Source organism: Schistocerca americana, chromosome X (genome assembly GCF_021461395.2).
Source record: "Schistocerca americana isolate TAMUIC-IGC-003095 chromosome X, iqSchAmer2.1, whole genome shotgun sequence".
In the NCBI taxonomy this organism is placed as follows: domain Eukaryota; kingdom Metazoa; phylum Arthropoda; class Insecta; order Orthoptera; family Acrididae; genus Schistocerca; species Schistocerca americana.
The window spans coordinates 701,311,068-701,455,246 of record NC_060130.1 but is presented as its reverse complement, the minus strand read 5'-3'; the positions used below and the strand labels follow the sequence as shown (position 1 = coordinate 701,455,246).

Below are 144,179 nucleotides of genomic sequence, written 5' to 3'. Positions count from 1 at the left end.
ATTTTTTATTGTCTTTTTTATAAAAAGCCATAACTCAAATTCCAATCATATAATTAATCTGAAAATTTTATTGTTGTGTCCTGAGAAGGTGATAAGACCACTAAACTACAGTTATTAATTTATGCTACAAATTGGATCATTAACAGAGTTTTTAATTTAGCACATCAAAAATTAACTTTTTTTCTGCATACAATCATTTAAAAATCAGAATATAATTGCAGGATCTCGTATTTTTTTTAGTTCCAGGGAGACAGCAACACAATGCGAACAGTTCCTGAAAATTTCATAGCATTAGCGCATATACGTTTTGAGAAAAAATGTAAACCGTAAAAAATGTAAAACAGAGAAAATGAAGTTCAATGATTTTCGTCTCATACTTCTACATGTAATACGCTTACTTCAGTTTTGAAATTCTCCACACTGATACTCCTCATCGTCCAGGTTTCTCTTCTCTCCTCTTCGAATCTGCCTGGCCTGTATTTGCAGGTAAGACACTGATATGTTAGCTTTCTTGAGCCTGCTTTCAGTTCTGCCATTATTTCCGTTGTTGTTACATAAAACTGCATCGTAGACACCTATTTTTAGTACATCAAGTCCGCAGAATGTCCTTTTTGAGCATCTAATCCAAATTAAATTGTCCACAGCTCGTGGTCGTGCGGTAGCGTTCTCGCTTCCCACGCCCGGGTTTCCGGGTTCGATTCCCGGCGGGGTCAGCGATTTTCTCTGCCTCGTGATGACTGGGTGTTGTGTGCTGTCCTTAGGTTAGTTAGTGTGGTGTCACCGCCAGACACCACACTTGCTAGGTGGTAGCTTTAAATCGGCCACGGTCCATTAGTACATGTCGGACCCGCGTGTCGCCACTGTCAAGGATCGCAGACCGAGCGCCACCACAAGGCAGGTCTCGAGAGACTGACTAGCCCTCGCCCCAGTTGTACGGACGACGTAGCTAGCGATGCACACTGACGAAGCCTCGCTCATTTGCAGAGCAGATAGTTAGAATAGCCTTCAGCTAAGTCAATGGCTACGACCTAGCAAGGCGCCATTAGTAACATTGCATGTATCTAAAGAGTCTCACTTGTATCGCCACAATCTCCAGATGTACCAAAAGGATGGATTAAAATTAAGTATTCCAGAAGCTACGTACTTTTCTTTATAGCACTCATTACGTATCCTGTTTCAGACCTGCTTTAGCTTAGCGCGTGCCTTTCGGCTTCCTCACATTGTGTCTAGGCTGTCCTGTCTAGACACAAAAATTTGGTTTAAGTAGTTCTAAGTTCTAGGGGACTGATGACCATAGCTGTTAAGTCCCATAGTGCTCAGAGCCATTTGAGCCATTTGAAATTAAATTATTGAGCCTTTCGTTTGCATTTTGTGTCTTTCCGTGAAGACACTTCCTCAATAAATGAGAGTTTGCAGGAAACCTGAATGTGGGCTTAATCGCATTCTTAACAGGTTCTGGTAATGAGTGTTTATGTGAATACGTCTCATTTCTGTTGTCGAACTTACACCAATCGTCTTTCGGACACAGATTGTGCATTGGTGTTTGGTCATTGGATAGTTTGTGAAAAAAAATTGCCCATTCAGCACGCTTCATTGCCTCTAAATTATGTGTGTTTTTCCTGATAGGTCTCCCATAACTGAAGAGAATCAATTTCTCTCAGAGTAAGCCTGCATTTTCCTCCTAGTGGTTTTCCATCCTCAAGTACTTCACCTTTCTTCTCTTTCAGTAAGCGACAAAGCATACCACCTAGCCTCCATTGGATGTGGCCAACACGTTCCAACTTTTCTATTGTTGTATTGTATAGATTTTTATCTGTTACGGCTTTGAATGAAGAGGGGTCCCCATCGCCAAGGTATTTAGTATTCTAGCACCATACTGGTCCTCAGATCTGGAGGATACTCACAACTGCAGCAGCCAAAGAAAGCAACTTCCCAAATGTCGGAAAAGGTGGGAGTGGCCGCCAGTGCAGACTTAAACAGTTTAACAATTTAAAGGCATTTCTGAAGCTGCTATCACCATAAAATTCACACACAACATAGATTAAATTGCGTAGATCAAAAAAATGATAATTTTTGAAAAATCGATTTTTTGGACCAAAATCCATCACATGCCCCCTTAAGCTTCCACACACCATAACACGTTGACCACCAGAAGGATCGCGTTCAGCTGTGTTCCTGGCTGACTTACGCGTTCCCACCTCTCGCCAAATGAGGGTACATCCAGCATTGTCGAACGTGGTCATTTTGGTAGTCCAGGTACTATGGTGTTGTGCGGCACAACGTTGCATGGGCGTATTGACCTCCAGATCTTTGAAAACGTTACACTCATCAGTCAGCATTATAATGACACTGTACTCTTTCCCCATGTGCGTCTTTTCAGGGCTGCATTCGGCTGTTACTTAATTTTTATGAATGAAAATCTGCGGCCACATCGAACGGGGCAGGTGGAAGAACTCTTGGAACAAGAGGATATTTGGTCTATAGATTATCATGCTTACTTCCCATACTTAAATCTTATATTCACATGGACCAACGACCATCCAGTAGTAGTCAACTACACTGGTGGAGGAATGGAAAGCCCTACTACATGAACTCCATACCAGTATTCTGGCCAGCATGGAAGCACGTAGCAGAGCATGCATTGCCATCAGTGGTGATCTCACACCATATTAAAAAGTATGTCCTGCCTTTTTTAATATCCAGGAGATCATCACAAATTGCGGTGGCTTCAGTGTAATTATTGTCTCTGAATAATAGTGTTGTTTCTGTTTTATCATTTGGTATTTCTTTGAGTTGCCTTCTGTACTATATTGTAGCAGTTCTTTCTACGTATGGTCCAAGTTTCATCGAGTTATGTTACTTGTCAGTGGCACATCATGCAAAAGTTGCTTTCATCCTCAAGTTTTGCACGCCGATGTAGTAGTAGTGGTAGTTTCACTCATCGGTGGATCATCTTTACAAGGGTACTAGACGTATTGTGATACCACAGTCAAAGAAAAACCAAATCAAGGAATATATATATATATATATATATATATATATATATATATATATATATATATATATATTATATAGCCATTAAAATTGCTACACCAAGAAGAAATGCAGATGATAAACGGGTATTCATTGCACAAATATATTATACTAGAACTGACATGTGATTACATTTTCACGCAATTTGGGTGCTTAGATCCTGAGAAATCAGTACCCAGTACAACCACCTCTGGCCGTAATAACGGCCCTGATAGGCCTGGGCATTGAGTCGAACAGTGCTTGGATGCCGTGTACAGGTACAGCTGCCCATGCAGCTTCAACACGATACCACAGTTCATCAAGAGTAGTGACTGGCGTATTGTGATGATCCAGTTGCTCGACCTCCATTGACCAGACGTTTTCAATTGGTTAAAGATCTGGAGAAGGTGCTGGCCAGGGCAGCAGTCGAACATTTTCTGTATCCAGATAGGCCCGTACAGGACCTGCAACATGCAGTCGTTCATTATCCTGCTGAAATGTAGGGTTTCGCAGGGATCAAATGAAGGGTAGAGCCACGGGTCGTAACACATCTGAAATGTAACGTCCACTGTTCAGAGTGCCGTCAATGCAAACAAGAGATGACCGAGACGTGTAACCAATGGACCCCCATACCATCACGCTAGGTGATACGCCAGTATGACGATGACGAATACACGTTTCCAATGTGCGTTTACCGTGATGTCATCAAAAACGGATGCGACCATCATGATGCTGTAAACAGAACCTGGATTCATCCGAAAAAATTACGTTTTGCCATTCGTGCACCCAGGTTCGTCGTTGAGTACACAATCGCAGGCGCTCCTGTCTGTGATGCAGCGTCAAGGGTAACCGCAGTCATGGTCTCCGAGCTGATAGTCCATGCTGCTGCAAACGTCGTCGAACTGTTCGTGCAGATGGTTGTTGTCTTGCAAACGTCCCCATCTGTTGACACAGGGATCGAGACGTGGTTGCAGGATCGTTACAGCCATGCGGATAAGATGCCTTTCACCTCGACTGCTTGTGATACGAGGCCGTTGGGATCAAGCACGGCGTTTCGTATTACCCTCCTGAACCCACCGATTCCATATTCTGCTAACAGTCATTGTATCTCGACCAACGCGAGCAGCAATGTCGCGATACGATAAACCGCAATCGCGATAGGCGACAATCCGGTGATGGTCCGCATTCACCTCCTTACACGAGGCATCACAACAATGTTTCACCAGAGCAACGCCAGTCAACTGCTGTTTGTGTATGAGAAATCGGTTGGAAACTTTCCTCATGTCAGCACGTTGTAGGTGTCGCCACCGGCGCCAACCTTGTGTGAATGCTCTGAAAAGCTAATCATTTGCATATCACAGCATCTTCTTACTGTCGGTTAAATTCGCGTCTGTAGCACATCTTCGTGGTGTAGCAATTTTAATGGCCAGTGGTGTATATATATATATACTTGCAGATCTAGTTTCCACGGATGGAAGAGGTAGCTGTCCATGGCCTTCATCTCCCAGAATATATGACCAGTCTGTTTAAAACAGCGAAACTTTGTTTGGTTTATTCCTAGTGTACAATAATGTTTTGATTACTCATTCTTACAAAAAAAGACATTTTATAATTTAAAAGGCTTGCCTTTGTTTATTTACTGGTCGCCACACACAGTACACACATTATATCATAATGTAACATTGTATACACTATCAGCTGACAGCAAGACCATAATGAAAATGTTTGATTTTCATTTTCATACATCTTCCCACGTGCTTGCCTGGAAAGAATGAGTCATCACCCTTCCATAATGAGTCAGATGTTGAGCTCAAAAAGTGGATAAAAAGAACTAACTCCGCCCAAACAGGCCGTAAAGGCCCAACGGTACCGACAGGCTGCCGTGTCACCATCAGCCCACATGCATCACTGGATGCGGATATGGTGGGGCATGTGGTCAGCACACCACTGTCCTGGCCGTATATCAGTTTACGAGACTGGAACACTACTTCTGACCCAAGTAGCTCCTCAGTTTGCTTCACGAGGGCTGAGTACACCCCCTTTGCCAACAGCGGATGGTCACCTGTCCTAGTGCTAGCTCAGCTCAACAGTGCTTAGCTTCGGTGTTCTGATGAGAACTGTTGTTAACGCTGCGGCAAGATCATTGGCCAAAAACTGGATGAGTTGTTAGTAATCTATTGTGGAGTTTTGGAGGAAGGTCTTCTACGCAAGAAAAAATTATATAGCTCGAAAGTGTATTGTGAAATGAAAGCGATATGTTTTATCATTATTTGGTTGTATTACTTTTTTACCAAACCCATACATCATATTATGAAGTAATTCTACACTGTGTAGAATGCATTGCCTAACTGGTACTTTTTTAAACAGCGCGTTTTGAATAAGTTTGTTTTAGTAATCTCTTCAACCTCCTTGAGATATTTGTTTGACAGATTTATTCCTTAACAGAAAATGCTGTTTGGAGTTTTACATTTATACTTTCTTGGTAAGGTCAGTCTAGATCTTGTTCCATGTCCAAAGGCAGAGCTCTTTGTGCAGTAATTACAAAAGCTATTTTTGATGTGTGATTAAAATCTCCAATCCTCGGAACAGGTCTTTACAGTGAGCCTGATTACTAATTTTGGTTATTATTCTTACTGCATTTTTGTAGTTTTAAAACAGTGTTCAAATTTTCTGCATTTGTTCGCCAGAAAAAATGCCACAGGTACGAATAGAATGTACATTTCAGTAGCATGTAACTAAAAGACCCTTTCCAGAATGAGATTTTCACTCTGCAGCGGAGTGTGCGCTGATATGAAACTTCATGGCAGATTAAAACTGTGTGCCCGACCGAGACTCGAACCCTTTGCCTTACGCGGGCAAGTGCTCTACCATCTGAGCTACTGAAGCACGACTCACGCCCGGTACTCACAGTTTTACTTCTGCCAGTACCTCGTCTCCTACCTTCCAAACTTTAAAAGACCCTTGTTGTTACAGTCTGATGACAGGACTCTAACGGCGCAGCACACTGATGACATTTCGTTTGCAATTATCTTCATCTGGTCACCGCACTTCTACTGAGAATCAATATTTGTTTCCAAAAAATTTGTGTTTGTTACTCGATCTATAGAAGCACCATGTACATTTACGAGAGTGGTTTGAAAAGTTCTCGGAACGAAATAGAAAAAAAGTACTTACATCACTGAAAGGCTTTTTTTGTTTTATTTTTCAATGTACTCTCCTTGTAGATTAATGCACTTGGTCCAACGATGTTCCAGTACGTTGATCCCATCTCGAAAATGAGTTTCCTCCAGGCCTGCAAAATAGTTGTCAACTCCGGCTATCATTTCTTCGTCTGAAGTGAATCTTCGTCCACCAAGAAAAGCTTTCAGTTTTGGGAAGAGATGGAAGTCTGACGGATCCATATCACGGGAATAAGGCGGGTGTGGCAACAATTCATACCTCAGTTCGAGTAAATTTGCTATGGCGACGGCACATGTTTTTGATCCGGCGTCAAGAGTCGCGGCACCCATCTTGTAGATAATTTTTTCATTTCTAATTCTTCAGTTAAAGTGTAATATACCCTTTCAGACGATTTGTGGCAAGAGTGAGCAATTACACGCACTTTCAATCGGCGATCATCCATGACCATTTTGTGCACTTTTGCAATGATTTCTCGAGTAGTGACACATCTTGGCTGTCCACTGCAAGGGTCATCATCTAAGGTCTCCCAACCAAATTTAAATTCATTTGCCCACTTGGCAACAGTTGAATATGAAGGAGCAGAGTCCCCCAGTGTATTCTGGAAATCGGCATGAATGTCCTTTGCTTTCATACCTTTCTTTACGAAGTACTTAATCACTACTCGAATCTCGATTTTTTCCATCTTCGCAAATCACTACGCGGGAATAACAAAAGAGCCACGTCACCGACACAGCTCTCTTCCAAGAGCATTGACGTGACATGTGTTTACAGGAAAGAGTCCAGTGAATATCACGTGAACAACTCGTTGCGTTAGCGCGGACCTCTCGTGGTGGTTCCGAGAACTTTTCAAACCACCCTCGTACTTCAGAGGTTCCTAAACTTTTCCTCTGACAGAAGACTCTGAGAATCCTGGTACTTTCATGTTAATGAAATTTCCTGAAGAGATAAAAACTTGTTTTATTCAAAGTTTACTTCAATTTTAAATCGCAACTAATAGCACAGAAACCATAACAAGATTTTGAAAAATAATGAGTATCGTCAAAATGCGGAAAAAATGTCATATTATTAATAGTTTTTCGAGGAGCACTTATTCACTTCCCGTGCCATTCTCCCTCTTCAGACTAAAATTAATAGCATTTGTTTTCTTTGCGTTCTATGTAACTTTATTACATATTGCCAAATTGTAAATTGCTTTGAGAGATTCGTTTGCTTGTTCTGAAAAGAGTCCTGTTGCTTTCTCAGTGACTACAATATTGCTGTCACCAGCTAAGAGGATTTCTTCGCCATGACTAACACTATTGGAGCATCATTGATGTACATGGGAATCAGTATTAACCTCCAAAATTCCGTGCTGAGGAACTCCTATGTAAACATATTTTGGTTCTAATAAGGGTTTCATCGTTTAGGTTTCTTTCAAGATTTTGTTACTTCTACACTTTGTACTCTATGTGCTAGGTATGATCGGGACCAGTCATTAGCTACATCTCTTGTTCATAATTATTCTAGCTTCTTCTAATGATTCTAGAGTCTTAAAGCCTATTTTTTTATGGAACTACAGGAGATACAGAAATCACAACAGCACAGTTAGATAGAGCAATATTTCATCAATAGACTGTCATTTTTGCACGTAGTCACCACCATTCGTTATGCATTTTTACCAACGATGAACCAGAGCCCGTATGCCGCGCTTGTGAACTCGGAGCCAACTGAGGCTTACCGCTTCCTTACAGCTTTGAGAACAGCATCCAATGAAAGTGTGAAAGCGCTAAATCGGGACTGTACATTGGATGTGGTAAGACAGTCGAGCTGAATCTTGCGATGAGTTGCGTGGTCGCAAAACTGGTGTGGGGCTTTATCATGCTGCAGGTGAAAGTTGGTCTTCCTCTCTGGCCTTACCCTGTAAATTCGGGCTTTCAGCTTAGTCAGTGTCGTCTTGTAGCGCGCTGAATTGGCAGTTTCTCCAGGCTCCAGGACATCCAAAAGAACTACATCTTGGCTATCCCAGAAGATTGTACGCATCACTTTGTATACAGACGGCTTGAATCTTTTCTTTGACGGAGAATTCGCTTGTTGCCATTCCATGGACTGTCTTCTGGATTCCGGCTCGTAGTGGTGCCACCACGTCTCATCTCCGGTGACGATGCCATTCAGAAAATTGTCACCTTCGGCTTCATATTGGTCCGGCAGATCCCGACAAATTTCCAATCGATGAGTTTTTTGTTCTTCCGTAAGTATCCGCGGGACCCATCTCGCACAGACTTTGCGATATCCAAGATGTTTCCAAGGCATTACAGCCGGCATTCAGCTTTGTACGCAATTCTCTGGTTGTTATCTGCCGATCAGCACGAATGAGTTGATGAAGCCGCTCTTCATTGCGAGAGATGTCAGCTGTGCAGGATCGACCGGGCCGTGGCTTGTCATGCACACCCTTTTCACCACCTTGAAAATTCCGTACTCATCGCCTCACATTACTCACGTCTACTGTATCGTCTCCATACACCTTTAGCAAGCGTCGATGGATTTCAATCAGCGCAATTTCTTCAGCAGAGAGGAATTCAGTCACACATCGCTGTTTTATGCGCACGTCCATATCAGACTCCATTTTGGAACACTCTGCTGACGCTAACTGCCGCAGAACAACGGAACCACGTGCAAATGAAATAGGAAGGTTCAAGCATTAGCACTACACCAACGGCATTTGGCGTGGACATCCAGAATCACCACAAATAAATAGGAGGAATTACTTTCAGAATGACCCTCGTAGTGTTATTTTTCACAAACAACAGGGAAATAGGACTACAATTTTGACCGTCTTCTACATTTTTGTTTCTTTCACAAAGGGACAAAATTTACCTGTTTTAAATAATCTGGAAATTTGCCCGAAGTGAATGACTCATTTGTCATTTCTTGTAAGAGAGTTTCTGTACTCTCTATGTATCGCTTCAGCACAGAGACTGGCACATCTTCCTGACTCACAGGTTAGCATGCTGCGCGTTAAGCTATACGAGCAGGTAGTTATTACACAGTATAGATGACTTGAAATTGTACAGTGAGCAGTCCAAGATTAGAGTGCACCCCGCTATTTCTGACATACAGGGGTATCTTCTTCGTGCAATCTGTGATGTTCTTTTTACTCTTCTGCACAGTTAGAAAATGATGTTTTCAGTGTGTGTGTGTGTGTGTGTGTGTGTGTGTGTGTGTGTGTGTAAACGAAGGTTCTGAAGAGACAGAGACCAGATTGAAGTCTGCGACTGAGAATATGAATGTGCTATAAACACTACAAGCAGCAACTGTGTGAAGAAAAACGAGAGAACACTGCTGACAGACGTACTGAGTGTAGGATACGTACTGAGTCATCAAAGAATCATCAACTTGATACTGAGGGGAAGTGTGGAAGATAAAAACTGAAAAGGAAGATAATGACTACAGTAAACAGGTTCAAATCGACTTACGTTCCAGTTCTTTTGTTTCCCCGTCACATTCAGGATATACACTTTTATTTTTTCCAAGTTGAGCCGGAGGGACGTCTCACTTATACGTGTTTCTAAGGAAAAGTTGTGTTAAATCTGGTACGATTCGTGTGCTTCCTGAATAATGTTTCAGAATACCTACGTTAAATTTATAACGAGACTTTGAATTTCATTTTGAACAATCCCGATTTATGGCAGGTTCCTCCAGCACTGCCCTCTTAATATATTACTTTTTTTTAGGATTATTATTGCTTCCAAATGAATTTTTGTATAATCCTTTTCAAATAATATTAACGTCCGTGCTACATGGTTGAAAATCATAAGCGACACAATCCTCACTAATGTCAGCTTTTGGTGTTTGTGTGGATTGCTGCTGATGATATTGTTTGCTTTGACATCTCAGCAACTTACTCGGGAGTATGTCCGTTGTTACAGGCAACGTCTTTTGTAGTACTAAGTTCGTGTGTGTGTGTGTGTGTGTGTGTGTGTTCGTCTATAAGGTGGCTAAAATGTAAATGTTCGTTATCGAAATAAATTTCTCATGGATACCAACATTCACTGAAAATTGGTCTAACGCAGACATTAGCTTTGTGGATTTTTGTTAACATGTAAGGTTATGAGTTAGGTAATTTTCTAACTATTGAGAGATATTTTGCTTGTACTCTTATTTTTCCCTGATAACTACAAAATTGCCTTTAAATTTATAGTGTTTGGAGGGAACGGCTTGTATATGAACTGTTCAAGTTAAGATCATGCAAAGAACTTTCATACTTGATAAACAATTTTCTCAGCAACAGATGCTTCACAGTGCACTTGAGTAACAAAACCATCAAGCAATACAAACTAAGTAAGGCTCAAGCACGACGAACTTGTTTTGATCCAACTATCTTTAATCAGCATATTTCTGACCTCCCGGAAATAGACAAAAACAGTCAATTCGAAATTTGGGTAGAACATGACTGGAGCCTAGCTACGCAACATCATTCCATCGCCGCCAATGGCAAACGATCTGGCTGATCTTGGAGAGTATTTAAAGAAATGACCGTACTTACATGACGAAAACTTTCAGTCTAGTTCAACGGCCTATAGCTCCGCCCTCCGCCATTACAGCAATCCTAAATGTCTGCATGTTGTAGGGTGTCACCTATGGATTAGAAAAAGGGGGGGGGGGGCGCATGGTGATATAAAACTGCTATGAGCTCAGTCCCCCTCCCTAAGGCCAAAATCCCGTACTCGATTCTGCTACATATAACTCTACTATATTTCGTCAAAATGAACTCGCAACGTCACAACACCATAAAAGAAATTAATAAAATGACAAATATCTGTCGTCTCGAAGCTGTCGAAGTAACTTATGTTGCCTGACCCGAAAATGATTTACTACTCCTAAAAATTGTTCTCTGTGAGCAAATATAGCTTCTGGTGGAAAAAACCGACTTCGTTTCGGAACTCGTCTATTTAGTTTAAGTACTTCCGCATATGCATTGGGTTACGCTTCACGCTTGTTCTCTTCTATCTGATAAAATTGATGCTTCAGTTAATAAAATTTACGAAAGATGAGCATCTGAAATAAAGATATGAAATCTGGCCTAATTTTAAAATTTTTATTCTATTTCCAAATTTACAAAAGCCTTACACACTTCAACTGATTAATGTACAAACACCTGCTGCACTTAGCCATACAAGGATCGATTCCTAAATACACGTCTGAAAATGATATGAGAAGTGCATCCATTTGGTAAACGAAGAACCATCTTAGTACATCCGATCACGAGTTAAATTCAGTTTATATACAGAGAGAGATCTGCCCCATATTAATTGTAGCCGTTAGTGCCAGTCTGCTACACATTGAACAAGAAGACCTTAGCAACCACAATGCTACATGTAACACATCAAGCCATTAATAAAAAATATACATTATCTTATGTTACCGAGCAGACAAATAGAGAGGAGCAGTATATGCTTATTGTTCTCACAACCTCGAAATGAACTTATTTCTGAAATCACGAACAACTCTTGCTCTTTCCCTTTCAGTACTTCTTGTTGTTATGACGTTCATTATCACATCGTACCAATGTCACGACTTCGATCCACAGCAATGCAAAACAGAACACATCAGACAACTCTCTGACCTACATGAAATGGCCGAGCGGTTCTAGGCGCTACAGTCTGGAACCGCGCGACCGCTACGGTCGCAGGTTCGAATCCTGCCTCGGGCATGGATGTGTGTGATGTCCTTAGGTTAGTTACGTTTAAGTAGTTCTAAGTTCTAGGGGACTGATGACCTCAGAAGTTAAGTCCCATAGTGCTCAGAGCCATTTGAACCCACATGCAATGTATACGCAGTTGCGAATACAAACACTCATCAGCTGTATATGGGAATGACGCGACAGTGAAAATTTGTGCGGGAGCAGTACCCTGATTCCCAGCTTTACGTGAGAGGTCGCCTTAACAACTTTGACTATCAGTAAATGACTCAGGGCTAGACCCAAACTTCCATATGTCGTCTTTCCTGTGTTACAATCTATATCCGCGAACACATTATGTAATTCCCGTACATGGGACAACATTTTAATTGAAAGTCTCTGCCTAGTATAGGCAGATAAATACGATATTCTACACTGATGAGCCAAAACATCATGACAACTGCGCACCGCGAGGTTGTCTGCTGCCTGGTGGCAATGAGTGTACGTGACGCGGTAAGAGAAGTATGTGAGGGGAGCAGAGACGAATGGGGTATCATTCTAGCGACGATAAGTGGCACAAATGCGGAAATTCGTCGACTTAAGTGACTTTGACAAAAGCCAGACTGTTGTGATCCAGTTCCTGGGTGCAAGCAACTCGGAAACGACGAAGTTGGTCGGCAAGTCTCGTACTACTGCCGTGATCATCTATGGAAAATGTTTGAAGAATGCTGAAACTACGAGTAGGCGATAAGGAGTTTGACGTCCGTGTAATGCGACATTTCTTAAATCGGACAGACGACGCGCATATTGCAGGAATGCATGAGCGGCATGCCTTCTTCAAGCGAATATGCCCACTAACGCCGAACATTGTATTTCTCCTGGTCATTTGATGAAACACAACACATGAAGGTTGTGGCTCATACGTCAAACTTTTGAACCTCCATCAGAAATGAATTAGTGGAACTACGACTGTCTGAGTCCCTCAGTAATCGAGACGGTGGTTTCCAGTTTTATTATTCATATAATTAATTACAAGTAATGCGTTTGCCATCTAAGAAATGTGTTAAAACCGGTTATGATTGTCTAGACTGCATTTGTTGGATTCAAATTTTAATAACCTGATAAGTACTAGCAAAATACCTAATTGTGATGGGTTTAAGGATCTCACACGATGTTTCGCCTATCTCTCCCAGTTTTCACCAACAGAGTGCGGGAACTGAATCAGCCAATGGAGACAAATGTCTCAGCACTCAGTAAGTACCTATTTCCAAAGTCAGGGTCGGTTAGGAAAACGTATATGAATACCAAGCATGCACCTCTATTGGTGATCCGGCTGGCGGACGGATCCCAGTGAAACGGGTCTGGTCGGACAATACCGGACGTAGAATGAGATTTTCACTCTGCACCGGAGTGTGCGCTGATATGTAACTTTGTGGCAAGTGAAATCTGTGTGCCGGACCGAGACTCGAACTCGGGACCTTTGCATTCTGCGGGCAAGTGCTCTACCAACTGAGCTACCCAAGCACGACTCACGCCCCGTCCTCACAGCTTTAATTCTGCCAGTATCTCGTCTCCCACCTTCCAAACTTCATATATGACATAGTGATCGGAGGCTTCCCCGCCCTCTAAAGCAGGATCGGTGGCGATATGTGGCAGATCTGACAGAGTACAGTGCTGGCATAGGCGCAAGTGTTTTGGAGCACACAATGTTGAACATGGTGTTCCGCAGCAGAGGACCCCTACATGCTCCCATGTTGGCCGAACAAAATCGTCAATTATTATTACAGTGGGCACGGGAACATCGAGATTCGCCCGCGAATCGGTGGAATCGTGTGACCTGGTCGGGTGAATCCTGTTTCTTGTTAACTCATGTCGATGGTCGTGTCCAGATACGCCGACATCCACGCGAACGGCTGACCGAAACATGCAGCGCGTCATGGATGCAAGCTAGTGGGAGCAGTATTGTGCTGAGGGAAATTCACCTAGGCTTCCATGGAAGCTGCAGCAGTAATCGAAGGTATCATGACAGCCGCGAACTAGATGAATGTTAGTAGGGACCACTTGTAACACCTTATGCTTGATATCTTCCCCAGTAGTGGTGACACCTTCCCGCAGGATAACTGTCCGTCTCACAAGGCCAGACTCGTGCTGCAATGGTTTGAGGAGCATGATAGTGAACTCACGTCGATGTCTTGGCCATCAAATTTGGCTCAGTTGAATCCGATGAAAACCAACTGGGACACTATCGGGTGCTAACTCCGCGCCCACAAACCACCCGCCCGAGAGGTGGGGCCCCTCCACGCCCGCACCAACGTGGTGACCAGACCAAAAGTTCTACTGTCACTTCCGTCAACATGTTAGTTATCTAGTAAGTGGATCACAGGATGCTGGGTTGTGATGTTATCCGTGCGTCTGGGTAAGACTACGCATTAACACGGTCCATCAGGTGATAGATAGTGGACGAAACGCGAATGAGGGTAGCAATTTGAAGAGCAGAGGGAAAAAAGTGCCAAGGCTCGTGCCGTGGGAGAAAAGCCTCTGCGACAATGGGTTGGGTAGTAATAGCAGTAGCGGCTTACTAGCTGCGATAGTTCATGCAAGGCTGGATTTGTTAGTATGTGCATCATGCATCATTACCGTGGCAAGCGATGGCGATGTATTCCAGTTGCTGCAGCCGCTGCATTCCTGGGACAATCAAGATCGTTATATAGTGGTGGGAGATCGGCCATAGATCATCTCACTGTGTGGAGGGGGGGGGGGGGGGCTTGTCTGCATGCAGTGTACGGTACGGCTTCCCTGCGTGGTGCGAGTTATTCGGCAGTGTGTTCCAGCTGGATATCCAGTAATGGCGTCTGATTAACAGGGTCTCACCTGTACCGTTGTGTTTTTGTGTGCTTGGCCATAGATGTTAGGTCCTTAGAAGTATGTCTTTTGCTCTTTTATGTTTCCATCTATGGTTGTGGTCGTAGTTCCCCAGATTCAAAATAAACGGGTTCTGCGTGTGTCTGGAGTTTCTGTATAGTCTTGTGGTGAGTTTGTGGATTACCTCCGTGAGAGTCTCAAGTCGGTATTCCCGGTGAAGGTCCGCGATGCGTGTGTATCGTGGAGCATTGCTTATGTTTTTGAGTCCTTTGTTTCGTATGAGCTGCAGACGGCGCAGGCGTGTGGGCGCAGCGTATCCCCAGACAGGAGCTGCGTACGTCATCAAGGGTCGAATAAGTGTCGTGTACATGGACCTCGACACCCTTCTGTTCAGTGTGCTACGCCTGTTGAGCGTAGGGTAGAGCTGTTTGAGTCTCGCGCTTGCTCGGTTGGTCATGTGTTGTATGTGGTCCCCCCAGAGTAATTTCCGGTCCAGCCAGACACCGAGGTATTTGACACTCTCACGGAAACGTATTGGGCGTGCATGTACAGTTATTGGTCTGCAGTATCGGTGTTTGCGCAGTTGCTTCGGTCTTCTAGTGAACAGAACAGCTTCGCACTTGTCGACGTTTACTCTAACACGCCATTTCTCCAACCAAGGCTCAGCCACTCTGAGTGCAGTCTGTAAGCGTGACGTAATGTTTGATGGTTTCCAATCTTGCGCGAGGATGGCTGTGTCATCCAAGTAGATTGCCATCGTTGTGTTGTGTGTGGTTGGGAGATCGTTTATGTAGAGGTTAAACAGCAGGGACCCTAGGATGCTTCCTTGGGGTACTCCCGCGTGTATACCGTGTCGTGTTGATCGTTTTCCCTGCACGTCAGTGTTGAGACGCCTGTCTGTGAGGTATGAGTGTATTAGACGCACCAGCCCGTCTGGGAATCCCGCGTCGCTGAGTTTGCGAATGTGGCCTTTGTGCTATAGACGGTCGAAAGCCTTTTCGATGTCCAGGAACACAGCCCCTGTTGCTTTGTTTGTTTTGAAGCCATGTGTTATATGTTCAACGACCCGTAAGAGTTGTTGTGTTGTGGAGTGGTGATTCCTGAAGCCGAGTTGCTCCGGTCTCAGGATGTCATTTGTTATGCAGTGCCTAGTGATGCGTTTGAGAATCACCTTCTCAACAATCTTACTGAGCGAGCTCAGAAGGCTGATGAGTCGGTAATTTTGTGGGAGGCTGTGGTCTTTCTCCGGCTTCCTGAACATCAGGACCTTGGCCGTCTTCCAAAAGGCGGGAAAGTGTTGGTGTTTTAGTATGGCATTCGTTATGTGTGTGAGGTATTCAGTGGCTTTATCCGTGAACTCCTGCAGGACAGGGTTTTGAATGCCATCATGACCAGGGGCTTTCCTAGCAGCGGGATGCATTATATCCCAGGAGACTTCAGCTGTGCTAGCATGTCGAATGTCGTCGCGCGATGGTTGGGCTAAAATGCGTCCTGGTCAGTAGCAAGTGTGAACACTGGATCTGATGGCACCAGGTTCGGTGTGAATGACGCTGCGAGTGTGCGGGCCATTAGTTCTGCTTTCTCTTCCGCTGAGTATGCAGGTCCGTCAGGCCCTTGAAGCGTTGGGGTGTACATTTTCTCCCTGGTGAAGTGTCGGGCTAGTTGCCACACGCCAGGTCGCGCGGTGTCCAGCCCTTCGAGTTTTTGGTTCCACTGTTGTGTTCTATGTGTTTGTATTTTGTCGTGTATGATGCCCTGTAGCCTGTTAATGTGCCGTTTGAAGTACTGACCCCTGGTGCGCTGCCATTGTCTCCTGAGGCGGTTCCTCATTGAGATTAGGCCCAGAATTTCCTGGGGCAGAGTTCAAAAATGGCTCTGAGCACTATGGGACTTAACTTCTGAGGTCATCAGTCCCCTAGAACTTAGAACTACTTAAACCTAACTAACCTAAAGACATCACACACATCCATTCCCGAGGCAGGATTCGAACCTGCCACCGTAGCGGTCGCGCGGTTCCGGACTGTAGCGCCTAGAACCGCTCGGCCACTCCGGCCGGCTCTGGGGCAGGGCCGCACTGTGTTGTTGTGAGGTGCGATCAGGTATGGTGCCCGCCATTGCGTCCTGGACGGTGTTAGTGAGGGTTTCTACTGCCTCGTCAATTTGTGCTGTTTCGTTAATTTCGGGTATGGGTGGGATGCGGCTATCGAACATTTCCTTGAACAATGTCCAATTCGTACGCCCGTAGTCTAACATCCTGCGTTGTTCCATGTGCTGTAGTGTAAGTGTGTGACCTTTGCAGAGGTGTGTGGTGCCACAAACCTCTGAAAACCTATCAAATGCTTGTCGAATCCTTGGCAAGCAGAATCACTGCTGAATTGTGTTCCAGAGGTGGGCGAATACGCTTTTAAGTAGGTGGTCATAATGTTTTGACTCATCAGTGTTGTTAAGAAGAACAATGAGGTGTTCTACGGATATGCATGCATGTCTCTTCCTAGCAGCCTAGGTATTGCAATATCGTATTTATCAGGTGGTACCAGGCAGTGACTTTCAATTAAAATGTTCTCCAATATACAGGAAGTACATAATGTGTGTACGAGTACAGGTTGTGTCACGGGAATCACGTCCTATGGAGGTCTGGGTCTTGCCGTGAGTCGTGCATGGATAACCAAAGTGATAAGGCAACCGCTAATGTACAGCGGTTCATCGGGGATCGAGTTCCAGCCCGGCACAAATTTTCACTGTTGTCATTCCCTTATACAGCTAATGGTTCCCAACTGCGAATACATGTATATATTTCATAACGGCTGTAGTCACCGCAATGCCTGTTCCTTCAAACGTGCATCCATGTCCGAAGGAACATTCCATAGTTCTTCTTAACAACACAAGCACTGCAGTATCATAAATAACTGTCTGACCATCACATACAACTTCTGGTGACCACTTTCTGGCCAGCACTGTCTGACTGTTCACAATCACAAAAGCAAACCCACTCTAACTGCCTGCTGCACTTCAGTTGCCTCTTCGTGTCGAAAACTAGCCTGTGGTAGTAAGGCGATCACGCCCTCGCTATTCATTGATTGAATCAAACTCGCTCGAAAGACCACGGTCAAAGACCTAAGTGTGGTTGATGTAGCAGAGAAAATGTGGAAATCGATCAGTGTGTTGTCGATACAGAAGCAAAAGTGCATGCCAGTAATCCACGTGTATATAAATGGAACATATGTAAGATGGCTGATTGTAGCGGATACCTTTCGGTGTCACACCTGATTAGCCGTGTGCGTTAACACACTGCTTTTCAGATTCGGGCAGGTACATCAGCCCTAGATTAAATCCACCCAGAGGGTTAGTGACGAACGGTGTTGTGCCAACCAGCCTGGACTGGTTCTTAGGCGGTTTGCCACATCCGAGTAGGTGAAGAATGAGCTCGTACCCACACCCCAGCTCAGTTACGCGATTCGCAAACTTGTCCAAAACATTCTCACACTTTCAGTTGGATAACACTACACACAGACGCCAATTAAATCCCAGACGGGAAGGGGTGGCGACAGGAATGGCATCCAACCACTCTATTCCACTAGTAATGCCAAATCCATATTTAGCAAGCCAACTCTGTGACAATATGAGATAAGGCAAAATGAAAATAAGAAGAAGAACCGGGCAGAGACCTAACATACCGTAAATGTCTTTCACATGCTGAAGCTAAAACCGGAGGGGAAAAAAAATTGCTAACACGCCACGTCGTAGGGAGCACACTTCTTACAGCTGCACTGGGGTTGGTTTAGTCTGCTGCAGAATACTTGCAGCCACTTTCCTTAACAGAGGCCATGTAGTGAAGATTGCCGTGTAACTAACCCATATGATGAAGCTGAGAACCTATCAAGACCACTCAACTCCATTAACCGCCAACACCAAATCTCAGAAGGTAAACGATACCATACGATAATATTGAAAAATACAGTCTAACGCACATACTGATACTGTTGGTCATGAAGCCGCATGTTCGCAAACAATAAATATCTCCTCAACTATCTAAAGAGCTCATTGAGTCTGCAAACATCTTCAATATGGAAAGTAGATGGAATGAGATGAGGGCCTCCAAAGCACCTCTGCAGTGGCAGACGCTCCGAACACTAGAATGATTTGATGCACCCTGATCACCATGGGATGGATTCAACAGAGTGTGAAAAAACCACAGATGATATGCTACCTTAGTAATGAAACGGAATAGCCGAAAATCATTTTAATATGAATGTGGAACTTACAAACGAGCTGTGTAGTATATCGCCTTTGCGTGTGTCATCAGGAACTCAGGGCAGGCAATTCACGAATCCCACATCTGATGTTGTTGACTGAAGAATCTGAACTGCAAACTATTTTCATTTTCTTTTTCTTTTAATTTCAGCTGAATATTGACCAAATTATTCTGCAGCCTCTGTGTTTCAAGCACAAAAGACTGATTCTGATTTAACTTGTTGATGATTTCTTTATTGTGATGGTATGCAGGTGTGAGAAAACATTCATCGCTATAGTTTTCTTGCTCTCTAAAAATCTTATATGCTTGGTGAAAAAATGCAAGCTATTTGTTTGGTTCACGTTTAACGCAGTCTATATCTATTTTGGGAACGTATATGAATTTTTTTGGTTTATTATAATTATTTCAGGCTTCAAATTACATTTCGGAATTTATTCAGAAAAAACAGTACGGAATTAGTGAAATAGATGTTATTAATGTTGATGATGGCTGTTTTTATTCTCTGTGTGGAGATTACAGGTTTGTGTACATCCTAAAGCTATTCGTAGTTTATCATTTCTAATTATAGGCGCCCTACGATTGATTTTCCTACTTGACTGTTCAGCAATTAGCAATAGTGAGAGAAATTGAGGGTCCAATTTAAATAGGCTTATGCTGCGAAAATCACGTCTATTTGTACAGTGTTTTATGTGCTGCAGTTGTCTTGGAGTAAATAAGAAAATCAGTTATTATTCTGATTATTTGGTGTATCAGAAGACATCTTACATATTAGGACGATAGAGATAATAGACATATCAGGGAGGACTGTCCAGAGCGTCTATAAGGGAGATTTAATTTCAGAAGGAACTTCGAATTCACCTTGAAACAGCAGTCTAAAAGTCATCCCACCAACGGTTTTTCCAACTAATAACTTGAGATTAGTTTCAGACAACAACAAAAATCTCTATATGAGAATGAAGGTTTTTACTAGTTATTTCTAGAGACAACACTGAGATGGAAGCTGCAGTAGAGTGCACAGCATAGTTGAAGCTGCCACTAATAGAGGCACATTTAAAATAAACCCAGTGTGACTGACGTTTCTATTTGGAGTAACTGACGTATGTGAAGTGATACAATGTCTCTTGGTTTTCTTTACAACATAATCATTCATAAACATTTGAGATAGTAATTTTTTTCTGACTGTACCTACTGCTGGAATGAGAGGAAGTCATGTGGCAGTCACGCAACACTTCTCTAATGTGGGGCCTGATACTTAAGACAAGCAAATATAAGCCATAAGTTTTGGGTTCAAATGGTTCAAATGGCTCTGAGCACTATGGGACTCAACTGCTGTGGTCATAAGTCCCCTAGAACTTAGAACTACTTAAACCTAACTAACCTAAGGACATCACACACATCCATGCCCGAGGCAGGATTCGAACCTGCAACCGTAGCGGTCGTGCGGTTCCAGACTGTAGCGCCTTTAACCGCTCGGCCACTCCGGCCGGCTAAGTTTTGGGGATATGGACACAATGACCCAGTGATTTTTAACCTCACACCACCTCCACTACTCCTTTTTCAGAGTGACTTATGAAACCCTCCCCCCTCCCCTTAAACTCCCTATCCCCTAACCCTTCACCTTCCCTTGATTTATGCCATCTTCCTCCTCTCCTCCCTCATGCCTCCACCCTAGTCAAGGGCAATTATCCTGTTGGTTCCCTCAAGGTCAAAATGGTTGCTTCCATGAAGTCAGAATGTCTACCTCCATGAATTGTCATATAAGTCCGCCACTATGAGGTCAGTCCAGTGTGAAAATGGCTGGAAATATAAGTAAGATATTCAAGCGGGCGCTCCGTACCACAGGGAGTAGGAAGGATCCAAATAAGATAGACTGTATTAAACAATTACATATTGCATCGTCCGTTATTTAAGCACTTAGGAACGTTTGTAACACATTGCAGGATATGAGAGTAGTAGTATTTAACAGTAGGGACACCACAAACACAGTACAGGTTGCAGGAGTTTTTACGATTACGTTATTACAACTTTCTTATGCAGTAATACTGTACCTCGACATTTATGTCTCTGCCATGAGAATATACTTGATGAGAGTGCGGTGGTACCCATGGAGCGAGCACTGTCCGCTGTCAGTTGCATGTGTCGTGTCCCTTCACTCACGCAAACAGCCGAGAGAATCGTCTCATGTGTGGCAGAGTCGGTGGCAGCATGCGCCCCACACTATGAGAGATGATGCATGTGGCAGCACCACAAATGGACCCATGTGGACCAAAATGGTTTGGCGTGTTTCATCATGTCTCACCTCCACATGGCCAGTGATAGTGCCAGCCTTACTCCTTCTTACATGTAACACTAATATTCTGTTGGCAGGGGAATAGAGATATTTGACAAGCCTCGGCAGTTAAATCTGTGGGACCACTTGGGAAATTTTGGAATTAATTGCATTGCCTCCAGACATCTCAGACTAATATAACCTGATAATTTTTGGGCAGGCATTCCTTACATATCCGAACGCCCCTGTCAAGAGACCCCTCAGCTCACTGCAGACCTGCCTCAGTAAACTGATGACCAAACTCTTACCAGAACCACTGGATTTGAAACAAGCCCTTGAAGCAGGGAGCTGCAACATTTCATACACCATAGCAGTTAACCCTGTCAGATTAAATATATGTTGGATCACTAAGGCTGGTTGAAACTATGAATTTTAGGCCCCCAGTTCCACTCACTCAAGGTCAAAAGGTCACTAAGATGTCATACCAAAGATAGCTCATCTACGACATCACAACACAAGTTGGCGATCAAGAAGGCCTCAAGGCCACCACCGTCACAACACCCCTACAATTGATGGCCTGGATACTATCAGGAATACTGTGTGCAGATGTTCACTCACTCTCACCCTCCACTCCACCCTCTCCCCTCCACACTTCAGAAGCAGAACCGTCATCAGTATTTGTCTGGCTTCTACAGTGAAACATTCGTGCAGTACCACTAGTCTGGAGAGAGTGATAAAGGCCATCCTGATGCTGACACCTAAGTATGTAACGAAAACATTTCATATGTGTGTTTGCGTGTGTGTTTGTATACTGGGTGTTACAAAAAGGTACGGCCAAACTTTTAGGAAACATTCCTCACACACAAATAAAGAAAAGATGTTATGTGGGCACGTATCCGGAAACGCTTAATTTCCACGTTACAGCTCATTTTAGTTTCGTCAGTATGTACTGTACTTCCTCGATTCACCGCCAGTTGGCCCAATTGAAGGAAGGTAATGTTGACTTCGGTGCTTGTGTTGACATGCGACTCATTTCTCTACAGTACTAGCATCAAGCACATCAGTACGTAGCATCAACAGGTTAGTGTTCATCACGAACATGGTTTTGCAGTCAGTGCAATGTTTACAAATGCGGAGTTGGCAGATGCCCATTTGATGTATGGATTAGCACGGGGTAATAGCCGTGGCGCGGTACGTTTGTATCGAGACAGATTTCCAGAACGAAGGTGTCCCGACAGGAAGACGTTCGAAGCAATTGATCGGCGTCTTATGGAGCACCGAACATTCCAGCCTATGACTCGCGACTGGGGAAGACCTAGAACGACGAGGACACCTGCAATGGACGAGGCAATTCTTCGTGCAGTTGACGATAACCCTAATGTCAGCGTCAGAGAAGTTGCTGCTGTACAAGGTAACGTTGACCATGTCACTGTATGGAGAGTGCTACGGGAGAACCAGTTGTTTCCGTACCATGTACAGCGTGTGCAGGCACTATCAGCAGCTGATTGGCCTCCACGGGTACACTTTTGCGAATGGTTCATCCAACAATGTGTCAATCCTCATTTCAGTGCAAATGTTCTCTTTACGGATGAGGCTTCATTCCAACGTGATCAAATTGTAAATTTTCACAATCAACCTGTGTGGGCTGACGAGAATCCGCACGCAATTGTGCAATCACGTCATCAACACAGATTTTCTGCGAACGTTTAGGCAGGCACTGCTGGTGATGTCTTGATTGGGCCCCATGTTCTTCCACCTACGCTCAATGGAGCGCGTTATCATGCTTTCATACGGGATACTCTACCTGTGCTGCTAGAACATGTGCCTTTACAAGTACGACGCAACATGTGGTTCATGCACGATGGAGCTCCTGCACATTTCAGTCGAAGTGTTCGTACGCTTCTCAACAACAGATTCGGTGACCGATGGATTGGTAGAGGCGGACCAATTCCATGGCCTACACGCTCTCCTGACCTCAACCCTCTTGACTTTCATTTATGGGGGCTTTTGAAAGCTCTTGTCTACGCAACCCCGGTACCAAATGTAGAGACTCTTCGTGCTCGTATTGTGGACGGCTGTGATACAATACGCCGTTCTCCAGCGCTGCATCAGCGCATCAGGGCTTCCATGCGACGGAGGGTCGATGCATGTATCCTCGCTAACGGAGGATATTTTGAACATTTCCTGTAACAAAGTCTTTGAAGTCACGCTGGTACGTTCTGTTGCTGTGTGTTTCCATTTCATGATTAACGTGATATGAAGAGAAGTAATAAAATGAGCTCTAACATGGAAAGTAAGCGTTTCCGGACACATGTCCACATAACATATTTTCTTTCTTAGTGTGTGAGGCATGTTTCCTGAAAGTTTGGCCGTATCTCTTTGTAACACCCTGTATAGGCATGATTTAATGATTTTTTTGTGTTACAGATGCTGACGACAACATGTATGCCCTGATGCCTCCACTTCTGGGTGACAATCCCCTTGTCTTTTTTGGAGCAAATACTGTCTGGATTGCACCTATAAGTACCAATCTATATATATTGATATGTAATATATAAGGATAAAAGTGACTTCTGTGTGATGTGTCACTGCTAAGTAACATTATTTAGTGAAACTCGGACCATGCATAGAAAGAACTGCTACAGCACAGTACAGAATGTAACTGACAGGAGTACGCAATGAGACGAACAGAAATGACACTTTTATTCAAAAACGATAATTAGTCTGAACTCAACACGATTTATGGTGGTCCCCTGGGCATTACAAAGGGCAGGAGATGTTTCTTCATAAGGTGTATGATCACACTTGCGTGAAATACACTAGTGGCCATTAAAATTGCTACACCAAGAAGAAATGCAGATGATAAACGGGTATTCATTGCACAAATATATTATACTAGAACTGACATGTGATTACATTTTCACGCAATTTGGGTGCTTAGATCCTGAGAAATCAGTACCCAGTACAACCACCTCTGGCCGTAATAACAGCCTTGATACGCCTGGCCATTGAGTCAAACAGAGCTTGGATGCTGTGTACAGGTACAGCCGCCCATGCAGCTTCAACACGATACCACACAGTTCATCAAGAGTAGTGACTGGCGTATTGTGACGAGCCAGTTGCTCGGCCACCATTGATCAGACTTTTCAATTGGTGAGAGATCTGAAGAATGTGCTGGCCAGGGCAGCAGTCGAACATTTTCTGTATCCAGAAAGGCCCGTATAGGACCTGCAACAGGCGATCGTGCATTATCCTGCTGAAATGTAGGGTTTCGCAGGGATCGAATGAAGGGTAGAGCCACGGGTCGTAACACATCTGAAATGTAACGTTCACTCTTCAAAGTGCCGTCAATGCGAACAAGAGTTGACCGAGACGTGTAACCAATGGCACCCCGTACCATCACGCCGGGTGATACGCCAGTATGGCGATGACGAATACACGCTTCCAATGTGCGTTCACCGTGATGTCGCCAAACACGAATGCGACCTTCATGATGCTGTAAACAGAACCTGGATTCATCCGAATAAATTACGTTTTGCCATTCGTGCACCCAGGTTCGTCGTTGAGTACACCATCGCAGGCACTCCTGTCTGTGATGCAGCGTCAAGGGTAACCGCAGCCATGGTCTCCAAGCTCATAGTCCATGCTGCTGCAAACATCGTCGAACTGTTCGTGCAGATGGTTGTTGTCTTGCAAACGTCTCCATCTGTTGACTCAGGGATCGAGACGTGGCTGCACGATCCGTTACAGTCATGCGGATAAGATGCCTGTCATCTCGATTGCTAGTGATACGAAGCCGTTGGGATCCAACACGGCGTTCCGTATTACCCTCCTGAACCCACCGATTCCATATTCTGCTAACAGTCATTGGATCTCGACTAACGCGAGCAGCAATGTCGCGATACGATAAACCGCAATCGCGATAGGCTACAATCCGACCTTTATCAAAGTCGGCAACGTGATGGTACGCATTCATCCTCCTTACACGAGGCCTCACAACAACGTGTCACCAGGCAACGCAGGTCAGCTGCTGTTTGTGTATGAGAAATTGGTTGCAAACTTTCCTCAAGTCAGTACATTGTAGGTGTCGCCACCGGCGCCAACCTTGTGTGAATGCTCTGAATAGCTAATCATTTGCATATCACAGCATCTTCTTCCTGTTGGTTAAATTTCGCTTCTGTAGCACGTCATCTTCGTGGTGTAGCAATTTTAATGGCCAGTAGTGTAGTTATCTGAAGCTGGTTTTTTCCCGAGAACTTCTGAATGATGTCAGTCCACTGGTTGCTCCTACTGTCAGATGCTAGGATGAAAGCTCTATACCTAACACAAATCATGTGAGTCGATTGGGAGCTACTACTGTTAGCTCCCAGGTTGAAAGTGCTATGCATAACACACAGGCTCCAGTTGGTGATATAGGTAAATAACATACATATTAGCATGTGTATGCATGTGTGTTTACATTTGCTACATGTCATCATATTTTTTCAGAAATATCAAGTCAATCTGCTGCAACATCACAAGGCTAGACGTATATATTGAAGTGCTACATCAGCGATAGCTAAGTCTCTGATGAAGATGAAGATGAGGCAAGCAAATTACAGCAGCCGCACGACACATATAGACTGACATGGGTTGCGATGGTATTTGATGACCTCACACCGTTAGTGGTGCAAATACCTGTTGAGATGATACCTATATGATTTGATACAGATACGGATGGAGATTCAGTAGGTAACAGTTAATGTAAAAAAAAATTACAATTGCATAGTACACTTATCAGCCAATACTTGTCTATTGTGTGGGTGTTTTTTCCAGGACTGCTGGACCCTTCAGGAGGAGGCCTTGCATCAACACCCCATCTGAGGCGAACTAACCTAAGGACATCTCACACATCCATGCCGGAGGCAGCAATCGAACATGAGACCGTTGCGATCGCGCGGTTCCAGACTGAAGCACCTAGAAACGCTCGGCCACACCGGCCGGCGTTAGACATCACGATCATTCCAGCTGAGACCATAGACGTCAGAATCACCCCCACTGGGACCATCAGTGTCATGATCACCTACATCTACATCTACATTTATACTCCGCAAGCCACCCAACGATGTGTGGCGAAGGGCACTTTACGTGCCACTGTCATTACCTCCCTTTTCTGTTCCAGTCGCGTATGGTTCGCGGGAAGAACGACTGTCTGAAAGCCTCCGTGCGCGCTCGAATCTCTCTGATTTTACATTCGTGATCTCCTCGGGAGGTATAAGTAGGGGGAAGCAATATATTCGATACCTCATCCAGAAACGCACCCTCTCGAAACCTGGCGAGCAAGCTACACCGCGATGCAGAGCGCCTCTCTTGCAGAGAGTGCCACTTGAGTTTGCTAAACATCTCCGTAACGCTATCACGGTTACCAAATAACCTTGTGACGAAACGCGCCGCTCTTCTTTGGATCTTCTCTATCTCCTCCGTCAACCCGATATGGTACGGATCCCACACTGATGAGCAATACTCAAGTATAGGTCGAACGAGTGTTTTGTAAGCCACCTCCTTTGTTGATGGACTACATTTTCTAAGGACTCTCCCAATGAATCTCAACCTGGTACCCGTCTTACCAACAATTGGCACCCTGTGGCACGCCAGAGGTTACTTTAACGTCTGTAGACGTCTCTCCATTGATAACAACATGCTGTGTTCTGTTTGCTAAAAACTCTTCAATCCAGCCACACAGCTGGTCTGATATTCCGTAGGCTCTTACTTTGTTTATCAGGCGACAGTGCGGAACTGTATCGAACGCCTTCCGGAAGTCAAGGAAAATAGCATCTACCTGGGAGCCTGTATCTAATATTTTCTGGATCTCATGAACAAATAAAGCGAGTTGGGTCTCACACGATCGCTGTTTCCTACATAGTAGATTCTGGGTTTCCAAAAACGACATGATACTCGACGAAAAAACATGTTCTAAAATTCTACAACAGATCGACGTCAGAGATTTAGGTCTATAGTTTTGCGCATCTGCTCGACGACCCTTCTTGAAGACTGGGACTACCTATGCTCTTTTCCAATCATTTGGAACCTTCCTTTCCTCTAGAGACTTGCGGTACACGGCTCTTAGAAGGGGGGCAAGTTCTTTCGCGTACTCTGTGTAGAATCGAATTGGTATCCCGTCAGGTCCAGTGGACTTTCCTCTGTTGAGTGATTCCAGTTGCTTTTCTATTCCTTGGACACTTATTTCGATGTCAGCCATTTTTTCGTTTGTGCGAGGATTTAGAGAAGGAACTGCAGTGCGGTCTTCCTCTGTGAAACAGCTTTGGAAAAAGGTGTTTAGTATTTCAGCTTTACGCGTGTCATCCTCTGTTTCAATGCCTTCATCATCCCGGAGTGTCTGGATATGCTGATTTAACGTAATACCAGAACTTCCTAGGATTTTCTGTCAAGTCGGTACATAGAATTTTACTTTCGAATTCACTGAATGTTTCACGCATAGCCCTCCTTACGCTAACTTTGACATCGTTTAGCTTCTGTTTGTCTGAGAGATTTTGGCTGCGTTTAAACTTGGAGTGAAGCTCTCTTTGCTTTCGCAGTAGTTTCCTAACTTTGTTGTTGAACCACGGTGGGTTTTTCCCGTCCCTCACAGTTTTACTCGGCACGTACCTGTCTAAAACGCATTTTACAATTGCCTTGAACTTTTTCCATAAACACTCAACATTGTCAGTGTCGGAACAGAAATTTTCCTTTTGATCTGTTAGGTAGTCTGAAATCTGCCTTCTATTACTCTTGCTAAACAGATAAACCTTCCTCCCTTTTTTTATATTCCTATTAACTTCCATATTCAGGGATGCTGCAACGGCCTTATGATCACTGAGTCCCTGTTCTTCACTTACAGAGTCGAAAAGTTCGGGTCTGTTTGTTATCAGTAGGTCCAAGATGTTATCTCCACGAGTCGCTTCTCTGTTTAATTGCTCGAGGTAATTTTTGGATAGTGCACTCAGTATAATGTCACTCGATGCTCTGTCCCTACCACCCATCCTAAACATCTGAGTGTCCCAGTCTATATCTGGTAAATTGAAATCTCCACCTGAGACTATAACATGCTGAGAAAATTTATGTGCTATGTATGCCAAATTTTCTCTCAGTTGTTCTGCCACTAATGCTGCTGAGTCGGGAGGTCGGTAAAAGGAGTTAATTATTAACCTAGCTCGGTTGTTGAGCGTAACCTCCACCCATAATAATTCACAGGAACTATCCACTTCTATTTCACTACAGGATAAACTACTACTAACAGCGACAAACACGCCACCACCGGTTGCATGCAATCTATCCTTTCTATACACCGTCTGTGCCTTTGTAAAAATTTCGGCAGAATTTATCTCTGGCTTCAGCCAGCTTTCTGTACCTATAACGATTTCAGCTTCGGTGCTTTCTGTCACCGCTTGAAGTTCCGGTACTTTACCAATGCAGCTTCGGCAGTTTACAATTACAATACCGATTGCTGCTTGGTCCCCGCATGTCCTGACTTTGCCCCGCACCCTTTGAGGCTGTTGCCCTTTCTGTACTTGCCCGAGGCCATCTAACCTAAAAAACCGCCCACTCCACGCCACACAACCCCTGCTACCCGTGTAGCCGCTTGCTGCGTGTAGTGGACTCCTGACCTATCCAGCGGAATCCGAAACTCCACCACCCTATGGCGCAAGTCGAGGAATCTGCAGCCCACACGGTCGCAGAACCGTCTCAGCCTCTGATTTTGACCCTCCACTCGGTTCTGTACCAAAGGTCCGCAGTCAGTCCTCGACGATGCTGCAGATGGTGAGCTCTGCTTTCATCCCGCTAGCGACACTGGCAGTCTTCACCAAATCAGATAGCCGCCGGAAGCCAGAGAGGATTTCCTCCGATCCATAGCGACACACGTCATTGGTGCCGACATGAGCGACCACCTGCAGATGGGTGCACCCTGTACCCTTCATGGCATTCGGAAGGACCCTTTCCACATCTGGAATGACTCCCACCGGTATGCACACGGAGTGCACATTGGTTTTCTTCCCCTTTCTTGCTGCCATATCCCTAAGGGGCCCCATTACACCCCTGACGTTGGAGCTCCCAACTACCAGTAAGCGCACCCTCTGCGACCGCCCGGATCTTGCAGACTGAGGGGCAACCTCTGGAACAGGACAAGCAGCCATATCCGGCCGAAGATCAGTATCAGCCTGAGACAAAGCCTGAAACCGGTTCGTCAGACAAACTGGAGAGGCCTTCCGTTCAGCCCTCCGGAATGTCTTTCGCTCCCTGCCACACCTCGAGACGACCTCCCACTCTACCACAGGTGAGGGATCAGCCTCAATGTGGGCAGTATCCCGGGCAGCCACAGTCATAGTCCGATCGGGGGATGCGTGGGACGAGCTGGCCGTCCCTGACAAACTCCCATCCGGGCCCCCATAGTGATGCCCATTGCATTGGCAACAGCCTCAAGCTGGTCAACACTGCCTGAAGCTGGGAGCGAAGGGATGCCAACTCAGCCTGCATCCGAACACAGCAGTTGCAGTCCCTATCCATGCTAAAATCTGTTGTGCAAAGAACGTCTGAACTAATCTACAGAGAGCACAAACAAATCGACACAAAATTTAAACGGTTATTAAAATACAAGAATGCCTAGTAAATGCAGTAATGCTGCTACTTGCGCACTGCTGACACACTGCTCGGCGGTGGAAGGAGACAACGCGATTTTACACTATTCAGGTACTAAAACGCGATGCTACAGCTCTCAAATACTATAATACGCCAGAAATTTATGAATTAAACAATGCAAGTACCAAAAACAGGCAGAGAAATTAAGAATTAAACTATGTAACAAATAAGTGAGCTAGGCGTATACGACTTTCTGCTGGCAGCTGCTTATCCAACGGCGGCAGGGAGCACACTGGTTGTGACCAACCGACACTGGCCGTTCAAAACAAAAACAGAAGACCTAAGCCACTGACCTCAGGTACATCTAATAAAAACAGTCTACGTCGTTTTGACGTGTGATGTCAGACTGCTGGGCGTGCAGTGTTCTCGTACTATCCTTCAGTTTGTACACATTTCATAAAGATGACTACATTATTCACCATGTAGGATCATTCTTGTATAAGCGAGGCTACGGAACAGCTGACAGTTTTTGGATCCGTTGCGTGAACTATTCTCACGATAATACCTGTCATACTATTGGTGTAAAGTTAGTATTAATAAAGGGAACATCCCTCTGTGCTAAAACTGGCCACCTCCTAACCACTTCCACTGCTTGGGCAGGGTCAGTTTTGAATTTTCAGATGGGAACCTGCTGTTTTTGCTTCATATTTGGTTTCTACCTCGAAACATACGTAGGATTTACTCAAACCATTGTCTGCCGTTCGTGGTAGATGGCGCTGTAATTGACAAATATCAAGTGTGCCGTCTTTCGCAATTAAGAACCGTCGCATTTCATTTTACATTTCATTTACAATGTAAATGTAAATCTTTTTGTTCTAACGGTTGATATTTATCGAAATTTACTTTAGCGTTGCAAATTAGACTGTATAGTACAGTAAGCTCAGGCATTTCAATGTCTGGTTAGAAACTACGTTTAGTGCGATCCAGGAAAAACGACGTGAATGTAATAGCTTTCCGTTCCCATAGGGACACTTGATTTCGGTGAATCCCCTTGCCTCTCACCATTGGGGTGCCTGATTTCGGTGAATCCTCTAGCCTCTCACCATTGGGGTGCTTGTTTTCTTCGAGTAGCCATAGCTCGTGCGCCTGTCACTATCACTTCCTGGACATTTGACATTGTTAAAATCTTTGTGGTTAAGATTCCGACGTAGCCGCGTAGCGGCAAGCGCGATAGTTACGACGGTTGGATGAAAGTACACACCAAAATCAGTCATCCTCATGGCGGTGCCACCGAAATTAAGCATTCCAATGGTTTGGGGGAACAGAAACCTACATTACCACACAAGTAGCTTATTTGCCATAAATGTCAATGTCTGTCCATGTTACTTGTACTGTTCAAGCACATCAGTCTGAACTTAAGTATCAATTATTAGGGCATAAAGGTTTTAACTGCAATATAGAATCAAATACGTCTGTTCTTAATTGCAAAAACAGGAACACTTGATTGTTGTCGATAACAGCGCCATCTACCACGAATGGGAAACGGTGGCTTGATTAAACGTACTTATTTTTTGGCGTAGAATTCTAATATATAATAAAAATTGTGGCGTTCCTGTTTGAAAATAGAAACTTGACCCTGTTCACGTAGGACTGGTGGTTAGAAAGTGGCCAGTTGTAGCACAGACAGATGTCTCCTTTTCTGATATCACCTTTTCACCTGAAACATTTTTTCCGTGCAAGAGGCGTCGTTTTCGAGACGTTTAGTTGTCCTAAGTCGAAACAAACAGTCAAATTTGCCCAAACTTTTATTAAAGTATCCTGTAAACACTTGCAGAAAATTGGTCAAGAACTTTTCGAGATTTTTTCCTAACAACTTTTCGCCTTTATATAGACTATAGATTTCTGAATTACATGACAACTACATTGATGGAAAAAAATCGCAACAACAAAAAATAAGTAAGACAGATTGACGAAATTTTGGTAATACATTTGTCTAGATAACATATTTAAGTGATTAGCATTGGAGGATCACAAGTTAATGTAAGCGCGAGATAAGCCATTGCAAATATGAAATGCTGGCACATTAATAACGGGTGTAGCTACCAGAATGTTGAAAGAGAGTATGCAAAAGTGCGTACATTGTATTGTATAGATGACAGGTGTCAGTTTGTGGGATGGAGTCCATGTCTGTTGCACTTGGTCGGTCGATACAGGGACGGTTAATGCTGTTTGTGGATGACGCTGGAGTTGTTGTCCGATGATTTCCCATATGTGCTCGATTGGAAATTGATCTGAGGATCGAGTAGGTCAAGGCAGAATGTCAACACTCTGTAGAATATATTGACTCACAACAGCGGTATGTGGGCATGTAGGCGAGCGTTATTCTATTCTATCGCTTGCGCCTTGTCCCGCGGTGACGCAGGGTCGGCCATGGTTAACCGGACTTGGCATGTTAATGTTAAGGGGTGGCCGGATGCCCTTCCTGCCGCCACCCCATACTCCCCAGGACGGAAGTAGTGTATCCCAGCTGTCTGCGTCTAGTGTAAATCGTGAAATATCGTGAATGCGTTTCAAATGTCTGGGAGTCGTGTAACTGAGGCGGGACGTGGGGACCAGCCCAGTATTCACCTAGTAGGACGTGGAAAACCGCCTAAAAACCACATCCAGGCTGGCTGGCACACCGGCCGTCGCCGTGAATCCACCGGGCGGATTCGATCTGGGCCGGCGCAGTAGGCGAGAGTTATCGTGATGGATAAAAACCCCTGGACTGCCGTTCATGAATGGCAGCACAACAGGTCGACCCACCAGAACTGACATACAAATTTGCAGTCAGAGAGAGTGGGTTAGCCACGAGGGTGCTCCTGCTGTCATACGAAATGGCGCACCAGACCATAAGTCCAGGTGTAGGTCCAGTGTGTCTAGCACACAGAAGGTTGGTCGCAGGCCCTCAACTGGCCTCCTCCTAACCAACACACGGCCATACTGGCACTGAGGCAGAACCATCTTTCATCAGAAAGCACAACAGACGTCCACACTGCCCTCCATTCACTTCTCACTTGATACCACTGAAGTCGCAAATGACGGTGCTTTGAGGTCAGTGGAATGCACGCTATAGAGCGTCGCGGTGTAGCTTGCTCGCCAGGTTTCGAGAGGGTGCGTTTCTGGATGAGGTATCGAATATATTGCTTCCCCCTACTTATACTTCCCGAGGAGATCATGAATGTAAAATTAGAGAGATTAGAGCGCGCACGGAGGCTTTCAGACAGTCGTTCTTCCCGCGAACCATACGCGACTGGAACAGGAAAGGGAGGTAATGACAGTGGCACGTAAAGTGCCCTCCGCCACACACCGTTGGGTGGCTTGCGGAGTATCAATGTAGATGTAGATGTAGATGTAGATGTAACGGACTTGTAACAGTTCGTTGTGCCGCTATGCTATAAACTATGTTCAGATTGCTGCTGCAGATGCAGCACAATTCGTCAGAATTATACGCCGATATTACTATGGTCTACCCTCTCGGTAGTGCCACGTGGCTGTCCGAAGCCCTGTCTTCTGGCGACCGTACATTCTCATCACCACCACTGCTAGCAATTATGTACAGTGGCCACATTCCTCCCAAGTGTTTCCGCAAAATCTCAGAAGAAATATCCAGCTTCTCGTAGCCCTATTACAGGAACTCGTTCAAACTCAGTGAGGTGTTGATAATGGCGTCTTTGTCGCCTTAAAGGCAGTCTGACTACCATACTAAAATGTAGACTTTCATGGCCGGAAATGTCATGTCCATTATAATTATCCGGGCTGTTACGCCGTGGTCGGCTGATGAATTCTGTGTCAATTACCAACGTTTCGTCCCCGTCTGCGGGGGACATCTTCAAGAGGGTCTGTAGCTCGATTAAAGGTCCAACACACCCACTGGCTCGCTGCTGGACCTTCCATCGAGCTACAGACCCACTTGAAGATGTCCCCCGCAGACGGGGACGAAACGTTGGGAATTGACACAGAATTCATCAACCGACCACGGCATAACAGCCCGGATAATTATAATCGAGTCTGACTACCATCAGCTCACCTCGTCCAGTCTCAAAGGTAACTAATGTTCACGACCGTTACAGCGTGTATTTAAAGCAAACCTGATTTGTATGCTCATAGTGGCGCTACTAGCGCCACTCTTATGCGACTGGCGTGAAAGATGATTCAGCTGTCTCTACCATTGACCTTTTATGCAACCCGCAATGTTGCAGCTGGCCTTCAAAACCACATGTGAGATTTTCACACTCCCCCGCTTGCTAGGTGCAACATGTTAGTCCTACAGTAAAAATGGACAGGACCTTTTTGTAGGAAATTTAATGTAGCTAAATTTTGTACTGGGATACGTTTTCGTTAGAGGCAGTAATTTGCAAGTCATTCAAGCAAAACGTGCAAAAGCGACCATTCAACGCATCCCACACTCCCATACTCAGCCCCCGCTAGTCAGAGTTACGGCACTCCCTCCTAGCACTGTACAAATGTTGCGAAATCAGGAACTACTTCACACATTCGACCTTTTCTGGCTTTCATTGATTAGCCTTATTATACCACCGGCTTAGTCGAGCAATTACAGATTGCAAAAATTGACGTTTGTGTAAATTTTACCAAATAGTTTTGTGAATTTTAACAGTATAAAGTAAACAATTGCATCGTTGTTTTCGTCAGAGCTTCTGACTACAAACGTAATTCGTTTCATCGAAACGTTTACAAAAATCGTTTTCCGCTCGTTACCGTCACGGGAAAGTTTAAATCAATATGTTAACGAAATAGCTGATTATGCTTGTGGCATAATCGTCCAATCAATAGCGACCAAAAAAAGTCGAACATCGGGAATAGTTCGTGTAGTCGGAAATTTTTGTACAGTGGTAGGAGGGAATGGTTCAAATGGTTCTGAGCACTATGCGACTCAACTGCTGAGGTCATCAGTCGCCTAGAACTTAGAACTAATTAAACCTACCTAACCTAAGGACAGCACACAACACCCAGCCATCACGAGGCAGAGAAAATCCCTGACCCCGCCGGGAATCGAACCCGGGAACCCGAGCGTGGGAAGCGAGAACGCTACCGCACGACCACGAGATGCGGGCAGGAGGGAATGTCACGAACAACATACTAGAAATCCTGACTGGTGAGGGATGAGTGTGGGTGGAGCTGCGTTTGATGGACACTTTTGTTCGTTTCCTTGAATAATTCTGGAACCGTCGACTCCGTCCAAAACGTATTCCAGTACAAAATTTAACTACATTAAATTTCCTACACTAAGATGTTGCTCATTTTTTCCGCAGCACTAACAGTTTCGTGTAGCGAGCGAGAGAAAATGAAAATCTCTCGCTCGGCTTATGAAGGCCAGCTATAACATTACGGGTTGCATTGAACGAAAGTGGTATGGGCAGCTGCATCATCCTTCATAGTCATTATAATCAAACTTTTGCTACTTGAGCCAGTGTAGACGTAAAAATATTTACCCTATGGGAACCCAACTGTATAGGAATCATGTTCAGATGTGCACTGCAGGATTTCCGTTATTAGTAACGTTGTGTCATGACTTGCCGATAGAAGCTGGAACAAGACCTATGGGTGCAACACAAGCATCAGCGTGCATTACAATTTCAGAGAATCGACATGTGTCTAGACAAGGTGACTTGGACTTTACTCTAAAGTTGTTTTATCGAAACAACAGCAATAGATCTGCTGCTCTTAGCGAGTATCAACGCATTAAAGGAATACGGAGAGGTCCTCTTTCTGCATCGTGGTGGAAAAACATAATTCGGAAGTTCGAATTGACTGGTCAAATGGGAATTACTCCTTGGAGAGGCCGATGGCAAATTGCGAAACAAATTGTTGAAGACGTAACTGTTGATATGGTTGACAATGGTGAACCCACTGTGTGATCTCCAAGCAGTGCACAAGCTGTGTCACAACCGCTGAACATTCCACGGTCCACCGTTCGAAAAATTCTGGGAACAATAGCGAAATGGTATCACTAGGGGGTTGCAGGCTGTCGAGAATGCAGATCGTCGTCATATAAGAAATTTTAGTAACCTCGAACGCAAAATTAACAAATTTTACATTCTATGAGAAAATTAAAATATGATTCTTTCAATGGTTTATTCGTTATTTCTTTTCTGCACGTCCTTACTGAGAGGCACTGGGAGTCACTGGGATCTTCGTTATTTTTATGAGTAATCCAAACTTCACTAATTCTATGACAAATAAAAAAATACTAATTGTACTCATGAAATTTTAAATAGCTCACCGTCCAAACACAGAACAAGTAATCCGACATTCATAAATTGCGTTGTAATAATCTTTTACACGGCAATGTCTAAATACAAAACAAAAAATTGCGTACACTAGTTACATGTAGAATATCAGGCTCCATACCATTACTCTAAAATGTACATCAAACCTACAGAGAAATTAAACTGAGGAAAAAAACAACGAAATATACCACAAGATACATACTGGTTACGTAATATAGTCAGTCTAAGACATCATGTCATACCTCATTAACTATCATCACTTAAGCAATTGCCACCACTACTCGACTGTGAGTTAAACCTTATCCTTGTCCACCAGTACAAATATCTGCTGCTGAGCTAGTCAGTCCATCAACTTTGATCAATACACGCAGTAAATAGTTAGCAATAAGTGCTTGAATCCACCAGTAGCTCTCGTATCTTACTCTACTGCTCATTTCTCTGTTGTTACACATTTAGACGACAAGAACTTGCATTTCGACTAGCCTTCGTTACACTTTAATGTGAAATATCACCACTCTGATAATGCAAATACGTGGCTTCAGTCAACACACCAACAAGATCATTACTGTCCACGACATCAAAATGCATCAGTTAATTCCGGTATTTGTTGTGCAATGCAAACTCTTGTCCCCTGTGACAACCTTACTGACCAATGCAACAAGAGCCGCTACGTTAGTATTACGCCACTGGCTAATAATTAAAGCATCATTGTACCAAATATTCTAATAAACATGCTACGTGAACTTGGTAACCCAGAACAAACAAAAAAACACTAACTATTCTAAACACAAATGTTAATGAAATACAATTACACTTGCTGTCCCTTCAGGAATGAAACATATAAAAAAATTTACACATTTACAAGTACAAATACATTATTCCCTATCTTGCGAGTCACATGGAATCATTTCATTCTGTGGTTTTCTTGGGTTCAAAAAAGTTGCTGACAGGTTCCCTAGAAACACTGTCTCGGTGTCAAAGCTCTCCCATGGTTACCCGGACGAAAGTCTTTAGGTCACTCAAATCGGCATTTTGAACACGCACTGAACAGTAAACTGTATCTCACATTAAACACAAATGTCATAATCACTCTCAGAGTACCATCCACACGAATCTGGTCGTCCAGAAATGGCCCTACAACTACTATTACCCACGGTTGTGTCCTTTCAGTTCATGGTGTAATTAAAAGTCTTAAGTTCCAACAAACAGCACTTATTCCCGCACCAATTAAAGAAATGTCTCCTACTACAAATGCAAATGTCAATGTCTCACTTTAGTTTCTTGCGTTCATACAATAATTAGTCACCAAACGACAACTGTCCTCTTCAAGTATACCACATGCAATTCACAAAGCACACTTAACAAGTCACTGCCAAAAGTTTATGGATCCCACCGTTCAGTGGTCAAGACAAAACAGAACAATCGTCCTGTCTGCTAAAGACAAAATCTTTTCCACATGCAATTCACAAAGCACACTTAACAAGTCACTGCCAAAAGTTTATGGATCCCACCGTTCAGTGGTCAAGACAAAACAGAACAATCGTCCTGTCTGCTAAAGACAAAATCTTTTCCACCACTCACAACGTGGAAACACCAGTCCTTCACTTTCCACCTTATGGAGACATATGAGCAGTCATCTTGTTTCACGGCTCCACAGTCCAGTACTAGTTAATAGTTGCTGGTAAAAAATGCCCGCCGGACTCTGCCGCGCGTCGTTCATCCCGCGAGTGGCGCCGCCGAGCGAGCCGTTGAGCAGAAGAAACCACCCGCTGTTGTCTCTGCAGGATACTGTCTGCAGTCGTAAGGGTGGCGGAACTTATGAATGGCCAGTGGTACGTGCGTGTCGCCCCAGGCCATTGACCTGCTGTAGTGGGCGCGTGGAGTGTACCTCGACCGGCAGTGGAGTGGGGAGCGCACCGGCTCTGTTGCCTCTCCCATGCCGACGTCAGCTTGGCTTACGTGGTACGGGGTTGTTCTGCATGAGCACCTCAGCGCTACGACACCCAATCAGTCAGACTCTTCCATGCATCTCGCAACATTACAGACAAAAGGATATTCTTACAGTATTTAAATACTCATTGATTACATGTATGATCTATTAGATACATTGGTAATAAAAGAATCTTTGTTCCAAAAAACGTAAAATCATACACCCTAGTTTTCTACACATACAACATCAACATTTATCCCTTTTCTATATACAGCCCACACTTGTGCTATTGATTGTACCTGTCGTCCCTCATACAAAACATGAAAGTGCAAAAAAAAAAAAAAAAAAAAAAAGGAATAAGAAACAATCTATACAGCTCATAATTACAATATCAAATAGTAGACTACTCTAACATCCTATCACAGTGAAAATATTAGAAACTGTTGATTCTAAAACTACAATATACCGTGAACCTTTGTGCTTGTGACAGACTGAAATTAATATCTCTTTATATATTTTACCTTTTTATTATATATAACAACATTTCTAGGACATGTTTGAACCATCCACATGATGTCAGATCCTGACCTGCCATCGAGGTTTATCCAAATCAAACAATAAAGCACAATAATGTTTTAGTTATGGATCGGTAGCATCCCCTTTACAGGAGTGTGCGCATTGATCACACTACTCTATGACTCTCACTCACCAGACATCACATTTTCCTTCTCATTCAATCCATTAATACACTAACAGAAGTCAGCTAACCTTAACACCACCACACTCATGACAACATACCATACCTTTGCTCCCTTATAGTCAACCACATAACATATGAAGCTGTTTCAGAGATAGCATCCCAGTCTCCGAATGCGTCCTTTCACTCTGTCACCTCTCTCCATCGGCTAACCTCTGCATTCACTTTACCGATTATTCATCCTGCTAAATATCAACTTAGAATTGCGACATTTCATCTAAGAACAAAAAATACACAAATTATTCATCCTGCAAAATAACTGTACACATTCTTGGTACCGTTCTGATTAGTTATCCTGGTACCAGGCTTCAACAACAACAACAAAAGTTATTTTTTTTCATATTGCAAATGTTATGGTAAGAATTAGATTTACACTTATATTACATATTACGTCAGTATTCCACAACGTTCACCATCTGGATCTCATATTCCCTTTATGTCCCTTCACGTTGTGCAGTTGTCCTCATCTCTTCATTCGTATTTCGGCTCTCCGTCCGTCCATTACTCCATCATTTCCTGGTCTTCCTTCGCCATTCGCATCAATCTCGATTGCAGCATACACAGGCCTCTCTGTAACATACCTCTAAGACATCTCCACATTATTAGTTCTACTCACCTTTATTTACCACTGTTTCATCACGTCGAATCTCTCTTTATTAATCACACTGCTTCACGTCGCTTCTCTCCTTAAATATCACCTTTATCCACTACTATTTATCACGTCGCTTCTCTATCTACCCTCTTTATCCACTCATTAATCATCACATCGTTTCTACTTGATCCTTATTCATATGACAAAAAATACGTACATACACCACTCCGTCGACTCGTGTTCATGACTCATTCGACCAGTCTATTCCGTCATACTTCCTGACATCCCGCCTGAAAATTGTTATGTTCGATTTGACCCCGCACAACGTTATACACCACAAATAAATACGCTGACTATCTACCATGACTATCTACCATCTGCCTACTTTCGATCTATCCTTAACTTTTCCATAATTTGATGTTAGAAATGTGGTGAAGCCCACGCGATTGTTTTCCCTTGATCGTCTCAATCAGTACAGCATTTTCATGGACAATCCGCCTTACTCTGAATGGTCCACTATACACCGTAAAGAATTTGCTAGTTAGGAATCTGTGCTTCTTTGATAATCGATGAGTTTTAATTAGAACCTTGTCTCCTACTGCCAATTCGATCTTTCCTTTCTGCTTCTCCTGCCTATCCTTAGCTGCTTTCTTAATAAGCTCTATCGCAACCTTGACAATTTTTGTGTGCCTCTGCTTCCCTGATCGCGGAAAATCTACCAGCTCCCTGACTCGATCTGGTGGTGGTTCATTCTTTAGTACCGTAATTGGTGATAAACCAGTTGCTCCATGTGGTAGCTCATTGAGGATGTCCTGAAAATCTTTGAGAAAAATACTCCAACTTCTATGTTGCCTATGGCAATAGATCTTACACAACTTTCCCAGTTCTTTTACGACTCTTTCACTGGGGTTACTTGCAGCATGGTATCGGGATATGAACACCGGTTTTATCCTTCTTCTCTTCAGTGTGGTTAGCCATTGTCTGGATCTATATTGTGGTCCATTGTCAGCTATAAACTTTTCTACAGTTCCTACTTCTCGCAAAATGTTTTTAACGATCGCTGCTGCTACTGTCCTTCCCGTCGCACATTTCAATGCGGTAAAAGTCACATACTTTGACACCAATTCCACTGCTACTAAAACGTATCTACACTCCTGGAAATGGAAAAAAGAACACATTGACACCGGTGTGTCAGACCCACCATACTTGCTCCGGACACTGCGAGAGGGCTGTACAAGCAATGATCACACGCACGGCACAGCGGACACACCAGGAACCGCGGTGTTGGCCGTCGAATGGCGCTAGCTGCGCAGCATTTGTGCACCGCCGCCGTCAGTGTCAGCCAGTTTGCCGTGGCATACGGAGCTCCATCGCAGTCTTTAACACTGGTAGCATGCCGCGACAGCGTGGACGTGAACCGTATGTGTAAATGACGGACTTTGAGCGAGGGCGTATAGTGGGCATGCGGGAGGCCGGGTGGACGTACCGCCGAATTGCTCAACACGTGGGGCGTGAGGTCTCCACAGTACATCGATGTTGTCGCCAGTGGTCGGCGGAAGGTGCACGTGCCCGTCGACCTGTGACCGGACCGCAGCGACGTACGGATGCACGCCAAGACCGTAGGATCCTACGCAGTGCCGTAGGGGACCGCACCGCCACTTCCAAGCAAATTAGGGACACTGTTGCTCCTGGGGTATCGGCGAGGACCATTCGCAACCGTCTCCATGAAGCTGGGCTACGGTCCCGCACACCGTTAGGCCGTCTTCCGCTCACGCCCCAACATCGTGCAGCCCGCCTCGAGTGGTGTCGCGACAGGCGTGAATGGAGGGACGAATGGAGACGTGTCGTCTTCAGCGATGAGAGTCGCTTCCGCTTTGGTGCCAATGATGGTCGTATGCGTGTTTGGCGCCGTGCAGGTGAGCGCCACAATCAGGACTGCATACGACCGAGGCACACAGGGCCAACACCCGGCATCATGGTGTGGGGAGTGATCTCCTACACTGGCCGTACACCACTGGTGATCGTCGAGGGGACACTGAATAGTGCACGGTACATCCAAACCGTCATCGAACCCATCGTTCTACCATTCCTAGACCGGCAAGGGAACTTGCTGTTCCAACAGGACAATGTACGTCCGCATGTATCCCGTGCCACCCAACGTGCTCTAGAAGGTGTAAGTCAACTACCCTGGCCAGCAAGATCTCCGGATCTGTCCCCCATTGAGCATGTTTGGGACTGGATGAAGCGTCGTCTCACGCGGTCTGCACGTCCAGCACGAACGCTGGTCCAACTGAGGCGCCAGGTGGAAATGGCATGGCAAGCCGTTCCACAGGACTACATCCAGCATCTCTACGATCGTCTCCATGGGAGAATAGCAGCCTGCATTGCTGCGAAAGGTGGATATACACTGTACTAGTGCCGACATTGTGCATGCTCTGTTGCCTGTGTCTATGTGTCTGTGGTTCTGTCAGTGTGATCATGTGATGTATCTGACCCCAGGAATGTGTCAATAAAGTTTCCCCTTCCTGGGACAATGAATTCACGGTGTTCTTATTTCAATTTCCAGGAGTGTATATCCTTGCACTGACTTAGGTAGCGGGCCAAACAAATCTGTTGCTCCGAATTCCCTCAATCTACCTGGCACTATCGGAAAAAGTGGTGCTTTGCATGAGATAGTTAACGATTTTGCCTTCTGGCACAATTTGCAACTACCAAGCACGTTCTTGATCCTCCTCTCCATACTAATGAAATAAACTGATTCCCTTAACTTCTTACAGCATTTCCTTGCCCCGTACTGCTCGTAACTTAGGTGCGTGTACCAGATAAACTTGTTGACTATTTCATTTGGTATACACAACACCCAGTCCTGTGTGTTCGGATTTCTACGGTAGAAAAGGACCCCGTTCTGAATTGTATAAAAGCGCGCTATATTGGCATCTAAGTTCGCTCTAACTCTGTCCTTCACCATTCTCCATGACGCGTCTTTATCCTGCTCTTTCGCGATATTTGTGAGTACCGCCCTAGGCCGGCCGAAGTGGCCGCGCGGTTCTGGCGCTCCAGCCTGGAACCGCGAGACCGCTACGGTCGCAGGTTCGAATCCTGTCTCAGGCATGGATGTGTGTGATGTCCTTAGGTTAGTTAGGTTTAACTAGTTCTAAGTTCTAGGGGACTAATGACCTCAGCAGTTGAGTCCCATAGTGCTCAGAGCCATTTGAACCATTTTTTTGAGTACCGCCCCTATGTATTTCTAGAACGGCACACCCTTCATATACAATATATCATATCTGTTCTCATTTACCTCCTCATCAAAGCATTGACCATGACCTACTGGGTTCCTTGACAACGCATCTGCCACTATATTCTGTGGCCTAGGAATATACATGACCGTAAACTGAAACTCCTGCAAAAAGAGTGCCCACCTAGCGAGTCGTCTATGGTTAAGTTTGGCCGACATCACAAACTGTAGTGACTTGTGGTCAGTTACAATTTGGCATCATCAATATGCTTTGCTTAACCTGGTCCTGCTTACTTTTCGACCAGAATTCATTTAAAAACTTGTCACAAAATATCTTGTAGCTTTAATAACTTCCTGCATTTTCGCTCTAGCCTCGTCCCTCAAATGGTTACACACAAACTTCATTTTGAGTTTTGAGGAGTGGTCCCCACGATGAAGGTAATGAATCTTGAAATTGAGACAGCCACAGGCATGGATGTTGGTAATTATCAGGATCCGGAAAACAAGTGTACATTTGTACCGACACAAAGTGCCTCCTACATTCTTCTTCCGCATTTATGTTTTCCGACCTTGGACTATACCCAGTTGGGTTTGCCACCTGTTTTATCCGACACAACCGTTCTTCTAACTCTCTGAGTTCGTCTTCCTCTTTCTGCCTATTTTCGTTTTTTGAATTTATCTCACTCTCCCTCTGCAGTCTACCTGGTGGTGTTTCACCTTCGCTTCTGCACGCTAATTGCAACTGTGCTAGTTCTTCCCTATGTTTCCTATTTGTTTCTAATTGTGCCTCTTTAAACTGTAATAGTGATTGTATCTCCTCCTGGTCGGCATAAACCTCTCGCTGCGTACTGTCAGAGCCTGTTTCGCCTCTTATACTGATCTTTTCTACATCTGCGCTAATCTTATTCATTCTGACCACTACCTACGCAACTTCATCCCTGTGTTTATTTAGCGCCACTTCCTGCCGGGTGACTTGAGCTTCCACGCTGTCTAATGTCCCTTGTTTATCTGCAAGTAAGTCCTCCACTATCTCTTTGATTCGCTCATCCGGCAACACGTCCCTACGTTCTGTAATATCGCTCTCTATTGCACTTATTCGTACCTCCAAATTATTGGCTTTTTCTTTCACGGCATCACATACTTGCTTCACCGCATCCAGATTCTTCTCCCCCTCATCTAAGCGATTATTAACTGCGGACAGACGCTCATCGATAACTGTGTGTAGCTTCCTCATTGCCTCTTTATTTCCCTTATCCATTGCCTCCAATCTTTCCTTATTTGCTTCCAATCTTTCCTTAGTCTCCCTATCTCTCTCCTTATTATCTCTATTCATCGCTTCCAATCTTTCCTTAGTCTCCCTATCCATCGCTTCCAATCTTTCCTTATTATCTCTATCCATCGCTTCCAATCTTTCCTTATTCTCCCTATCTCTCTCCTTATTATCTTTATCCATCCTCTGTAAAAACTGCAGTAGCACATCGTCATTTGCTACTTTCGGTGCGCTCACCTCGTTCGCCTGAGAAACCGTAGCTTCACTAAGGGTAGCTGCACTTTCACTGCGTACCTGACCTAGTCCCGGCTCGCCCGCGTCGTCGGGAAAAGCCCCCGATTGTGAACAAAGCCCGCCGCTTAAAGGATCACCTAGCCGCGGTCCATTGAACAATTCAGCCCCTTCCGAGTGTTTGCCGTTCTCGCTCATTAACCCAAGGTCGACACCTACTTCCTGCTGCACTGCCACGTTCACCCCAGAATCACTATTCTCCATGGTGACTACACTTTTCGACTGCGACCTAGTTACTACGGACATTACGCAAAAAAAAAAAAAAAATAGAACGATCTTCCAGCCTTGGACGACGTAGCAAGCGATTACATAAAAAAATAAAAGATCCTCACCAATCCAGAAAGAAATTGCAAACAAAAAAAATTTTACTTCTTAGCGCTATCACAATACATTCCATAAAAAAAATCTCAACAGCAAACCCTAACAGCAGAATATCCTGGCAGGGTCGAAATTATGAGAGGCACCCACATGGCTTGCTCATACTGTGGCATCAAGCAGTGAGGCCTGCAAGATGACTGGTCTGCCAAGCGAGTGGATTCATTCTTATCTATCGAGTAACATGAACTCTCGTACTCACAATTAAGTCACAAATTATCCTCCTGTATGAATAATACGCAACGGAAACTCACATCTGACTATCAGTAATTTACAGAACTCTGACTGTTCAGTACGCACTGGCAATACTACATTTTCTTTTTTCTTTTATTTAACGGCTTTTATCAACACGTGGCCATCGCACTAAATATGAATGGCGCACACATTATAAATTCGGGACATCATGACAACATACAATTCGAAGGAAAAGTCCACCAATCTTTTTCTTTTCACTATCTTATTTATTCCGATAAATTCTATAACCTAAACCCACAAATTCTATAACCTACAACAATAACACATGATAAATTCCGCCCAGTGGGCATGGCTTTACATTGGTGATTCTCTACCTTATGGTCTCGTAATTATTTAACGCTACAGTGCACTTTCTGGATAGGATGGTGGATCTTTTATTATATCTCACACTTCGACTCTCACAATCATCATCACGAAACTTTCCTCCAGATCGAGCGGTACAGAAGGAACAAGCATAACCCACTACCTCTGCAACTACATAGCTACTCTCCCATGCAAACCACACATACCCAAATTACATGACATACACCACACTACAACATGGAATACAACACAATAAATAGTCACAACACTATCACTTTCAGCTTTCCCACTTCAATTAGTATTTATCCCAGTTTCACACGACACTGCCCCACTTCGTAATTCTTCTTTCCTACTATGAATTCTGGAGATATATGCACGTCTTCCTGTGCAATGCAAGCCAAGTGGCGTTGCTGGATAGACGGCTGACTCACCTTGTTTCTCTCTCAGAGTATTATAGTTTGAATCAAGCGTCACACGGAAACTTATCTCGCAAAGTAATATTAAGAACATATTCATCACACACACGAGTCCTCAACTGATACCATGGACGAGGGGGTTGCAGGCTGTCAAGAATGCAGATCGTCGTCATATAAGAAATTTTAGTAACCTCGAACGCAAAATTAACAAATTTTACATTCTATGAGAAAATTAAAATATGATTCTTTCAATGGTTTATTCGTCATTTCTTTTCTGCAAGTCCTTACAAATGATTCCACGAAGTTTCGTTGTCCTATGATCACTCATTTTTCATGAGCCCTCTCACGTAGCGGAAGTTCCATTATAACAACGTGGTTATAATGAAACTTTCGCTGCTTGAGATGGCGCCAACGGCCTTCTCGCAGTGGTAACACCGGTTCCAGTCAGATCACTGAAGTTAAGTACTGTGGCTAACTCTCGGATAGTGACCGTTCGGGGCTGCCGCTCTGTTACCAAGCGGGATGCACTGTCTTTATGAGGCCAACTGAAGAGCTACTTGATTAAGAAGTAGTGGATGCGGTCACGAAAGCTGACAACGACCAGGAGAGCGGTGTGCTGATCACATACCCCTCCAGTGATGCCTATCGATTGAGGATGACACAGAGGTCGGTCGGTATCGGTGGGCCTTCCGCGGTCTGTTCGGACGGTAATTACGTATGTACAGGGTGTAACGGGTATAAGTGCAGGAATTTTTATGTGTGGTAACTTAATACGTACACACATCAGTGTGACTGCTTTTTTTTCTCTGCATCAAACAGCCTTCCCATAAACACACCATATAATTTACTCCCTAATATTTTCTATACTGTCGTAACTCATCACTAACAGTAAGTGGTCTAACCGTTTTGCGTCCACACGTCCACGTTTTAACACCTGACCTGCTGTCCAGGGAAAATAAGCATTAATGACTTGCTCTTGCCACATGTATTTGGAGGTACTACCAACCTAAAAAATACTACTCCTAATAGCTGTAGATTTTAGTTTGAAAATGAAGTAAATACTAATGTATTGTTGGTCAGTACACTCTCCTCAGTAACCAATAAAAGCAGAATGAGATTTTCACTCTGCAGTGGAGTGTGCGCTGATGTGAAACTTTCTGGCGGATTAAAACTGTGTGCTGGACCGAGACTCGAACTCGGGACCTTTGCCTTTCGCGGGCAAGTGCTCTACCACTTTTTTTTTCATTTTGTTCGTTATTGATCGTTGTGTTTGATCGTTGCGGACGTCGCAAGACATCCTGTTCAAGTTCGGTGGTTGATCGTTCGACTCAGTTTTTTATTACAGAGGCCAACCGGCTCTCTGACCGAACACGCTGAGCTACCGTGCCGGCATCACTGAGCTACCCAAGCACGACTCACGCCCCGTCCTAACAGCTTTACTTCTGCCAGTACCTCGTCTCCTACCTTCCGAACCTTACAGAAGCTCTCCTGTGAATCTTGCAGAACTAGCACTCCTGAAAGAAAGGATACTGCGGAGACATGGCTTAGCCACAGCCTGGGGGATGTTTCCAGAATGAGATTTTTACTCTGCAGCGGAGTGTGCGCTGATATGAAACTTCCTGGCAGACTGAAATTGTGTGCCGGACCGAGACTCGAACTCGGGACCTTTGCCTTTCGCGGGCAAGTGCTCTACCATCTTAGCTACCCAAGCACGACTCACGCCCCATCCTCACAGCTTCATCCTTTCTTTCAGGAGTGCTAGTTCTGCAAGGTTTGCAGAAGAGCTTCTGTAAAGTTTTGAAGGCAGGAGACGAGAAGAAGTAAAGCTGTGAGGAGGGGGCGTAAGTCGTGCTTGGGTAGCTCAGTGTTAGAGCACTTGCCCGCGAAAGGCAAAGGTCCCGAGTTCGAGGCTCGGTCCAGCATACAGTTTTAATCTGCCAGGAAGTTTCACAACCAATAAAAGCCTCTGCCTTATATCCGTTACAGGTATATCACAAAGGGGAAAAGTTCTAGCAAAAATCTCGAAGAGTTCTTGACAGATTTACTTCAAATTTTTACATGATTCTCTAATAAATATTCAGACGTACATAGGCTACATCATTTTTAAGGAACAATGTACATACAGGTTTCCTGTTAAAACCAACTGCTAGAAAGAAACTGGAGTATTGTGAAAATGTGTGATTTCGTTTTCTTTGTCGCGATCAGCTTCAGCTGCTACCGCAGGACGTTTAAACAGTTGGACAAATTGTTTCTCCCACATATATATTCTTTTTCCTAATTTGCAATTTTAAACAAAAATTGTACAGACAACAATGTGGTTTTATGTTTTCTTCCTCGCCGTCGGTTTTAACACAATGCAGGAAAGTCGTATTTGTAGCTTAACAGTTTAAGGTTAGAATACTACTATGGAATCTGAATTGTTCGAATCTTTGTAACCCTATGTGTTCGCTGATTGAACTTACATGAAATACTGTCAATGAAGCTACTATCCTCACATATCGAGCAGCGGGAGGAATCTCTCTCTTACCCAGTATACCAACAATGCCAACCGATTTACCTATTGATTTTAAGCGGCTTCAGTTCCCAGTCGAAGTTTTGTTTGCAATATCAGTAAACAATGCTGTAACTTGAGATTGGGGAAGAGGAGATGGACAGAGAGAGAAGGAGAGTAAAATAAAATAGAGAAGGGAATGGAGGATACTGACAGAGATAGGAGACGGACGAGAAGATAAACAAAGAGAGGGGGGTAGAAGATGGACAAAGACAGGGGGCAGCAGGCATTACCTCTCGCCACGGACAGAGCAGTGGCCGACGGCCTTCACTTATCGACCGAGGCCAGCGGCGTTTGCGTAGAGTTGTCAGTGCTAACACACAAGGAACATTGCGTGAAATAACTGCAGAAATCAATGTGGGACGGACGACGTATATATACGTTAGGACAGTGTGGCAAAATTTGGTGTTAATGAGCTACGACAGCTGACGATCGACACGAGTGCCTTTGCTAACAGTAGGACTTCGCCTGCAGCGCCTCTCCTGGACTCGTAGCCGTATCGGTTGGACCCTAGACGGCTGTCGAACCGTGTCCTGGTCAGACGAGTCCTCATTTCAGTTGGTAACAGCTGATGGGAGGATTCAAGTGTGGCGCAGACCCCTCGAAGCCATGTTCCCGAGTTGTCAACAACGCACTATGCAAGTTGGTGGTGGTTCCATTATGGTATGGGCTGTGTTTACATGGAGTGGACTGGGTCCTCTTGTCCATCTGAACGGATCATTGAATGGAAACGGTTATGTTCGGCTAACTGGACAGTATTTGCAACCATTCATGGACTCGATGTTCCCAAACAACAATGGAATTTTTATGGATGACAATGTGGCATGTCACCAGGCCACAATTGTTCGCGATTGGTGTGGTGTACACTCTGGTTAATTCAAACGCCCGACATGAATCCCATCGAACTTTGTGAGACATAAACGAGAGGCCAGTTCTTGCACAACATCCTGCACGTACAACACTTTCGCAATGTTGGACGGCTACAGAGTCAGCATGGCTCAGTATTTCTGCAGGGGACTTCCAATGACTTGTTGAGTCCGTGCTGCGTCGAGTTGCTGCATTACACCGGGCAAAACGAAGTCCATACGACGTTAGAAGGTATCCCATGATTTTTGGCACCTCAGTGTGTATCCAACTGTCATACATATTTAACAGTTGCGAAGCACTGCCGGGTTCCCTAGAGTAAAATGTGAAGAACGTTGGACGTATCCAACTTCTCTAGAAAATACCCAAAGCTATTGATGAATAGCTATCCGGATAACATGATGCTTTCTGCCTGCTGTAGAGTTCATCAATTGAGTGAGAAATTGGTAATATGAGAATTTATTCTCCTTCGAAGAAGTAAAAAAAGAAAAGAAAGAAAGAAAGAAACAGTAGAAGCGACCAGGTTACGTAGTTCCATGACTCCTTATACCTTATACGAATAATAAATACATTATCGTTTTCCAAATCCATGCTGGATTCTACGACGACAACGTTTTGCTCACAATAGGTCGTTATATCAGATTCAAAATGTTGTTGTTGTTGTTGTCATTGTGGCTTTCAGCGCGAAGACTAGTTTCAAGTACCTTTCCACACGTGTCTCCCCTGTGCAAGTCACTTCAGCTCTGTGTAACTACTGCAGCCTACACCAGTGTGATCCTGGTTGGTGCATTCGAGCCTTTGGCTCACTCTACGCTTTTTACTTTCCGTACTTTTTTCCATTACCAAACTGATGATACCTTGGTACCTCAAGATCTATCCTATCAATCAAACCCTTCTTTTAGTCAGATTGTGCAATAAATTTCGTTTTCCCCTGTTCGTTTCAATACCTCCTTAACAGTTATTCGATCTACCAATCTAAACGTCAGCATCCTTTTACAGCGGCACAGCAAAAACTCCTATTCCCTTCTTGCGTGAACTACTTATTTTCTAAGTTTCGCTTCGGTACAGGGATACACTCGACACAAATACTTTCAGAAAAGACTTCCTAATGTTTCAATTTATATTCAGTGGTAACAAATTTCTCATTTCAAGAAAGTCCCTTCTAGCTATTACTATTTCATTTTCTCCTTTTTCTCTACTTCAGCAGTCATCAGTTATTTTACTGATACTTTTAGTTTCTCACTTCCTAACCGCCCTCAGCATCGTCTAATTTAATTCTAACACGTTCTGTTGCCCTTGTTATACTTTTGTTCATATTCATCTTACAACCGTTTTCAAAACTATATCCATTCTGTTCAACTGCTCTTCCATGCCCTTTCCGTCTCTGACAGGATTACATCATCAGCGAACCCCAACGTTTTTATTTCCTCTCCCTGAAGTTTGATACCCTTTCCAAACGTCTCCCTGGTTTCCTTCACAGCTTGCTCGATGTACATACTGAACAACACAGGGGTAGGTTACCACCCAGTCTCACTCCCTTCTCAACTGTTGCTTCCCTTTCATATCCTTCGATTCCTACAACTGAAGTTGATTTCCGTTCGAATTATAGAGAACATTTCACTCCCTGTATTTTATCCCTGTTAACGTCAGCATTTTAATTATTGCAGTAAACATTGTCAAAAGCTTTCTCTAAATTTACAAATACCATAAATTTAGGTTTGTTCCCGCCGTCGGGCTTGTTTCTACAGCATTGAGTTTGTCCTCTAGCCGTACCTGCTTAGCCATTTTGCACTTTCTGTCAGTTTCATTTTTTTAACCGTCTGAATTCCAAGTTGCATGCATTTCATACGTTCTGCATTCGTCAAATAAATTCATTATCTCGTTCGTTAACCGAGAATTCCTACTGGGCTTTGTCTATTTACCTATTTGGTTCTCTAAGAATTTCTACTGGGCTTTGTCTATTTACCTATTTGAGCCTCTGCTGTCTTCACTACTTTGTAACTCAAAACTACTCATTCCTCTCCTGTCGTCTTTCTTGCTTTATTTCTGTCAATCATTGCCTAATGCCCAATTTGAAGCTCTCAACGACCTCTGGTTCTATCAGTTTACTTAGGTTCAGCCTCCATAGTTTCCTACATTTCCGAAATTCCCCCAGTTTCAATATGTAGTTCATCACCTGTGAATTATGGAAGGAATGTACATCTGCCCCTGGAAACATTTTGCAGTTTAAAATCTGGTTTCGAAATCTCCGTTTTACCGTTCCGTAATCAAACTGAAACTTCCAGCGCATCTAGGTCTCTTCCACATGAAGTATCTTCTATTGTGAGTGTTAAACTAAGTGTTTGCAATTATTAAATTAAGCTCTGTGCAGAATTCTATCAGGTGGCTTCCTCTTTCATTCCTTTGCTTCAGGTTATACTATTCCACAATTTTTCCTTCTCTCCCTTTCCCTCCTATCAAATCTTGCATCACAATTAAATTTTTGGCTCCCTTAACTATTCGAATAATTTCTTTTATCTCATCAGACATTCTTCCAATCTCATCATCAACTGCTGAGGTAGTAGGCATACGAACTCGTACTGTTGTGGTAGGCAGTTGCCTTCGTTGCTGCCTTGATTACTATAATGCTATCACTATGTTGTTCGTAGTTGCTTTCCTGCATTCCTATTCTCTTAATCATTATTAGACCTACTTCTGCTTTACCTCTACTTGTTTTTTGTGTTTATAAGCCTGTATTCACGTGAGCAGCAATCTTTTTGTTCCTGCAGCCGCACTTCCCTAATTCCTACTACATCTAGCTTCAACTTACCCCTCTCTCTAACCTACCTAGCCGAGTAAGGGAATAATATTTCACCTTCCGCCCCGTACAATGCCAGTTTTGTTGTTCCTGATGACGAAATCAATCTGAGTAGTCCCTGTCCGGAGACACGAATGGGGGTCTATTTTACCTCCAAAGTGTGTTACCCAAGAGAATGCCATCACCATTAAGCTATACAGTAGAGCAACATGCTCCTGGAAAAATTGTGACTGTACTTCCTCTCTGCTTTCAGCTGTTAACAGTACCAATATACCAAGGCCATGTTGGCTAATGATACAATACCAGATCACCCAGTCGTCCAGACTGTTGCCCTTGCAACTACGGAAAGTCTGCTGCCCCGTTTCAGGAACCACAACGTTGTCTGGCCTCTCCATAGATACTTCTCTATGATGGCTGCATGTACGGTACGGTAATCTAGATGTATATCGCTGATGCGTGCAAGTCACCCCACCTTGGCAAGAGCCTGGGTTCATGGCTGGTGTAGGGAGGGAGGGAGGTGTAGGGGGGGGGAGGGCGAATCCATACAAAGCAATTTGCGAGTCTCTTCCTCAGTTCCCTGTCCATGCACCCACAGAGAAGCCTCCTTTTCTTACTAGATGCCTCTTCTCAAAACCCCGTTTCTCACTTTGTCTACCAATTTTATCCCTTCCATCCTCCTCCAGATCCATATCTCAAACGCTGCTATTCTTCTTTCTTCCTCTTTCATCGGTCTCCATATCTGAGCCCCCTACAAAGCATTTCGCGAGTCTCTTCCTCAGTTCCCTGTCCATGCACCCACAGAGAAGCCTCCTTTTCTTACTAGATGCCTCTTTGGCAATTGCCATACGGGGTTTTACCTCCTTTATATCTCGTGGCGTCCGTAATTATGCTTCCCAGATATTTGAAAGCAGTACTTTTTCTGTACTTCCTGTCTTAACTTTATAGTTGATATTACGTGTCACCATAAACTCTTGTCTTTTTCCACTTCTTATTCCGAATACCTCACAGGTATTATTTAATTCTTTTAACATTCCAGTCATAGTTTTTTCGCCCTCTGCTTATAACACCATATCGTCCGCAAATCGAATATCCCTCCAGTCGACACCATTCTTCCTTAGAATGACCATTAATTTATTCTACCATACTCTGTCAAAGGCTTTGTCCAAGTCAATGAAAACAGTATAAACTTCTCTTCCTCTTTCAATGTATTTCTCACCTATACTTCTCAGCAGTCCAGTTGAATCTCTTGTATCTTTCCCTCATTTAAATCCATACTGTTCCACTGCAATACTTTTTTTTTTCAGTCTTCCGAGAAGTCTTCTGTTTATGACCTCTAGTAGAAATTTCGCTGCATGAAAAACTTGTGGTTCTAAAATCCTAAGCTTTCTTGGCATTGCTTTTCTTTTCAACCGGTATCGTTATTGCTGAGAAAAAGTCATCTGTCTATTCACCTTTTTCACACATCTTATTAGATAAATAAGTTAGCTGTTTCACACCACTACTCCCAAGACTACTAATACAACTCTGATCTTAATCCATCAATTTCACTTGCTTTATGATTCTTCATCTCCCTTAAAGCATCCTTTGTCCTCTTCTACAAATCTCTGTTTTTGATCAACCTCATACAGGCACTCTACATATCCTTGCCACTTTCCCAACACTTCCTCCGGTTTATGAACCATAGTATCATCCCTTCCTTCTATTTCCATACTTGTCCTGCTTTTCTGTGCTTCAAAGACTATGTCAGCAGCTAATCTATACATGTTTTCATATTTTTCTTCGTTTTCTACTTCCTCCCTTTCATCCATGTCTTCCTTGCCTGTTCTGTTTCTCTCGTGAATGCATTATTCAGCTTTCTGTGCACTCTTTTCCCTTCCTCAATTCCTACTGTCGCCCAGTGACTTCTTTCTTTCATCTTACCCAGCGCTGTCTTTGGCACCCATCTTTCCTGATTCTTTCGAACTTCCTCACCCCTACAAATTCTTCTGCAGATTCCTTAAGATTTTGTGTCATCCTCTTCCGTTTCTAGTTTGCACTCTCTTCATTGGGCTCTCCATCCCATCTTGACATAAATGTGTTTTCCAATCAAGAATCCTTATCTTCTTTCTTTAGTCTTTCTAGGTCAAATTTCTCTCTTACTTTTCTTCCTCTCACTCTTTTCAACCTTATTTGCAAGTCCGCCACAAACAAGTTGTAGTCCAAATTCGTGTCTGCTCTAGGGTATGCTCTGGCATTTTTAGGCAGTTTTTGTACCTGTTCTGAATTATGATATAATCAGTTTGGTATCTGTCATCATTCGACATAGATATCCCTGTGTATCTTCGTCTTCTGGGATGTTCAAACAATATGTTTCCAATCAAAAGAGTATTTTGTCTGCAGAAAGCAGCCAGCCTTTCATCACTGTCGTTCCTATTTCCCAACTTAGATCTTCCAGCCATTCATTCTTCTTTTCCCTCTCCTACCACTGCATTCATATTCCCCATTACGAAGATGCAGACGTTTCTTTTTTCGTTATTCAAATTTCTTCAAACTTTTCATAATATTCCTCTACTTCCTCATCAGTGTGTTGACTTGTTGGCATATATATTTATATTAAAACAACATCCTTCTTGTAATCTCTTAATCTCATCGTCAATAGTCTCTCATCTATGTGCTTCACTTTCATTGTGTTTCCCATCAGCCATTTTCCTATCATAACTGTCGTACCATACCTGCCACTCTTCTCCCTGCCTAAGCTAAACAATTTGTACTATCCATTACCCAGTTCTCCCTTACTCCCCCATCTCCCTTCGCAAATACTTAATGGATGTATATCCAGCCTATTCTTCATTATTTCTTGTTTGACATTTTCCAGCTTGCCTGCCCGCAATAGTATGAGCAACAGTGGTGTACTGATTGATTAAAATTAAACTTTCGCTCCTTGAGAGGGCCCCCATGAAAAACAAGTGAACGTAGGACAACGAAATTTCGTGTAAACATTTGTAAGAACGTGCACAAGAGAAATAACGAAAAATCATTGAAATATGACACAATTTTATTTACACATGAGAGGGTAGCATTTGTTAATTGCGTAGAATATTTACATTCCGGATTACAAATGTTGCTCATTGTGGCGACCATGTGCCTCTACCACAGCTTGGAACCGCACTAGAGATACCGTATCATGTTCTTCCACCACAGTGCGGAAAGACGAATTCTCCACATTCCTTAAATGCGTCGATTTTTGCGAAGAGCAGCAGCACTATTGCTGTTGTTTTGATAAAACGGTTTTACGCGTAAAGTCCTGCTCACCTAGTCCAGAGTCATGTTGTCTGTTTGCAACAGTAATGGACGCTGATGCTTTTGCGACGTACCAGTACCAGCACCTAACGCCAAGTCACAACACTAACGCTACTAACAAAGCAAATCCTGCAGTGCACAATCTGAACATCACTCCTATAAAGCTGGGTACCCATAGCGTAAATAGTTTCCCGTCTACGTCGGCCCAAGTAGTGGAAGTTTACTGTTATAACCCCTCCGTGCTTCTTGTGACATTAGGCACTTATTCGGTTGGACTAGAGACTCTGTGTGGCTGTCCCGACACTGGATTTCTGTAGTCTCCCTTTATCACTTCAAACGGAGTTCGCAGTGATACCTCTCTGAAGCATGCAGTCAGCCTCTCGTTTTACTTCAAAATGGTTCAAATGGCTCTGAGCACTATGGGACTTAAATTCTGAGGTCATCAGTCCCCTAGAACTTAGAACTACTTAAACCTAACTAAACTAAGGACATCACACACATCCATGCCCGAGGCAGGATTCGAACGTGCGACCGTAGCGGTCACGCGGTTCCTGACTGTAGCGCTTAGAACCGCTCGGCCACCCCGGCCGGCTCTTATTTTAGTGCTGTCCATTTTAGCTAATACACCATTTCAATCATCCAGACGAGGCCCTAAATCCTAACTTCTCCTGTTTGCAGAAAAGAGTAGTTTAGATTCACATCTCACTGTTTTAAGAGGTATTTTGTTGCCTACAGTAAGATCGCTCCATATTATTTCATCCCTCGTAGTCCAACTGAAGAATTTACCTGTCTCCAGTGACAAGAAGAAATTACTCTTTTACTCAAAGACAATTCTCAAGTGAAGTCCCAGCTACTTATGAGGGTCCACTGGACATTACAAACTGCGGTACATGGTTCTTAATAGGGCGTGTGATCCACAAGGACGGCAATGCATGTCCTACAACGTGCTCCCGTGCTGACCATAAGGTTGGTAAGGAGCTTAAAGCCATATTGACTGTTGATCGACCGTGACTGTTTCCAAATATGAAAAAGTTTTACAAATATGTGACAGGTAGCGGTATTTGTTAAACTTTTTTCATATTAGCAGGGAGTTCTTGTGGTAGGGCATCCGATTCCTCCACCGCGGTTGGCAGCTACTGGGTGGTCGAGGGTGTATGTGGACGTGCTACAATACGTCTCCCCAACGCATCTCACACTTGCTGGGTGTAATTTATATCAGGGGAACAGGCATGACAGTCCATTCGGCGAATATCCTGTCGTTTTAAGGGCTCCATCTACGCTCTTCGATGCGGTCTCGCAGGGACAGCTCTAGGAGGGGAGGAGGGGACACGAGAAGGGGGGGGGGGAAGACTGTGTCACCGCCCGGGACGGTAGACTTTTGGAGGCGGCAAAATACACTTCTGGCCATTAAAATTGCTACACCACGAACATGACGTGCTGCAGACGCGAAATTTAACCGACAGGAAGAAGATGCTGTGATATGCAAATGATTAGCTTTTCAGAGTATTCACACAAGGTTGTCGGCGTGGCGACACCTACAACGTGCTGACATTAGGAAAGTTTCCAACCGATTTCTCATACACAAACAGCAGTTGACCGCAGTTGCCTGGTGAAACGTTGTTGTGAGGCCTCGTGTAAGGAGGAGAAATGCGTACCATCACGTTGCCGACTTTGATAAAGGTCGGATTGTAGCCTATCGCGATTGCGGTTTATCGTATCGCGACATTGCTGCTCGCGTTGGTCGAGATCCAATGACTGTTAGCAGAATATGGAATCGGTGGGTTCAGGAGGGTAATACGGAACGCCGTGCTGGATCCCAACGACCTCGTATCACTAGCAGTCGAGATGACAGGCATCTTATCAGCATGGCTGTAACGGATCGTGCAGTCACGTCTCGATCCCTGAGTCAATAGATGGGGACATTTGCAAGACAACAACCATCTGCATGAACAGTTCGACGACGTTTGCAGCAGCATGGACTTTCAGCTCGGAGACCATGGTTGCGGTTAACCTTGACGCTGCATCACAGACAGGAGCGCCTGCGATGGTGTACTCAACGACGAACCTGGGTGCACGAATGGCAAAACGTAATTTTTTTGGATGAATCCAGGTTCTGTTTACAGCATCATGATGGTCGCATCCGTGTTTGACGACATCGCGGTGAACGCACATTGGAAGCGTGTATTCGTCATCGCCGTACTGGCGTATCACCTGGCGTGACGGTACACGTCTCGGTCACCTCTTGTTCGCATTGACGGCACTTTGAACAGTGGACGTTACATTTCAGATGTGTTACGACCCGTGGCTCTACCCTTCATTCGATCCCTGCGAAACCCTACATTTCAGCAGGATAATGTACGACCGCATGTTGCAGGTCCTGTATGGGACTTTCTGGACACAGAAAATGTTCGACTGCTGCCCTGGCCAGCACATTCTCCAGATCTCTCACTAATTGAAAACGTCTGGTCAATGGTGGCCGAGCAACTGGCTCGTCACAATATGCCAGTCGCTACTCTTGATGAACTGTGGTGTCGTGTTGAAGCTGCATGGGCATCTGTACCTGTACACGCCATCCAAGCTCTGTTTGACTCAATGCCCATGCTTATCAAGGCCGTTGTTACGGCCAGAGGTGGTTGTTCTGGGTACTGATTTCTCAGGATCAATGCACCCAAATTGCGTGAAAATGTAATCACATGTCAGTTCTAGTATAATATATTTGTCCAATGAATACCCGTTTATCATCTGCATTTCTTCTTGGTGTAGCAATTTTAATGGCCAGTAGTGTAGAAAAATTTGATTTAGTTCAAAAAGGATGTCTTAAACAAGGCATTGAAAGATTTACGTAAATGTAGAAGTATGGGAATGAGTTGAAAATACAAGTCATTCATAAAATCTAGTGTCTGACTGGAAATTATCTACGACATTGAGAAACAGTTGACAAATGAAGCACTAGGGGTGATCACTTTGGATTCGTCTTTCAAAATTGCAAAGCTCCCTAGTTTCGTGCTGGAACCTCGGTTTCTACCGTAAGCCTACACAACACTTGAAATATACCAACGTCAGCATGAAAACTCCTACAGAGAAGAAAAACTTCATAGTAGAGAAATAGAGATAAATGTCGGCATATGAAGGCCTAACAGTTCCTTTACAGCAGCCTTGACCACCGTACTTCGGATGACCAGACGTCTCGATTTTTCCGCCACAGTCCCGATTTTCACATAAATGTCCTGGTGTCGCGTGAAAATTATTCAGGACACATAATTGTCCCGGTTTTTAACCTAGAAACAAAATGCGTGCAATAATATTTCTCATTTAATTATCTGTGGAAAACAAATTTCATCGCAATAGAACGTAATATAAATATATATTTTCACAATACACCGTAAAAGCCTACCGCATTTGATGTAACTCGTCTTACGCCTAAAGAAAGAGTAAGAGATATGTCGATAAGAACGGCAGGTATTACCTACCCCCCTTGTAACTTGCCGACCTTCCACTTTATGGCCCTCGAGACAAGTAAAACCAAAACCAAAGGAGGTATAAAGGAGCATCGCTTAAGACATTTCTCCTAATGTGATTGCAGTCACATGGACGTTAATTTTGTGAAGAATGTGAACGTTTCGACGTATGTTAGCAGTGATTATTGAATATTGTTTCGCATATACGCACGCTTGCCGTAGCGGTCTATAGTCAAACTAAATCTTAAATTTTAGTATGAAATATATAATTTGTAGTATCTGATTACTGATGATTAATACTGCACAGTTTTAGGAGTCACAAATTGTACCTAAGTAAGGGTTAAAAAATTATACCTAAATACCCAATAAGGGACTAAACATTGCAGAATATGTATTCAGGGTAGTACAGTGCAAAAGTATATATCAGTCTTTTTTATTTCCGAAGAAAAGAATTTTATTTATGTGCAATGGATCTACTTGTTCCTTGCCAATTTACAAATTGAAAATACATTCTTGCTACGGGTTTTTCAGGTGCTGTATCGTCATAGACCCATTATCGGTTTCAAAACATTTCTATAATGGACAAAAAAGGTACGCTTAAGTGTAGTAATGAAGTTAGGTATAAACACAAGTGTCCCGGTTTTTTCTCTTTGAAATCTGGTCTGCCTACCTATAGTAGTATCGCTGAGAGAAACGCTTTGTAATAAATAAGTAAAATATGCAATGCGCGTCACATGCCATAGTACAAGGGCTGACTGAAAAGTAATGCCTCCACCTTCGTAACTCTTCAACAGTTGGCAGCATTGGTATGCGGCAGATACTGGCTTGTTCCGTAGTCTTTTCTCTAGAGCTCCAGTTGGCGGGAAACCTTAGCATTGAACATTTGTGTTGTTGCAGTATAAAGTATGGAACCCGCGCAGACGGTCGGTCAATGCGATTTAAGCTACGTGCAGTCATTGAATTCTTGACAGCAGAAGGTGTCATCCCAAAGGAGATACATCAGAGAATGAAAGCAATTTATGGTGATTGTATTGATATGAGTACTGTGCGTCGTTGGGCGAGTAAGTTTAAAGATGTTGAGCCGGGAACATCTGACCTGCGTGGCAAAGAGTTGGACGTCCTGTGACAGCAACAACCGAGTTTCAAATGTTCAAATGTGTGTGAATTTCTAAGGGACCAAACTGTTGAGGTCATCGGTCCCTAGACTTACACACTACTTAAACTAACTTATTCTAAGGACAATTCACACACCCATGCCCGAGGGAGGACTCGAACCTCCGGCGGCAGTGGCCGCGCGCTCCGTGACATGGCGCCGTAAACCGCGCGGCCACTCCGCGCGGCCTCCACCGATTTTCACTAGTAAAATGTTGACGGATTGATTCAGGACGGTCGTCGTATCACTCAGAGAGAAATTGTAAGCACAGTCGACATTTCACTAGACGTGTGGGTTGGATTATTGCTTTGCTTGGCTATCGGAAGATCTGTGCGCAATGGTTACCCCGAATGCTGACTCCTGAAATGAAAGCGCACAGTCTTGAAATTTGCCAGGAACTCCTCTCGCGTTATGAGAACGAAGGTGACGCCTTTCTCCATTCAGTCGTGACAGGAGACGAAACTTGGGTACACCATTACGACCTGGAGACAAAACGTCAGTCTATGGAATATTGACACAAAGACTTGCCCCAAAAAAAGAAATTTAAGACGCAGGCCTCAGCTGGAAAAATCATGGCCACAGTGTTCTGGGACGCAGATGGTGTAATCCATGTTGATTTCCTCGATCGTGGAACAACAATACGGTTCAAACGGCTCTGAGCACTATGGGACTTAACAGCTGAGGTCATCAGTCTCCTACAGCTTAGAGCTACTTAAACCTAACTAACCTAAGGACGTCACACACATCCATGCCCGAGGCAGAATTCGAACCTGCGACCGTAGCGGTCGCGCGCTTCCAGACTGTAGCGCCTAGAACCGCTCGGCCACTACGGCCGGCGGAATAACAATAAATTCAGAGCATTACATCACAATGCTGTGAACTGTGAAACGATGGCTAACAAGGGTCCGAAAGGAAAAGGGAAATGTTTTCTTGTAGCATAACAACGCTAAACCACACACTTCACGTGCCACCACGGCACAACTTAAGAGACTGAATCTCACCACAGTATGGCATCCTCCATACAATCCAGATTTAGCACCGTCTGACTTCCATCTGTACACGATAATGAAAGATGATCTGCGGGGACATCATTATGCTTCTGATGAAGACGTTGAGAGAACTGTGAGAGCGTGGTTGCGGAAACAGAGTGTCGACTTCTTCCGTGAAGGCTTCAGAAAACCTGTGCATCGTTGGCAGAAATGTATCCAACTGGCTGGTGATTATGTGGAAAAGTGAATATTGGTAATTAAAGATCACATTCTAAGGATTATTTCTGCTTTTGACTTATTAAAACATTCCCATCCAAACCCAATTAACGAAAGTGGAGGCATTACTTTTCACTCAACCCTCGTATTTGAATCCACATATTTTGATTAAGCGGCGTTTACGCGTGAAAAGATGCATGACGTCCTTCCTCCACTACTTTCTCTCATTTGCATCTGTCATTACCATCTACACTGCTCTTCTTCTCGCCACGCTCCTCTAAATTAATTTTTACTGTTTTGTTTGTAACTTCTTTTAGTTTTCTCTCATTTCTTTTTTTTTCAGTGTTGAAACCACAATCAATAGAATGATGCTGCTAAGACATCACGAATTCGGGAGGATGACGTTTCAAAGCCGCGTCCGGCCATCCTGATTTAGGTTTTCCGTGATTTCCCTGAATCGCTTCGGCAAATGCCGGGATGGTTCCTTTGAAAAGGCACGGCCGACTTCCTTCCCCATCCTTCCCTAATGCGATGGGACCGATGACCTCGCTCTTTGGTCCCCTCCCCCAAAATCAACCACCCAACCAACCAACCAAAGACATCAGAATACGCAGCCATTTATCTGCCCTAACGTTGAAGCCATTGAGTACAACAAGGTGGGTGATTCAGTCGCCTCTCTTAAATATAGAAGAGGAGAGGTCTGTGACACACTGGTTGAAATAAGCGAAGACGAAAATACGGACAATTTGCTGTTATTTTGGCAAACCTTATGTGTAATTTTACGTTCCTTTCTTCAGTGGTTTTCAGTTATGGTATTTTACTCCACATTAATTATGTCAGCAAAAACACACGAAGAATTACACAGATATATCGAAAGTCATTGACTTACTCAGAAAGACAACAGAGTGTTCACAAACTACCGAGAGGATGACAGACTCCAAGGTTACCCACTACACGCTAAGGAACTGGCAAACCAGCTCGAGACTTGGTAAATGATTTAAACAACACCTCGCAGACCAGCCCGATATAAATAAACCGACTGTATATGGTACACAGTAGATACGAATGGACGGAAGAAGAAACAGTTCCAGTATGTAGGAGAACACGAGAAAATTGAAGATTCAGAATCGCAGTACAAAATAGAAATATACTTTAAAGTACTGGATGTTATGATATGTACTGCCAGTGAAACATTTAAACAGCTTAAAAGGCAAAGTGAGCTTTTATTGGTTGTACGACATCAGTAATATTAAAGACATATCATCTGGCGTTCTAGATGAAAAGTGTTCCAAACCGTGCGACAGCTCTAGTCACGGCCAGGCTAAGGACAGCAGTCTTGTCAATATTCAAGACGAACCGATAACTAGTCTGAACGTTGGTAAAGCCTTGTAGCACGCAAAGTGAAACTTTGAAACTCATACAAAGAATGTGGCTTTGCACGCAACGTAAGTATTACCTTACGAATTTTGCAAACACAGCCGGTGACAGTGGCGAGTGGAAAAAGATCATTTTCTGAGCTTAACGTTATTATAATGTACCTGAAGTCAACAATAGACCATTTACAGCTGTGTGAGCTAGCAACGCCGTGTGTTGAACATGAGCTTGCCGAATGTTTGGCTTTGTACGTCATCATAGAGGAGTTATTTTGATACCAAAGCAAGAAAAATATCAGTAATATAAGTGTGTAAACATATATTTATCATTGATTTTAGTTTTGATTTATTTATGTATGACGAGCATTTTCATTCATTTACTTAATACATATTTGTTGTAAGGTAGGCCTATATAACGGTGAAATAGGTTGCCAAATGTCACCCGCCGGTGCAAACTCAGTGCTGGAGCAGCTATTTTACCAACTACTTTTCCTTTTTCGCTGAGCCTCATAATTCATCTCAGAACTAGTTGATGTAGTTAAGGACGTTTCGTGCCTTTTGCAAATTTTGCTAACGCATGCGATCTACCAATCTTAAGGGTTGTCGTGAACAGTAGTGCGTTTGTTTCTTTGTCTTAATGGCGTGCTACGAATATGTACCACATGTGAAGATAAATGTCCATGTATATACGCTCTTGTTACTCTCCCTCCGCACCATACGTTCCCTTCTGTTCAGGGAACGAGAAAAAGTGAACAGATTATAGTAACATTACTCTGAGAGTGACATAACTTTATTTTTGTTGACATAACTAATTTTGGAGCTATAACTCAAACTATATTACACTGTAAACGTTTCACTTCTGCTTCACTGAATGGTACCCCGTTCCTGGCTCTGGCCTTCTAGACGTATCCACGTCAGAAAGATCTATGAGTAACTGTGATATGTAAAAATACGACGTGATGGCTGAACACAGTACACACACTGAACGATACTGTAACACTGTACTCCTTCCCACTGTGCGAATTTTCAGGGGTATATTCAGCCCTTGGAACGAGATGGTATTCCCCGAAGGGACTGGTCCCGTCTTAAATCCCATCTAGCATGTGTGGGACGCTCTAGGGAGATGTATTTCAGCACGACCGCAGCCCACGTGCGTCTGAGACCATCCATTAGTTTCCAACTGCGTTAGTGGAGGAATGGAACAACCTAGCACAAAAACTCCATACCTACCTTGTGGCCGGAGTGGAAGCACGTCGCAAAGCATGCGTTGCCCTCAGCGTTGATGACACACACTATTAATAACTGTACCCCGCCTTTCTCGTTGTCAGGGGGACAATGATGGCAGTAACTTTTGTGTAATTATTCGATTTGAATAAAAGCGTTATTTCTGTTCGTCTCATTGCGTATTACTTTCAGTTACCGTCTGTACCATACTGTTAGCAGTTCTTTCTATGTATGGTCCAAGTTTCACCGAGCTATGTTACTGGGCAGTGACATATCATGCCAAATTTATTTTCGTCATTAAGTTTTGCACACCAGTGTATCTCATTTAATAGTAAAAAATAATACAATTTAAGAACACACAAAGTAAATTTACTTTTTGAAGGTAACATCCTGCAGGTGAGATCCATTTTTGTGCAGACGTTCCACCGGTATCTTAGACAAAGTGCGAATGGTTCGAAGCAACATTTGAACAGGAATTTGGGAAACTGCTTCTCCGACCTTAACTTTCAGTTCTTTCACTGTAGCAGGTCGACTACAGTACACTTTTCTTTTAGGGTGACCACTCAAGAACAAACACACGCTGACAGATAAGAGGGTCTGGGAGGCCATAGAATGTCACCATTTCTCGAAATTATACGGTTGCCAAAAACATGGTGCACAGCAGCCATCGATATTCGTGCTTTGTGCGACTTCAGGCCGTCTTGCTGGAACTAGCCGTTGTTAATAATTTGTTTCAATGTCTGAAGTTTTTACACAACTAAGGATTCAGGCAAGGCGACTTGTCTATTAGATGTCACTGTAGTCGCAAGACAATTCTCGTCCTCAAAAAAATAAGGACATTTTTTGCCGTATGATGACACAACACGCCACACAGTAACTTTATCCTCGTACTATGGACGTTGATGTAGCTGATAGGATTTTTTTGTGCCCAACAACGAAAATTTTCCTTTTAACAGATCCATTAAAACTGAAACAGCCTTCGTCCGAAATCTGCAGATTGTTGACAGACTCATCCGTTCACAGAATTTACGTCATAGTAGTTTGAGTTTCTAACCAATCTTCAACTTGTATGGATGGAAATGTACGTTATGTACCAATATTCTTCGAACATTTGAACTATGCAACTGTAAGGCCGAAGCATGACAACGGAAACAGCTGAAATATTTGAAAACAAATAAGTCATCAGGTCTGGATGAAATCCCGATTCGGTTTTACAGAGAGTACTCTATAACACTGGTCTCATACTTAACTTTGAGTTATCACAAATCTCTCGTCCAGCACAAAGTCCCATGCGAAAGGAAAAAAAGCGCGATTCCTGTATGTAAGAAGGGTAAAAGAACGGACCCGCAAAATAACAGATCAATATCCTTAACATTGATTTGCCGCAGAATTCTTGAACATATTTTCAGCTCAGATATAATGAATTTACTTGAGACTGAAAAGCTTCTGCCGGCGGTTGTGGCCGAGCGGTTCTAAACGCTTCAGTCTGGAACCGCGCGCCCGCTACGGTCGCAGGTTCGAATCCTGCCTCGGGCATGGATATCTGTGATATCCTTACGTTAGTTAGGTTTAAGTAGTTCTACGTTCTAGGGGACTGATGACCTCAGAAGGTAAGTCCCATAATGCTCAGAGCCATTTGAACCATTTTTGAAACGCTTCTGTTCACGAATCAGCACGGTTTTAGAAAGCATCACTCGTGCGAAACTGTCCTTGCCCTTTTCTCACATGATACTGCAAGCTATGGATGAAAGGCAACAGGTTGATTCCATATTTCTAGATTTCCGAATCATTTGGCACGGTACCCCGCTGCAGACTTTTAACGAAGGTACTAGCATATGAAATAGGTTCCCAGATATGTGAGTAGCTCGAAGACTTCTTAAATAATAGAACACAGTACATTGTCCTCGATGACGAGTGTTCATCAGAGACAAGGGTATCGTCAGGAGTGCCCCAGCGAAGTGTGACAGGACCGCTATTATTTTCTATATACATAAATGATCCGGTGCACAAGGTAGGCAGCAATCAATAGTTGTTTGCAGATGATGCTGTGGTAGTAGGCCGCAATCTATGGTTGTTTGCAAATAATGCTGTAGTGTGCGGGAAGATAGCGACTTTTAATGACCCTAGGAGCATACAAGATGACTTAGACAAAATTTCTAATTGGCATGATGAATGGCAGCTAGCCCTAAATCTTGAAAAATATAAGTTAACGCGAATGAGTAGGAAAAACAAACCCGTTACATTCGAATAGAGCATTAGTAGCGTGCTGCCTGACACAATCACGTCATTTAAATATCTGGGCGTGACGGTGGAATGCGTTATGAAATACAACTTGCATGTGAGGATTGTGGAAGGGAAGGCGAATGGTCCACTTCGGTTTATTGGGAGAACTCTGGGAAATTGTGGATGATTTGCAAAGGAGAACGCATACAGGACGCTAGCGCGACCTATTCTTGAGTGCTGCTCGAGTATTTGGGATCCCCATGAGGTCGGATTAAAGGACGACATCGAAGCAGTTCAAAGGCGGGCTGGTAGATTTGTTACTGGCAGGGTCGAACGACGCGCTAAATATTACGGAAATGCTTCTTGAATTTAAATGGGAATCCCCGGAGGGATGACGACGTTCTTTTCGAGGATCATTATTGAGAAAATCTATAGAACCTGCATTTGAAGCTAGCTATAGAACGATTATACTCCCGCTAACATGCATGTCGCGTAATATTACTTGCATGCCAAACTTGGTGAGTGATTTGATGCTAGGGTTCTAATTCTTATTTGAGCGCATGTGCGTTCCCCCAAATTTTCACACATTTGCTAATCTTTGAGCGTATTTAATTTGCCTACTGGACTGATTGATAATTGGTTAAGGTGCGTAGCGTGCTCGCCGTTTGAACGCTTGTGTGTTGTATAAAAATTTTACTTAAGATTGATTGCATTCAGGGATAATTAAGTTTGTATGTAAAGCGTTAATTTAATCTGTTGTTACTGCATGCATTTCAAGGTTGTTTTACGTCTGCGTTTTAGAGTGAGATGGTGTCTGAGTTTCTTGACAGGTCTAGCATGTGAACCGTCCTGATTTACCGGTGGTGTCCGAGTTGAAACTTATTCTTTTGAACTTCAGCTGACATTTTTTATTGGACTGTTAATTTTTACATTGTCATGATGATTGTAATAAGATGTATTTAAAATTTTTCACGGATGGTGTTGACGCCTTGTTTGCCCAGTCCTCCCATCCCCGAGGCAACCTAGCGGCATGTCGCGTTTCAACTAAGATACCAGCAATTAGGGCTCATAAGGAGGTATTCAGGCAGTCATTTATCCTTCTCTCTATTTGCGAGTGGTTTAAAAGTGGTTCAAATGGCTCTAAGCACTACGGGACTTAACATCTGAGCTCATCAGTCCCCTAGACTTAGAACTACTTAAATGTAACTAACCTAAGGACATCACACACATCCATGCCTGAGGCAGGATTCGAACCTGCGACCGTAGTAGCAGCGCGGTTCCAGACTGAAGCGTCTAGAACCGCTCAGCCACAGCGGCCGGCTTTGCGAGTGGAACATGAAAGGAAATAGCTAGTAGTTGTACAAGATTCCCTCCGCCATGCACCGTACGGTGGTTTGTGGAGTATGTATGTAGATGTCGACTGAACGATGTGGACCTTTTATGACAACACTCCACGCAACTTCGATATCGTCTGGTGTACGAACGCTTCGCACACGGCCTGGCGGATTCTTTCTCATTGCTGAACCTGTTTCCTCAAAATCACGTATCGACGTGTAGTTGCATGTGCATATGGAAGGTGATCGTGGCGTCTTAAATTGCACTGACGATGAAATTCTCTACATGCATCCCCCGTATTGTCGTTGTTTCTGTAAAACGGTTCGATGGCAAAAGCAAGTTGCCCACCACTCCAAATGTTCGTTTTAACTAAATGGCAAGATAGTGTAAACTTGTTTCTATATGTTAATGAACGTTAACAGTGGCCCAGGGCAACCAACACAAACTTCAAAACATCCCGTTTCCTGGAATCACCCTCCACATTTTTCCGCAAATATACCAATGTTAGATGGATTAACCACACAATCTGAGCAGCCGTCTTAGGTTGTTTGTAGATGATCAGAAGATCAAAACCATTGCAAAAAGATTCAGATAGACATGTATAGTGCGAAAATCGGCAGTTGACCCCAAATAATGAAAAGTGTGGTGTCATCCACACGAGTACCAAATGGAATCCGTTAAACTTCGGTTACACGATAAATCAATCAAACCTAAAGGCCGTAAATTCAACTAAATACCTAAGAACTACAATTATGAAAAATTTAAATCGCAAAGAACGCAAAGAACATGTTACGGACAAGGCGAACCAAACACTGCGTTTTATTGGCAGAACACTTAGAAGACGCAACAGATCTACTAAAGAGATTGCCTACACTATGCTTATCCGTCCTGTTTTAGAGTACTGCTGCGCGTTGTGGGATTCTGACCAGATAGAATTAACGGAATACATCGTTAAAGTTCAAAGAATGGCAGCACATTTTGTATTATCGAGAAACAGAGGAGAGAGTGTCACGGACGTGACCTGACAAAGGATTTGGGGTAGAAATCATTAAAATAAAGGCGTTTTTCGTTGCGGTGGGATCTTCTCGTGAAATTTCAATCACAAACTTTCTCTTCCGAATGCGAAAATAATTTGTTGACGCCGACCTACGTAGGGGGAAACGATCATCATAATAAAATAAGGGAAATCAGAGCTCGCACGGAAACATCTACATCTACATCTACATTTATACTCCGCAAGCCACCCAACGGTGTGTGGCAGAGGGCACTTTACGTGCCACTGTCATTACCTCCCGTTTCTGTTCCAGTCGCGTATGGTTCGCGGGAAGAACAACTGTCTGAAAGCCTCCGTGCGCGCTCGAATCTCTCTAATTTTACATTCGTGATCTCCTCGGGAGGTATAAGTAGGGGGAAGCAATATATTCGATAGCTCATCCAGAAACGCACCCTCTCGAAACCTGGCGAGCAAGCTACACCGCGATGCAGAGCGCCTCTCTTGCAGAGTCTGCCACTTGAGTTTGCTAAACATCTCCGTAACGCTATCACGGTTACCAAATAACCCTGTGACGAAACGCGCCGCTCTTCTTTGGATCTTCTCTATCTCCTCCGTCAACCCGATATGGTACGGATCCCACACTGATGAGCAATACTCAAGTATAGGTCGAACGAGTGTTTTGTAAGCCACCTCCTTTGTTGATGGACTGCATTTTCTAAGGACTCTCGCAATGAATCTCAACCTGGTACCCGCCTTACCAACAATTAATTTTATATGATCATTCCACTTCAAATCGCTCCGCACGCATACTCCCAGATATTTTACAGAAGTAACTGCTACCAGTGTTTGTTCCGCTATCATATAATCATACAATAAAGGATCCTTCTTTCTATGTATTCGGAATACATTACATTTGTCTATGTTAAGGGTCAGTTGCCACTCCCTGCACCAAGTGCTTATCCGCTGCAGATCATCCTGCATTTCGCTACAATTTTCTAATGCTGCAACTTCTCTGTATACTACAGCATCATCCGCGAAAAGCCGCATGGAACTTACGACACTATCTACTAGGTCATTTATATATATTGTGAAAAGCAATGGTCCCATATCACTCCCCTGTGACACGCCAGAGGTTACCTTAACGTCTGTAGACGTCGCTCCATTAATAACAACATGCTGTGTTCTGTTTGCTAAAAACTCTTCAATCCAGCCACACAGCTGGTCTGATATTCCGTTGGCTCTTACTTTGTTTATCAGGCGACAGTGCGGAACTGTACCGAACGCCTTCCGGAAGTCAAGGAAAATAGCATCTACCTGGGAGCCTGTATCTAATATTTTCTGGGTCTCATGAACAAATAAAACGAGTTGGGTCTCACACGATCGCTGTTTCCGGAATCCATGTTGATTCCTACAGAGTAGATTCTGGGTTTCCAAAAACGACATTATACGCGAGCAAAAAACATGTTCTAATATTCTACAACAGATCGACGTCAGAGATATAGGTCTATAGTTCTGCGCATCTGCTCGACGACCCTTCTTGAAGACTGGGACTACATGTGCTCTTTTCCAATCATTTGGAACCTTACGTTCCTCTAGAGACTTGAGGTACACGGCTGTTAGAAGGGGGCAAGTTCTTTCGCGTACTCTGTGTAGAATCGAATTGGTATCCCGTCAGGTCCAGTGGATTTTCCTCTGTTGAGTGATTTCAGTTGCTTTTCTATTCCTTGGACACTTATTTCGGTGTCAGCCATTTTTTCGTATGTGTTCGTTTTTTCCCCGTGCTGTTCGAGAGTGGAATAATAGAGGATTAGTGTGAAGTTGGGTAGATGAACCCTGTGCCAGACACTTAAGTATGTTTGCAGAGTAGCCATGTAGATTTAGATGTAAATGAAAAAATTACGCCGGCCGGAGTGACCTTGCGGTTCTGGGCGCTACAGTCAGCAACCGAGCGACCGCTACGGACGCAGGTTCGAATCCTGCCTCGGGCATGGATGTGTGTGATGTCCTTAGGTTAGTTAGGTTTAATTAGTTCTAAGTTCTAGGCGACTAATGGCCTCAGAAGTTAAGTCGCATAGTGCTCAGAGCCATTTGAACCATAAAATTACGCCGGGCGGAGTGGCCGTGCGGTTCTGGGCGCTACAGTCTGGAACCGAGCAACCGCTACGGTCGCAGGTTCGAATCCTTCCTCGGGCATGGATTATGTGAAGTCCTTAGGTTAGTTAGCTTTAATTAATTCTAAGTTCTAGGCGACTGATGACCTCAGAAGTTAAGTCGCATAGTGCTCAGAACCATTTTGAAAAAATTACGTGTCCCGCTGCGAAAATATCGTTCCCATATTTCGAAATGTCCATAAAATAAAAGTTGTGCTAGTTTAAGGTGTATTCCCGTGAGGCTGTCGAGTCCGATGTAAGTCTCGAGAGCTACTCGCAAGAAAGGACCCTGCTGGTTCGCAGACGCTAGCATTGTTGTAGTTCACAAAGTACCGGGCATCGCTTTAGTTTCTTCGAATTGTGTCGGAAAACAGTCTATTCGCGTCCCCATCGGTGCAAGCCTAAATATTTAACGGTTCTCCGTCGGAGAGGATGTTTTTTTCGTCGTTTTCGAGAGCAGTTTCCGACGGCGGGAACCGAAAGGCGGGCTTTTCGAGCGGTCGATCGTCGCACGTTGCGCCCGTCGACACGCGTAGAGGAGCGCGGCGGTGGCGGAGGCCGTCGTATCCGGTTTTTGAAGCAGAAGAAAGTGGTGCGCTAGGAGACGTCTCCTTTGTTCGGAGCGGAGTGACCGGGCCGCGGCAGCTGTGTGTGTTTTTGTTGCGGCACGGCGCGGCGCGGCAGGCGTGCGTCTGTTGCCGAGCAGCGCTGCGGCGGCCGGGCAGCGCAGCCCGAGGCCAGCCGGGGAAACCGGTTGTGGTAGCTGCGGCCATCTCAGCGTGGCCGTGGCGGCGGCGGCGGGCAGGTGGCAGCTTCCTCTCGCGCGGGGCCCTCCCAGCGCGCCGCACGCAGGCGGGACCGCCGCCACTCGCCGCCTGTGCGCGCCACGCTCCACAGCCTTCCGCCGCGCCGACGCGCCACCAGTAAGTAACCGCTACTCTGTCGTCTCGCACACCCTCCTCCTCACTCTCGCTTATCTGCCGACGAGAGACGCCGTGTCCGTCTTTGTTTAACGTTACTGTGTCGTTTCGAAACAAGTGAACGCGAGTCGCAAAGCTCTATTTGCTGCTTCACGCAAGTGGTTTATGAAATCCTCTTTATTTCTCCAGTTATTGTCACGAAGCACGATTTCTCGCGCTCGTTGTTTCTCGCGCACCGTTTCCGACTCTTACATCCTACGAACATCTGTTCTAGTGCAGTCGTGCGAGGGCTCTCTCAACGAACTACCGAAAATTATCAAAATCAGCCGCGGTCTGCGATGACGCACACGTCTCGAGTCTGCTAGCAAAGCGACGTCACCCCCACCCACTGTAGCGCTGGGGACGCGTGTACGGTAGTAGGACGGCGGCTGTCGTCAAAATGTTGGGGAACATATGTCGGCAGTATTGTAAGCGACGTCCCGCGGCGGAGGATAGTGGTCCAGCCGGGCTGTGATTTGGGCCGCGCTCGAGCGTGCCCGTCCAGCTGGTATCCTGGTAGGCTGCCTGGCAACAGAGCCGGCCGGCGACCATTCGAGCCTACAAGGTCACCAGCCCTGTCTCCTTCCCTGGCTTGCATCGCCATTCTCTCCCTTCCTTTCTGCCGTGTAGCCAGCAGCGGGCGCACAGCCGTTCTTCTGGGATGGCTCTTCCTCCCCTGCGCCTTCCGGTGCTGCTGCTGCTGCCTCGCCGACTCGTCGTCTCCTCGTAAGTCCAACTTGCACTCTTTATCTCTTTCGATTCGATCTCGTCTTCGCCGACATCTTTGCCAGTTCTTAAGTTTTATAGAAATACTTCCAAATTTAAGCGGTACGCGCCCGTAACTGTGAGTGGTGAAGCAGTGATGGCGGGAGATTTGATGCAACAGGTCCTGTCAAACATTCTGTCACCAGTAAGTCCGTATAGCTGTAGCCGATTCTGCAACTTCTCGCTCTTACTCTTTATCGGCCATATGTCTACTAAGGTTTATATGCTACCGGTTACAGCGACGCGTTACTGTCAAGTAAAAAAAATTACTGTCCATTGTTTTAACGATATTGTGATTTTTCACGGTTCTACATTGACGATGTTCGACAGTGAAGTTAATGTAACTTTTTTAAAGAAATTTCGCGAGCAAAATTTTGGAGTTCTTGTCAGTATACTATAGCAATTATGAACAGAAATTTTGTAGAAGTTTCTAGATTCTACCAGAAGTGTGATGCGTACCTGAGTCATTTCCAGTACTTAATACCTCGGTAAATAAATCGTTATTATTTCTTTTCTCCGGTAAATAAATCGTTATTATTTCCTTTCTATGCAGGCCTATGTTTACTTTTCCATTTCTAAGGAGGTTGTCAGAGTTCTTCAGCCAAGTGGAATTAATTATTACGCCTGTCAGTCTTCAATGCCACTTGTGTATGAACTGTGCGCTGTCGTCACTAATTCGCAAGCTACGTAAGAAAAACATTCTATAAAGGCATATTCTCAGAGGTTCAGCTAGTTTTGACGAGACAGAAATTTGAAACAGAGTTTCTAGTACGCGTTCGTGAAACTACATCGGCCGAAATTGTTAGTGACACTTTCGTTGTACATTTAGAACAATGTACGTAAACATAACGTGGGCTGCCTGATAGATTAAGTCCCGGAGAAAAAGTATGCAATGAAGACAGCATTCGCTTTTCTTACGGAACGGTATCGATGATCTCATATACGGGAATTCAGTTCGGGCACAAATGAGTGTCAGATATGCGTTTTACATGTAAGAGAATGCAATTTCTGTAATGTACCGCTATATGACAGCCATATCTAAAAGGCGTCACGAGCCTGAATGTCATTTTTAAGAGCGACAGGTTATTTCTTGGAGAAGTGCTTTTTTATACTACCATACTTAGTAAATTTCATTACACTACCATAACATACAGTGTCACAGTAAATGCCTTACTTATACTCCAAAATGTCTGTAGATTTATTGATAACAGGTCTTGGCTCTTAAAGTATAATGCTGTTAAGTTTATGGAACTTGTAACAAGTCTGCAAAAGAGATAAGCATGTTTTTCACTATTTTGCTGCTTCCATTTATCTGAAAATTCTGCAATATCGTTACTGTTAATGTCACATTTCTTTTTTGTTTTTCTTTTTTTATATAACGCTTAGCTTTTTGTATATAACGCTTAGCTGTAGTAGCCAGATAGGCAGCGAAATGTTGCTGCACAAAAAATATATATTTCATCTGTTGCTAACAGCTGTAAACTTCCCACAGATACGCTTTAAATCATGTACCTCTCATAACTATCTCTGTAAGTAATTTATAGTAACATTCGTAATAACGAGACTAACACTTCGTTAACATTTATGACTGCTTTTCTCTGCATGCGAGATCAATTTTGATGCAGACGAAAATTAACGTTGTGCTACACTGCAGAAATAATAATGAAAAACGCTACTCAGAACCTGTTTCTTTTTGTGGAAAAAAGGAAGAAAGTATAGTTTAACGTCCTGTCCAAAGGAACCATCCCGGCACCTGTCTTATACGGTTTAGGGAAGCCACGGAAAACGTAAAAGAGAATGGCAGGATTGAAATTTGAATCGCTGTCCTCCCGAATACGAGCCCAGTGTCTTAACTACAGCACCACTTTGGAACCAATCAAGTCAGCAGTGCTAAAAGACTATAGATGCGGTCTGTTCAGCTCGTTTTGTGGGCTTTTGTTATGGACCACTGAATGATGACCTGAAATCTCTGAAGTTATCAAATTATCGCAAGAAACAGCTTCCAGTTACCGCATGCGTTTGTACCAGATGTATTGTGTGTGCCATTTGTACACGGAGCTTTTGTGGTTCATGAACCAATGTACGCTCCTAGGAACATAAATCCTATACAGAAATAAGTATCGAGAAACTTACATGGGCATCACGCACCCTTCCCAGGGTACCCTGCAAAGGGAAACTATGCAATTTAGATTCTGTATAAAGACTAAAGACCGGTTCCGCGCGTTGATTTGCGTAACAATCAAATCAAATTTTGATGTGTGTGTATGCGGGATGGAGAGAGAGAGAGAGAGAGAAAAAAAATGAAACATGCCGAAATTGCACACATCATTGGAAGTTAACTTTCACACCTCGCAAAGAAGATCGTTGTCCATTAACTCCGGGCGGTCTACACAGCGTAACGTCGCTGTCGTCATCTTAAGGTAATTTGGGTAATACGTGTGTACGTCACCGGCAAGAAATGTCTACCTGCTACTTTGCACCATGTTTCTAGGCTATAAAACACACTTAATTAAATCGAATCGCCCGTTGCGAAATAAAAATGTTGCAGTTATTAGTGTCAAGCAGCAATTTATTGGTCACGCGAACACAGAAGACATATTAAATGGTTCAAATGGCTCTGAGCTCTATGGGACTTAACATCTATGGTCATCAGTCCCCTAGAACTTAGAACTACTTAAACCTAACTAACCTAAGGACAACACACAACACCCAGTCATCACGAGGCAGAGAAAATCCCTGACCCCGCCGGGAATCGAACCCAGGCGCGGGACGCGAGAACGCTACCGCACGACCGCGAGTTGCGGACGAAGTCATATTACATAGGACCAATGTGGCACTGTCATTTCGTTTGTTTCGATGATCACTTGCGAACATTACTTTAGATGTATACTCTAATACACAATGACGTAGTTTTCTAGAATATAAAATTATCTAGGAACTTTAAAGATCTGAAATGTAAGGACGCATTAACATTCTATTTTCAGTTTTCTTTCCAATGTTTCACTGGTGTGTTTCTAGACACAAAAACAGTATACGCTGTTTTTCCTTTGAAAAGCAATAATTCCAATGAAAAATTATTCATTTAACTGTAAAAATATGTTCTTGTGTAATTGCTAATTATATATGGATATACCCGTAGGAAATTCATTTACTACCGCAAAGAAATACGCTGTAAAACAAGAAAGGGTGTCACGGCCACAGATTAGAGGTTTTCTGTTGGTCATCAATTCCAATTCATCAGCTACCCTAATTTCACTTTTAGCAACAGAATGTAAAGCAAAACTAGAAAGGATTAACTATGGGTTAGTCAGGCACTATATGAGTAACTTGCAGTTGTTATCAGTCACGTTAAGCAGAAAAATTCAGCAGTGACAATCCCTGCTCAAAGAAAGAAACTCATCTGAAACATTACGTGCATTGGGTGTTAATTTTGTAAAGGTGACAGAAAGGAACAAGCTACATTGCGGATGTATTTCATAAATGGCATGAGAGCAGTATAATATAGAATATGAATGAAACAGTAAGAGTAATTTTCTCCGTCTCCTTTTCTTATGAACATAAAGGAAACTGACAACTAAAGCGCACTGTCGAAACACGTAATACAATTTTCTCACCAATAAATGTTTGTACCTCATAAATAGTCTAACATTAGATTATTCATCACAGCGTTTTTTTATCGTCGAAGAGCTTATGTACTGCTTCATAATTGGCCTGATTTATCCAAATTGAGGAACATTCTGCAATTGTTTTGTATGCATAGATGCGAATGAGACAATGTGCGTTCCAATGAAAATTATGTCCTGGGTTAAAGCAGTTCAACGTTTTTGAAGAGGCCTGGTGATGCCACAAGTTTCAAGCTTGGCTCCGACGAAGAAGATTTGTCTTGGACGTCGACAAGCTGTTCTCTAAACGGCCTCCGCAGCAAGGATGTGTCAGCAGCATTGCGCTCTTCACCGTTATGGACTCGCTAATATGTAAACGGGGCTTTGCTGTGTGAGCGTTCCACGTGAAGTGCTAGCGGCAAGAAAAGTCGTGTCCATCAACCTATATAGGCAACGGATGACCAAACAGCACGACGCGTCTCTTTGAGAAGCGTGATGTAGCGCTGTCGTTCGGACGTAAACACCCACACAAATGGAAATGTATGTTTTAGGATTTTGGAATACCGAGTGATCATTTTAGCTCTGTTGTGTCAACATTGGCCGAAGAATTTTATATCGGTTATATCACTTTACACAGAAGTGGAACAGCGTTGCATATCTGTATCTGAACATGGTTTTACTGTACTTGGGGGTCATATAATTCTTGAGGCTACAAGCGTTTCTATGGAAGCTTTTATTAATATATGGTAGTCACAAAGAGTGTCCTACGATTATTTAAGGTTTTCAAAATTGACACAACAAAACTGTTAGAAATTTTTTTATTTGAATTTCGATTTCGAGCAGAGTGATTTCTACTCCATCCATTCGTTCTCGCGATTTTTCCACGGTGAAAAACTCCATGAAAATATCTCTTAAAATTAAGACAGTGATAAACATAATATAAAATTAAGACAGTGAAAAAATTATACGAGGTTCTTATTACAACTTCTACTTTATTTATTACAACCACATTTCGTCTCCCTCTGTTTAATTACATCAACTCGACATGTAAGGCATTACATTCCTTACTGGAGTGTAGCTGTTCTAGTCGGCACAATAGGTCGTCCTTACATTGAAGGGTTTCCTAATTTGGTATCAGCTTGGGTTATACGCTGCTTCCCGTAGGAATTGAAAGGATTAAACTTGGCCTCGCCTACTTCGAGGTTGCTAAACAAATTACTGATGCATTTGTGAAGGAAGGAGCGTATGCGTCGACTGTAGCCCAATTAGAAACATCATTCCAGTATTCACCTCTAACGGTTTTTACGAAATCATGAAAACAACAACACCAGGAGGGCCATATAATAATACCTGAACTACACTTTTTCCGAACAGAAAAGCCGGCCGTTGTGGCCGAGCGGTTCTAGGGGCTTCAGTCTGGAACCGCGCGACTGCTACGGTCGCAGGTTCGAATCCTGCCTCGGGCATGGATGTGTGTAATGTCCTTAGGCTTGTTAGGTTTAAGTAGTTCTAAGTTCTAGGGAACTGATTACCTCAGATGTTAAGTCCCATAGTGCTCAGAGCCATTTGAACTACTTGAACCGAACAGAAATATAATGACAACTATAGCGCCTCCACGTCCAGTCCACACCCACAGCAAAAATGTATGTATATTTCTGAAAATGTACTGGCAAAACTTACATGGAAACATTTACTGAAAACTTTTCGTCGATATCTGTAGGATGACTAAATTAAGACAGAAGCAGATATATTGACAATTGTGATGATGTCTGGTTATCATTGTGTCTACGTAGTGTTAATAATTCTATGAGGCTGGACATAAATGCAGCGTTATATCTTTTGAGGAACAAAACCAAGCATGATGTTTTAGTCGGTGGCCGTTTGCGTCGTAATTAAATACCGGGCTGACCTTTTAGAGGCTGGTTCTTCATGGTTTTCCCAGATCAATACACATAATTATCGGGGCAGCTTCTTCAGCGAGGCATCAAGCGCAGTTAGATTTTCATTCGGTAAAACAAGTTTCAAAAACCCGTCGGGAAAACGTGACCTAGGTTTTCCATTGTTTCCCACTGTCTCATCAGGCAAACACTGGGACAGCTTTTTTTCTAACAAAGCTGTACTATTTCGTAACTCATTCTTTTTTTCTTCAGAACTAGTGTAAAATCACTGATGATGTCGACGGAGTATTAGTTTAAATTCTCTCTCCTTTAGCGTAGCAACAGCTTAACAATAAGACCTGCAGTTGACTGGCACTCGCTGCATAAAATGGTAGCTAACTCAAAATGAATGAGAAAAAAAATGAAACATATTTCATGTAACTATGAGAAACGTAAAGCAGTGTAATCATCAACTGAGGAAATAGCTCTAAAAATTCTTGGAAGATCAAAAAAATGGTTCAAATGGCCCTGAGCACTATGGGACTTAACTGCTGAGGTCATCAGTCCCCTAGAACTTAGAACTACTTAAACCTAACTAACCTAAGGACATCACACACATCCATGCCCGAGGCAGGATTCGAACCTGCGACCGTAGCGGTCACGCGGTTCCAAACTGACGCGCTTAGAACCGCTCGGCCACTCCGGCCGGCTTGGAAGATCAGATCGTCCATCTGACACCCTTACCAGTTTTGAAAAGGCTGACTAAGAGTAGGATGTAAGGAAGCTAGAGTTGAATATCTCGCCGATGTCGAGCTTATTAATGTCCTTCCACAAGCTCAGAAAAGAGAAGAAAGGGATGAAGAATTAGCTGCCGCTTTATCGAATGAGCCATGCCGGTACTCGCATCAAGTGATTTAGGTAACCTTGGAGGACGTAAATATGGATGGCGAGACGAGGATTTCTGACAACTTTCCCCATGAATACGACTTCACTCTCTTAATCATTGATTCGCCTCGCTCAGCAAAAGCTTAAGAGAAAAATCAGAAGTGCCACGGCATTTTAAGGATTTTTTTGTAACCAGTGCGAAAATGTCAGGTACTATCAGCAAGAGTTTCACTGGGAGAGTTTTCGGCATCGTAGAATGGCTCCAGTCTTAAAATTACGAAACAGCGTTTACCGAAAACAGTGAACATCTTGTAAATCTCGCCTAATGACGGTGGGCAAAATTAGAAAGTGTATTCACATCCGCTTAGGATGCTAAAAATTATTTTGTTTTTTACTTATTGCTACTGATATTTCAGGTATACTCAACTTCAGGTACAGCTTAAAATGGAACTCTGAACACAGAGATACCGCCAAAACATATAGCGAATACGATCTGTGCTCATATCATAGAGCCGGCCAGAGTGGCCGAGCGGTTCTAGGCGCTACAGTCTGGAACCGCGCGACCACTACGGTCGCAGGTTTGAATCCTGCCTCGGGCATGGATGTGTGTGTTGTCCTTAGGTTAGTTAGGTTTAAGTAGTTTTAAGTTCTAGGGGACTGATGACCTCAGAAGTTAAGTCCCATAGTGCTCAGAGCCATTTGAACCACGTCATAGAGAACACGAATAAACCCAAAACAATGTAAGAACCAGGACTCATATTTGTAAACGGAAACAACAATGTTTAATAATCACACGAAGGCTGTGGACCCATTCTATATCGAACGACTACAGCTGTATTCATGTCGTTTTAAACGAGGGTGTACGTTTTTCGTACAGGATCCGCGATTGACGAAGGGAAGGGCGGTAATTGTATACAAGGTAGCATCTGCCTCACAACAAACAGTGACTTGCAGGGTACAGATTACAATTTACTCCCGTCTTTTTCAGACACGACATATTCTCTTTGCAATGACCTCGTCTTTCGCAATTTCGGAATCATCCTAGAGAAGAAGTGACTTTCATTAACAAAGAAAATCAACAATCATGTCTGAAAGCGACTGTTCTCAACGGGTTGGCGTAACCCCAACTCCGTGTTTCTCGTGATAGAACTGTTTGAAGCTGGCTAAATCTGTTTCGCTTTTTCGCATTAGTTGAAAACGGAGTTGGTTTGATGGTCGGCGGTTTGAGAGACGAGTTGTCGATACGGAGGTGGGTAACAAGCGCCAGATGTTGGCGCAGACAGGGCGGGAAGCGCCACGGGGAGCAAAATAAGTGCGGCCCTTATACCTGCGCCTCAGGGTCGCACGGCACTGCGCTGCGTTGCGAAGTTTCCGCAGCTCGGTTGCGCGCCGGCCAACGGATTGCTGCCTCCGTAACGAGCGCGCCTCGCAGCTCGGCGGTTGGCTCGGGCACACCCGCGCCGGTACCCGTTTAGCTTACGTATTTGACGATCATTGTTAGCGTCTTATGCGGCTAAATTCTTCATAGCGAAAACACGCCACAGAAACGTGGCTATACATGATCCCAGCCAGCCCTTGTCTTCTACTGTGTGTTCATCTCTGTTAATGCCTACTCATCACCAGGCGAACGGTCTACCTGACGGGAGGCCGTAGCCACACGACATTTCCATTTATTTACCGTGATCATTACCAAGAGCGTCGCCATGATCTTTTAGTTTCGCGATGTAAGGCGAAACAGTTTTGAAGTTTCACGACAAAATATTGTGGGTCACTTGCTGCTAGTCAATTTTAGTTACGTGTTCCGGCTTTCTTCAAACTGACACTGCATTGAAACGTCTGCCTATGTGTTGGGTGGGATGCGAGCTTTGTGTGGGAAGATCAATTTGTTTCTAGGAAGGGTGGAAGGAAAAGCTGGACACGCCCGTGGTCCTTCAATATGCCACGACCGCACATTCTCCCATTCTTCTACACCTCAGCTCGTGTTCCATGTCTTAAAGATGTCGACGAGGTGTTAAATTTCCTTTTGATCCTCATCCCATCCTGATGACTGAAGAAAGATAGGCTGGTGTTTAACGACCCGTTAACTTTGAGATCATTTTAGACGGAGCACCAACTCAGCTGACAAGAATGGTAGAAACAAGAAGGTATGGCTATATTAGTAACCCATCATGTCATTCGCCTTTAGTGGTGTATTTTTATTTTATTTTTTTTACGTTCAGAAAATGTACATAACCGTTTAACATCATTCATAACTAATTTTTGCTCTGCAGTGGAGTGTGCTCTGACATGACAGATTAAAACTGTGTGCCGGACCGAGACTCGAGCCCGGGACCTTTGCCTTTCGCGGGAAAATGCTCTGTCGACTGAATTGGACTCGCATTCGGGTGGACTGCGGCTCAAATCCGCGCTTGACCCTCCGGATTTAGGTTTACCGTGATTTCACCTAAATCGCTTAAGGAAAATGCCGGGATGGTTCCTGTGAAAGGGCGCGGTCAGTTTCCTTCCCCATCCTTAATCAATCGGAGCTTGTTCTCCGTCTCTAATGACTCGTTTTCGACGGGGCGTTAAACCCTAATCTTCCTTCCGTCCTTCTACCGACTGAGCTGCCCAAGCACGACTCACGACCTCTTTTCACAACTCTACTTGCCCCAGTACCTCGTCTCCTGCCTTCCAAACTTGACAGAAATTCTCCTGCCTGACTAGCGGGACTAGTAACCCTGGAAGAATGGCAAATCAGTCGGTAGAGCAGTTGCCCGCGAAAGGCAAAGGTCCGGGTCTCGAGTCCCGGTCGGGCACACAGCTTTAATCTGCCAGTAAGTTCCATCATTATCATCGCCTTTAATGATTCGGGGAAATCCCTCAAATCCGAAATAAGGAGGCTAAACGGTAATTTGAATCCTGTTGCTGCCGAAAACTAGATCAGTGCCTTACCTGCACTCAGTCTCAACGGGTAATGTCGCAGCTGGGCGTCGAACTGAGACCAGTGCATGTGCCACTGAAGAGAAGTACTGGTTGTGTTATGTAAGAGGTCTGGCAACCGCAGCCAAAAATCCGCATGGTGAGTAAAACCTTCCACTCTTGCTGTTAAAATACTTTTATTAAAAAGTTATTATCGATTTCGCATCAGTAGAGAGGCATCTTCGCCGGCCAGTGTGGCCGAGCGGTTCTAGGCGCTTCAATCAGGAACAGCGCGACCGCTACGGTCGCAGGTTCGAATCCTGCCTCGGGCATGGATGTGTATGATGTCCTTAGGTACGTTAGGTTTAAGTAGTTCTAAGTACTAGGGGACTGATGACCTCAGATGTTAAGTCCCATAATGCTCAGAGTCACTTGAACCACTTGAAGAGGCATCTTCAGGTGATAGATTTTTAAAAAGTCATAGCGCGGTAAAGTGATTGCTTGGAACCAAGTCCCATCGTTCATTGCCTAAATAAAACCGGTAGCACGCTAAAAACGGTTGTCTGTGATTAAATTGACTGGTATCGTGCGGCACCATGCCGTAGACATCATAGTAGTGTGCACGGCGCTAGTGTAAACTGTATCTAGACGATGAACAATGGGACTTGGCTCTAAGCAACCATTTTGCCGCGCCATGACTTTTTACAAAATCTGTCACCTTAAGATGCATCTCTATTGATGCAAAACCGGTAGTGCCTTTTAATAAAAGTATTTTCACAGCCAGTGCGGAAGGTTTTATTCACCATGTGAAGTACCGAAGAGACGTACTAACGGATGATCGAGTGACGTGGCGCGGTGATTTACGCACAGGCTCAAAACCGCATAGCATGCGAATCGTAAGAATTTGCATCTCGTGTAATCCATATTGCTTTAAATGACTAAGAAACGTGTGATACCGCCTTTTTTCCATGTTCATTAAATCATAAAGTACATCGCAGTGTTATGTGCGTTTGGGAACGGTATGCCTGAGAATGTGTGGAACGTGCATCCTCGCATAATAAGAAAACGCCTAAAATCGCGTAGAATGGTCTATTTACGAGATGCAGGAATAATTGAGCGACCTTCCGGTCCTCGCAGCAATGTGTGAGCTAATCAGTATACACACAGGCGAGGAAGAGTCGTGTCCTCATTGGCCGGTTTACTCAGTGAGTACAGCATACAGCTAAGATACCTTGCCGCTGATGCAATTATGACTGCGTTTGATCAATCGTACGTTTACTTGGCTGACATTTCGATATCTGCTTGAGTCAGTCGCCGAGTGGCTCTCGTAAGTGGGGACTCTGTTGCTGGTATACAATAAAGCTTATTAATACACTATGAAAGAAATGAGCTCCAAATTTCTAGGAAATATTGCTGATGCTGGTCAGGATGAAACTGTAATGGAAGATCAGTGGTTTCATTCTAGTATTTTTTTAGTATTTTATTTTCTTCTTTTGTTTAGAATTGTAGTGAAAAGTAACGACGAAATGGGCGCCGAGGGTCAGTGAAGGAAGTATGGCAGCGGCCAGGTAGCGTTTGAACTTGGAAAAGGACGTTATTTCATGATCGTAGAACGTTATTGAAGAACTAATCATGTGATTGTCAAGGCGGGGAGCAAGGTGTGGGCGAGTCAGAGGTGGTTGTTCAAATGGTTCTGAGTACTATGGGACTTAACATATGAGGTCATTAGTCCCCTAGACTTAGAACTACTTAAACCTAACTAACCTAAGGACATCACACACATGCATGCCCGTGGCAGGATTCGAACCTGCGACCGTTGCAGCAGCGCGGTTCCAGACTGAAGCGCGTAGAACCGCTCGGCCACAGCGGCCAGCAGAGCTGGTGATCATAAGGTCTGCGATAGGAAGGGATATTTGCTTAGCCTTATGCGCTAAGAACCGACATCATTATACTGACAACCAAAGTAATCAGTTTCTACCTCCAATGGGGATCGTATGATGCCGCAAGCCGTAGCCCAGGCTTCCTTAATTACAATCCACATAATACGATGACTTTCTCCAACTGTCCTCTTGGCTCTAAAACGTAGTCACTCGTTCATCGAAGACAACTTCAGAGATGTAATCACATGTGGGGCTGCTCGGCACTTTTCAGGACAAGAAAAAACATTCGAGCGAATGTCAGGTAAGAACTGTAAGATTTGTTGACGAAGACAGTGAAATTAATATCTGCTGCGTTGTTGCTAACGTCAGAAACGGTTAGGTGGTGTCATTAATCTACAGACAGAAAAACTTACGAGTCTACCGTAAACCTATTTTGTGAAAAGTAGGCCTAATAAAAACTAAACTTCTCATAACGATCGCAATTATCTAAGGCAACAGTTTTCATTACAACTAAATGACATGTTCTTCCCGGTATTCATTCCTCACTGCAATTAGATACGGAGAATATAGAGCGTCTGATCGCCGTTGTGGTAAGAGCAAAGGCAATCGTTTTGCAACGAACAATTGTCGATCATATACGAATGAGTAGTATGTGTATGTGTGATATACAACATAAACTAAACACCAAAAAATGATAAAATAGTGTCGAAATTGGCTTCAGTATTAAAAATGAAAACAAAAATGTTCTTGGTAGACAGCGGTCTCCCATTAACTGCTTACTTTTTGTTCTGCAAGCTCACAGCTGTCCATGTTGACAGTGATGCTCCAGTTAAACGACTGGTTGAGCTGTTTTTCCATGTCTTGTAGATGCAGCACAAAGATTTCCAACAAGTGAAAGGACCAGGAATAATATCACATATTGCTTGCGATAAAAAAATTTAAACATTTCTTTCAATCATCACTTTTGATGAAGTTCTGTCAACAGCACTGATGACACAAAACATGTGCTATGAATAAATTTTTGAATCCGAGTTTAAGAAAAAGATATTCTTAGAGTTCTGAGGGAGAGCTCCAGGTCGTTTTTCCGAATGCCCAAATGCCTATTTACCGTCCTTTATCTGAGAATAACTCCTCTAATCTTTTACCGCGAAATGAGAATATTTCGTCTTTAGCTACATTTTGCGGAGCGAGTCTTTAGTGTGTTAGATATTCAGAGCATTAGCGTTATACCAAAGCTGTAACAGTTTGTGCAATAAAGCAGAAGCAAGTCTGCGTCATTATTGACTAACAGACCAGGAGTTACAAGAAAACTAGCATTACGGACGCTGTCCCGACGCTTCAGTGTTGCACGTAGATGTGGAACTAGTGTCTGAAACATCTAACCGATGCTGGCGTTATTGCTTTCTATTTATCGAGAAAGACAGCATCCTTAACTGCAAGGTAAAATGTGCGAAATGGCAAAACGCAGCAGAGTTATCCTGCGGGCCTGCTAACGGATCGCGGAGTATTTATCTTTATGTTCGCCACTAGGTGCGGAGTAGACAGCACGAATATAGAGCTTTTGCGTTTTACAAAGGAAAAAAGACTTCAGAGATGAAAGGATCGTAATCAGAAACCGGTACCGCAAGTTTCTGATTATGGAGTTGTTTTATTTCGGTGCATGCAGCGTCAGTTGCATGCAGCTGCATAAGAGGAGAAGACATTACGGTAAGTTTTCTGTGGTGATTTCTTACTCTCTTTTCACGTAAACTGTTCTGTTACTTATGACTAACAGATTCACCCTTCGCCGAAAGTGAGAAAGGAGGGGACCATTCTTTTATAATTTTTCACAGTGACCGTCAGATTTAGACAAAGAAGATTATGTTTCCGCACTATGAGGGATTCAAAAGAAAAAAAAAGAGAAACGGCTAAAAATGTAGCAGAGTGTTGCTCTATTTTCCGCGAATGTTCCGTCGTTTCTTCTTATTCTTCTTAGGCCCAGTAAAGCACAGTTTTTTTTAAACACTGTACCCTAGTTTCTGTCAGCCTGTAGTATCGCAGATTCTGGTGCAACGCATACACTAATGTTTGCTAGAAATTTTGTTCCGTTAGTATACAATGATGTTCCCGATGTAACCGTTTTCTTTGGATAGACTTTTTTTCTGTTCTCCATGCACTATTGGATATGCACCTTCGAGATTTCGGAACGAGACGCAGTATAAAAAAAGAAAAAAAGAAAAAAAGAAAAGCATGAATATGGCAAATTTCGAACTATAGGTAATTATCAGAACAATACTTCTCGCGGGTAAAGTTCTTCAATTTTTTGTAATATGTAATTTTTCGCAGTTTCTTGGAGATCACAAAAATAATGATAGATGCCTAGTATCCTAATTCTATATATTTTCTGAAGTCTATGTACAAGTGCAGTCACTGAAAGGTCGATTAGCAGCTACGTCACACGCACACACACTCTCTCTCTCTCTCTCTCTCTCTCCCTCTCTCTCTCTCTCTCTCTCTCTCTCTCTCTCTCTCACACACACACACACAGACAAACAAACACATACATGCGTACCCCACGTCTTCCTGGACGAAAACTAGAGAAATGGTTTTTTACAACTTTGCTTACATCTCTCACCACTTCTGCTCTGCGAAACATATACAGTTCTGCAGTCACGCTAGCGAAAGAAAGATTTGCAGTTGAGTCCCTTATATGTTACTTAAGCACATATCTCATGTCTGCAAAGCAGACAATGATACACTGGAGACTAGTGAACTGTTAAAATCAGTCTTTTGCTATTGTCTCCGTCGTTTTCAACAACAAACCTAAGCTTTTGTGAAGTGAAACTCAGTCAGTATTCTGGCATAACAGAATCTTGTGTTAAATTTTATTTCTTCCTTTTGGCAATTATCTGCACCAAATATTTGTGACCATCTGAGTCACTGCACTGAAGTTCAACAAAAAAAAAATTACGCAATAAATAGAACCACCGGGTGCTAAACTAACTAGACAGCTACCGTCATGAACGTGCATTGCACTTCCAGTTATGCAACTCTTAACACTCTACTGTCCCTTAAATTTCAGTTTGTCAGATAAGCTAAACGTAGCGAACACTCCATAAAAGAGTGCGACATTATGCCTCAATAACGCCTTCCTCAGTAGCCTTCTCTCAGCTCCTTCCAAGCTCCGTGGAGACTCCTGTCATTCTGTTACACTAACATCAGTGGGAGGAACTGCCGGAGACGTGAAACTATGACGTGTACTCGGATTAACCAATAGTTTATGGCTGGAGAGACAACATCACGGTTACGGTTGTCTGCGAAAACCAGTTACAGGTGTTGACCACTGACGCATTGTGTATACGAATGGTGTTAACCCCCTCAGCATCAGCCAAGGCCTGAAGATGCTGCACTGAAGCACCGAAACTGGTAGTCATACAATAAATGACATTACAAGGATGGCTGTATGTGTTTCATTTCCATACATAACGAAATGGAATCCTGCTGTCTGCGAAAGGCACGTGTTTGGGTTCAAGTCGTGGCCCACTACTGTCACAAATCTTCAGGATCTCGTTTGTAATCGTGAGAGCAACAATTACGTTATCGACTGATATTAGACTATGCCTACTAACGAACAACACTTTCTTAGGATGTTAGAAACTGTCACTTCGAGAACTGTTAACCGAAGACCATTCGCCTCCATTTCTCAAGTACTTTTTGGAGTTAATTAACGTTTCTATTTGGTTCTAAATGAAACATTGGACAAAGAGAAACTATACATAAATAGTTTTTTCGTTGACCGCTGTAAAGAATTTTCAGGTCGTTATCACATTCACTGGTGAGGATCTCAACGGCCTTGCCTTGCACAGTTGCTCGCCAGTCAGCTCTATTCGGACAGCTGTGCATTTGACGACGCTATTGTGCAAGTCTGCATTCATGTCCTTGTGTGACATTCTTATCATGGCTAGTACTTGCCCCTTTCATGGAAGAGAACTGTACAGTGGAAACTTACTTTGAAAAACAAAAGGTAGACTGAAGCCAAAGGCCCCTTTCACACATACTGCATCACTGCAGAAATCAGGAGACAAAGACTTAATATCGGAAGAAGGCTACAGCGACTTCATTCTTGAGAATCATAAGAACGAAATCCACATAGTAAATGATACTAACACCGTGTAAAAGTATGTGATGATTCTCTTTCACAAAACAAAATGTTGTCACGGTGTGATTACTAAAATACTTCTCCTTAATACAGTACATTCCTAGGGAAATTAAGTCTTAAAAAACAATAATATCTAAAAAAATTCGTTCAGAAGCGGGACGCTGTACAAATGAATGAAGTGTATATTAAGAGTCATTGTCGTACCGCATCTACAACTGTTTCAGCCCCGTATCTGATTTGGAGTGAACGTGTTATGGGACGGTAACGGATCACAACGTAACATACCTGTCGTTGCCGCTGGTGCCAACCGGGTTACACTTCTTCTCTCGGTCTGCAGAGCCTTAGTCTTCGTATTTCTTCACAGAACGGACAGCGTCTTTTCTGTCGTTCAGTGGAAACTGCTTAGTTATCTCGTTTTGCAACGTGCTTCGCCTCTGACTGCTCGAAAATTTTACTTTTTCTGTATCATTTCATCCTTTGAAAATAGTTATATACAGTTTCATTTCGGTTTTCGTACTTCACTACTAGACAGAGAGCAGGCCTACCTACATCACTGTCGCACATACATGGCTTCTACAAGTTTTTGATAAAGTCTGGTTGTGGTTAAGACCAGGTGTCACACAAAGATCAGTTAATTTCTGTATATTTCGAAGAATCAGTTTATGAACTCAGTTAGCGCTCGATGGCATTGCAGAAGTATTGGCATAACTGATACTCGGAGAATTTAGGATCTTGGACAGTAATTCATGTTTAATTGTTATCTTTGCACCACTGCAGCTCGATTGTAATAGCGTTTAGTGAGCAGTTTTGTTGCGGGAAGAAAGGCATATTTGGTGGGAAAGAGTTCACTCACGAAGGAACGCTAGTGGTCAGAAACAATACTGAATCTTCACAATTCATGGTGAGTCTTGCAGCAATCATAGGATCAAAGGAGGGCCAGACAAAATTTCCGTCTTAGACTATAACAAGCCTACATGTTATTCGCAGATTTTCGATCTGCACAAATTAAAACAAAACTGTTCATCGGCTTCGGAACAGCCAAGATAAAGAAACCAACCAATGTTCTGTGGTTATCTAGTTACAGTTAAGGACCTTCAGCGCTGCCTCCACAGGGAAAGCAACTAATGCTAAATGAGCAAAAAGAATTGTTAGAAACCCGTAAGATTTAAATTTCGACTGTAGTGACATCTATAGTCAGGTAAGTACGAAACAATGATCAGAACATTCGTCTCCCTCCAGCCACCAACAGCTAAAATACTACGTCTTGCTAAAGGAACGAAATCGATCCGAGAAATGGAAGACAAAAAAAAAAATGGTTCAAATTACTCTAAGCACTGTGGGACTTCATCTGAGGTCATCAGTCCCCTAGACTTAGAACTACTTGAACCTAACTACCCTAAGGACATCACACACCTCCATACCTGAGGCAGGATTCGAACCTGCGACCGTAGCAGCAGCGCCGTTCCGGACTGAAGCACCTACAACCGCTCGGTCACAGCGGCCGGCAAAAATGGAAGACATTTATAGTTCCAGTGTACAAGGACAAGAGGACACTCCAAGTTCATAGTCATACGGTCCAAACGAGATTATAATAAACAGTAAATAAATCCCCGGTAAACTACTGAATTAGAGTCTGCCTTCACTCACAAATTGTTAGTTTACTGGTGCTGCATGATATTTTCCGAGCTCTGGAGCCACATCTTTACGTGCTTTCCCCAAGTTTTACGTACAATGCTTGCATGTAGGTGACGCTGGTCCAACTACATATGAGCAAGTCAGTTAAAGGATTACGTAATTAGCACCGAAATTATGACATTACAGCTTTAAATAAACGGTTATTTCACTGCTACTTGTGCCTCATAATTTAAGTTTTCTCTAAATCCCATTACACGATGCGAGGATTATCATTCGAAAAGACCCACTGCCATTCGTGCTCCCCTTTAACGAACTCTCATGAACTTAGATGTCAACACGAACGTTTCCTGCATATACTTCTCCTCATTTGGTTGTCCTCACAGCTAAACACTCTTCTGTGAATGCTTCGCACCTGTATACATTTGTCTGTTGTTGCGGTGAATCGTTTTTCACTGCAATAATTTATCCAGTTACTAATTGTTGAGCTCCGTGGCTGTGCATTATATTATTTTAATAAATACAGCACCCAGCCACTTTATTATGTAACTTTAGTTAAGCTAATATGCGTTTCGGGCTTTTTCTTGTCTTCAAATGGTTCAAATGGCTCTGAGCACTATGGGACTTAGCATCTGTGGTCATCAGTCCCCTAGAACTTAGAACTACTTAAACCTAACTAACCTAAGGACATCACACACATCCATGCCCGAGGCAGGATTCGAACCTGCGACCGTAGCAGTTACTTGTCTTCAACTAGCGTAATATTTATTTGAGTCTTTAGTCAGTTCATAGTAACAACATCGATAGGAAATTGTATGCTGCAGCTGCCTTTCTACTCTGCTTGTTGTTATTCCAATTTTCGCGTTTATGGGTGTGTCACAAACACTTTTTTATCTCTGTTTTGCCCAAAAACAGCCCAGTGCCCGCCATGTTCCCGACTCGTTAGCTGACAAATTCAATAGAGAATAACTTAATGATGCAGTCAAAAATCGACTAATATTTTGATGGCGTTATGTTTAAAAATGCGTAAGCTTATTGCATGGCACTGTATCGCCACTTGGTGCTACTGCCGTCTATTGCAGAACAGCAAAATACAGCATTAGTGGTGTGTTGATTGTCACAGCCACATCGATTAACATCAACGCGTAACGTCTCAAAATGATATGAGATGTAACAAACACGTAGTGTCGGTAGTAGGGAAGGCGAATGGTCGACATAGATTTATTGCGAGGATTCTTGGAAAGAGTAGCTCATCTATAAAGGTCATCACATGTAGAACACTAGTGAAACCCAGTTTTGAGTACTTTTCAAGTGTTTGGGATACCTACAAAGTCTCATTAAAGGAAGACATTGAAGTTGTTACCTGTAAGGTTTATCAACATCTGTGTATTATGGAGATGTTTCGTGAACTCAAATGGCAATCTCTGTGCGAAACACTGCTGACAAAATTTAGTGAACTGGCAGTTGAAGCTGACTGCAGAACGATTCTACTGTCGCCAACTTAAAGTTTCGAGTAAGAAAGTAAGAGTGGAACAGGAAAGGAAACGACTTGTAGTGGTAGAAGGCATCCTCCGCCATGCATCGCATAACGGCTTGGGGGTATGTATGTTTCATTTCAGGATTGAAACAATTCATATTAACCGTTTTTTTTTTAATCTGCTGTTGGTGTTTGAAACGAGCCAACTTCACCAAAAAAAGTCGGGTACAAAGACGACGAGAGCTGGATCGTAAACTGTTACGAATTTGGCTGAGAGGTCTTAGATGAAACGATGGATTGCAACCCGTAGCGCAGCGTTTCTGGTGTTGCATTCTTCATCCCGAAATTCGAACCGCTCACCGGAGCGGAGACTGTACCTGCGCCCAAGGACAGGCCCGGGAACAGCTCCAATAGACGGGCCCACGCGCCGGGGAAAGGCCTCGACACGTGTTCGTAAACGTACCGCTTCTGTTGCCCATGTGTACACAGCGAGCTCTGGGGGGTTTCTCACATACACTGATGAAAGGAAAATTCAGTACAAAGAAGTCTTCATTTTACTGTCTGGTTTAGATTGTGTTATGGGCGACGGCTGAAATCCTTCCAAAATGGCGTTGAAGTCTCTGGAAATTTTAAGTCGCGGTCAGTTCGCCTAAAGTATAGATGTGAAGAAAGGCATCCAGGCACTGGAAATGAGTCATTGAAACTACTAGACGCTTCAGAAGCGAACTCAGTTGACAAACCGGTTATTCGGTGATTTTGGTTTAGTATTTTACTGCAAGGAAACAATGATATTTTCTCACTATTGTAGTATCTCTATTTTCCTGAATTATATAACAAGTGGGTACCGATTTATATTTCTTTGTAACCTGTTATTCATTACCTTTACCATGAAACGTAATTAATAAAACTGGTTAAAATGGGACTTAGCACCTGAGGTCATCAGTCCCCTAGAACTTAGAACAACTTAAACCTAACTAACCTAAGGACATCACACACATCCATACCAGAGGCAGGATTCGAACCTGCGACCGTAGCGGTCGCGCAGTTCCAGACTGCAGCGCCTAGAACCGCTAGGCCACTCCGACCGACAATAAAACTCTAATACCAGATAATCACCAGGAATGACGTAATTGTGTACTGTAATAGAATTAGTTGTACACTACTGTTTAGCATTAGTTCTTTCTTTAAAGCTGCTGTCTGACAGTGTATCTGTCGTAAGTTTGACACAAGGCATACTTACAGGTCAAGGTGGTAGCACTCAGGCTTGAGGTAGCAGGATATCGGTGTTCATATTCGGCAGCTACTGCAGCTCATGCTAACAGGTGTGTGGATCGCGAAGTAAAGGCGGCGATACGACCGAAGGAAAAAATGAACTAGAGTGAGGCACTGATCGACCCCATGGAGTCTAGCAGAAACCTGTATCGTAAGTCTCTGGTGGAGCAAATGAAGCCGATTTTCGTTGAACACACCCATCATTAGGCTCCTTCGTGTAGCGGTAAATTTTTTTTTTTAAGAAAAGGAAGAAACTGTCGCGAAGCTCTCACAATTTGACGCCCCAATCATTATACGACTACGTCTGAAATTACCTGCTCCCTTATTTCAGCAGACCATCAGCTGCGTTCGAACGGCTGAACTGATCCCATTCGAGACCACAGTACTGCACAAAAATTTGAGATATTTGCAGTGAAAGAAACATAAAAAATCCGTTCCAGTGGTCAGCAACACTAGCTACTTTACCATAGAAACGGCCAGCCCTACTTTAACACCGTTGACAAGGAGCCAGAAGACCTAGGTCACTCATACTATCTGTTTTCAGTTGTCCAAAGATACAGGCATCTTCAACGGGGACGCTTTAAATTCGAAGGCCAGCTGAGTAGCTGTTTGAATAAAAAATCAGCCGCATCGTGATTGATTTATTGGCTATAACGGCTGAAGGGAGACGACACGCTCAGCGGGAATCATTCTCGAACTACCTTATGTCAAAATCATCCATTCGCAAACAGCTATATTAATTTTTTTAAAATCATGTTGATTTTTATAACGGCTCATGCAAGTTCAAAGGTGACTAACAAATCAGATAGTTATTCTGAAGTATCCATAATTTCCACTCCCATTGGTTCTAACTCTTACATTAACATGTAGCACACAGTCTTCTGTGACTTCCATGTCGATTATTATCACCGAGGTATGTGCAGACCGCTTCAAATTACACTGCGGCTGGGCGACAAACTGCATTTTGAGCGTACGAGGCAAAACGTTTACGAAAATTTCTGTTCCACATCATTATGTTTACCACAACAGTCGTTTCCTTCTACTAAGCAAGGCGGCCTAGAAGTTAAAACACTGAACTCGTATCCAGAAGGACGGGTTATAACTCCCCATTCATCTTAATATAAGGTTGCAGTATTTTCCCCGAATCATCTCCAGACAAATGTCGGACAGTACTTTTAACATGACTATAACCGATCGGAGTCTGCAGCATTGTTTTGCATTGACCTTGATGCTGACAGTGTGTCCAAGTCTGAACACAAATTCTGTTTCTCGTACTTCATCTTTGTAGTATGTCTGCAGTTCACGCATTACTTCGTTTTCGTAACTCTTCTCGCTACTGCACGGAACGTTTCTTGCAAAAACGGATGCAAAAGAAATGAAAACTGGTAATCGTGCTTAGCTTTTGGGCTACAAAGATGCTGCTTTTGGAGAAGTAGCATTCTCTTTGCAAAACAACAATCGTGACTTCTACATGTTCGTTCTCTTCTTCATTTATTCATATGCACAATTAGACTGTTGACTGGATATGTAATTTTCGATTACGGCACCTGGTCGTAGCGCACCTGGATCTAAGGGAAGTGGTCGTTTCTTGTAAGGATGCCTACTAAAAGTACCCCTACTTTCTCGGTCATTAAAAGTAAACTTTTTTGTAGGAGATACACAAGAAAGCAGATATACATGGTTTAGTTACATTTTAGTGAGAAATGAAGTCCATCAATTCCCCAGCGCTGCGTGGAAGCAAACATAAGCGGACCAGAACAACTCTAGACTTTTACGCAGCATAAGCGCAATGGAACGAGATGATCATAGTACGAGGAGACATCAAAAAGTAAGTTACGCTTGTCGCCCCACCCTACGACCATTGTACAGCAAGAGTGATGCATTGTCAGAAGAGAGACATATTCTGGGTTCTGTTGCGATACGGGTAACAGATTCATCACAGTGTGGGAGTGAAGTAGCGCGATAACTGGAAACTTACTTCTAAGTTGAAGTACGTGGGATACTATGATTACTGTAAGCTAAACATGTAAATTGGCTACAGATTCACCGTGAAGCCCTGGCGGTACGTGGACCAAATGTCCGCCTCCGCAGCTGAGTGGTCAACGAGGCTGTCTGCCATGTGGAGGACTCAGGTTCGACTCTCGGTACTGCCAGGGACTTTCCCTTGGTGAGAGGACTGGAACAGTGCACTCCACCTCGTGATGCAAGTCGAGGAGCTACTTGGCCAAGTAGTTGCGGCTCCCGGTCACAAAAACTGGAAACGGTCGGCAGAGCGGTGTGCTGACCCCACGCCCCATCCAGTGGGGCAGTTGGCAGAGGAGGACACGGCGGTCGGTCGGTGCGATGGGCCCGCCAGGGCCTATGGACGTAGTTTACGTTTTACATGGACCAAATGTGATTTGGCCTCCGGCCGTAGTGAAATGGTGCCAACAATTTGACCAGGATCGCACAGGAGTGGGGATACTGATTGGGAAGGAAGGCCATCGACATCAACGACAGACAGCAATACCCAGGCAATCGGGGAACTAATTCGCAGCACTCGCAGATTTTGCGACATTAGGACGTTCACACGGTTATTTTCAAATGGCTGCGTGACCGATGAGAAAAAAAAATGGTTCAAATGGCTCTGAACACTATGGGACTCAACTGCTGAGGTCATCAGTCCCCTACAACTTAGAACTACTTAAACCTAACTAACCTAAGGACATCACACACATCCATGCCCGAGGCAGGAATCGAACCTGCGAGCGTAGCGGTCGCGCGGTTCCAGACTGTATTGCCTAGAACCGCTCGGCCACTCCGGCCGGCGACCAAGGAGAGGGTTTCTATCTTCGAAGAATTAAACGATTGGTAAAACTTTCCAACAGTTGTTTACATAGACTTGGTGGCAATGTTGAAAAATAGTGTCTTGTATCTGTGACAATTGATGTGTAGTGCATCATTCAATAAAAGTTACTTGGCGTGCCATAATAATGTGTAACTTACGTTTTGAAATCCTCTTGTAAGTATGTAAGAGGAGTGAGGGTTTAATCAAAATTCTACTCTGTATTCAACCTGGAAGAAATCACTTTACTTGTCGGTTACTGGAAAGCGCTGGAAACAGAATTTCAGGCAGAAGAGTGTCATCATCATAGAGTAAAGCTTGGTCTTCCAGCGCACAGTCATAGAGATAAGCCGGGGAATGTACAGATTATGTTACTGAATAAATACAAGTTGACAGATGGCTAAACCTGAGATGGACAACTAGTAAAATCTGAAGCTTTACATGACAGTGTATTATCTGAGTAACCAACACTGAGTGCTTTCTCGTTCACTCCTATTTATACTCTTCTTTGTATTTAGAGAGAAGTCTTCCTTTATTTGTTAAGCTAATGAAAGAAGAGAAAGGTTCTTGACATATGGCAGTTCAAAAAATCCTCTCTCCAGATGGACTATATGACTCCGTCTAGCAGTATTATGTTAGTGGCCAGCAACAATTCGCATAGGCAAATATACGGGGGAAAGCTTGTAAGAGTGTTGTGGGGTAGGTTGTGCTGAGAAATACGTCGCGACGTTTCCGAGTAAATTACCACGTAGGTTAGCCGTTACTCGCACAGATTCGAGTTGCCTGTCTGATATAATTAGTGTCAGTTGCTCTCTTAGTGTAGATGATAGCGCACGAGATTGCCCAGCCTTTGGCTCGGGTTCGATCCTTACCATCGTCCTATGCCCAGTTTTTATATCGCTCTCTTGTTCGGTTTTAGAAAACCAAACGAAGAACACCTTTGGCAACACCGTCACTAGCGGTCCGCTTGAATATTCGCGCGTAACAGCCTGATTGGCTAACTTCAATGCTAATTAATTCGGAAAGGGGGCAACGTACCGAATTTTTGATTCAAATGGCTCTGAGCACTATGGGACTTAACTGCTGAGGTCATCAGTCCCCTAGAACTTAGAACTACTTAAACCTAACTAACCTAAGGACATCACACACATCCATGCCCGAGGCAGGATTCGAACCTGCAACGGTAGCGGTCGCGCGGTTCCAGACTGTAGCGCCTAGAACCGCTCGACCACTTCGGCCGCCCCAAATTTTTTTCTTAACAATTATTTCTCAGCACAACCCAGCCTGCAACACCCATACAAGCTTTCCAGACTGTTTCTGACAACCGTGTAGATTGTTTTTAAGTGTTATGTTCTCTGTTGTGCATGACAGATGCGTTAATAGTTGGAGTTTAGTTGCACCATCACAGCATCGTGTTTGCTCAGATATTGCATTATAAACCCGAAGGACCTAAGTTTGGTCCCCATTCGGTCATAGAATTGTTTTCTGGCAGTTGAGATGCCTTTTCTCTCTTATGATGTTTTGTGTGTGTAGAAAAGAAGCAACATCGTTGCTTTGTTTATGCACTGAATTATAACTGGTTGGCTGAATCGTTTCTCAGACTGGAGGCAACGATGAACTTATCACTTTCAATAGGACCACGTCTAATGAAGCATTGCGCTGCTAAAGTTAATATTCTGGTTGATCTCTGATTTTCATAGATACCAGAGTAATTGTGTAGAGACGGGGAAAAAAGAGCTTGAGCATTCTCGTCGACATTGTAGCGTGTTACAGCAAGCCTAGATTTGCTTCTGGAAGAAGTCGATTGGTATTACGACACGTACAAAATATGAGATCATTTTATTATTATTTTAAATATAAATATGAACTAAAAATATAAAATACCTAGCTTGGAAACAATCCCTGTCCACAGAAATGACGATACGTATGTGTTACTGTCGCTGAACACTGACTGTTGTTATTGACGCAATACAGAACGATGGTCTCATCTCTCTGTACAATTAACTATAAACTTTGATATTTAGTTTTGACAAATAGTTCTGTTCGGTCGCAGCCGGATCTGACGAGCTAAGGCGATGCTGTCGTCGTAGGCGATGATTAACGAGTGGGGTGAGCGGCGCTGCACTCTGGTGTAAGTAATCTCTTGAGGGCGTGTATACGCCGCCTCTCATTCATTGCTGCGTCAGGCAGTGACTGTCCTTACTTGTGTTTCCGTCGTGAGGTACCATCTTTGACATGGGACCTTGTTCTTCGGACGACACCACGAACAAACGTATGACATTTATTCGCAATTGCAGAATCTTTGTGATATTTGGCCGAGCGGTTCTAGGCGCTACAGCCTGGAACCGTGCGACCGCTACGGCCGCAGGTTCGAATCCTGCCTCTGGCATGGATGTGTGTGATGTCCTTAGGTTAGTTAGGTTTAAGTAGTTCTAAGTTCTAGGGGACTGATGACCTCAGAAGTTGAGTCCCATAGTGCTCAGAGCCATTTTTTTGTGATATTAGCTGCATTAGGTATGGGGTTGTAGATGGTATGACATGTGGATGTTATGGTCTACATCTACATCTACATCCATACTCCGCAAGCCACCTGACGGTGTGTTTCGGAGGGTACCCCGAGTACCTCTATCGGTTCTCCCTTCTATTCCAGTCTCGTATTGTTCGTGGAAAGAAGGATTGTCGGTATACTTCTGTGTGGGCTCTAATCTCTTTGATTTTATCCTCATGGTCTCTTCGCGAGATATACGTAGGAGGGAGCAATATACTGCTTGACTCCTCGGTGAAGGTATGTTCTCGAAACTTCAACAAAAGCCCGTACCGAGCTACTGAGCGTCTCTCCTGCAGAGTCTTCCACTGGAGTTTATCTATCATCTCCGTGACGCTTTTGCGATTACTAAATGATCCTGTAACGAAGCGCGCTGCTCTCCGTTGGATCTTCTCTATCCCTTCTATTAACCCTCTCTGGTACGGATCCCACACTGCTGAGCAGTATTCAACCAGTGGGCGAACAAGCGTACTGTAACCCACTTCCTTTGTTTTCGAATTGCGTCCTGCAAACACGCTCGGATAGCCGAAATGCCTGTCCGCTTGCTTAGGTGGGTGGTAACGTGCTTGCCTCCCGTGCAGTGGGCCCGGGTTCGATTCCCCGCCGGGTTGGAGATTTTCTCCGCTCGTGGACGTAGTGTTATGCTCCTGATCTTTGGGCGTCGAGTGAAATAAGACTTGCACTTTGTGGCCGAACTTCCCCGGATGGGGCCTCCCGGCCAGTGATACCACACGATCATTTCCACTTTTTTTAATTTTTTATTTTTTTAAGCCAGCGCAGTAGCTCAGCGTGTTCGGTCAGAGGGTTAGCTGCCCTCTGTAATAAAAAAAAACTGGGTTAATGGATGAACGATGAACTTGAACAAGCGTTGTGGGCCGTCCGTCGCGAACAAATAGAACGAACAATAACGAACAAAATGAGATCAACAACAACAAAAAAAGGGTTAACCCGATCGCTCGCGAAAAGCGAGAAATTGGGGTTCGATTCCCGGTTCGGCACATACTTTTATGTCACCAGTAGGCAATATCTTCATACCTAATGTAGCTAATGACAAAAAGATTCCGCAGTTGCGAACAAATTTCATAAATTGAGTACAGCTGCAAGATCGTCACCAATGTCTGTTACTTCAGACATTTTTAAAATTAAGTATTACAAACTGGTGTACAGAGAACAAATCTGTAGTTCTTTGTGCTTTGCGTTAAGTGTCGAGTTCTATATTCCGTGGCATAATTTAGCGCCCTGTCGCGCTCCACTCAGTCTCACCCACGATTCAGCTACACTATAAAAGCATTTGTGGATCCACAAACTACGTAAATAACAAAAATGTGAGCTACATCCTTTTCGATTACCGATTACAACATTACTGTTTAACCGTTTTGGGAACTCCTGCCTTGACTTTAGAAATGCTGGCTGCTAAAGCAGCGTGTCAGTATGTGTGAAGGCTCGTCGCGGGATTTTCTGGGAACATGACTGGTGGCGAACGCGGGTTGTTGACTGAGGCTGGCGGTTCAAGGTTCTCATCCCGCGCCGTAACGGTCGACCGCGTCCCCCGTTGCCGCAAGCCGCGCCGCGCAAGGTACGCGCCTGCCAACGCCTGCCCGCTCTCCCATAACCTCGCCGCACTCTGCAAATACTCTCTCTCTACACAATGTCTCCCGGCCCTACTCAAAATTTATTTCATTTATGAGAACTTGAAACCCTGCAAATGTTTATAGGTACAGCGATGAGAGAAACACTGCAACTAATGAAAATTTCGTCGTATGAACGATTCATTTCCGTTAAGTGCCTCTACATATGACGGCATGCATTTCTTAAGAGTATAGCATACAATTTCTCATTCAATGAAACCGACTGAGACAGTGCATTGGCTACCGCTCTGCACTCGCATTCGAGGGAAGTACTGCCTGAAATTCCACAAAAGACATTATTTTCATTATTTCCCTAAATGACTTTAGTCCAGTACCAGTATGATTCATTTTAAAATGACGCTCCCGGTTTCTTCCCCATCCTTGTCCAGTCGGAGCTGATGTTGCCCCAAATCAAATCCAGGCTGGCCGACACTCCGGCCTTTGTCGTTAATCCGCCTGGCGGATTCGATCCTGAACCGGCGCGCCGCTCCAAACACGAAAGCGCGCGGCTATCCTGGTTGGTCAGCCACAGAGTCGATTGATTTCAGTTAAACCTGAATTAGCGTAAGGAAACATCTAACGCCAAAAGAACGTCGCTCACTAATACGCTACGACAAATGGTTCTTCAGCAAAGCGATTACTCTTGTTCCATTTGTGTTAAAGCAGTGCACCTGTGAGGCGGTGGTGTACGCATCCCATACTGAAGACGCCGTTTTACGTGCTGTAACTATTTACTTGCTGTCATCCTGCAGCACTGAGCTGGCCAGTGATTGGCTGCACTATGGTCCATATATCTGCTGTTAGAAATGGGCAGCGCTCCCTGCCATCAACACGGTTCTGATTCAGTTTCTGACCAGTGTATGTGATAATCCATGACACTGCGTCGGGAACCGAAACTGTAGCGAATTCTGAAATGTTATCTTCTGGACTTTTCAACGTCAGATGTTTCAGTATTGAATATTCACTCGCCTGACAACTGCATTTATGTTTCTGCATGTAAATGATTGTTTTTGATCATTGTATGAACTTAAACGTGTTTTAAAACGATCTCTTCACCCTCTTTGACTTCCTCTTCTGTTTTTAGTCTGACCTAGTATCAGCATGACCGTCCTTGTTTTAAAAAGGAAGATAGTATCCTAGTAAAATGAAGTCACACGTGTATGGGAGGCTCAGGCTTCCAGTTCTCACTGGCTGCCCTGACTTAGACTTTCCGCAGTTCCATTTACTCTTATCTACGCGAATGTCAGGAGGTTCCTTCAGCATTGCCATGTTCGTCATTTGGATCAGGCATTAGTAGCTTAGAGAAGAAATAGCACCGTTGTCCACCTCCCTCACCCCAGTCTCCCTACCCCTTTGCCTCAACTGAGGTGGTCCACCTTGGCTAGCCTCCTAACCGTCAACGTGACCCGAAGCCTCTAGAGAAGTGAAAAAGAAATACTAACTCCGCTTTAAGATGATAACGTGACAGAGAGAAACCTTCAGGAAGGAGCAGAGGGTTTATTTAAACGTCCCTTTAGTGCACCGACAATGTATCAGTGTTTCCTATCTAAGACAGCAGAACGTTAAAAATGTGTTACACAATCAGAAAAAATGCGCTTTTAAGATTTACTATCAGCAGTAAAACAGAACATAAAATCAATTTAAAAAAGAATTGTATTGTAACATCACTAATAAGGTTATAATAAAAAGCGTTTCCCTTATTTTGAGGCGGTAAAAACGTCTGCCTCAGTGACAAACATCTGATCATATTATGTGGCTGACGACAAATTAACGAGCTACTTTGAAAAGGTAGTAAATGCAGTCAGCGTGTTAGAATTCTCGGGGCCATATATATTGTCTGTGCTGAATAACGAAGTAGAACTTGTTTCGATTCCTACCCATATCTGCAACTAAGAAGCGAGAAAGGTGTAAATCCTGATCTCCCTGTGATAAAAGGTACGAGCCATTGCCATTCCCGACGCAAAGTGCGTCATTTAATGGGGCAGTAAATTTAGATGTTGGGTAATTCGATAAAATTCTTTCTCGCGTACAATCCATCTATATAAAATAAAGCCGAAAAAAGTCTCCGGGAAAATGAGAAATCGAAGAATTATCGTATTCTCGGATTCATTTTGAAAATAGTAGCATTTGGGATTCCATCTTGCCTGCAGTGTTTATTTCCTTAACTTCCGTCCACGACCTTCATGTCCACTACTTCCTGTTTCTTCCTTAGTGTTGCAGTAAGTAATGCTACTTTTTGGTGTATGTAGTGAAATAAGTCGTCAACAAAAGTGGTGTCTTCTTGTCTTCCAGAGGTTGCCGGTTTAGTAGCCAATAGGTACTATGAAAATTTTACACTATGTGGTTCCAGGTGACCTGTCCATACACGTACCGAAACCAAGATCTTGAACTTCGTCTATCAGCTTTACCATTTTTTTTATTATTATTATTTGGCAAAAGAAATTGCAGCGAAGGAAAGAAGAGTGGTAGTTCGTTTTCAGAATAATTTTCCTTTAAGGCCTTCGGTTCTGTGCCTTAGGTGTTTAGAGGACTCCTTTTCTTGTTCGGAAGAGTGTTTTACAGGTGTAACTTCAGCTTTCAGAATGGTCTCAACTCAAGTCAACCGTCATTTTCGGTCACTGCTGCTGGAGCACGGAAACTGATAGAAGAAGACTGACGCGCACATGCGTGCTTGTGTGTGTGTGTGTGTGTGTGTGTGTGTGTGTGTGTGTGTGTGTGTATTGGTTTGTTTGTTTGTCACATCACCAAACAGAGGATTTCTTGGGCCTGGACCTTGAACGCTGAAGCCAGTCGCCGACCGAGATAACGAAGTGGTTAACATAATGTAAGTATTGCTCATCAGTGTGGGATCCGTACCAGATCGGGTTGACGGAGGAGATAGAGAAGATCCAAAGAAGAGCGGCGCGTTTCGTCACAGGGTTATTTGGTAACCGTGATAGCGTTACGGAGATGTTTAACAAACTCAAGTGGCAGACTCTGCAAGAGGGGCGCTCTGCATCGCGGTGTAGCTTGCTCGCCAGGTTTCGAGAGGGTGCGTTTCTGGATGAGGTATCGAATATATTGCTTCCCCCTACTTATACCTCCCGAGGAGATCACGAATGTAAAATTAGAGAGATTCGAGCGCGCACGGAGGCTTTCAGACAGTCGTTCTTCCCGCGAACCATACGCGACTGGAACAGGAAAGGGAGGTAATGACAGTGGCACGTAAAGTGCCCTCCGCCACACACCGTTGGGTGGCTTGCGGAGTATAAATGTAGATGAATGTAGATGAATGGCTGATATTGCTGTATTGCTTGGATCAAATCCCCGTTTGACTATTCACATGTAAGTTTTCGTCCTCTGTCTACACAAATGTTTGGTCTCTTTCTGTTAAACTCTAGTCCTCCTTCCTTCTTTCCCTCCTTCCTTTGTTGAAACGTAGGCACACCTTGTCTCGTGGTGCGAGAAAGTGCTCAGAAAGTTTCATGATGGCATGTAGCGCTATTTGAATAGCTTTTTTACAAGCGACAGTATGACAATCAGGTCGCGAAACAAAAAGCGGATGTATGACAAGAAATATCTACCTATAAAAGTACGAAAATCCCAATCTTTCAGAAAGAGAATACTAGTGATGTTCTTCAGTTTCATGAAACAATCGTTTAAAGTGATAAGCGAGTAAATGTCTGTCTCGAAACAAAGAGACGCTTAAGCCAACCCATTCAGCACCGAAGCATGGAGGTTGGCTCTACGAGAATCATCGCGGAAGCACTGAAGCACATCAGTCAAAAATTGTACTAATTATTGCGTTTCAGAAAATTTTGAAGGTTTTGAGCACCCTCTCCCCGTCCCTTATAGCCTTCCTCTTCAGCTAATCTCATTTTTCTTGTTTCTGTAAATGGTGAAGCTTCTCAAAGAAAAGCAATTTTCTGCGAACGTAGAGCTGTTGAAGATGGGAAATGAATTAGTTAAGGTGCCATAACACGAAGAAATGCAAGAAGTGTAGCGAACAGTATTTTGAAAATTTAAAGTAACTGGGCTTACTGCAAAATGTTCGTAATATCTTTCGCGTTTTTCTCAAATGTCACACCTTCGTTCATATAATCAGCTATAATTTCGAGGAATTTATCAGTCCTGTCTGCCGGGAATCCTTTTTTTTTTTAGTTCATCAGCATTTCTAAATATTATATAGTTGCTTGTATAAGGAATCTGCAATCGTCTATCATCGGATCAGATAAATCATTTGTGTCAGAGTAATCCGAAAAACAGATGAAACTGCCACGCGACTGCTCTACTAGCTCCGTACAGGGCTGTCGGCGAGCTATAAGTCACAGGAAAGATTCTCTCAGCAGATAAACATGACACCGAGTTCAAAGATATGAAAGACTCGGGAAAGACGTAGGTTCCCCGTCGGCCTTGCCACTCCTACTATCTGCAAATGGAGCGTGTCGGGAGTGGCATTTGTACTTTTAACAGCTGATAGTTGGGGAGCGTAGGTAATTATTAGCCAGTGTGCATCAGTTATCTAATTTTTAAAAACAACACAGTCTGGAGCATGAAAATAAGTAAAATGAAATGAATATTTGCCCCCTAATCTAATGCAGCAATTTATCATTTTGACAGGTAAAAGAGATCTTTGGAATAGTTGTTTAACATGCACACCCGTTTACGTGACGTAACGCGTCGCAAGTGGATCGTTGTTAACGTAAGACTTCCGCTCGGCAACAACTGCGTTGGAAATCCAATATGGCCATCTTGTTTAAAGTTCACTCAACGTTCTAAAAACCATCCAAGAGGCATCCTTACTTATTCATAACCGTGAGAAATCGTTCTGCGCCTAAGAAGTAGAATCTCTATTTCTTAAATTTTTTGTTCTATTACTCATTAGCGATTTAACATCACGGCATGGAGTACTTCACGATTTCATCAAGATCCAGAAGGAACTTTCGCGTGGCCTTATTGAACGAAATATTTAGCTGACCGCAGAGAATCTGATCATGACATTCGTAATTCTTTTACTATCCGCACAATGTAACTTGGCACTTTTGTGGGGCATGTTGGGAGCGTCTGGCCCGAAGTCATCTGACTTCAACTGATTCCTCTACTTCCAGAAAAGTGGCAAGTTACATCATGAAAGCCTTGATATCAGGGCGTGCTGAAAAGTAATGGCCCCTAATTTTTTATTCTGTTCTCAATATATGTTCAGGTATTACATGCTACGCACATTACTCAGTCGACATTCTCGCCTCGCTGACGCAAGTTGCAGCTCTCTGCCGTTAGAAGACTCCGCATCGTAGCGTGTCACATGGAGGTGTGTAACGTAACTCCGGCAGTGTGTGAGAAACCGAGTGCTGTAGTCGACTTTCGAATTCTAAGATTTTGTCCACACATGGGGCACCTTCTTCTTTAGCATAACAATGCCAGACCACGCAGAAGCGCTGTGACATCTGCAACAATCTGACGCCTTGTGTTCACTGTCATCGATCATCCTCCATACAGTCCAGACTTAGTCCCATCCGATTTTCATGTTTCCAAAACTTAAAGAACACGTTCGAGGACTTTACTTTGGTAGTTATGAAGCGGTGCAAGCAGATGTAAAGTTGTGACTCTGACAACGAAGTCAAACATTTTACAGCGACATTATCAATAAACCGATCTCTCGTTGGGAGAAATGTGTTCGTCGTCAGGGTAACTATATTGAGAAATAAATGTGTAGACATATGTAAACATCTCTGCTAATAACAAACTGTAAACCTGTCTCATGTGTCTGTTCGAACATGGTAATTTCCAAAACTACTAGACGATTTTTGTGGGGTTTTCACAGGTAATTTGAGCGTAGCTTGGATCAACATATAAGCTTTATTTCATCAAAATCGAATGACGGAAAAATGCATATCGCGATTTAAAGTTTTGTCCACAATCGTCAGGTCTCTGTTTGTCTGTTTGGACACGCAAATCTCCAAAACTTATTTGACGACTTTCCATCAGGCTTTCACAGGAAACTTCTCATGAAATTCCAATCACCAACTTTCTCCTCCGAATACGAAAATATTTTGTTGACACCGACATTCATAGGGAGAAACGATCACCATGATGAAATAACGGAAATCAGAGCTCGTATGGAAAGATGCAGATGTTCGTTCTTCCCGCGCGCTGTACGAGAGTGGAATAATAGAGAATTGTGAAGGTCGTTCGATGAACCCTCTGCCAGGCACTTTAATGTGATTTGCAGAGTATCCATGTAGATGTAGCTTGGGGGAACACACACGCTTTATTTCGTAAAAATCCGATTGCGGGAAAAAAGATATCGTGCTTTAAAGATTTATTGCGACATAAGGAATCACATTTCCTCTTTGAAAAAGCTATTTACTCTTTGACGTTTGAACTGTATCGTATTTGAGAAAATGCTTTTATTGATTGATTTGTTCCATGTAATACGATTCAACATAATGAATACAATGCTTATACAATCCTCAACATGTTTAATCCATACGCCGGCCGATGTGGCCGAGCGGTTCTAGGCGCTACAGGCTGGAACCGTGCAACCGCTACGGTCGCAGGTTCGAATCCTGCCTCGGGCATGGATGTGTGTGATGTCCTTAGGTTAGTTACGTTTAAGTAGTTCTAAGTTCTAGGGGACTGGTGACCTCAGAAGTTAAGTCCCATAGTGCTCAGGGCCATTTGAACCATTTAATCCATAATTACAAACTAATATTATTAAATGCCAAAGTAATTCTCTGTGTAACGTTTTCACGACTAAACTGCTGAAATCGCGATTAAATTTTGTATGGCGATAGCCTGAACTCTTGGGAAAGAACATAGACTAATTTAGGAAATAAAAGGAGGAAAATAATTAAAAAAAGCATCGACCCCTAAGAGAGTGAAGTAGGGGATAGAACATCTTTCTTTACACCAGTGAACATAAACTTTGTTTAAAAAATTATTAAATCTTGTACATAATGTCCACCCTGTGTGGTGTACAGTTACTTCAGGAGCATGATGCATAGATGCACGCTCCTGCCAACGTCCCTACGCACGCAAGACTCGGCAGCGCTGCTGCACAGGCTGCCTCGTCGTGCATTGGTGCGCTGGTGCAACGGGAGGGGGGGGACAGGCAGGCATGTAAGGGCACCTGGCACTATTGGATCACTACTCATCATAGCAAAACCCCCGATATGTGAGCGCAGCCGCAGGTGACAGCTAGGAAAGAATAAAGATATAGAATGTTGATAAAGCTTGTTTTATTTAAAAAGCGTTTTCACATAAAAAATTCGGAGGACTACTTCTTAGCATGCCCTTGTAAGGAAAAAAATCTATATGTCCCCAACCATGGCGTAGCTTTCGTTACTGCTCTGTTCTCTGACATCATCGTAGTTCTCATTCTGAATGAGAATCTCAGCAATATTCCCTTAATTTACTTTCCCATCAGTGATGCGTGCTTTTGTTTCCTCCTGTGAACGTGTAGTCGTAGCATGTACTCCCTTTCTTTTTTCTTATATCTGTAGGTGGAACGTTAAGCACCAACAAAATAATGGAAAAGAATAGAGCATGCATTCGAGATGACAACCACTGTTCATAAAGCCTGTCCCGAAGTTCTTTCGATCGTCCCAGATTCAAGAATTCTCTCTGTCCTGGGAGAACCGTGGCTGTAGGGACACTGCGAGAATTGAGACGGTGTTGTGCCAACAAAATCCGATCTTCGCTGTACTGGTTCATGTTGGGCGATAACGTAGAATAAGTGTCACCATGATCTGTGGAATAATTTCGGATACTGCGGCTTTGTAAGGCAGATTTATCGTGTCTGTTCCGTTAAGTGGATAAACTGGAATCCTGTGCTGTCATGAAATTATTCTTCTTTGACGCTTTTATTGTCGACAGAAACCAATTCAACGTTGGTGATGGTTTATGAGGCATCTGCTCCTTCATTTTCGTCAATGAACGTATAGGCGGTTGAATTCGTAAGTGATCGCATTTACATGGAAGACGGTACTATTGAATGAAGCCCAGAAACTGTAACTACAGATGAAAACATCGAGAAAGTGTGCATAGCGCTACCGGAAGATCGGAGATTAAAGCTGCATGAGGCACTTGATCCGTTGATTACATATCTGGACGTAAGGTTGCAAACCGATACGAGATGGAACGAGCACGTAAAGTCGGTAGTGCAGCGGGCGAATGGTCGACTTCGGTTTATTGGGAGAATTCTAGGAACGTGTAGCTTACCTACAAAGGATATAGCGCAAAGAACAGTAGTACGACCCATTCTTGAGTACGGCTCTAGTATTTGCGTTCCCCAACAGGTCGGATTAAAGCAATTCATCGAAGCAAAGAGGCGTGCTGCTAGATTTGTTACCGATGGTTTCTATCAACACGTGATTATTTCGTAAACTGAAATTGGAATCTCTGGAGGGACGATGACATTCTTTTCACGAAACACTATTGAGAAAATTTAAAGAACCGGCATTTGCGGCTGACGACTGCAAAACGATTCTGCTACTGCCAACGTACGTTTCGCATAATGACCACGAAGACAAGATAAGGAAATTTGGGCTCGTTTTCCCCTCGCTCCATTTGTAGAGTGGAACAGGAAAGGGACTGGCTAGTACTGGTTAGGGTAGCCTCGATCATTCATCGTATTTTGGCTTCCGGCGTATGTACGAGTATGTAGATGTAGATGTAAAGGTGCGTTGGAAATCAGAAAACTGAGGGATGTAAGGTACGAATTGTGGGGTGTTCTCGCCATTCGCCAGATTTGGCAACATCTGACGTCTACGTGTTTCGTACTTAATGAAGCGTATGGCTGGTGGCTGGGCAGCTGAGGGTCCGACGAAGAGTCTAGAGCTGATGAATATATTGAACATCTAAAAACGCCCTTCAGGAATACGCCAACTGGAAAAAAACTTAGGGCTACAGACTAGTTCGACAAAAATGCATTTTTACCCAAAAAATTGTATTTTACAGTCAGGTTTAGAATTTTTTCCTTGCCCTCATGCAGCGTACAGTTTTAATTATTAAGAAGACTCAGAACGTTCGCTGAACATTTCTTCGTATGTTAAAATGAACAGCTGGTTTCCCAGTATCAGACAGGTTTTCTTTTATTACTCTGTTTTATTGAAATAACTCATTTTTAAATCTGAACTCATTTGTTCACGGGATGTAATGAACGCTTTCATGGCAGCCTAAGGTTCCACAGAAAGCAATCTAGAAATATTGAATACTGAGCTGAAGAAGTTCTCGTGTTTATAGATATGTTTCAGTTCTCGATGGACAGGAGAATAATTCTCTTTAGTTTGTATCGCAGTAAATTATGAATATTTGCAGTAAACGCTTGACCACGGTTCTTCTTTGTTGCAGGTATGGGGCTTCGAACGACAATAGCACGAATAGAAACCAAAAGACAGGAATCTTGTGTTGGTAAGTAACTTCAAAATATTGTACTGTAAATACATGAAAGTGTGTGTACCACAAGTAATACATGCTCTTAAAGTGAAAAACGGTGCACATTCGTAAACACCGTCCTGATTTTAATGTACTCGACAAACACCCTTTCTGTTCATGATTCTGTTTGAGCTCCGCCTGTGAAACATTTTTTTTGTTCACGTTAAACACTACGCCATTTATACAACTATTGATATCTAACTTGTCAAAACTAATAAGTAGAGAGAATAACAAAGAAGTTAACACGGAATAAGTAGCCACTGAGTTCAAACGTTTAATTATTGCTATTCTGGTCGGCACTGTTTTAAAATGGTGTGGGCGTCCAAGCCGTAGTTTTAACACTAGGATATGAGAACTTATTTCCATCATCGTAGATTTAGCAGCAAAATGTCCAAACATTTATTGACTTTTAGAAGAAATGCTAACAATTACTGAACTTCACTTAGAAATAAAACCCGTTTCAGTAATTATTTGTCTATCGAAATACAGTATTAAACTAAAAATCTAAAAATGTTTTAATGAAATTAAAAAGAAATTTAAAGTACTTTTGTTTAAAGCTGCATGACGTATTTCATGGCATGTCCTTAAGTTTAACCAGGCGTCTGCTTTTCAGAATACTTTAATGAAAATATTTGTCGGTTTATTCATTGCACAGTGTGTTGTAAGAAACAATTATTGGTACAACTGCACTGTAATATTAATGAAACAACAAAATTAGATTTTCTCTTACATTTGACCAGATTATAGACATAACTTTAATAAAATTAGAACATATTATTTTCGAGGGAAGACTTAATTTCGTGTACTACACAGAAGAGCATTTTCTGTTTAGTGAGAAATTTTCAGGTACATACATATAGCTATATCTGATCAGTAAGCTCTTGGAAACTTTCCAGTCATGTTACCTAATCGTAAATGCAGATATTGGCAGGTCTCTGTTGTCAGTCATATTAAAAACTGCGACTTTTTATTAGTTTTTGTACAAAATGGGGGCACAGCTTAAAATGACGATCAGAAAATGTGAGGGAGAATAGTTCAGCATTAGTACAAGCCTGTAGAATTTTTTTAGCAAGATCTACTGTAGGAAAGAAAGCTCAAGTACATTTCTCAAAAGCATGGTTGGAAGCTGCAGAGTAATATGATCCATTTTGATACTAGGTAACAGGAAACATGCAAGTTTCAAGTATCAGTCGCAGCAGACTCCACATCCTTGTTCTCGCAGAAAGCAACATTCCACGCTTCGACTAGGTAGGCGGCTGAGAGACCCTTTGGCGGCCTCTTTGTGGGAAAGATGCCCATCAGTTCTGCCAACGTAACTGCTGCGCTCCCAGCAGCTGCAGAACGCTCGTCTCTGGCGGTCGTTGCTTAGGTTGTGGTGTGAACGGTGTTTTACAGTACGCCACTACATCACCTTGACCATGGAAATCAAATTAAACGCAGGAGGTCGCGTCGCGAAGTATTTTAAGAGGTGAATTCATCAGTGGGCGATTACCTTCTGCCTGTGAGGCGGATTTGTTGCGCAAAGACGTCGCACAGGTGATAAACTACGAGTACAGAAAAGTTTAGCAAAAAAAAAAAAAAAAAAAAAAAATCTGGCGCATAAAATGAACTCGTTATGGTAGCCTGCTAAGTTCTATATCTCTTAAGCAATAGACAGCTGATCCGTACCTTGTTAAATACCTACATCTTGACCTACAGACAAAATGTTGGCAGTTTATTTGTAACTGCACAACTTTCTGGTCGTGAGAAACGACAAATTTTGTTGCGCGCTTAGCGAGACTGTGCTGTGCAAGAGAACGAGTGAGAGAGAAGAGTTGCCGGTAACCTTGCACATGGAAAGTCGGCTCCTCGCTCGTGAACTAGGCATTATTCCCTTCACGCTGCGAGATCAAGGTCTCTTTCGATCATCCACACGTGGAACGGTGCACAGCCTAAGCACCTGTAGCTGCCACTTCACTCAGACCAGTTGCTACTTACATCCTATACATTTTAAAATCTGTTTAATAGTGGTAACGTAATTATTTTGAAACGCGCTTTATTAAACACATAAAAGGGAAGATATGTCCACTACCGAAACAAGTAGATATCAACAGCAGAAACGGATAGCAAATACTTAATTAAAAGAATACTGACAAAACCCAAAGCTTGTCGACATTTTGTGCTGTAAAAAAAGTGATTATTGCACTGACAGTGGAATTCCCAGTGGCAAATGGTCCCTGCTACCTGTACCAAAAGCGTCCGAAAGATGCATTTTCAGGTAATTACATTAGTTTAGCCCTACCCTCCTTTAGAGGGAGGATCGCATTAATTTTAACAACAGTTCTAATATTAGGCTCAAGTACTGGCTTAATGTTTATTTATGACAGCCAATGGTAACAATATCTAGAAACTATTCCGTTCTGGGCTAATACAACAAAAAGAAGGAAGATTGAATTTTAACATCCCATCACTAACACAACACTCCACAAACAACTGTATTTCGAAGACCAGTAAGATACTAAATGAAAATTACTGTTTATTTCAGTTTAAAAAATAGCTTTCTGTGAGCAAAGATTACCACCAGTATACGGTTACCAGTAATGAAATTCGTCTTTACTTATTATATACTGTAACAAGATGTTATACTTGTTTCTGGCCATTTCTAGAAACTCAGGCAAGTTTGCAATAATTTTCTTCACATACCATCTAAGTAAAATCGATTATAAAAAATGTTGCATATGGATTTTGTGGTAGCAAAATATCATCATGAGTTAGCCACCACCATGTTATAATAGTTTTTGGTTGGTTTGAACATTCTGGTGTTCTCATAGCATTAATGAATCGGGAAGGTTACATTATGAATTTTGTTTTCATAGTTATGACTTTGTAGTACGTACCACTTTTCTATTTTAAACATGATTTTGACATAATATTAACTACCTGATGTATTCTGAGAAGTGCATAGAACCGAATTTTCTTAAAGGTGTTCACTCACAACCGTATTAAGTGTATGATGAACCACTACTTATTAAGCATGGTAAAATTCACTAATTAATTCCAATAAATTCATCTTTAGCTTATTACGAAGGCTATATGTGTTATACATATTAAATGAATTCACTGTATATATTTCTTGGCTCCAAAATATGCAGTTGTTTCTTCTCCTCCCCTCCACACTTCCTTTAGCACTGGATGCCAATGATGAGTCATTTTGTTACGAGGAGAAAGAAGAATGGAAACTGAGTGTTTATACTAAATTCCATTTAGCCAAGAACTTCACCATTTTCCTTGAGCCTTTGGCTTGGTATTCCTTAATTGGTAAAATGGTCAGAAAATATCAACATGAACAAAGGCTTAGCCCTTATATTGTCAGATACATATTATTATTTGTTTGTTATGTGTACTCATAGAATAAAAAAGAAGAATATAAATTTTCACATTCCTTTCATCCACAGATCATTTGTACTTCAAATTGAAATGAATGAAAATTGCTCATTTGTCTGGACGTTCCATGAAACAGAAAAGCCCATAACTTCAAAACTATTGATGCTAGACAGCTGAAAAACTGATTTCTTAGTAAAAGTCAGGTTTTAATCTTATATTAATGTGTAACACAGTAATTCTGTAACATTTGCTTGATTTTACGAAAATCCAAAAACATATTTTGGAACATCTGAAAACACCCATTTTGAATTTTTTGAAAAAATGTTTTTTCACATGTATGTTTACACATAATGGCTTAAAATTCAAACTGAAGAGAGAATGAATTCTTAAGATACAAAATTATTAATATTTTATCATATGAAAAACTAAGATATTGTAGTAACAAACTGAGGAGTACGTCCTTTCTGCCAAAACCAAACTGAGCAAGTAGCTCACAAGGAATTACATTACATATTTATTAATAATATAGTAAAATATAATAAAATATTTCAATAATAAGAATTAATTCAAATAGAAACAATGGCCTAAGAATGATTTTAATTAACATAATTTGCATTTAATCAGATTAAGAGCAGCCGACCAGTTGCAAAGGATAAAGTAATCTTTACCTAGGTTTCAATAGATATAAATCTATCTTCTTCAGGAGATGGCAGTATTACATTAATATGAAGCGATATGTCCTTATCGTTTTTACAAACATCTGCCTAGTTTCATTAGTCAAATAAAACATAGCCCTGAGAACAGGGTTTGTCAGACAAATAAAATAGGTACCTATTTTATTTGTCTGACAAACCCTGTTCTCAGGGCTATGTTTTATTTGACTAATGAAACTAGGCAGATGTTTGTAAAAACAATAAGGATATATCGCTTCATATTAATGCAATACTGCCGTCTCCTGAAGAAGATAGATTTATATCTATTGAAACCTAGGTAAAGATTACTTTATCCTTTGCAACTGGTCGGCTGCTCTTAATCTGATTACGTGGAACCGTTGCTGTAGCGCAGCTATGTTTAAAGTACTATAATTTGCATTTTTGTGAGAGGAGCTTTAAATGAGGTTTTCTGACACAGAGGATAAAAATAAATCAAATTAAAAGCTGCACAAGGCCAACACTTGAACTGTGATACTTGGTGTTGCACTTACATGACAAGTTAAATGAAAAAATGAATTGAAAAAAAGGAGTGTTAATTACGATATCTCATTTAAGGTCAATCTATAAACTCCTCCAGTAGGCATCCTAGACTCAACCTTTGTTACAATGCAATTAAATAGCACATCTAAGTTTTTAGGGTTTTGATAAGAAAAACAAAAATAATGCAGTACATACCTTCAGACAAACAACATTAACTTTCAATTTCTTAGACTGATTGGTCTTTTCAAAAATTGTAATCAATCTGCCACCAACTTTAAGAACTGATATTATTGGTTAAGAGACCTGTAACTAATCCAACTTCAGTTATGCTCAAATCTTGTGAGGAATTATGCTGTTTAGGAATGGTTTGCTGCTTGCTTAATTTACTATTCAAGGAGTGCGGGTTAACTGCAGTGTGAAATTCACACACTGGTATGAGAAAGTGTGTATGAGTTCCTTGGATGATTTTTAAATGGCTGAATTGGGACAGTAACAATATTTCATTGCATACATATTCTTCTGTTATACGTAATGCATAATGGGTACCTGGAATGGTTTCTTGAGTAAACTTGTGCTTGGATATGATGATTTTATTTTCAAATGTCTTTTTTAAACTTGCTTTAGCAGCAAGTCTTTTGAAATTGTCTGTCATGTCTATCACAAAATCTTTCAACATGTGGTGCGGCAAAAAGTGCCATTCTGCATCAACATTTTTACCATTCTTCTGAAGATATATGTCAAGATATTTTTCACCACTTTCATCAGAACATTAAAACATCTTTCATATACTCCCATGCTAAGCAACTTCTCCTTTGATGCTGAGCACAAGACTGAGTGAATAACATTTCAATATCACTGTATTGTATTGTAAGCTGTCAGAAATGGATATATTTCTGATGTCTGAACTCAGTATTAGCCTCATTATAGTACACAACAAAAGGATGCAGTGTGGCTTGGCTGGTGAACCAGTTGCAGGACTGTATTTTATCTTGAAGGAGAAATGAAGAATTTTCAACAATATCACAGGCTATAACAACCTGTACTCCCTGCAAGTTATTTGGTATAACCAGAAAACTGATTTGCTTCACTTTGTACACCAAACCTGAAGTAGAATCTGAGGTCACAGATCTTCAAAGCAGCTTCACTGATGACTAATTTCGTGTCTCCAGTAAGTACCTAACAAATTAACTCACACCTGGTAAGAGTATTTATCATATATGACACATGCAGTCATATCTGCAAACACTAGAATGGACAAAATATCGTCTAGCATTATGACAAAAGCTACAATTAAATTCTATATGTAATAATTCTTGACCATTCCTTGAATCATGAACTGCATGGAAAATTAATCTGGTTATGTAAAATATTTCAAAATTTATTCTCCTATCAACCCATCCTTCCACCATCTTCATATTTTATCAGAAACAAATGGATATATTAAGAAACTCATCAGAGAACACATCAGAGAAATCGGCGACATCAAGGTCCAAAAAAAAAAAAATAACCAAAATTGTTTGATTTAATATTATATGGACTGACCCACAGATCAGTAGACTGTGCCGTAGTTGTGTTATTTTTCTGGCAGCTGCATACTTGCTAAGGCAAACAATACTGCAATAAAGTAGGACTGAAACGCAAATTGTAGCACTATTCACTATTATTGAACATATTAGTCAATAGGATATTTTGAATCACATGAGACATTTAACCATTCATTAACAGTTGGGGTCACTTTTGTTAAATAGCTTCACAGGTCTTCAATAGAAACAAGCATTAATGCCATATATCTCAAGGCACCCTTCATGAGGGAGGTGAAGTTTACTTCCTCTGTGCTTCCCCTCAATCAACAGCAATCTTTGTGTGAAGCAGACATTGATTACTCCACTACCCATTCCTTCCTTCTATGAGAGATCAAACATAACTGTACAGTATTGTTACTGAAGAATTTTTTCAGTATCCAATGTATATAACAACATATTCATTATATCATAGTAAAAATTGTTCAGGATTAAAACACGTTGTGCACTTGTAAGTCTGCTTCAACAAGATTAGAGAATCATTCAAATAATGACTAGTATACTTTAAAATTTATTCCAATGAACAACACGCATTTAAAAAAATCTGCTGGAAACTCATGCAGTTAAATATGGGCAATCTAAAAGCCTGCCATGTCTAACATTTTTTAATTAAAAATGGTAGATATTTGATTGAAAACTCCCCTGCAATTCAGCTTGCAGCAGTTTGCTAAGAGTAGATGAAAATGTATGCATAGCCACCATTTGACAAATTTTGATATTTATATCACCAATACCTGGTCATTTCAGTCTGCTTCTTTTCAGTTTTTTAAACAATAAAAAGGGAGTTCCCATTTTTACATGGGTGCCAATAGGTTGTTGTTGTCTTTAAGCAATGAACAAGTAACATGCTTAATAAAATCTGGAACTACAGTAACAAAAACTGCTTTTATTTATTGCCAAAACTGAGCAGATCCATCAAAGCACATTATTATTCTCTGACATTTATATTTAAGAGCAACGTGAAAACATGTCTTATTGTAAGTAATTCAGAACAATTATTTGATAACTGTATTGCACTGCCCAGCCATTGACTAAGTTGCATGATGATATTATCGGAAACCCAGTGATGGTAGTGGGAATCATTTCTGTAATCTATAACAGAAATCTTACATAGAAACATGGAATTACTATATTAAAATGTATATCTAATATATATGTTACAGTGGACATAGAAGGTTTCTAGAGTTTAAAATTTTCGAGCTTTGAGATGGGCATATGTTAATGATACAAAACTTCATGACCATCTACTTAATAACACGTTAGTTCATCTTTGGTAGAACACCAGTGAACCTGTGTGGTATCGATTTCACAAGATTTTGGTGCATTTCTGGAGGTAAGTGGCACCATGTATCTATGCATAAATGATGCAGTTCTGCTAAACTATAGCCCAGGATTTGTGGGCATGGAGTTGGTGCTCAATAGTGTCCCAATTGTGTCCATCGTGTCCAGATCAGGAGAATTTGGTAACCAAGACATCACTGTGAGTTCACTATTATGCTCCTTAAACTACTGTAACATGCTTCTGGCCTTGTGATGCAAACAATTATCCTTCTGGAAAATACCATCACTATCAGGTAAGAGATCAAGCATGAAGACATGCAGGTGGTCCAGAATAAGGTTTATGCAGTCACAGATATCATGGTGTCTTGGATTACTACCTCGGTTGTCATGGAAGCACTGGTGAATGCCTCCCATAGTAAAATACTGCCACCACCATCCTGAGTCCATGATGAGGTGCATGTTTCAAGCATACATTCTCCTGGATGATGGCATATCTGGTTGCAGTCATTGACGTAGTGTAAAGAACACAAGATTTTTCTGACCAGGCATGTTTCCATCAATCTGTGGTCCAATCTTGATCATCCCTTGCCCACTGCTGTCATAATTGATGATGTCATTCGGTCAACATGTGAATATGTAGGGACCATCTGCTGAGGAGTCCATGTTCAAAAGTGTGCACTAAACACTGAACTCTAAAGTTATTGTACCTCCAACAGCGCTGTACTTTGTCATCAGACTTGCCACAAATTACTGCTTTTCTTGCTTTATAGAGAGGGCAGACCTCCTACCTGCACTCTCTAATGTGTGGTGTGGATGTCGAACATCTGGTCATTGCCTGTCCATGGTTTCATTATTTTTCAACCACTTTTCATAGGTGTTCATGGCAGTATTATGCAAACATCTGATAAGCTTCGCCATTTCCAGGTGCCACACCACAATAAATTGGCCTTTGTTGAAGTCACATATGTTAGTGGAATTTCTCATTTATGGACCATACCATCACTGGAATGATTCCCCATTTGCCTTTGCTTCAGTTATATACTGTCCTTACCTTGTCATTTGCCCACAATGCCACTGGTCAGCAATCTCACCGTGGACACTTGTCACAATGCTTTGGCTTATTCGTGGATGTATTTTCAAAAGTGAGATAAAAATGTTTCATTAGAATAATATAAAAAGGAAGTTAGTAAGAGTTTAGTTGACATATTGACTGAAAAAGAAACAAAAATAAATGAAATTAAAAAGAAATGAAAAAGGTGCTCATTTAGATGAGCTTAACGCAGAAGAATTCTTATTACATATTTAATCTCTAGGATGGAAGGATCAGTATCTTGAATGAAAGTGACAAAATTTAGAAAAATAAAGAACTGTGACATTAATTCAGTATCATCTAAGATGAGGGATTTTGAGAACCACAGAGAGTATAACTCAATCTCAAATAGTCATTGTGATAATTCATAGGGTACTTCAGTGCTACACAGAGGCACTCTTTGTAACAGAAGTAAGAGGATTACAAGTAATTCCCAGAGGATCAGAAAATATAATGTAGCTAAAAGCTTTCTAAGAAAATACTATTCTTTTGGAAGTTTGTGACTTGAATGCCATTGTTCCCGTCACTATAGTTAAAGTTAAGAGACAATCTTTACTTTTCACATGTCACCTATATCCAGATGTTGAAGGGAAGTTGTAATGTAGTACATCTTTTCTCAAACATATTTTTGGGCAAAAGAATGTTCCCACCCAATAAAACATGAGCATTATTGGGAAGTGTCAAAGACGATCTCGGTTTGTACAAGTCCGGCATATACCAGATTCCGTGTCAGTGTGCGAAGACTTATATTAGACAGACAGTGCGCACCATCGAAGATCGTTGCTGAGAACATCACAGGCACACTCGACATAGATACCCCAACAAGTCGGCCGTCGCAGAGCAATGTTTGTCCGAAAATCACGAAATGGACTACCAACATACCAGGATCTTGGCACAGACATCTAAATACTGGGACAGCGTCGTTAGAGAGTCTATCGAAATTCGTACCAGGGACGGACTCATCAACCGAGATTGAGGCTGTAACCTCAGCAAGACATGGGAAACAGTATTGAGTCTACTTAAAAATACGCTCAGCCGCAGTGGTCCACAACCCCACGATGACTACCGCAGTCCACTTCACCCCTCCGCCGCCCCACAGCGAACCCTGGGTTACTGTGCGGTTCGGCCCCCGGTGGACTCCAACAGGGAACGTCTAACAGCAGACGAGTGTAACCCCTATGTTTGCGTGGTAGAGTAATGGTGGTGTACGTGTACGTGGAGAACTTGTTTGCGCAGCAATCGCCGACATACTGTAGCTGAGGCGGAATAAGGGGAACCAGCCCGTATTCACTGTGGCAGATGGAAAACCGCCTAAAACCATCCACAGACTGGCCGGCTCACCGGACCTCGACCCAAGTCCGCCAGGCGGATTTGTGGCGGGGACCAGGCACTCCTTCCCGCCTGAAGCCATGCGTTAGACTACACGGCTCACCGGACGGGCTTAGCCCATGTTAGTCATCTTAGATATTAGTGTAACCACATGGGAAATACGTTATTTAGTAAAAGCCTTTTCTTCTAACCAGATAACTCAGAGGAAGAAGCTTGTGTTGTGTAACAAAACGTATTCTTAGCAATATGTCATATACTTGAAAAACTTCGACAGTATTACTGTTATAAATCAAATACTCACCAAAATGTGAAAGGGAGGGCTTAAGAGTCACCAACTACCATCTGCCAAATAGTTATGTCGTTCAACAATACAATGCAGCCTTTACGAAATACTGAGGTGCCGTATTGCACATGAATATGAATTATCATTTTGTTGCCCAATCCCTTTGGTAAAATACTGTTTCTTCCTAAACTAATATTGTAACATCAATTTGTACTTGTTTAGATTTACAGTTGTTGTCATGTTTATGTCAGTTCTGTTTTGGATTGCTACTAAAAGCGCATAATTTAGTATTCATCATATTACCATATTCTGTTGTGCACTAAATTATTCAAATTTTTATCCATATAGCTAAACTTCACTTATTTTATATTCTTCATTAATTAATCTTCGTTTAGGTTTACAATATTTGTTATAATTGTCTAACTTTCCTTTTTTGTCCCAGTCTGAAATATGTGTTGTGTGCTGAAAATGAAATTTTCATTCTGTTGAGCTCATAAAATGTATGTAGACATATCCACAAGTCATCTTTATCATTATCACTCATTTTACAGAAAGTGCCCTATTTCATTAAGAGGTTATGAGGGTGAGTCAAATGAAAAACTTAAATATTTTTTAAATATTATTTATTGTGCAGAAGTGGTACAAAGGTGTATCACTTTTCATCATAATCCTCCCCACGCCTATTGCAAGTCCTCCAGCTCTTACAAAGTGCATAAATTCCTTTAGAAGAAAATTCTTTTGGTAGTCTACACAACCACTCATGGCGTACCTCTTCATCAGAACCGAACTTCTTTCCTCCCATTGCGTGTTTGAGTGGTCCAAAGATATGGAAATCACTTGGGGCAAGGTCTGGTGAGTATGGTGGATGAGGAAGACACTCAAAATGCAGGTCTGTGATTGTTGCAACTGTTGTACGGGCAGTGTGGGGCCTTGCATTGTCATGTTACAAAAGGACACCTGCTGACATCAGTGCACGTCGCTTTGATTTGATTGCAGGCCGCAGATGATTTTTCTAGGAGATCTGTGTATGATGCACTGGTGACAGTGGTCCCTCTAGGCATGTAATGCTCCAAAATGACGCCTTTTCCGTCCCAAAAGAGAGTCAGCATAACCTTCCCTGCTGATGGTTCTGTTCGAAACTTCTTTGGTTTTGGTGATCAGGAATGGCCCCATTCCCTGCTCGCTCTCTTCGTTTCCAGTTGGTGGAAGTAAACCCAGGTTTCGTCCCCAGTAACGATTCTTGCAAGAGAGCCATCACCTTCTCGTTCAAAGCACCGAAGTTCTTCACATGCATCAACACGTCGTTCTCTCATTTCAGGAGTCAGATGCCGTGGCACCCATCTTGCAGACACTTTGTGAAACTGGAGTACATCATGCCCAATGTGGTGTGCTGACCCATGACTAATCTGTAAACATGCTGCAATGTCATTCAGTGTCACTCGGCGGTTTTCCTTCACTATGGCTTCAACTCCTGCAATGTTCTGTGGAGTCAGAACTCGTTGTGCCTGACCTGGACGAGGAGCATCTTCCACTGAAGTCACACTATTTGCGAACTTCCTACTCCATTCGTAGACTTGCTGCTGTGAGAAACATGCATCACCGTACTGAACTTTCATTCGTCGATGAATTTCAATATGCTTCACACCTTCACTACGCAAAAGCCGAATAACAGAACGCTGTTCTTCCCCGGTGCAAGTCGCAAGTGGGGCGGCCATCATTATGCTGTTTCTGCGACGGTATGTGTGCATCTGCACTACGCTGCCACCTACACGATATTCTGCACGCTGTTTGTAGCACACTTACCAACTCACAGGATAACGGCGCGAAATTTCGATTTGTTATTAGAAATTTAAAGTTTTCATTTGACTCACCCTCGTATATACACTGGTGTGCGTAACTTTAGGGCGATTGATCCAGTGCATATGTGTTCCCACCTCTCGCCATACTGGGGACTGTCCAGCATTGTCAAACACGATCGTTTTGGTGGTCCGTGTGTTATGGTGTAGGGAGCCATGGGTATACGGACCTCCAAATCTTTGAACATTGTACATTCACCAATCAGTGTTATTGTTACACTGTTCTCCTTTCATTGTGCTTCTTTTCAGGAGTACATTTGACCCTGAGTTTATTTTTGTGGATGACATTGCATTGAACAGCACAGGTGTAGGAGCTCTTGGAACGAGAGGATATTCGACTTACCTGCCTATTCCCCCAAAGTAACTTCCATTGAGCATGTGTGGGGAGACGTATTGCAGCTTGTCCCCATGCACCAACAACCACCCAGGAGTTGTCAGCTGTGCTGCTGGAGGAATGGTACGCCCTACCAGAAGAACCCCTTACCAACCTCGCTGCCATAACGGGAGCACATTGCAGGAGATGCATTGCAATCCTTGGTGATCACACTCCTTATTAATAACCACGTCCCACCTTTTGTAATGCCCATAAATAGTAGGTACTTCAGCCTAATCATTGTCGTTCAATAAAAAGAGTCATTTCTGTTGGTATCATTTTGTATTTCTTTCAATCATCTTCTGTACTATAATGTAGAAGCTCTTTCTATTAAGTTGGTAAATAAGTTCGTAGCGTTTTTGTTTTGCGTGTTGGTATCCCGGTTGCTAGTGGTTTATTTGTCGATTGTCATTTTCCATTTGTAGTTCATTGTCGCTATTTCTGTTCGCATATTGTCATTTTGCCATTTGAAGATAGTGAGTGGAGCTGCGGACGCTAGTAAATGGAGTGCCAAGTGGAGTTATCGGAATATTTCCGACACACCACAAAATTTTTCTAAGCTTACCTTTTACTTAACTGTGCACGGCCTCCTACGAAATACTCTCCACCAAAATTGGTACACAGCTCCAAACGTCATTTCCACTCCCGGGAGCAGTCTTGCTGGGTCGAGCGAAGCGCCGTTTGCTAATTTTCTTTTATCTCATCTGCCATTGCAAAACCTCTTCCTTTCAATGGGGTTTTCAACTTTGGAAATAAAAAAGTCCGCGGGGCCAGGTATGGGGAGTACAGAGGATGAGGCAGCGCAGTGATTTCGTTTTTTGTGCTAGTCAGGCACCAACAGGGATGAATGTGCGAGTGCGTTATCGTGATGCAAGGGCTCATTTCGCTCCAACATGCCATATTTCAGACCACTTCCTCCTCACATTTTCTCATAGACATCGCAATACGTCCCCATAGTACCATCGATTAACAGTGTGTCCCTATGGCATGAATTCATGATGAACTAATCCTTCAAAGTCAATGCAAACTATGAGCATGGCTTAGACATTTGACCTAACGTGAAGAGCTTTTTTTGTTCTTGGAGAACCTTCCCCGACCCATTGCAAAGATTGAACCTTGGTCTCAACATTATAACCGTAGACCTACGTCTCATCACCAATTATGATTCTCTTAAGGAACAGCTTGTTCTCATTTGCGCGACCCTAAAGCTCTTCACAGATTGCGAAGCGAAGGTCTTTCTGGACCTGGCTCATGAGCCGTGGGATGAACTTGGCGGCAACACGATGCATCCCACGATGCTGTGTCAGGATTTCATGACATGGCCCAACTGATATGTTACATTCTTCTGCAGTCTCTCGGACGACCAGTCTTCGATTGTCACGCAAAGTCTCGTTGACGTTCCTGACATGAGCGTCGTCGGTAGACGTCGAAGGGCGCCCTGAACGAGGGTCATCTGTAACTTCCGTCCAGTCATTTTTAAATCGTGTGAACCATTCGTAACACTGAGTACAGCTTAAGCACTTGTCACTGTAGGCTTCCTGCATAATTTGGTGTGTCTCTGTAAAGGTTTTCTTGTGTTTCACGCAAAATTTAATGCAGACGCGTTGCTCCTCTCAATCTGCAATCTCGAAATTCGCAAACTGTGTGACGCAATAGAGCACTGAACAATAATTACAGACATACAGCAATGAAACTTCGGTAGTTATAGACTAAACACAGGCGTGTGCAGAGATGCCAACCTCATTTCGCTCCAACATGCCATTGGCGCGAAATTACGAATGTTCCGGGGTTTTTTCAACACACCTCATATTCTTCTATTTGAGTTCAATAGAGAGGTGACAGCAGCGGATGCAGTCAGAAACATTCCCACAGAGCACAACAAGGAATCGGTTTTCTCGTTTTGAGGAGTATCATTTTCACATTTGTGACTCTCCACGTTCAGGAAGATTTGATGAAGATCGTTTGAATGCGTTAATCCACAGTGATACACGCAAGTGTACGCGAGAACTGGCAAATGTAATGAACTGTTATCGTTCCGCCACCGTGAGACATTTGCATGCAACGGGAAATGACCAAAAATCCAGTGTATCTAATCGTATACTCTAAGTCAAAATCACAAAAATCAGCGGGTAGCCATATGTGCATCCCTGCTTGCTTGTCATCAGTTGGCTCGTGAACAACACCGACCATTCCTATCCAGTATCGTTACTAGAGACGAGAAATGATGTCTTTATGCTAACATAACGAAAAGAAAGGAGTTGTTTGAGCCCATATAAAGTAGCAGTTCCCCGTACAAAGACCTGTGCGCATCCACAAAAGACAATGTTATGCATTTGGTAGAACATCGACGGTATGGTGTACCACGAACTATTTCCTCGAGGTGTAAGCGTCACTGCTGACATTAATGTCTTCAGCTGAGACGACTTGCAGACGCAGTCCAAGAACAACGCCCAGGAAGACTGCGAAACGAAAGGAATGGTTCACCCCAAACAAAGTAGCAACTCCCTGTACAAAGACTTGCGCACGTCCACAAAAGATAATGTTATGCATCTGGTGGAACAGCGACGGTGTGGTATACTAAGAATTGCTTCCCCGAGGTGTAACCATCACTGCTGACATTTGTTGTCATCAACTGAGACGTCTTGCAGACGCAGTCGGAGACCAACGACCACGAAGACTGCGTGAAGTGATGCTACTCCACGACAACGCCCGCCCGCACTCTGCTGGACTGACGAAAAACGCTATACAGGAGTTGGAATGGGATGTTATTCGGCACCCACACTATTCACCTGATCTTGTACTCTCAGATGATTTTCATCTTTTCCGCTGTCTACAGAACAACCTTCATGGATCGCACTTTCCGGATGCAAATGAGCTCCGAACGTGGATCGACGAGTTCTTCGCCTCAAAAGAATGTGATTTCTACAAAACAGAGGTGGAGCCCCTCCACGCCCACACCGGCATGATGGCCAACCCAAAAGGTCTACTGCCATCTCTGTATAAGGGTTAGTTTTCACTAAAGTGAGGTGTCGCAGGATGTGGGTGCTGCGATGTTTGAATACGTCTTAAGGTTAACCATTAATACGCTCTCATCTGGAGATAGATTGGGTCGAGTCGAACGAAGGGTAGCGGTTTGAAGGGCAGGGGAAAAAAAGTACCAAGGCAAGAGCCAAGGGAAAAAAACCTCTGCGATAGTTAGGTCGGGTGGTAAGAGCAGTAGCGGATGTCTTGCTGCCTGCGATAGGTCGTGCAAGGGTAGGCTTTGTTAGTAGTGGGTATCATCCATGTCGATACCTTTGACTTTGTGCGATGGTGTTGCTCGGCGGCTGCCACTGGGTGCCGTTGTTGAGCTCTCGTTCAGCGTCAGCAACCTGCAACAATTAGATTTATCATCGTATATGTGTCCGATAGGTCATATATCGGATGCACAGTGTAGGGTGATGTTGTCGAATTGTTTGTGCTTCAGTGGGCGAGCTCGTCGGTGTCCCTGCTGTGGCCTGTTGGTCGGCTCTAATAGCAGCTGGTAATTACCAGTCAGTGTTGCTGATATGCTGGGGCTTGCCGACGTTTGTCACTTGTTGGTGTATGTTAGTTTACCATAGGTGGCTATGCCCTAGCTAGTAGTGTGTTTGGCCACTTGTGCTTCCACCTATGGTTGTGAGTGATTTCTACAGTCGCGGAATCGAAAAAGTTACCCCAGCGTTGGCGTTGAAGGAGACTATAATATTGATGACTAAAGCCTCTGCTCCGGCCGCGGTGGTCTAGCGATTCAGGCGCTCAGTCCGGAACCGCGCGACTGCTACGGTCGCAGGTTCGAATCCTGCCTCGGGCATGGATGTGTGTGATGTCCTTAGGTTAGTTAGGTTCAAGTAGTTCTAAGTTCTAGGGGACTGATGACCACAGATGTTAGGTCCCATAGTGCTCAGAGCCATTAAAGCCTCTGTCGTGTTTATTAAACTTACGGAAAAACGCTACGAACTTATCCACCAACCTAATACACGTGTTAAGTTTCACCGAGCTATATTACTTGGTAGTGACACATCATGCGAAAGTTAGTTTTGTCCTTAAGTTTTGCAGACCAGTGTATTTGCAATATGTTACCGTGCTAGGAACATTTTCACAATACCAGCTTACAATCCCAATTGTTGAGTATTTATGAAATACTGCAGAACGAAGATAAAAAGTGAGTAAGAGCTTAAGGAGTCATTAATATAAGGGACAGTCAAATGTAAATGGGACGATGGGTAAAAAGTAAGTAAACTGTTTATTATTCAAAAGTAGTCGCTGTAACTGTCAGTACATCTATCTCACTATGAGACCAGACCGTCAGTGCTGTCATGGCAAAACGTTAACGGTTGCCTACAGAGGCAGCGAAGCACACTGACGGCCACGAATGTCTTTCTTCAGGGCTCCAAAGATATGGAAATCGCATGGGGAGAGATCGGTACTGAATGGTGTCTTAAGGGTTTCAGAGTGAAACTTCTGCAGCATAGTCAAAACAACAGGTGTGCCAGCTTCGGGAAAGCCACGCTGGACTTTTTCTTTGACTGCAAGGGCCCGCTGCTCATTGACTTTCTGGAACACGGCGCCGCAATTAATGCACAGCTGTACATGGACGCTATGAAATAACCGAAGCGCGCCATCAAGTCCAAACGTCCAGGAATGCTGACGGACAGCATGATTCTGTTGCAGGGTCATGCCCATCCACATCTTGCCAAGGTTGTTTCGATTGTGCTGCACAAGTTTCTCTGGGAAGCCCCTACACATCCTCCATACAGTCCCTATCTCTCCGCATGTGATTTCCATATTTTTGGAACTCTGAAGAAAGATATTTGTGGTCGTCAATTTGCTTCGGATGAAGAGTTGCACACGTGGCTACAATCACGGTTCAGTAGGCAGCTGCAAACATTTTTCCATCGAGGTGCTGACCATCTTTTCTCACAATTGGATAAATGTGTTAACAGTTATGGCGATTACTTTTGAAGCAATTAACAGTATACTTTATTCCACCTGCCTCGTTTTAATTTGACTGCCCCTTAGATTACAGTGACTACACAAATAGGGAGTATGCTGAACACAATCCTCAGTGAAGTTAAATCTGTGTGTATTCATTACAGATGGGATGGAACTTTTATTTCCGGTTTCTTGTGACTTCATTGTCAGTTTTTCTGAAACCTCAGATCATGTAACATAGCGAAGTAACAGAGCACTTAAATTTAGAAGTGGACTGAAAGTTCATTTTTCTCATCGTTTTACTTAGTCTTTCAAGTAAATACTGGGATAGTTGCTTGAAAAACTATGTAACTGTTTATTTTCTGTATACTCGCCAAACTCTGCTAATGGCCAACCTGTAACAGCTTCACAATTATGCTATAAAAATAAATGCTTGGATTTACCTTCTCCAAATTTTTACTTTCAGCATAGTAACTCTGAACTTGTCATTGTCAACTGCACTATTCTTTGACTGGTGTACAAATAATGGCATGAATAAATGTAACAACTCTCCATAGCCGATGCACTGAGTGCTAAGTAGACCTACAGGCGAGACCGAAAATTTAGCCAAGCTTTTGGGCAGTGTTCTTGTTCAGAGGTAACTGATACAGAACACATATGCCCCACCCATAACACATTCTCAGCTACATTAGTTCATGATGCATTCCTGAAGGAAATGCTGAACATTCTGAGACATGTCACATTCTTAGGAAATTTTTAAACCATTCACAATTAGAATAATATTAATTAGGAAAACATTATTCATACTATCCACAATTTATAATAAGTTTTTAATTATCTCACAAAAGGTACACCTTGTTCAACATCATCTCTGCTATAGCAGTACAGATGTTGATGGCAGTTAATGAGTATGGATTTACTTATTTTCTAAAAACTTGCATTTACAAGTGTCTTGTATAACACAAACATAAAATATAACAAACAGGGCTTTGACTGCATGATACTATCTTAACTTGTATGTAGTTACAATGCTGTCACCTCAAGAAGAAATTACTGTATAATATACATGGTATTTATCATTCGGGTTGATAGGCCATATGACTAGATTAGGGATCTAAGGAATGTATGATTCACAATATGTGATTTTATAATACCATTATACATAGGTATCATCAACCTGAAGGTTTGTTTAGTTACAACAGTACTTTATGAGTCATAGTCTTACTGGAGATGGTATGTCCTCTCTTTCACTGGCCCGGAACAACTTATTCAGACAGGTACAGGAAGGTACTACTGACTAACATAGTATCTGAACCATGCCATATATGGGCATATTGTACAGACACAAAGCATTACCGGAGTTAAAAGTCACATTAATTGCCAAAAAACTTTTGTGACTCATGCACCTCCTAAACTAATCAGCTGCTTGCCCACTGAAGATGCATTTGACTGACAACATTCACATTTGCAACTGATTCTTACCACACCACTGGGCATTCCTGGATAAAACAAAAGTGTGGTAAAGTTGAGGTTTCCCATTCTTCAGTTTCCCACAGGTTAAAGTTTTTAAATTCAATATTCACATTATTCTTTTGTGAGCACAACTAAGACAATTATATATGTAATATTTTTGCTTAATTGATACACCCAGAAAATTCCAAGCAAATATCAGAAGAATTTGTAAGAGACTCAAAAACATAAGAAAAGGAAATATAGTGCATTATATAAAACAGAAGTAGTGTTTTCTGTAGACATGGGTAGTCAATTCACATTAAATGCCTTTACTCTTTTCCATTTACCCAAAATTAAAATTCTTAATGCAAATAAACTATCACTGATGGATTCAAGACAATTTAGGGAAGGGAGAGGGCTCTACAAATAACAGGTTTCCAGAGTATATAAAATATTATTTTCACTTGTTTTGTTCGGATTTTTCCATATCAAAACAACGCAGTTTTGATACAATATTTGACATAACCAATTATAGGCAAACACTCACTATGAAAATTCTAATCTGCACTGTATTATCAAGAAAATACTGAGAAGGTGTATTGTATTTAATTCTTGTAAAGTTGACAAAATACTATTCTAAGTCTTATAGATGATACAGCTTACTTCATAAGCACATTCAGAGCAATAGAATTTTTTTGAATTCAACAAAATGTGGACTATGTACGACAATTACAATTTCTTATTTTTACCAGTGTTTCCCAATAGCAGTAGCAACATCAAGAAGAAAGAAATCCATGGTAATTGTATTTTCTTAAAACTGGGAAAGGTTGGCTATCCTTTTAATTCAGCACATATTATATAAAAAAGGAAAGAAATACATAATAAACCTTCCAATATATGAAATACAATAAGTATTTGGTAATGAAGACAACTATGGCCAAGCTGAGATTCTTTGTACAGAAATGCTTTCCTCCTTCCTTGTATTATTCTTACAATTTTTTTGCTTAACACATTCCTTGTTGCATAATAGCTTGAACTCAGAGTTACCACAACAATTTCACACAGAGCCATCAGATCCTTCCTGTCACAAGTGAATAAATTAGTATTACAAGTGATATCTCAAATCATTTTTGAAAGTATCAATTATATACCGTTGAATGTGTATAATATACCCATAAGAAGCATATTCAAATATTTATTACTCTTTCTCATTTATTTGTGGTAATTCCTTGCATGACACATTTAAAGTTTCGTTTTTGTAGAAAATCTTCTGAAAAATAGTGCATGAAACATTTTTACATTGAATGTCAAGACAGTTTGGTGATGGAAATAACCAGAGATGTTATACATACAATTCCACAGTACATTCAGTGTCTGAACTACAATACACTGTACCAAAAGGTTTTGTAAATCGACCTCTTTAAACATATGATGCCATGTATACTGTTTGAAATGCTGATAACTGTCAGGGGTGAATGTATACAGTTGGAAGGTCTTCCAGCAGCTTTTGAATTGCCCTGTTTAAGCCAGAAAACTATTGAGCTTTATTTATTTAAGGACACCAATATATATTACTGTGTATGCCAGTCATATTCTTGCTTAATGTAGTTTCAAACTCGTCATTTATTTATTTATTGTGGTTCATGACTCTGTATCTCTTATTGCAGATGAGGACTGGAGAGAGATATCTTCACAGTTAAATGTGTAGTGAGGAATGGTAACTCCACCACCGTTGGCGTGCAACTATAAATTTTTGCCAACGGTTGCGGAGTTCCTTAACCTCACTACATTGGATCAACATGGTTCGTGCAGTAAGGACAATAAAGATCACCAGAGTTCTTATGGAAAAATAGAAGCAAAGTTGCTGAATGGAACTAGTCTAAGTTGGTAGTTGTATGTGCATCGATAGTTTGTAGTACATAAACATTCTGACTGTCTTCATTGTGAAATTGTCTGTTGAAATAAAGAACAATTTTCTGCCCCTTTCATAAATACATAACCTTAGTCAGATTTAAGTGTAGCTTAAACGTTTAAGCACAGGATTTATTTGCTACAACTGGAGAGCAGCACAAATTATAAGTGATGATTGAGTGGCCAGTCTACATTTCTCCTGATGTGATGCATACATGATATTGTGAAGTCAGTTTGACAGCTGGTTATGGAAACTTCAAGCTACTTAACTGCACTACACATGCAGTTTTCGTATTGTGACACATATTAATACAAAATTTGTGAAATTTTAATATGAAAAAGTAATCAGATTAGAACTTTGCCCTCTTATTACTTGACAGTGATACTTTATGATGTAGTCCCTGTTGATGCTATAGTTATCATGTGAATATGCAAGAGAAGAAAGGCAGCAAGTCAGAAACTCAGAAAAATATTGTAAATTTTTTTGCGAATTGTAATACTTAATTTGCAGGGCTAATAGCAGGAAACCTAAGGGATGGTAGTAATATTTACAGTGATTACAGGTGTCATAACAAAAACTTTTATAACCTAGCAAGGATAGGAAGAAAACAAGTATTAAGAGCAGTTAGGGCTGAAACAAACATTCAGTTTGAGAAAGAAATTAGATAGAAAAATTATAGCACACTACACTCATACAAGCAACTTTAGTTGGTAATTTCTTGGAATTATTAGAAATTTTATTTCCACTTAGTTATATTTCAGTCTGTGTAAAATGCCAGCTATCCATCTTGTGTCAAAATATTCAAGGACTGAGGAGTAAAATTAATGAACTATTTATTTGCTTTGGTAAATTAGAGTCTTCAACCTGGTTGATGTAATCTGCCTCTCAGAACGTTATGGGGCCAGTGGTATAGATATTTTAAGTGTTGCAGCATTAGTTTAGAATCTCAGTTCTGTTGAGTAGAAATGAATAAAGGAGAAATTGTCACATTTATCAGATGCTATCACACATTTATAATAATATAATAAGTACTTGTCTTTGCAATCTTTTGTTCAACTAACACATTCCACATTAGGATGTTAATCATTAAATAATCTACAGGACATGGAACTAACCAACCTGCAGAAAATTTTAATCTGTTCATAAATCACCCAGACGCTGCATTAGCCTAGTTAACAGTAAACCAAACAGCAGTTGTTGGCGATTTTAACATAGATTTTCTTAAAATCTTCTACACTAACGTTATCATTCTAAATTAATTCCTAGTCAGAATTTTCGAACTTGAGTAGATAATTCCTTAAAAGAACCATCAACAAAATTTTTTATAGAATAGTCTAATGAACATTATATTATAAAAATAGTGGTATGTGGCCTTATATATCACAACATACAATTTCTTGTGTTGTAGCCTATTGTTAAGATTGATCAGGACCCAAAATCTATTGAATCTGAATTGAGAAGGGTAGTCAGTAAGCCACAAATTGATTATTTTAGGAAAATCTCAGAAACATCAACTGAAGTGGTGTATACAATACACATGACATGAAAGACAAATACAATACATTTATTAATAAAGTTCTTAACTTATTTGAAATCTGTTCCCATCCAAATGTATCCCTATTTAGATCAAAATGTACAAAAATTCCATGGATTAATCAAGGAATAAATGCATCTTGTAGGACAAAAAAGGTAAATATTTTTCTGTCAGAAACCATTCGCATGTTGATTCTATAGCTCATTACAAGGCATGTTGATACTGAAGAAAGCAATATGGGCATTGAAGCAAAAGCTAAACAGGAAAAAGGTAGTTACCACAGGTAACAAAATAAAGACAATATGGAATACAGTGCAGTATGAGACTGGTAAGACCGAGATGAGAAGGTGCAGGCAGCTTTAACAGTAGAACGCCTGCAGAGGTCAGATTACCATTTTTTTTATTTTGAGGTTTCTATTTCTTTGTTGTTTAAAATAGTCTGTTCCTTGACTTTATGACTTTAATGGTTTTAGAGGAGGCTTAAGTTGCCTTAATTGTTTTGCATTGTAATTATAAATTTTTAAGGTAATTACTCATTCACCATTGGTTCTTGATGGTGATTGGTTGACTGATTCTCATAGAAATGCAGTTTACCCAATTTATTTGTAATGACTAACCTAATATAGTGTTGTGTGTAACAGTTTTTGCACTTCGGTTTGTAGTGACTAATTGTTTGACTGGTAAGTATAATGGATTGCTATCACATTTGTGGCCTTTCTCATGCTGAGAACAAAGTATTGGCTGCTCACAAGATTAAACTTAGATATTTTCTCAATGGTTTGTCTTACCTGGGATATTAGCATGGGACAATGTGCTACGCTATGTCTCAAGGCACCTTATTTACAACAGGGGAAATATGTTACATCATACAGCTTCTTCACTTCTCTCCAACTGGCAAAAGAGCTGAAAAACATTGGTAGAAGTGTCGTTGGCATTTGGAACAGGATTAGAGGGTAATGCCACCATCTGTGAGAAAAGGTTAAGATTTACTTCATTCAAGCGTTATTTACAAGGGTGATGACATTAATCTTCCATCTTACCAAATGAAAACTAAGAAAAATTTGTTTACTCTTAGTTCTATCCGCCTTACTGTAGTAGTCAATGAGGCTGCAGAAAGGAAAAATTTTATGCAAATGTAGCATACGAGACATGACGAAGTGCTGGCCCTTAAGTGTTTTCTGTAACATTGTAGATCCGGCTGTAATCAGTGTCCACACTTTGTACAAGTTGATAACTGACTCATCTACAACTGTTTTATAATGAAGTTGCAGAGGAATTAGTAGCACTAATCAGGAATTCTCGCCCTCAGAAGTTACAGATTTCGTCCATTTTGTCTGAAACTTACCAAGTTGGATTGTACAAGAAAAAGAAAGTAGCAAGTCATATCTAGGCAAATGGATGTGCAAAAAATTGCGACTAAAGTTCTCTAAATATACAGAGTTCTCCATATAGTTTTGTCTAATAAACCACTATTAATTTATTATACAATAAAATTGTAATTAGTGAGTAGCTAATTAATTCTATGGTAATAGCATTTGGCACCACTGTTACATGATTTAAAACACTAACACTGAAACTGTAAGCAATTTTTATACCACTACTGCATTGCCACTTAGTTTTGTATGGTGTAACATAAAAATAAAATTTAACATGTTCAAATCAAAATGTGCTCACAAAATTATTATATATGAAAAATAATAAAAGCATTATTAAATAATATAATACGGAATATCGTTACAGTTTGAAAAAAAAAAGAAAACTTAAAATGAAATGAAAATCGTGGCAGTCAATATTGACCTCAACTGGGCATTCCAGAGGGTAGTTCGAATCTTGGTGTTCTAGTGTTAAGGATAAATGATACTTTAGCAACAGATTTGAGCACTGTTGCAAAAGATTTTAACAAATAATCCGTAGCTATTACAGAGAAGCTGGGTTACCTGGCTCAGTAAATGCTAGAACTGAGTTTCTCTAACTAGCTATTATAAATATCTTTAGTCGTGTGAATATAATCCTCGCTGCACCAGAAGAAGTAATTCAATCATAAACTCTTCAAAATAAAAAATTATGGTTATGATAAAATATCAATTAAGTTAATTAAAGTGGTGTTCTGAGTTGATAAATATGTCAAAGTTATTTGTGTAAACAATTATTTATCACTGGGTCATTTCCCAGTTAGGTGAAATATGAGAAATTAAGCCTACTGTACACGAAAAGAGATAAATAAATACCACCAAATTATATCTAATTTCAGTTTTACCAGCATTCTCAAACATTTTATAAAATATAACAACCAAGCAGCTTCTTAACCATCCGATTACAAATAATATACTCACGCCCGTAAATTATGGATAATTGCTACAGAAAACTGGAGCTAATAGCATAGCCACATAGGGAACACATATGACACAGATTTGTAAGTCCACGGTATTGGTGATAAGTTGAGAAAACCGTCCCGAAACACATGTGCTACAAAACGCCACTGTTCCCTGTGCATGTACCCCGACATCAATATCGGATATAATCACCATGCACACGTACACAGGCCGCATAACGGGTTGGCATACTGTGGGTCAGGTGGTGGAGCAGCTGCTGGGGTATAGCCTCCCATTCTTGCTCCAGTGCCTGTCGAAGCTCCTGAAGTGTCCTAGGGGTTTGAAGACGTGCACCTATACTTCAACCGAGAGCATTCCAGACGTACTTTATGGGGTTTAGGTCTGGAGAACAGGCAGGCCACTCCATTCGCCTGATATCTTCTGTTTCAAGGTACTCTTCCACGATGACAGCTCGGTGGGGCCGTGCGTTATCATCCATAAGGAGGAAGGTAGGACCCACTGCACCCCTGAAAAGGCGTACATACTGGTGCAAAATGACGTCCCGATACACCTGACCTGTTACAGTTACTCCTTCAAAGACATGCAGGGGTGTACGTGCATCCAATCCAATCATAATCCCACCCCACACCATCAAACCACGACCTCCATTTAGGTCCCTTTCAAGGACATTAAGGGGTTGGTATCTGGTTCCTGGTTCACGCCAGATGAAAAGCCAACATAACATGGGACCACTGTTCCAATGACCATGTATTGTGTTCTTCACACCAGGCTTTACGGGTTCTCCTGTTACCAGGGGTCATTGGAATGCATGTTGCAGGTCTCCGAGCGAATAAACCATGTCTGTTAAGTAGTCTGTAGACTGTATGTCTGGAGACAACTGTTCCATTGGCTGTGGTAAGGTCCCGAGAAAGTCTTGCTGCAGAACTCCATGGCCGTCTGCGGCCACAGATGGTGAGATATCGGTCTTCTTGTAGTTTGTAAGCTTTGGACGTCCCGTACTGTGGCGCCTGGACACGTTTCCTGTCTGCTGGAATCGTTGCCATAATCTTGAGATCACACTTTTTGGCACACGGAGACCCCGTGCTACGATCTGCTGTGTTTGATCAGCCTCCAGTCGCTCTAGTATTCTACCCATCATAACGTCATCAATATGGGTTCTTTGAGCCATTTTCAACACACAGTCACCATAACACGTCTGACAACGTCTGCACATTTACTTGCTGCTCCGTACTCTGACATGCACCAACACACCTCTGCATACGTGGACTGCTGCCAGCGCCACCGTGTGACGACTGCAGGTCAAATACACCAAATGGTCATACCCCGAGGTGATTTAAACCACCAGACCGCCCACCAGAGCGTTGTTTCACCATGTATCAGCATTATCCTTAATTTAGGAGAATGAGCGTATGTTGTCAGTCACATTGTGGATTTCTGAATAGCTCCTAATATTGTAATTGCCATTTACAGACAGCTAGAATCTACTGAATTTGTTAGACATTAAAATACAGGCTATCAATATATTCTGTGATGTCAAAGGTGTTTGACCGTACTAATCACAGTACTCTTTTAAGCAATTACGGGTTAATGGGAACTGCATTAAAATAGTTCACTTCTCTGACAGGAAACACAAGGTTACTGTAGGAAAGAGTCTTTATTATGCTATCAGTTCTCATCCAAGTGGGAACTAATTACATGTGATATCCCACAAGATTCCGCCTTAGGACCCATATCTTTTCTTGTGCTTTGTTAGTGTAGATGACATAAATATTGCAATGAAGAGCAAATAAAGTTTTGTTTTGAAAATACTAAATAGTGAAATTTTCATGCACATTACTAAATGGTTTCTGTCGGTTCTTTGTCCCCAAACTTGGAAACGATACCCTGTCCACAGTTCAGACCTAATAAGCAGTTTCCTGCAAATGTATGTCTAAAATATAATAAGTAGATCCTAGAGGATGCCTGTTAAATTCATGAGTTTAAGCTTTATAGTTAATTCAACTGGTCATTGCAAACCACACAACTGCTAAAGCATCTAGACGAATATTAATTTGTAATGTGGATGTTGTCATATTAAACAACGTAAAATCGAAAAATCTGACATACTTTGGTTACACTTATTCCAGGGCCATTCAGAGCTAATGTTCTCCGAGTCCAGAATGATGCAATATGAAATATTTGTGATATGGACTCAAGAACATACTGTAGAGCCTTGTTCCAAAATTTGGGGATAATAACTACTGCTTCCCAATACACAGGGTGATTATAATTAAATTTCCAGTGCCAAAGGTTATAAAAAAACGAACCAATTCTCAGAATGACGTCAAATTTGACCGGAATATTATCGAAGGAGGAGGAAACGTTATAGAGACAAACATAATTACGAAAATTATGCCATAGCACTGTAAGCGGTGGAATATGCGTCTGAGATGCTTGGCATGTCTGTCTCCACGCAGGATAGCACACTGCTGATAAAGCTCTTTTAAAAGAACGATGACTGTGCGCCAGTAGTAGCTCTGTAGAAGTTCCAGACACACAATGGCGTTGGTTCGATGCCTGCCTATGGTCTGGAGAAAATGATTACGAAATTCTAAAAGACAGGTTCCTTTGAAGTGCAATGTGGCAGAAAAAGGAAAACATTGACCCGAAGTCATTAGAAGATGTGGGCACAACATAGTAAGGTGGGGTTCAAATGGCTCTGAGCACTATGGGACTTAACATCTGTGGTCATCATTCCCCTAGAACTTAGAACTACTTAAATCTAACTAACCTAAGGACATCACACACATCCATGCCCGAGACAGGATTCGAACCTGCGACCGTAGCAGTCGCGCGGTTCCGGACTGAGCGCCTTAACCGTGAGACCACCGCGGCCGGCAAGGTGGGGTTGAGTCATGGTGTACAAACATTCAGCACACGGGGAATTGCGAGAAGTTCGGATATGCCTGTGAGCACGGAGCATAGAGTTTTATGAAACATCCTGCATTGCTATCCATACAAAATTATCCGTGATAGGAGGTGCTTCACGTTGACCTCCCAGTAAGACAAATGTTTGCTTTACAATTTCTTGCTCGAATGGAAGTGGGCAATGAATGGCTGTGGAACATTCTGTGGGCAGAAGAAGCCCATTTTCTTCTCCAAGGTCGTGTTAATACACAGAAATGCAGAATATGGGCAATTGAAAATCCTCTCACACACTAACCAATACTGCTTCATTCTACGCGGGTAAAAGGTAACTGTGTTGTGTGGGTTGACGACATCATTAATCGTAGGGCCTTATTTTCTCAAGATGGGTGCTGTGAGTCCTGTTACCTGTGCCGTCACTGGATAACGCTGTGAGAGTCTTTTGCGCACTGTCATTCCAATCACTCAACAGATCGGATGTATGGGTAGGACTATTTATGTGCAAGATGATGTTCCTGCACATACTGCACAGCCAGAGAACCAGCCGCTGCAGAGGCATTTTGGAAATGCTAGAATTATCAGCCGTCACTTCCCTACAGCCTGGCAATCCAAACCACCTAATCTTAACCCATGTGACTTCTGAATGTGGGTTTATCTAAAAGAAACTAACTTAGCAGAAATGAAGGCACAAATTATGCGATGCGTTCCGAACATGAGCCCTGCGGCACTCTGATCTGTTGTGGGAAATGCTGTCTCTCGATTTCAACTTGTGTCTTCAAAACGGTGGACAGAATGTTGAAGCCGGCCGGGGTGGCCTTGCGGTTCTAGGCGCTGCAGTCTGGAACGGAGCGACCGCTACAGTCGCAGGTTCGAATCCTGCCTCGGGCATGGATGTGTGTGATGTCCTTAGGTTAATTAGGTTTAATTAGTTCTAAGTTGTAGGTGACTGATGACCTCAGAAGTTAAGTCGCATAGTGCTAAGAGCCATTTTAACAGAATATTGAACATGTCTTGGACCAGTCCCACGGCAGCTAAAACCCGATTTCAGTGTTGCTTTTTGTGTGTTTCTTTGGAATCAATGGGAAAATTTTCCTTCAAGTTTTATTTTCGTTTGTTTCCATTACGTTTCACCCTTCTTTGATAATACTCTGTTCGAACTTCATGTCATTCTGAGAAGTGGTTCTCTTTTTACAGCGTTTTGAAAGTAGAACTTTAATTATAATCACTCTGTATTAATTCCTTAATGAAATTTGCATAAATAATAAGTTCAGTTTCAGGAAAGCCTAAAGGCTTTATTGGTAGTCAACCCTTTGTACTCCACTGACAAAGTTCTTAGTAGAAGCAACTGACATATATGTTGTTAATGGCATCAAATAATCCATTTTTTATGTAGCGACTGATTTCTGCACATCTTCAGTGAGTAATATGATCAGTTTACATGAATAAGTGTGATAAACTGCTTCTGTATGATGGCACAAGGCTACAATAGTCCAAGAATTGCATTTTCTACTTCATCATGTATATATGCTAACTCTCAGAAAAGTACTAACGTGTTGCAGAATAATAGCCAAATGTTATCATTTCTTTGCTATTTGTGTCTTAAATGTAGTCTGCCTTGTTTATTTATTTATTTATTTATTTATTGTTCCGTGGGACCACATCAAGGAGAAGTCTCCATGGTCATGGAACGAGTCAATACATGAAATTATAACACGATTGTAGAAACAGATAAAATGAAATATAAGTAACATATTCAGTTGTAGATTGTAGAAACAGATAAAATGAAATATAAGAAACATATTCAGGCGACACGTCGTTAGTTTAAATAAAGAAAATCAATAATGTAACACTGGAATTTGCTTAATTTTTTAGCTCTTCCAGGAGCTCCTCGACAGAATAGAAGGAGTGAGCCATGAGGAAACTCTTCAGTTTAGACTTAAAAGCGTTTGGGCTACTGCTAAGATTTTTGAGTTCTTGTGGTAGCTTATTGAAAATGGATGCAGCAGAATACTGCACTCCTTTCTGCACGAGAGTCAAGGAAATGCATTCCACATGCAGATTTGATTTCTGCCTAGTATTAACTGAGTGAAAGCTGCTAACTCTTGGGAATAAGCTAATATTGCTAACAACAAACGACATTAAAGAAAATATATACTGCGAGGGCAATGTCAAAATTCCCAGACTATTGAATAGGGGTCGACAAGAGGTTTTCGAACTTACACCACACATAGCTCGAACAGCCCGTTTTTGAGCCAAAAATACCCTTTTTGAATCAGAAGAATTACCCCAAAAAATAATACCATATGACATAAGCGTATGAAAATATGCGAAGTAGACTGCTTTTCGTGTTGAAATGTCACTTATTTCAGATACTGTTCTAATGGTAAATAAAGCGGCATTTAGTTTCTGAACAAGATCCTGAACATGGGCTTTCCACAACAGCTTACTATCTATCCGTACGCCTAGGAACTTGAACTGTTCCGTCTCGCTCATAACATGCCCATTCTGTCTGATTAAAATATCAGTTCTTGTTGAATTGTGAGTTAGAAACTGTAAAAACTGAGTCTTACTGTGATTTAGCATCAAATTATTTTCCACAAGCCACGAACTTATTTTATGAACTACATTATTTGATAATGTTTCAATATTACACACAAGATCCTTCACTACCAAGCTGGTGTCATCAGCAAACAGAAATATTTTTGAATCACCTGTAATACTAGAAGGCATATCATTTATATAAATAAGAAACAGCAGTGGCCCCAGCACTGATCCTTGGGGAACGCCGCATTTAACAATGCCCCATTGGGACTGAACATCATTACCACTCTCAATATTGCGGAGAATTACCTTCTGCTTTCTGTTCTTAAAGTAAGAGGCGAACCAATTGTAAGCTACTCCCCTTACTCCATAATGTTCCAACTTCTGCAGTAACATTTTGTGGTCAACACAGTGAAAAGCCTTCGTTAAATCAAAGAAAACACCCAACGTTCGCAACCATTTATTTAATCCGTCCAAAACCTCACAGAGAAAAGAGACTATAGCATTTTCAGTTGTTAAGCCATTTCTAAAAACAAACTGTACATTTGACAGCAAATTATGTGAATTTAAATGCTGCAGTAACCTTGTATATACAACCCTCTCGATAACTTTAGCAAACACCGATGGCATAGAAATAGGTCTAAAATTATCAACATTATCCCTGTCTCCCTTTTTATAAAGTGGCTTCACTACCGAGTACTTTAATCGGTCAGGAAACCGACCACTCCTAAAGGAAAAGTTACAGATATGGCTAAGTACTGGGCTAACATACATGGAACAATACTTCAGTATTCTGCTAGATACCCCGTCATATCCATGAGAGTTCTTGGTCTTTAGTGATTTAATTATTAACTCAATCTCCCTCTTGTCAGTATCATGGAGGAGCATTTCAGGTAACAGTCTCGGAACACTTTTTTCTAAGAGCGCTATATGATTCCCTGTTGGGACTAGGTTTCTATTTAGTTCACCTGCTATATTCAGAAAGTGATTATTAAATACTGTACATATATGTGACTTATCAGTAACACGGACATTCCCACTACGCACTGATTCCATATCCTCGACCTGTCTCTGCAGACCAGCCACTTCCTTTACGACTGACCATATGGTTTTAATTTTATCCTGAGACTTAGCTACTCTATCTGCATACCACATACTTTTTGCCTTCCTAATAACTTTTTTAAGCACCTTACAATACTGTTTGCAATGGGCTACTGCATTTAGATTGTGACTGTTTCTAACATTTTGATATAATTGCCACTTTGTTCTACAAGATATTCTTATACCTTTAGTTAGCCACCCAGGCTGCCTGTTTGTGCTAGTACCCTGTTTTGAACGTTCTAACGGAAAGCAACTTTCAAAGAGCACGAGAAAAGTCTTGAGGAAAGCATTATATTTATCGTCTACGGTATCAGCACTATAAACATCTTGCCACTCTTGTTCCCTGATAAGGTTTACAAAAGTCTCTACAGCAACTGGATCAGCTTTCCTAAAAAGTTGGTGCCGGCCGAAGTGGCCGTGCGGTTAAAGGCGCTGCAGTCTGGAACCGCAAGACCGCTACAGTCGCAGGTTCGAATCCTGCCTCGGGCATGGATGTTTGTGATGTCCTTAGGTTAGTTAGGTTTAATTAGTTCTAAGTTCTAGGGGACTAGTGACCTCAGCAGTTGAGTCCCATAGTGCTCAGAGCCACCTAAAAAGTTGGTAACTATATTTAACGTGTGTTGCAGCACAAAAATCTTTTAGACTTAAAATTTGTGCATCATGATCTGAAAGGCCATTCACCATTTTGCTAACAGAATGCCCTTCTAGTAATGACGAAGGAACAAAAATATTGTCTATGGTTGTTCTACTGTTCCCTTGCACTCTCGTTGGAAAGAATACGGTTTGCATAAGATTATATGAATTAAGGAGGTCTACCAGCATCCTTTTCCTTGCACAATCACTTATACAATTTATATTGAAGTCACCACATATAACTAACTTTTTGTATTTCCTATAAAGTGAATCAAGAACCTCCTCTAGCTTTAGCAAAAATGTTGTGAAATCTGAGTCTGGGGATCTATAAATAACAACAGTAAGAAGTTTAGCTCCACTAAATTTAACCACACCTGCACAACATTCAAACACCTTTTCAGTGCAGTACTTTGAAACATCAATTGACTCAAATGGGATACCGTTTTTCACATACATGGCTACTCCCCCACACCGCAAAGAGCTCCTAGAAAAGCTGCCAGCCAACCTGTATCCTGGTAAAGGAAGCCTCTGAATTATCTCCTTATTTAAGAAGTGTTCATATTATTTGTTACATCTTAGACAATAAGACCTTTTCATTGTCTGTGATATCACAATAGATTTGTTGTGTTGAGAATGGTAAAAATCATATGATAAATGATCCAATGAAAAGTACGTGGCGTTTGTGATTTATGTGTGTGTCATCTCTGCTTCATCTTTGTATTGAAGCATTTCACACTAGAATGCAATGTTTCAGTAAATAATATTGTGCAACTTGTAAATATTTTGGCGTGATTGATCAAGTCTTTGTGTCTGTTGCTAGTTAAGGCAAGAAGCAAAACCAAATTGTTAGGGTGTATGAAAAGGTGGACTGTGACAAAATTGGTCATTTTTACTACAGGGAACAATTATCCACTGAAATATATAATCGTGGTAATAAGCTTCTACCTTGAGCAGTCCACCACCAAAAAGCGAGTTGCAGTCACAGTATTAATTTCGATAGAAAGTTCCACTCCTCAATTATAAATAGTCGAATCCATGCACTCATAGAAATTCTTACAGTTACTGCATAATGAATGAGCTTAAAGAGTTATTGTTTCTGGAAGTATTACAAACTCCAAACCCTGTATGACATTTCTTAGTATTAAACATAAAATCTAAGATACATGGAGAAGCAGTACTGAGTGCATCCACAGCATACTGTGGCTAATCATAAAGTTTTTACTATCACATTGACAAGATCAAGCTACAAATTTAATGATGGGGTTAGTACTCGAAGTATTCACCCTTCAGTGCAACATATTCTCTAAAATACATAGAGGAACAGTACTGGGTACATCCGCACCATACTATGCATAATCATAAAGTTTTTGTTATCACATTGAATAGATTAAGCTGCCAATTTGCTGGTGGTGTTAGGCCTCAAAGAATTCACTCTTCAGTGCAACATATTTTTCCCTATGATGGATGATTCGTCAGTGACCTTGGTTGCAGAAGTTTGCATATTGGCCCTTCAGGAAATATTGCACTTCAAAAATCACCTTTTCATCATCATCGAAATGCATGAATTGCAATGGATCTTCATTTAAGAAAGAGATGGAAGTCACTAGGTGCCATGTCAGGAGAATATAAGGATTAAGGTAAGTTTTGTAAGCCAAATAAGGAGCATGTGTGACTGCATCTCTTTGCAGGGTGAGCTGCAGTGCTGTCATGGAACAAAAATACAAAATTAGACAGATTTCTGCGACACCTCTTCTTGATAGGCTCCTGTAACTTGGTCAGGGGTTTTGGTAGTATGTTCCTCTGATTGTTTGCCCCTTACTGAACCATGGCAGTCTCAAAAATCACTCAGCATCACCTCGCTCAATGATAGTTGGTTATTTGCCTTTTTCAGTTGTGGTGAAACCTCGCATTACAATTCTTTGGTTTTCACCTTCGTCTCAGGGTTAGAGAGATGAACCGACCACTATCATGATTAGCAGACTAAAGAAATCATCTGCATTGTCCTGGCACAGCTGTAACATTTCCGCTGCTGCGTTGGTTCTGTGGGCTTTTGAATGGGTGTGAACAGTCGTAAATCTCAGCAAGTGATGACCTATGTGTTGTTCAAAATACCACGCAAGATGTTGAAAACTCAACCATGACTGATTTTCTAGTATCTCCTCGATTGCAATACGCCTGTTTTCGAACATAAGACTTTTTACTTCTCTTGTGATTCTCAGTTTTTCCCAGAGGGACGATCTACCACTTTGCTTTTTGTCTTTGACTTGTTCGATCACAATGTAAGCAGCTGTGGTATCTAAGCACTGTGTACTCTACTACAGACTCAGTATGGATTGTTGCAGCATTGTTCCCCTTCAAATGGAGAAAATTAATTACCATTGTTTACGGTACTCTACTTTATCAGTGGGCTGTGACATTTTGTTTTGACTCCTCTAGTGGCTTGCTATGTGAAATGATAATTAAAACTATATGACTAACTCTCTTACATATCACACTGTACTTGTCACTGGGGTACCTTATGATTCTGCACTGTGAAGAGAATTTTATTAATCCAGTCCTTTCCTGTGTTCAACAACGCTGATCATTCATTCTGTTTCCATGAATCTACTATACTGAAGAAGTAATGTGTCCGCATATGCAGATGTAGAAAGTTACGTTACAGGAACTTATTACAGCATTACTTGTTCTTGTAATTCAGTTTTGTGATCAAAAAAATTTACGAGATCATTAGAGACGGAGCACAAGCTTAGATTACAGAAGGATGGGGAAGAAAATCACCCGTGTCCTTTCAAAGGAATCATCGTAGCATTTGCCTGGAGTGATTTAGGGAGATCACGGAAAACCTATATCTGGATGGCCGGATGCGAGTTTGAGCCGTCGTCCTCCCGATTGTTAGTCAAGTGGGCCACCACTGCGCCAGGTCGCTCGGTACCAAATTTTACGACTGGTATACTTTCCATTTATTTGTCTTTCATCATTTAGCTATCTTCTGATCTATGTCTGAATCTGTGAAAAGCCCTATAAAACTACCTATAAATTTCTGGACGTCTTTGGCAAATTTGTCTGAGAAAATAAAGGTAGCCCTTATAATCCCACTTTTGACACTTCAGTATTCAATTATTTTACAGTAGGAAGTACCAGTTCGTGTAACGTTAATACTGAAATTCATTTATGTTGAAGAAAAGTCTCAGAAGATACCCATACAAGCATAGCATCTTACTAATTTTCTTGAATGTTAATTACATATCTATTTCAAACACACATATTTCCTCTGATGTTTCAGCTACCTAGGTAATTAACAAAATATGTTCATCGTTTTGTTTTGCAGCTCCTTGTATTGGTCGTGTTTGCGGTTAAAATTGTTGGATGTGAGGTCCTTCAGTTATGCAAAACACCGTTTTTTCTCAGTACCCAAACATGTTCCGGCACCACTGTGCCTTCATCAGTGGGTTTTCGTATTTATTTATTCTGCAATGTGAACATTTTTTTAAATGATTATAAAATTATCTTCATCTTTAGTTCAAACAACACATCGTTTCTTTTTGTAAATACCTTTGCATTTGGTGTGCATGAATTTTCTGGGTCACTTGTGTGTTAATTACTACAGGTAGCTTGTCATCTGCAACCGAACAATGTTGATGAGAAAGTTTTTTCTTGGGAGTTAACCTATCTTCTAGAATGTAATTTAGTTTGTCGAGATGTTTTCGCGCCTGTATTGGTTTTTAGTTATGTTTTCGTGTGGCAAGCACCTCCATTCTCCGCACCTTGCCAAAACACAACATTAACACAAATATGTCACACAAAACAACAGAAAACCTCATAATGGAATCAGAACACATTATACAGGAACAAGAAAGACTGAGCACACCAAATTTTAATGCAAACTTGTAAGAGAATTAGTAGCTGCAGAAATAACACAGATAATCAGAACACACAAATCCAAAATTATTTCTAATCGCAGAACATCAGAGGAAATCACAGCCAGAAAACTAAAACAAAAGTTCAAACGGAACAATGCCGTAGTAACAAGAGCAGACAAAGGGAATATTACTGTAATTATGGTTGAAAAAGAATACATAGAGAAAACACTAGATTTTCTCAAAGACAACAACATCACAGAACTAATCCGTGACTCAGCAGCAAGATACCAGAAAAACATTCAACAGACACTGAAAAACATCAATAATACATTCTCAAAAAGCCAGGTAAAGAGGATGGCACAGAAAAATCCAAAAGCACCCACCCTAAATTCCCTACCAATGGTTCACAAGTATAATATCCCATTATGACCCGTCATTAACTTCCAGAATGCACCATCCTATCACCTAGCCAAAGAAACACAGACACTACTGAAAAAACCGTACACACTTGATAACAACAGGAATCTGGAAAACTCAAAGAAGTTAATCGACAGAATCAAGAACATAGACATACTGGACACAGCAACCCTCATATCATTCGATGTCACATCAATGTACACTTGCATTCCAATAAATGAAACAATCAAC

The 144,179-nt window shown here is 42.3% G+C and overlaps 1 long non-coding RNA gene across 2 annotated transcripts; it reads left to right on the top strand.

Moving 5' to 3' along the window:
* Positions 1-70,960: 70,960 nt before the first annotated feature.
* Positions 70,961-128,707, top strand: LOC124556194. Of its 2 annotated transcripts, none has more exons than XR_006968606.1 (3): positions 70,961-71,087; positions 107,877-107,936; positions 128,381-128,707. It is a non-coding gene; the product is annotated as an uncharacterized LOC124556194 (long non-coding RNA). The 2 variants fall into 2 exon arrangements; XR_006968605.1 differs by lacking the exon at positions 70,961-71,087 and adding an exon at positions 71,317-71,849.
* The last annotated feature ends 15,472 nt before the right edge of the window (positions 128,708-144,179 follow it).